At 43.4% G+C, this 132,309-nt stretch overlaps 1 protein-coding gene, 1 long non-coding RNA gene and 1 pseudogene across 2 annotated transcripts; all 3 read left to right on the forward strand.

Moving 5' to 3' along the window:
- The first annotated feature begins 3,158 nt into the window (after window positions 1-3,158).
- On the forward strand, window positions 3,159-61,799 carry LOC134647122 (uncharacterized). Its single transcript, XR_010096806.1, has 4 exons — window positions 3,159-3,956; window positions 34,241-34,328; window positions 45,642-45,700; window positions 58,408-61,799. It is a non-coding gene; the product is annotated as an uncharacterized LOC134647122 (long non-coding RNA).
- On the forward strand, window positions 53,448-54,984 carry LOC134615864 (liprin-beta-1-like; annotated as a pseudogene).
- Window positions 61,800-95,510: 33,711 nt separating the features above from the next.
- Window positions 95,511-101,683, forward strand: net1 (neuroepithelial cell transforming 1). The gene is made up of 9 exons (XM_063500806.1): window positions 95,511-95,790; window positions 98,016-98,123; window positions 98,221-98,385; window positions 98,590-98,652; window positions 98,876-99,049; window positions 99,149-99,406; window positions 99,492-99,662; window positions 99,806-99,992; window positions 100,079-101,683. Exons 1-9 carry the CDS (start codon window positions 95,698-95,700, stop codon window positions 100,507-100,509), a joined length of 1,650 nt encoding a protein of 549 aa, XP_063356876.1. The 5' UTR covers window positions 95,511-95,697; the 3' UTR covers window positions 100,510-101,683.
- Window positions 101,684-132,309: the final 30,626 nt, after the last annotated feature.

Here is a 132,309-nt window from a genome sequence, read left to right on the forward strand (position 1 = left end):
ATACAAATTGTTGCGATGATGTTATTGTCATGATACGGCTGTGTGGCAGGCAGGATGTGGGACCCAAACGCAAAACACTCGGAGGAATAAACTAAAAGAAGCTGCTTCATTGCAGTGGCATCATTTTACAAAACTAGAAACTAATAACAAAAACACCAGGAAACCTGGAAACTAGGGACGGCAATCTCAGGGAAGCATGGAAGGAGAGGCACACAGCATGGAGCGAGGACGAAACACAGGGCTAAAACACACTGAGGGATAACCAGGGAATGGGACACAGGAGGAGAGCACAGCTGGGAGGAATCACACATAACAAGACAGGGGGAAAGCAAAACTATACACACTGACATAAGACAGGGGGCCGTCAAAGTAAAACAGGAAGACTAACACAGAGATGCAGACTTGATCTGAACAAAGGGAACACGGAGAGACAGGAGACACGAATGACCGGGGAGCACGATTAATAATAATAATAATAATAATAATGATGAAAATAAAAAAACAAAACACTGGGTCACTGACCCAGGACCGTAACAGTTATATGATGTATATGAAATAAAACATTTTAAATAAGTTCATAAAAGTGAACATTCAGAGTTGGAAATGAAAAGCTTTGCTTCAGCAGCTGATTACATCTTTCATGCTTGATCTTTTCTAGATTGGTTAATTAAAATAAACGAACCAACGATTGTTAGTTTCGGCCTGATAGTTTAAAGTCAGAGTTAGCAGTGTGCACACGGCGATGGACGTCCTGCTTTAGACTCGCAGTGCACTGTGGCTTTGCTGCATAAAAGCATCCACGTTTTGTGGGCTGTGTCACTCGTTCAGACGAGCACACAGGGGGAGCCGAGAGGTGTCTTTTGTTGCTGAGAGTTGTAATCCACTCTAATTCAAACCACAGGGGGTCTGTGAGCCTCAGAGACCCCCAGACTTCTGGTATTTTCACACGGTCCCGACTACCACCATGTCCCTCCATCACACTGCCGTACATAGGCTTCAAAAAAGAGCTTAGGAGCTGTATGTACTGAGCCTAATCTACTGTACTCACTGATAAGGTCTGCACCTTTATCAACCTGTGTTTATAATTTAGTCCAATATTCAACAACACCACAAAATATCACATCTGATACACGGATGAAGTTCTAGACTCTCATTGTTGTCCTTAGTATTCACCCATCCAACAAAACACTGACAGCTATCCAGAGTCCAACATTACAGAAGGCAAAGACAACTAGGTCACACGCACCAAAGATGAACAGCGAACATGAGATAATAGAGCTAACAACAGTTTTTGTCTTGTTTCAGGCATTTTCCTGTCAGTGTAAGGCAGTGAGTACTACATTATTGGTTTCTATAGCAATTTAATTAAATCAAACTCTGAAAAAACATGCTTTAAAGACATAAAGATGTACTAAATGAAAAACGGCAGCCCACGGCTTCCCAACATGGCCCAGTCTTTCTTTGGAATGTTTTGGTCAAATCTCAGCAAAAGTGTTAGTTTTTGATGAATCATCCACAAGTGGACTCCATCCAGGCTTGATGATGGTGTGCACTGAGTGATAACAGTGTTTCTTTTAAGCACACTTCCAGCACTTGGCAGACCCTTACTTCCACTTACTAGAAATGGAAAAGGACGCTCGTCAAGTTTCATGTGCATGGATGCAAACTGGGAACACAAGTGAGACGTGGTTTACCACTGTGGAACACAGGCGAGCGTGGATGTTTCATTTTTCTAAGTGTGGGTTAGATGTTGGGTCACATAATCGTTGCCGAGCTGAAGCACGATGTTATCTGTTGTGTAATTGTTTGACAGGTACGTTTTGTATTTGCAGTGATAATAAGTTGGGTGCTGTGCCTGTTAATGAAAACGTTTGGTTTGTTACGTTTTTACAGGATCAAACCTTAAAACTCGTCCATCATTTGTACAGAACTGAACGTCTTTGCACTGGTAGAAATGCTGTGTTTGTTATAGACAGCACAAAAAGCTGTGAATAACAATATAAATATATATCGCATCCAGTATTCATTATCCTGCGGTTCCTCGGCCTTTGCTTTCCAACAACTCTTGAGTGAAATATAGAAATCCTTAAGGAAGTGTTAATGCCTCGCTGCGTTAAACCGCCAGTGAGTAAATGTGTGTTTGTTGTACACAGGGTTTATTAGAGTGTTCCCTGCTGCCTTGGTAAGAAGGAACATAGACTGTATATAAAGGATGGCTGTAGCCACAGTGAAGTCATCCACCAGTTTATGGAATATTGGTTTAAAGCATTAGCGTTTAGAGCTAGCGCTGACTAGCTACCCAGGTTGATGAGGTGCATCTCTTAATGTGAAACTAAAAGTTCATTTTTGTTTTTAAATACAACTTTATTGAATAGCTTCAGTTTTTTTAAGCTTTAATGTCGTTCCAACCATTCTGGGCACGGCTGCTGTTCAGTTGTAATTAACGAGGAAGGAACTTCGTTTTGAAGTCCAAAAAACGATTTTTTTTAGCCCCCAAAATTGTCTCTTGGTCCTCAGTGGTAGAGTGGGGTGATGGTCACTGTGAGGGGACCCTTTACATTTGACATGGCAGTTTGATCTGTGGTAAAACTAGAAGTATTTTTCAGATCAGCTCTAAAGTCTACGACTTTTAAGTCTTCTGACTACCATGCTGCTAGCCTCAGCTTCCAAAAACATCTTTGTTTATATTCACAACATTAGATTTTTCAGTCAGAGCCCAATGTGTTAATGAGGGATTTAAACCCCTGGATTCAGCCATGCTAACACATTCACAGAGGATATAAAAATAAACAAGAGGGAAGCCTGAATGTAAAGTCAGTGTAAATAGAGCGAGATTCACACAGAACTGTCCACTGTCCTAGACACAGAGCAGTTTTACATCCAGTTTCGGTAATCTGCTTCTGATATGAGATCAGGTGTTTTCCCCACAATGTTAGTCACCCTGTGATGATGTCATATAGGCCATGAGCTCATTGATGAAAAAAAAAAGCTAACAAAGAGCATCAGCCTGTTCATTAAGCAATAAAACCAGTAAAGGTTACCTTCATCATCATCATCATCATCACATCTAATAAGGATTCTCTTTACTATCATGATAATCATTTTATTTATCATCATCATCATCATTATTATAACCAGTGAGGTCATCATCATTCTCACATTCATCACCACGACCATCATCGTTATCTTCACCAATCCGACCACAAATTTAGTTATCTTCATCGCTGCCATCAGGTTTTCTTTATCATCATCATCACAACTTTTACAGGCTCACTGTCATAATCATCATCATCATAACCACAAATGGTTGTCTGTCAATAGCAGTTGTCATCATCGTAACAATAAAACACCACGCTCTATTTTCATCATAGTCTTCATCATCAGCAACATGAACTTATCTTCATCATCATTACTGTTACTAGAGATGACCGACATTACTAGAATGACCATTAGAGCCAGCGGCAAAATCTTCCAGATAAAAAACAGACAAAAAACTCCAAACTAGTTATGAAGCAGCCCGAGCGGGTCTGGTTCCTGCTGCCTTGCATCTTATTTCTTATTTCTCCTGGACGCGCTCTCTGTCGTGAGCGCGCCGTCACGTGGGAGGTCCCTTTAAGTTTCCATCGACTGAGGCCTGAGCGTGTCACATGGACATGATATAATGAAAAGGCAGGAACAGAGTGAGTGCGCTGGGCTCTTTGCTAAAGCAGAAGGGAGCAGAAATGTACGCAGTCATCTGCCGACAGTGTAGAGGGCCAGCGGGGCCGAGCCCAACCGAACGCTGCCGATCTCGACCGGGCTGGGCCGAGCCGGACAGACTGCGCCTCATCGGACGGGACCTCTGTGTTCGCCGTTGCACCTGCCAGCTGTGACACGCACTTTAAAAGAGGAGGAAAATGTCGCCCGTGCGTGCGCGTATTTCGCACAGTCCCGGAGCAAAGGAGGAGCGCCCTTCGGTGAGAGTGAACTTATTTCTAATAGCTCGGCTGATGTGGGGATCGGCTCCGTGTTGCTGCCGCAGGTGCGTTTTCGCGCTTGAGTTGTGCCTGGTAGCCAGCCTGCTGTATTCTAGTGAGGACCCGCATCTCTGGGCTTTTGGAATAGTGCGTTTGTTGGAGAAAGCGCAATCACCCTGCAGGGGAGTCTTGATCACGGGCCATGTGCGTGTTTGCCAGTGTCCGCATTCCAGGTGGTGTTGCGCACATAGAAATTGAAGTTGAAGTAAACAAGTGGGGATAAGGGTTCGACTCCGGTGCTTTGAGAACGCGTTTTCACGTTGAGCATGTTGGACTGGAAACATCCCGCGCCTCTTTGGCGAACCCGAAGCTCTGAGTCGAGGTGCCAAGAGCGAATGAAGTTGTCAATGATGATTTGTGCGGCTTTTACAGCAAGATGGATTATTTGTATGTTTCACAGTTTAATGAGGGCTCGCAGTGTTTGACAGTTCTCCAACTTAACAGAGAGATGTGCCCAAAAGGATGACATTCTGTAAACTCCGAGTGTTAAACGGGCTGTGGCGGTTTTCTGGCTCCGGGGCTCATTTACGAGAGCGTCGCTTTAAAGCAGCGGTCCTATTTGTTTAATAAAGCCATCCAATTTCCCTGCGGGATGCCTGCGAGGTGCCGTCAGCGCTTCAATGTGTCAATACTGACTGGTGAGGAAAACAAGAAAACCACCTGCCTGCTGCTCTGGTTGTTGCGCAAACACACACACATTCCCTCTCCCTGTCTCTCAGACACACACACCATCCAGCGTATTGCTGATTCATAACTGGGCAGTCACATCATTGTGTATATGACACACACAGTTCAAAGAGCGTCCTATTTTGGCCGCCGTCTCACCCAGAAAGGGGAAGTACTTCAATATTTTAATGCGAGAGGCTCTTCCGGAGTCGCTCTCCAAGTGTTCCAAGAAGCAGCTGATACAAAAGGCTGTCCAGATCCGATCAGCAGAGCAGACAAGAAAACCCCTAAAGACGTATGTAAACTCTTTATAATATATAACCACGACTTATTCCAGACTGTAGTGTCTAAAATAATCAGATTGTTCCATTTCTTACTCGTTTTATATAATAATGATACAGAAGAAGTAGCAATTTATTAAAACTATTTGTTACTGTAGCACTGAAGAAGAGCTGAAATATTTTTATTAGGAAATTAACAAATTAGTCGACTGACAGGAAACTAAAGACAGATAACACCAGCAGTCTATATTTGAAGTTGTGGACAGTTTGGCTGGAAGAAAAAGTCAGGCTGGCGACACTGCCCGCGTTTAAACTTGGTTTCTCTTTGTTTATATTAAAAAAGAATTAAACAACTTACAGATGGTATAATTGAAAAAAATAGAACAGTTTTTAACATTTCAAACACATAATTACTTGATGTAATCATATGACCGCAGTAATTATAACAATATATACAATGAGCCAAATTGCTGCTATGCTTCAGTACAATCCAGAGGAGATAAGGAAAACTCTTTCTTTATGATGTGACAGCGCTAGCCTAATAATTTATTTCGTTAAAAAAAAAAAAATCTCTTGATTAGATTTTTTAAAGTCCAATAAGATAAACTTGGTTCTGCTTGAAGGAAGTGAAATAAAGTGTGCTGAGTTAAAGTCTGTGTTCTGTCCATCCATCGTCCCCGTCCCTCTGCTGTTTCTGTGGCTTCGTAAGACATTATTTGATTTCCTTCTTTGTTCCTGTCATAATTATCACGTCCGCTCGAGGACGGGTGCAGTATGCTGTTACGATGCATTGCTAGAGGTCGGCGAACAATCAAATTCACTTGCAATGAGCCACTCTCACAAAGTAAACCTTTAAGGCTGTGACAGGATTCCCCGCTTATATCTGTCATTAACGTATGTATCACAGTGCTGTACTGTGGAGCATGTGGCCTGAGCTTTGGAATCCAGGGCAGACATTACATAACAGTAACACAGTGATTCTGTAGTGCACAGCGAACCAATAGCAAAGCTCTGACATCATGTTTTCTCTGTTCAAATTACATCAAGTTAACTAATAATTTGTTACCGCAGGTCCTGCTCCAGTACAAACTTACGGGACTGCATCAGCTATGATTCCTACATCTGCCACTGCATCATTTTTTCAAGTTCAAATAAAACCAACCAAATTCTGTTTGTTTGACTCGAGGAATGATCGGTTTCCCGATAAACAACATCTGCGCCCTGACAAGTCTGAGCATTGTAAAACGTGACCTCTGCTGTCCTCCAGTATTTGTATGGTAATGAAATTTGCAATAATCCCACAGCATTAACCATTAACCGCATTAATCCTGCTGTGTTTGGCCTTATTAGAACACGAGAACAAATCCATCATCCTTTTGAAGCAAACTTTCGCAGCTCTAAGCTGTTATTTCCGCCCTCGAGAGCATTACTTGGCAAACTCGTATGCACAGAATTCCATCAGTGAGTTTGAACTCGGATTAGCCGCATGCTGGAAATGGCTGGAGTATGTCAGTGGTGTTCAGCGGCGATAGCATGGCCTCCCTGTTACTGTGTGTTCCTGTTTATCTGTGACTGTTTTTGTGGGTGCATACACGTGCTGACTGAAGACAGACTTTCCAATCTGCGTCACAGACTGTGCCTGACGTCTGTCAGATGTTTGTGCTCGCCTTGTCTCAACAAATAGCTCTGTTTCATTTGAATACGAATGACAATGTGTTGTTTTCATCATTTCTTCTGCTACCTTGTGTAAAGGGTCAGTGCAGAAGCCGATTTATTCAACGGCACCGTCCACTGAGTCTCTTTGCTGCCACACAGCAGTCTTTGCTACTTGGATCCCCAGCATCAGAGGCTAATCTGAGAAATGAGCCTGTTACTTGTTTTTTCCCTTTGTTGTGTTCTGAAGTAAATGGTGTATGTTTTTTCTGTGAATAATGAGCCACAGTGTGAGAGCAGCTCACACAGCCAGCTGTGAAAGTTGTGTTTCCGCTGGCTTTATGTGGTCATAATTAGCAGCTCCCATGTGACTCAGTGATGTGTGCGTGTGTGTTTGAGCCTGTATGTAAGAGCACGCCTTTGAGCAGGGGCATGCTTGTGTTTACATGACAGCCGATCAGAAAGGGAAGTGACGCGGGCGGCAGCGGAGGGGTGAGAGCAGCAGACATTATGCTGCTGCAGAGTGGGAGAGAAAGGAGTGAGAGAACGGGGAGCAGGAAAACCACAGACAGATAAAAAGGTGAGACAGGAACAAAGAAGCTAACGAGCGATCGCTTTCTTGGTTACTGCGTGATCGCTGGCCTGCCTCTGTGGCTGGATCCGTCGTAAACAAATGCAAACATGCAGTAAAAATGAGCCAGTGTCCATGTGGGCTGGGCGAGTGCGCATTTGATTATGAAATGTGTTTACCCTCAGCTCACTACAAAAGTAGTGGCACAGGCTTTTGTTTGTCCAGAGCTGTGCTCGTTCCAGCTCGGAGCCAACCTCCTTAGTCGCTGTTCAAAGTGACCTCATCATCTCGCTGGCCAGCCGCCCTCCCAGACTCGAGCTGACTGGAACTTACTTGTCGGTTAAATGACTTTCATAACAGCTCGGTAATGGACACTCCTCAAATATTTCCTCAGCAAACGGAGGTCTTCCTAGGGGATGGGAAATGGACATGGGAAGATGGGTTCTCAGATGTATCTCAGGCCCAATGAGCCATCTAACACAACGAGAGACGTGGCAAAGGAATAAGCAAGCAAAATCAGGTTACTCTGCAATGAGTTTAGGCTGTGCTGACCTTCCCTGACTGACAGCAGTATTATCGAATCTGGGTCCTTCTGTGGATTCTTCATATCGTACTGTAAAACACCGATCGTGTTCCCAAGAGACTGCAGTATTCATTATAGTCAGACAAACATGAAGGTTGTACTTGGCCAATCACCAAATCTCCACCTGCGTGAGCGGCGTGACAGCAGAGGTAACTGGGTCATCACGATCAGCTGGGTTCTTCCTCTTTTCTGCCTCATTTAGTCTGCACAGCTGTGCCTGTAAATATATGTCTCTTATATCAGATGCTGACATACATTTAATGGCAAATTAACAGCGTTCATCCCACGAGGAGCACGAGTATGCTTATTAAGTGCCGTTCTGTGATTTTTACTTTAAGTAACACATTATAGTCCAACACTGGCGAAGAGAACGGGGTCTATCCTCTGTGGAGCACGAGGGATACTGTAGGTCAGCTCCTTTAATTATTAGTCCAAAGAGTTCATATCCAGTGTGGCTGAATGTGCTAAGCAGATGTTTGAGAAATACTTGATTTCCTATATTAACAATTTGTCCTGCTGTAAAGCTACAATTCTAAAAATTTGGAAATCTGAAGAAATCTCTGTGAATTTGGTCAGAAATCAGCATAGTTTAAACTGAGAAGTGCAGATTGTTGCGCTACAATGCCACTGATCTCTAGGCTGCTCGGTACATACAGCAAAGAAGCTCTGAGGAAGTAGAAGAAAATCATTTGGTGAGTTAATGATTTTGTGCCATCCACAAATGTAGGCTCTCCAGCTTTTTACAGTTTGGGGTTGTACCATCAGAAATGTAAAGGCTTTATCCTTGAAGCTTGAAACTTCATGGTACTGCATTTCCATGACATTGGTTTGCATTTGGAGCTGGACCCAAGATGCTGCGCAGCAGCTACACACTTGTTTAACACCAGGTCGCTAGTCTGTCACAGGACTAGCACAGAGAGACAATCATTCACAGTCACGTTCACACCTACGGCCAATTTACAATCGCTTCTTATTTCACTTATGACTGCTGTGGGATATGCATTGTGATTGAACTGGGAGTGGAGGTGTTCTGGTCAGAGGTGAGTGGCGTATTGCATTGTTGAGCAGTCTGCAGGATGGAGGCTGAATTGGCAGCGAGAGTCTGGCCTGGCACCAAGCTGCTTGGCATACAACTGGCCTGGGGAGGACGTGAAACGAAGCCTCAGCAGGGCTCGGGTAATGGAGGAGAAAACCGCCCACAGCTTTATTAGGGAGGATCAGAGAGGTAAGACACAGACGCAAATAAAAGAGATTTGTGTTAAAAGACAAAAGTCTTATTTAAATGAATTTCTTCTACTTCCTCTCGTTTGGCAGAGCGTCTTTACTGTGGGAACATCAGGTCTGCCTTTAACAAAGATGTAACATTGTGTGGGTAACAGCCCACTGCCCATATGTCTGCTGGTCAGAGCAATGACACAACAACACAGGGAAAGGAAATGTGCGGCGGGGGTGAGATATAAACACAGAAACGTAAAGAGGGAGAGTGATGGTCTGGGTCATAGATGGGCTTCAGCAGGAAGAGTCCGCAAACTCTGTGCTTCTGTTTCCTTTCACAAGTCTTTCCACCTTTCCACTTCACCCACATGCATACAACTCACACCATTTCTGCTTGCACTGTTCTTGGATAAGGCATTCAGACTGCAGAACACAGCAGACAGTAGCAAATAAAGAAGAAGAAGAATCCAGACCTAAATCTAAATGGATGGTTTTGTTGGTGACCCCGCCCCCACAAAGTGATAGGAGTAATATGAACCATACGAGGATGAAAACAATAGCCAATACTGAGGTTTCAGGAACTGCAGTTCCTCTAACGGCCACTTGAAGCTAGCTCCAAGAGTGAATGACGCCCCCACAGAGTCTGATGTTAAAATGACCAACTCACACAACATTAAAAAGCATATTTAAAGACTAGTACAAGAAGTGGTTTTGGTCTCTATGGATACTTTCCATTGTCATGAGAATAATCTGCTGTTTTGACTGACAGACGTATCGACACTGAGCTGGACCTCTCCTCTCTGTTTGTACTGTTAAGCATTTATTTTAATATCTAACTAATAACACATCGTTCTGTTTGGCACAGCCAATCTCAGTTTTGTTGAGTGAAATCTCGTATTTCATTAGTCGTTATTCAGCACTAATTAGCAGAGATGTGACGAGTGACTGCACTGTGTAGTTATCAATACATTCATGCAAAAGATTCTTGGTTCAAGTCTGGGAGGAGTCACAAACTGGCCGCCTACTGCCTCCTAATGGGAGGGTGGGCTCGGTAAGGGCATCAGTATAAAACATGGATCAGCTGTAGCAATCCACTGGGAAACAAGGAAGCAGCTGAAAGCTGATCTCAGGAAAACAACATGGCGACAGTTGTCTGTCTTTTATATACAGTCTATACTCTGAAACTTTATATTAGTTTCAGTTCCCAGTTTTAGGAGTGAAACAAATGACCACAAAGTATAAATAGTAAAGGACGGGAGGGTTTGATGAGTCCCTTGTTGTTCAACATGGTTTTGATTTGATATTTGAAAGGATACAGGAGGCATTCAAGAATTTTGTCACATGGTGAGGCTGTACTCGGAAATGTTACTTAAACAGGAGAGTTTCTGTGAGCTAGCGAGTGCTACTGCTCGGCAAAGTAGGCCAAAGGCACAGGGGAGTGTCACATGAACCAACACTGCTATGTTAGCCATTCTCCAGTGTCTTGTTCAAGCCACAGATGGGAAGAGAGACACTCACCGAGAGAGAGAGAGCACTCAGCATGCGTCATGTATCCCATGCTGCTTGACGTCTGTGCATGACACCCAAAACCGCACTGCTGAAAAGGGGAAGTGCTCATTTCTGTCGGCCTGGAAACCACACTGACCTTCTCCGTAACCACTTTAACTAGTGCTGAAGGTCAGCAGAGCACAGGGATTTCTCTGAGCTTAGGGTGAGTGTCCAGCTCTCATCTCGGGCCACAGGAGACCCAGGAAGTCTGACCTGGTCCCTAATGCCACAGCAGCCAAACCGACAAAACTCTATTGTCAGTTTGTCGCCTAGCGTGCTGTCACCTCCTCCTCCTCCGCCGCTGACTCTCTCTGCAAGCCTGCTAAAGTGAGAAGCATCCCCAAGGAAACAGAGGGGTTAGTGAGAAAGACTGTGGGAAAATAATAAAGCAGTGCGGTTGGTCAGAGTAACAGTTGTGAGGTCATAGGAAAACCAACTGGTGCTTCTGACGCGGCTGGATTTATTCCTGTTTGAACATCGTTGTCTAGGAGGCTTTCTGTCATCTGCCTCTGTAAAATACAGTGAGGAGGGAACACCAGTTTCCCCAGTGGCTGGAAACCAAATAGACTGGCCATACCAGTTCACTCCACAAGAGAAAACGCCAGGGTTACGTGGGGATAACACAAGATCTCGGGTTCCTGTGAATTCACAAAAACGGCACACAAAGAAGGCTTTGGTTTCTGAGAAAGCCTCTTGATGTGGGCTTGCTGAAGCTGCTGACACTGTAATGTTTGTCACACACACACACTCTCTCATCCCTTGTCAGCCACTTCCACTTGTACACGTTGATTGTACATGCAACAGCTCTACTCTGACCTACATTGTTGAGAATGGACATGGAACACTTGCCGTTTATAGCCTTTTTTCCTGTGCCGGTCCCTGACGTAACAGCAGAGCACAAAGTTCCCTGAAAAAGTTCTGCTGCCTTTCCAAGATGCGGAACAATAGAAAGGACACCGCTTGTACAGGCTGAGGCCGTTTTTTGTTTTCCATCATGCTGGATATCACTTTGTCCAAAAGTAAAACACTTCCAGTTTGACTTCACACGCTGTGTTTGCTTGTGTAATGCACTTTCACACACACCAACTGAATCCACTGTGCCAGAGAAGGTGACACTCGGGAGAAGCTTGCTCACAGAGATGCACACTCATACTGTTGTTCAGTTTCATTGCACAGGCTTAACTATGCTGCACAGTATTATATATACATGTTTATTATAATGTGATTATTTATTTGACAAGACTGTCGGCGCTCTCGTGTCTGCAGGGTCATATGGAGTTAATGAACTGATGGGCAGACGTTCTCTTCAGGATTTTCTGACAGCAATCAGAGTAAAGATAAACCTTTATTAGTCCCACACGGGGGACATGTTTTTGGTCACAGCAGAGAGAACAAGTTAAGAGCAGTAAAATTTTAGAAAAACACAACAGAATACGATTAGATAAAATAGAAAAACATACTAGTTCCTGCAGCCCCAGACCATGACACTACCTCTACTGTGTTTGACTTTGGGAATATTTTGTTTATGGAACGCTGTGCTGGTTTTATGCCCGATGTAACGAGTCGGACAGTCCTTTGTGTTCTCTTTGGTCGGCACTTTGTTTCTATTGTTGAATCGTGAACACTGACATTAACTGAGACAAGTGCGCCCTGCAGTTTGTTCTTGTTCTGGGTTCTTTTGCGACCTCCTGGATGAGTTGTCGATGTGGTCTTGAAGTAATTTTGGCAGACCAGACACTCCCGGGAAGTACACATTGTTCCAGATTTTCTCAGCGAATGTGATTTGTGATTCGTTATGATCCAAAGCCTTGGAGATGGCTCTGTAACATGATAGATGTCAGTGACTTTGTTTCTTCTCTGTTCTGGCGCTTGTTCAGATCGTGGCGTGACCTGTTGCTTTTTCTTTCAGCCTGCTCCACTTGGTCAGACCAGTTCTATTTAAATCATTTCTTCATTTAAAAGAGTCTGGCAGTAATCGGGGCTGCCTCTGTGCTGAGTCATGGTGAGGTAGAATCACAGGGCTGGATGTTACTACACATGCATGCAGAACCTTTTACAGGGAAAAGCAAACACGTGTCTTCGTTTGATAAACCCATCCATCATCTGTTCACCCAATTTGTTTTTTGAGGTGACTTTTAATACATCACAACTTCTGTTTATTATTATTTAAAACTGATGAAAATCAATAAATAATGTAAAACGAGCACATAAACTATGATATCTGACTCTAAGGCTACGTTCACACTGCAGGTGAAAGCGCATCAAATCCGACTTTTCTGACCCTGTGCGACCCATATCCGATCATGGTATGACAGTGTGAACGGCACAAATCCGACCTGGGTCACTTTTGTATGTGGTCCTGAATCCGATACATATCTGATGTTTTAGAAAGCGACTGCTGTTTGAACGGTCATGTCGCATTAAATCCATCTTTTACGTCACTGACACAAGACAGACGCCAATTATCAGCGCCGGAGAAGACATCGTGAACGCTTCCTGGCCATCCAGTGAAACTGTTGGGAAGACAACGTTGGAGAAACGTGAACATTTTATTTGTACTGTATAATCTGCAGATTCTGACAGAAATCTGCAGCTATCCTTTGAAGCACCGCTCCTCTAAAACAGCAATAAGGATCATTATTAGGCCAAATGTAAATAACAAAATAACTTTATAACTTAAAGCAAAATTGGGAAACGTAAAGTCCGAAGTCTTTATATTAAGGGCCATCAGTCAAAAAATACTGTTTGCTCTGGGTCTAAACAGAGTGCGTTGTGTGTGATGTTGTCTTTTGCGCATGCGGGCCGCTTTGAGGGTTCACACTAGAGCGCGTTTGCTGTCGCATTTTATTTATAGTGTGAACAAGCAGACAAAAAAATCGGATTTGATCAAAAAACCGGAATTGAGCATTAAGACCTGCAGAGTGAACGTAGCCTAAGAGAAAACATATTCTAATACGGTGAAGCACACAATCACAGGGACACAAACAATGTAAAAATAAAGATTATGTTACGCAGCAGCAATCCCACTATATGCTGTTCTATGTTGAGATCATGCTTTTAGTGATGGTTATCCTCAGGAGCGCGCTCCCATGTTGAACAATATTTCATTGTTCTACATGAATTCTGTGCAGGTGGTGAAACAAACGTGGCTGAAGCCTTTAGTGCCTTTAATGTTTTACTTGAAATCATATTTGATAGAAGCACAATGTCCTGTCATCACACAGCTCAGGGGAAGTACAGAGTTGGGCAACGGTTCTCGTTTGGTTTGTCAGTACTTACACTGTGGATGTGAGAACAGATTAGCACAGCTGAATCAAATCTTTTCTGTTGCAGAATAAGGTGCTCCACTTGTGTTTGTTTCTATGTGTGAGAAGGAAGTGCGAGCCTCGTTATCGCCGCCACGGCTCTCTGGCCTCGCCTCAGCCGAGTCATGAGGCCTGTGCACGCGCGGCCGACTTTATTTTATTTTTGAAATCTCACAGTGTCATTTCATTGACTTGACACTCCTCTTAGCCTTCCTCTCCCACTGTGTGCGCTTCTATCTGGTCTCCCTGCGCTTCCCCTCCACCCCCGTTCCCACGGCAACACGTGGCTATCGGTTACATAACCACGACACATGTGTTTGTGTGCATGCGCATGTGTCCCTGCGGTCGCCCCTGGCCTTGGGAAACCAAACATGCAGCTTTCAGGTTTTTCTCGCTTTTGGGTTCTTGCAAGTGCATTATTGATAGTGTTAACACTGATCGCGCCACAGGCATAAATAGAGCCTTGTGTTTGTTTGTGCGGTTGTGTGTTCTCATTTTACACCGCTGCAGTGTATTTCATTTCCACTAGATGGGAACAATGTGCAAGTAACAAACACCAAATGTGGCTGCTAGTGCCAGCTTAAGTTGTTGATGAGCAAGCGCTGATCAGTAAGATGAAGGTGCTGATGGTGCATCGCCGATAAATGCGTCGCTCGTCTGTGTGCAAACCGCGCTGGCTGCTTCATTCAATAAGTGTTCTCGCTCGTGTTTGTGGTATGAATGAGGATTAGTGTACGATTGAATGTTGATGTGGATGTGTGTGGGCGTCTGAGATTAATCACACACACACACAGAGCCAGGCCCTCAGATCACCTCTAATGGCCCTGGGCAGGCCTCAGTAGGGGAGGCCGAGCTGCTGTTCATTTCAATTAGAGCCATGTCGAGGAGTGAGCCCAAGCATCAGGCTTGCCCCTAATTGAGCTCATTTCATATTTATGAGGCAGAAATATGGGTCTGCTCTGCGGCTCCCAGAGGGGCGCTTTCACTTAAGATTGCTAAAACACGTGGTTCAAGTAGACGTCAGGTCTGTCTGTCGTATTTGAGAAAACAAAAATGGTGGGAAAAAGCTAAGAGATGAGATTTTTTGCTTGTGTGTGTGAGAAGCTCCGGCAGTAAAGCCCTCAGTTCCTCATCTGAGTGTACAGTGTGGCATTGTGCAGCGGGGCAGTGAACGCTGTTATTAGAGTCCTTATGGCCCACGCTGTGTCTGTTGTGTTGGCACCTTCTGCTTATGCTCCCAGACTGACCTCGATAAATCCCGGCACTCAGGAATACTGAGTGCTCATGGAGCTGACTCTTCCTAAAGGGTTCCACACACACTGGTAGGTGGTGTAATCAGGGCCCAGCTCGTGATTATCGGGCTTCGGGCCCATTAATCAGCCCCTCACGCTGTCTTCACCCCTGCTTAGCCAAGTTAATTTGGTTTTAACTGGATTTGTTGCAGTTTTATGTGAACCTTATAAGCACATTGTTAACTAGATCTTGCATTAACAACAGAAGATTAATGAGAGGTTTCAGGATTGGTTAGTAGTGTAGTAGCCTCTCATCCCTATATTTTTTGTACTTTGTTGGCAAAAAGCTGGTATAATTCCCATCTACTAAGCAATGTTTTTTGAAGTCTCAAGGGTCTCGAGTCCCTGGAGGAGTTATCTACCAACTGGGAATAAAGCTTTGACTGCAGTAACTGGAGTCAGCAGAGTTCAGCTGTGTGACTCAGCATTTTAGAAAAGGAAAAAAATATTTAGCATCTAATCAGTGTAATCACTGTAGTGTCTCTGCATTTATTCTGTTATGTTAACCACGTTTGTGTCTTTAACTACTGAAACTGCTGAAAGTGCCACAAACATGGGCAGTAGCATTATAAAAGAGACTGGAGCGTCTGGTTCTGAAATGTGACGTCAAAGCAGAAGTGTCTTAAATGTGCATTCTGTTTACTTGGCCAGCAGGGGGCAACCCTGCAAAAACACCCGTGGTTGTGTAGACGTCTATGGAAAAGCAGCCTTCATCTCCACTCTGTAGTCAGTTCCCTGATCTTCCAGATTCCCGATGACCATATTGAGTAGTCCGTTTTTTAATTCTTAGTCAGAAAGCAAGATTGTCCAGAATATGGTCAGGCCAGGTGGTCTTGCCCACCAATGCCGTCTTGTTCCAGTAGCCCACTCCTCTCGGTGTCCTGGTTCCTCAACTCCTGACGCCGACCTTGTTAATCCGAGCTGGTATGGCTTCATATTTATGTCTCTTGCTCGTGTGTGAGGTAGGCTTGGTTAGCAAAAAATATATATATATTTTTTGACCATCGTGTCAGCGTAACAGTTAGTTTGAGATGTAAAGACCTAATGAGCACATATTGCTGTTTGAACCACATTTGAATCATGAATAAGAATCTCAGTTGAAAGTCAAAATGCAATGTGATTAAGCGCCTTTCTTCCTGGTGTGACAGGTGTCCCAGGCAACGTGTGAGCTATTTATTATTGTATCACTTCCTCATTGTTGCACGTTAGAGGTGGCAGTGACCTGTGAGCGGTAACAGCCTGCTACCAAGAACATTTAACCTGAGTCATGGTGACACTGGGAATGAGTGTAGAAACCTGGGGAAAGCAAAATCAGCGCTTTAGCACTTATGCGACGTTGACAAGTCAGAAGGAAAGCACAAACGACTACATGTTAGTGTCTAACTGACTTTCTGCACTTCTGGCTGCCTCTGATTAGCCGTGATGCACAGGTTTTTCATGGTGACTCAGTCACAAGGAGAGGCACAAGCACCGTCTCTTATGGCATGTTTCCATAGTAACGGCATGAGGAGGTCAGGCGCTGGTGAAGCACACAGGAGCCTGGCTTTTGTTGTGCTTCTGTTTTATACTGTATAAAAGCCTAAAGCATGAAAAACGGTGACTGTGAGGCATGTTTGAAGGGAGAACTAATGCAGGACGAGCGTCTACTCTCTGTTTCATGTTCCATACACTTTGTCCGAGTTTGAGAGTTGCCCGGTCCTTGACCCCTGTGCCTGCAGACCTTAAATGCATGCAAGTGATAGCAAAGTGTGGATAACATGACATGAACCAGCTGTGTGGATCAAACTTACATTTGAAAAAAACAAAACAAGGAAGACGCAAAGTTTGCTTTTTGAATCTATAACAATATTTGTTAAATAAACAAAATATAAGTATCCAAAACAAGTTGACACATATATTGATGTTAGTCTAAATATTGGGAATGCTTTAAATCACAGTCCAAATGAGCTGCTTTCCTTCGGTTACAGAGATATTATTTTTCTGTGGGTGTCAGTTAATCAGCTGGTAGTACAGCATAATATAATGCAGTTGATATGAAAACTGATAAAACAAAGAGTTGGCTGATGGATCATCTTTTTTAAAAAACGTTATGTTGGTAGGATCTGCTAAGCCTCTGAATGATCTCAGTTTCTCACTTGAGCGTTTTTTGTGAATGTGTGTGTGTTTGGTGAGTGGGTTACTTAGAGAGTCCTGGGGGTTTTCAGGGACAGTGCTTAAAGAAGACCTGAGACAGCCCAATAGATGGGCATGGACAGTGCTTCCATTAAGAAATGTCCCTGAAAATTAAGCCATGACTACTTTAAACCTGCCACTATCTGAAGACCTGCAGATGGTGATAGCTGTGGTTGCCAAAAAGACTTTTGGGCCTATCAAGTCTTTAACTGATGACGTATGAACCCTGCTTCCGGGTCCAACTATAATAATAAACTTGTTTATTAATAACAAGTTTATTATTGTTTTTAATGTGTTTTAATGCTTTGTATCTTGTTCTATTTAATCTGAACAAGCCCCTCAAAACAGTCAGTGATCACTGTCGGCCTCTCTCTGTTTTTAAACCCTTACGATGTAACTCCAGCCCAGCCCATGCAGCAGTATATTAATGACTAACCTGGTATTGTGGATGGATTATCTCAGTTGTTCTCCTGACTGAGGTTTGGTCCGTTTACAGCATCCTGCCATGCGATTGCATTTGTCCCTAACCATCGGGAACCCTCACGTTAACTTTTATCGAGTGGGAAAAAGTTAGCATTATGCTAACATAGCTGTGTTGCTAGCGATCACGTAGCACATCATTATATACCAGCTAGCCCAACTTCAGTAACCCTACTAATGTAAATGCTGTTTAGTTTTCTGTCTTCATTTATGTTGGAAGTGATAGCAGAGCTGTACGGTTTACTTTTTCAGAAATCTCTCAGTCAGAACATGCTATATCATGTTTGGGTGGAAACTAGCGAGCTAACTTCCTGCTAACTTCTGCTAATTGGATGTTAAACTTAATTGTTACACCTGGTAAAGCAGCAACGCTGATCATTTTATTAAAGATGAAAGAATTTAGACACTTTGTAACTCTCAGTGATGCTGCAGTGATCGTTTGACTTTGGGACCTAAAGCGGAGTTTGGACCCGGAAACGGCTAATGACGTCAGACTTAAAGACCGGATAGTAATCAACAGGAAAATGCCTTTGTGTCATGATCTCCTAATGTATCCACAGACTCAGTCACTCATTATTTTTTTTAAATAAAAAATGAATTATGTTAAATCTCGTTCATTCTGTAGTTCAAATGGAGGATTATCCATGGTGTGCTCATTGGCTAGCATGTTACTTCACACTCAGACATGCCCATTTTTGGCACATCTGGTGTTTTTAAACTAAGATGATGGCGATGAAATCACTAACCCCAAGGCTTCAAAACAGACTTCAGAAACTAGTGGATTACATTCCAGAAGCTGTGTCCACCCATACATACTGTATATGACCCTAACTGTTTTAGTTTGCAAACTATAGACAAAGGACATTTGAGACACTTTAATTTGCTTCTTAACACTCAGTAAAATTAAACACATTTACGGTTTTAACCAGACTGTATTTCATTACCAGTTTTGCCATCATTGCCAGTAAATCTTGTTTCAATGTGTCGTCTATCATATTGTTACTGGGAAAAACACTAGAAAACACACACACACACACACACACACACACACACACACACACCCACACACACATACATGTAGTGTGTGACAGAAAGCTACTGGTACTTCCTGTATTTAGTATTAAAAATACCCGCTAAAGGTCAGAATCTGTGCTTAAGGCAGGGATTGTCCACTCAGTCATTTCTAAATACCATTAGAATAATCGAGAACTTCTCCAGTCATTAACAGCACAGCTCAAAGCCTCAGACACAGTATATAATGAACAGTACACACTGTGCACGGTGACTCTGAGGTACTAAAGTAAGAGTTTCTCTATGTTAGATCAGGGAGGCTTGCAGTGATGGAGTTTAGCTGGAATTCTTTGCTCAGTCTTGCAGGTGCTTCATATGTCTGTGAAGGTTCTCAATCATCCAAGTCATCGTAGTCTAAGGCTACGGCCACACTGATGCGTTTTCATTTAAAACCACATTGTTTTCTCTCCGTTTTGGCCTCCCGTCCACACTGAGACGGCGTTTTTGCTCAAGGAAAACGCAGCGTTTTCAAAACGCTCTCTAAAACACATACATTTGAAGACGGTGCTTTTGCGTCGCAGTGTGGACAGCGAAAACGCAGACTTTCGAAAACGATGCATGTTTGTCATACGATGCAGTCATGTGACCAATTAAACAAAGATAGCAGAGGGCATTATACAGCAGTTGTTTTTTTGACAGCCCTGTTAAAGATTAATATCAGTCTGTACGTGCTCCAGAGCTTTTCTTCAAATTCTTTAATTCTCACTCGCTTTTGCATCTTTGTACTTTGTGTTACTCGCAGCAACAACTCCACCTCATTGTTAGTCCATTTAAAAAACTCGGTGCTTTTCCTCGACATTTTGCCGCGACGCTTCAAAGAGCCGGAAAGTAAATAAGCAGCAGACAGAAATGAGGCAGGTCGAATCTTCTTGCGTTTCACGCATGCGGAGGACTGGAACGTAAGCGTTTTCAGCTGTTTCAATGTGGACGCACAACTCTGTGAAAACGACTGAAAACGCTAGTATGGACGCGGAGCGTTTTCAGGCAAAAACGCCGTTTTCACATTTATCTGGGCTAGTGTGGACGTAGTCTAAGGAGCTTGGAACAAAAAGCGTCTGGACTTCTTTAAGTTGCTTGAAGACGTTTCACAGATTTAAGTCCTGTGGGAGTGTCCCCCCAAGAGGGTCATGGACCACCTATTGATCCTCTACACGAGCCAAGGTGTGAAAATGGGTGTGGGTCACAATCAGCCAGGGTTTCGGGTGAACTCATTATGAAACCTGGCCCCACCCTATCATGTGATTTCCTGAGGTCAGATGGCCCAGGGTGTGAGTGGGCGTTAAGGCGTCTGGGAAGGATCTTAAAACTGGATTATAGATGGCAGACAGTTGGTGTCGTAAACCACCGCCTCTGTTCAAAGATGGTCGCTCACAGTGGACATAGATGCATCTTTCACTCCTCTTTCAAACCATCTGTCCTCTCTGTCCAACATGTGAACATTGGCATCCTCGAAAGAGTGACCTTTGACCTTTAGATGCAGATGGACAGCCGAGTCCCATTTATGAAGTGCAGGTGCTTCATAAATACACAAGGTGAATGTATTGGCAAGCTTCTTTCTTTTCCAGTTTTTCTATTGTATACAACATTTTGATTTCAGAGTTGTTGAAACAGAGCAGGTAACTTGTTCTGACTCACTGCCTATCCAGCTTACCTCTCTCACTCTGCTCCCAGACGAGCCTTGATCATCCATCATTCTCCACGTCATCAGCATGTTGGTGGTGGTATTTTTGGTATTTTTTTCTCATGATTTCCAGCAATAATCATTCCTGCTTTTCATACTGGATATCAGATGATTCCTTTCGAGTATGTCTTTCAGCAAATGATTGGAACAAAGTCTAAAATCTGCACAACAGAAGTGTTTGTGACTACACAAAAGTCTTTACTTATCCACTCACTGCAACATTTGTCCAACACTTTGGATTTTCTCAAGCCTAAATTTGACATGAAATATGCATGTAGACTAGAGTCACAACCCGAACCTGACGGCTGTTTGTTAGCATGCTCATCTGACACCAGCAAACACTTTGAGTTTAGAGCTCAGTTGTTGACCATATATACACGTAGACATACATAATCGGTTGTCCTTCTTCAACATTTTTCCTCAGCTTCCAGAACTCAGTAATGAAGCCAACACAGGAGGCAGTTCCTTTATTGGCCACTTGAGACTGGCTCCAAAACCATTAATCCCCGTAGAGTCCCATATTAAAATCTCCAATTTATAACATTGAATAGATAATGTTTCTATTCAAAAGTCTGAACGATTTGTTCTTCAGTTTTGCTGAATGAAATTCTCTTTTGGATTTTTTCGTTTCTTTGTTTGGTGACGCAGGGAAGCAAATGCTGAGTCTTCAAGAATTAATCTAAAACCAGAAAGTGCTCAAAGCGCGGATTTCTGACAGGGAGATTCATTTCAGTTACACAAAACAGTTTTACTTTTGTTTTCAGTCTCCTGCTCATAACAGTTCTTTCAGAATAAACAAAAGTGGCAGCTTTTCCAGGACCACGAGGACACTTTCTTCTGTAACAGTATTCCCCCTATGAATTGTTAGTTGCTTTATTAGTCGACATGAGCACAGCTGACTCATCCAGAAAAAACATTTTCATTAAAGACTTCAGCGTTCATCTTTTATGTGTCTCTGTGGCTTCCAGCAGCAGCCTCCTTGAAGGTCCACCATAGCTACAGTCCAGCTTGATTTAAAACAAGCAAACAAATAAAAACCCAACAGATGCATTGATCGGTCAATTTGGGCAAGGCCCACTAAATAGGTCTTTCTCGAATTCCACATAGGATTAACTAAACTAAAGGGAAGAACTAAAGGGAGTTCCTGGGAATGATCTCAGCATATTTATTGGTGTTTATTACAGAGAGCTTTGGAATTGAGTAAACTGAAACTTGTATAAGAACACTTCAATTAAATTTGGACTTAAAGGGGAACAAAATAACCCCTACGCTGATGGGACCTGGTGGTTTTTTATGAGTCAGGGACATTTGGCAGTATGGTGTGGCTTCACTTCACGTCCCCTTAAATCCATTTAGTAGTGTTGTGTAATATTTTTTCTTCTTGAAGTCGTACACATTTATAAAACATGAAGTGTTACGAGCTTTTTTTCCCAGGCTTTTTTATATACACGCCGCCTCCCTCGGGAAATATTATTATGAAACTTTACATATATTTGCACTAGATGGTGCAAATAAACTAGTTAAACTTCAGACATGCCTTAATGACGTAGAGGCCTCTATAACTGACCTCTAACTTCTGAATTCAGATCAAACTGAGGTTATTGTACTAAAGAATCATGGCGTCTAACCAAACACTGACTTTAGATTTCATTACTTTGCTCTTTAGTGACCATGCAAGAAACTGTTCTGACCAGGAGCATTCAGCAAACGCTTTAAACAAATATGCAGAACTGCCTTCATTCATCTGAATGAAAACTAGACACATCCTGTCAAAAAACTAGTGCATACATTTATTACTTCTAGGCTGGACTATTATAATTTAATATTATAAGGTTGCTCTGAAAGGTCCATGAAACTCCTTCAGTTGATCCAAAACGCTGCAGGAAGAGTACTGACTGGAAAGAGAGAGCACATTTCTCTCACATTAGCTTCTCTTCTTTTTTTTTTTTAAACCTGTCCCGTTTGGTTCTTTTGCCATCAGAATTATTGTCTAAAGGCGAAGAAAGATGCCCAACGGATTTACTTTACCAAATGGACCATCCCAGCCTTGCCGTAATGGTCCATTTGATTTACCTTTTATTGTTTATTTTATTTTATTTATTTTTTTACTTGCTAGATACGGGACAGGGGAAAAGAAAAGGGAGAAAGAAAGAGGGGAAAAACAAAACAAACAAAAAAAAAAAACAGCGGAGAAGAGGGACGGGGATAAAGGGCAAAAAACAAAAATCAACAAAATAAGCAGACAAAAAATACATATATCGATCACCTGGATCACCTGTTGAGAAAGAAAAAAGAAAACAAGCAGAAGAAAACGAGAGTAATAGAATAAACAACATCACAATGATATATGGGAATATAACACTACATACTTAATATTAAACATTATTGTGCAGCACGTAAGATCGACAGCGCACAGTGTGCTTTGAGGTAGGAGCCAAAAAGGGTGTAGTTTGTGTGTGTGATCACCTGTGTGTACACCTGTGAGCATGAACGCGCTTGTATTTAAAAGGTTCCTTAATGTAATGATCTGCTAGAGGGTGTGGGGGGCCACAGTCCCATCCTCCAGGGCATGAAGCAGGTATGGAGGAGATCAAAACTCCAGACATCCAGAGGCCCCCAGAAAACAAGAGACCAAGGAAGACCAACAGAGGGGCAGCCGCGCCACTGTCCCAGAAAGAGCTGAGGAGAGTCCCAGATGAGGGATCACTCAGCAGCCGCGGAGCAGAAGCCAGGGGGGGTTGCAGTGACGTGCCCGTGAGCTCCGCCGGCAGCCAGCTGTGCCTGAGTGACCGAGCCCCAGGCCGAGAGGCCGAGGGCACCCCACCCCCAAAGTGGCCCGAGCGAGCCCCAGGTTCCAGGCCCCGATAAGCAGCCACCAAGGAGTGAGCCGGTGTGTACCCGGACGCCCACCCCCGGACACAAAGAACCACCAACGCACCGATGTCTGAGGGCGTCTGCCACCGGCAGGGGAAGTGGTGGGGGGAGATAGGCCTCCAAACCTTGGAGGGCCTGAGATGTCCCCAGAGAGGTGGCGTCTGATACCCAACCTGACATATAGACACAGACATACAGGCACACACAGATACAAACATCCATTCCCACCCTCATGCTCTCATAGGCAATTACTCCACACTCAACCAACGTGGAGACAGACATAAAGAGACGCTGTACACACAATCACACTCCCCAAGCGTACTCTAAGAACCGGGTCTAGGTACCCTTGCCCCTGGAGGGGGAAACTGCACCCAGACCCAGGTGGTGTTACCCTTTTCCCTGCAGTGGGGAGAAGCAGACTGCCCCGACTCCGCAGCAGCAGGGAGGCCCCACACACCAGACCCCAGTCGGACGGCCAACTCCTCCTCCTAGCCCCCCCGCTCCAGCAGGCCGCAGAGACCGGGGGTGTGAGAAGAAAAAAAAAACATTAGCTTCTCTTCATTTAAAATCCTTCCCTGCACATCCGAATCTCAAAGACTGCATATTATCCTAACAGAGCATTTCTTAAGACTGCAGACCTCCTTATGGTTCCTAGTAGAATGGAAGGCAAAGTTTTATTGCTGTTTATGTCGTCATGGTTTGGTAAATCTTGGTTGGTGGGGTGACTCTGACTTTCCCAGTTCCACTTGGCTTTCCACTTGAAAATTCCGACTAGGAACTCAGAAATACCGACTTCAACCGAAATGCTCTATTAATCCCTACAAGACTGTAATCAAATGATGGAGCAACGCCATCAGCAGTTAAGACGAGGGTTTTGCCTCTCAGACTACATGCTACATTTGTGAGTCTACAGCTCTCTCAGTTCTCATAAATGATCCTAGAGGATGGCATAGGAGCTTTATGTTAAAGTGCTTATTTAGCCTGAACAAAGAGGATGGAGAGAATCCAAGCAAATGACAGAAGGACCGGCTGAGGCAAAATCTGAAAACATAACCAGGATCAAAAAAGAGAGCGCTTATAAAGCAAAGCACGGAGACTGTCTGGCAAACGGAAACATCCTGTACTAGGAAACTGACACCAAACCAAAATCCTGCTTTCTTTCTGTTGGTGGTGTCTTTGTATTTTGGTAAATGTAATTTAGTTTTCATTATTGCTCAAGTGCTGTATGTGACCGCACATGTGATCACATCCATCAGGCTAGACGGTGAACTATTGTGAAGTGCCCAGTGGAGAGTAATCTATCATTGCCTCTGCAAATGTAGTCGAGTCAGCACATCTCATTAATGAAATTATGAAATGAAGACATTTCTAAATTTTAAGGGGAGCACACATGTAAACACACCATGTAAACGCATAGAAGAAAGCAGTTCTGTTATATGCTCTGAAAGGGTTTCCTCACATTGCAGTCAATTTGATACTTGACCTCAGAAAATCTGTAACGGTTGACTGGGTTTGCCTCAAGGAGCCGTTAATTACCGGTTAAACCACACCAGAAACTCTGCTGGCTGAAAGACAGAAATAGCTGAGCTGCTGGTACGACAGCAGTAACAGACCATCATCAGCTCTGCTTTCTGAAACTGAAATTTCTGATATTGGTCACAATGGCATGTGCAATGGAATAACAAACAGGCGATTATTGAGTTTCTGTGTCTTGAGTGCTAAAGTAACACAGACACTGAACAATATCCTGATTTCTAAACCCTTTATTATGATTTCCACACCTGTGAGGTGTGAAGGCCTCAGTTTACCCACCGTGGGCTGGTCCGTTCATCCTGGCTGTTGTGGTGGAGGTAGCTGGTGCAGTATCCTCCTGAAGTTGGTTCAACATCTGTATAAGCTGTGAATATCTGAGCTTCAATACTGATATATCATGAATTCATATAGATTTCTGGCATTTTTTTAAGTGTTTATTATTCAGCATTATTTATAATATCACCGTGTTTAACAGGCTGGTAGAGCAGGTGAGGACACCCAGCTTTAGTTCACATATTTGCCATCCCTGAAATTCCAAATCTGAATTTCATGGCACAGCATTATATTCAGGTTTATTAAAAAAAACAAGTATAGACCATAACGAATGGAACTGCTGAATGATGGAGAATGATGGGTCAAACAGGTTGAGCACTGGCTTATAAAGACATGGTGCACCATTTTTCTCGTGTTCTCCTTTTTCCTTCCAGTTACTCTCCAGTTCCTAATGCATTTTATTTCATGCACTTACACCCGCATGTTAATACCAAGTACCCTGAACACGGGACCCTACATGAACACTGATGACCTGACAGCACTGTAGCAATCAATAAAAACTATTCAAAGTTTCAGACAAAGAAATTAGAACTCCTAAGTGGGGAGAAGAGGAACATCTGTAAGACGGGAACAAAATCCGAGAGACGTCCAGTTGGAAATGTGTATCAGTATCAAAGAACTGACACACCTCAGGCCCTTTCCTGTAAGCTCTTTTTTGGTTTATGCCTACTTTCTGTTTGTGGAACAATCAGAAATACTCATAATGGGATCGAGATATGACCTCGCTGCTGACATGGACAGTTGCGGTGGTTTTGATGTGGCTTTTAGCTGGTGATGTCGTTCAGTTAAGATGCCGAGCACACGCTGCTCAAGAGCCGTTGATGCAGAGTGCAAGTCATTACGTTTTTGCTGTTTCATAAACGTGTAATCAGGAGAAGAATGCATAAAGAGGAAAGTCAGCTCATCATTTTGTTTTGTTTTTTTCACCACTTTTTAAAATTTTTTTAAATTGCATTTAAGAACTTTAAAGGGAATTCTTACCCGTTTAGTGCTCTTATTTTGGAGCATTTTCATGTGTGAGTTGCATCACTGCATACACTTCAAAGGATTCCAGAGGCTTTGCATAATTCACAATTTAAAAAGAAACTGTCAGGCATTGCACTGATTTTTGTAGAAATGTCCTGAAAGTCATCTTGCAGTGGTTTGAAACTTGCGTGAGATGTCAAAGACATAGTCATGGCAAGTTGTTCAATGTGATAGGATCAAAATATCTTCAGAAAATATGTGGCAGGAAGTGTGCTTCTGTGAAGATGCAAGTAATCCGAACACAGCTGCAGATCTCTGCGGGCAAGTCCGTTACGGGCTTCTTCAGCTCAGCGAGTCTAGTAGACGAACCGTCTCATCGGCACATCGCGTGCCAGCGCTCGATAAACTAGCTCAACGATTCGACGTTTTCTAACGTGAACGCATAAAATTTGTGGATGCTGTAAATCTAGCTTCGGTTTAAATGACGCAGTATGTGCTAATGAATTGGTGACTTTAGCCGATCAGTTCCTTTGCGACTCAGTTAACTCAGATCTGTAACTCAGTCTGCTGCCTTGTTATTCTGTGACCCAGATACTGTTACTGACTCTGTCACTTTGTTACTCTGCTCCTCAGATATTCAGTGACATCTTTACCTTGTGACTGAGCACATTAAGCTATTGGAACTTGATTTTTAGGGTGTGAACCATGAAATGTGATGCCTGTTGTTGACATCCAGGATCTGTCGTGTTTTGCCCATCTCTCCCTGCCCTTGCTTTCTATCATCTCTCAAACTGCTGGAGCTCTTGATTATTATAACCTCTTCATTCAGTTTTATTCTTTGCTTTGGAGCTTGACCACTTGGCCTGAATGCAGTAGCAGGTATTTTCATGCTTTCACCCCTGAGCTGCTGTGTAACCTGCTGTTTTGATGCTTGCTCTAATAAAGCCAGATTGCACCACCCATCTGCAGGAACAAGAAGTTGGGTAATATTACTGACAGCGCACCAAGAGTCCACCCTGCCTGCTGCTCATTGGTTCTCCTGTGTCAGATCTGTGGCTGCGGCTGCTGATATTCTTCGTAGTGTGTTTTCAGAGGATGCTCTCAGCACTTGTTCTAAGAAACTTTGGCTGTGTGTGGGACTTTCCAGCTCAGGTTCAGGTTATGCAGATGAGGTTGATCAATTTGTCATGGCTCAGTTTCACGTTGTAATTTTTCTTTTTTTCAAAAACATCTTTTGCGAGTGACGTCAGTCTGCCAGAGTGATGACGGTAATTATGTTTCTCCCCTATACACAAAATATGTGCATTTATGTTTGTGTTCAAAGCCAGAGACCATAACCTCTCATCCTTATCTGCCTTGTTGCTATGATTCATCTAGTAACCCAGGTGAACACTTCAAAGGAACACTGTGCACACACAGATATAGATATACGTACATATACGTAAGCATGGTCGGTTACTTAGAACTCTGTGTGTGTGCGTTTGTGGTTATTGAGTGGGCTGCTATCTCTGACTCATGCTCCTCTTTTCATTGATGATCATGGCAGACAGAGCGAGTGCTCCTGTGATGTCAAAATCAACCAGGAGAGGAGAGTAAAAATGAGAAGATTGAAGGGAGAACATGGACTCTGTGTTGCAGTCTTCTGCATGCTAGGTAAAGAAAAAAAATCCAAATTCCAGCTGTGAGTATTCCTGGATCGAGGTTGTTTTGTCTGCCTGCCGGCTGTTATTTAAAGATCAAAGTATCGTGTTCGCTGCTGGACTGTTTTTCTGTCCCACCGAGGCAGCGTGGCAGCAGGGTCTGGGGTCAAAGTGCACACGTGTTTGTAGGATGCATCCTCTGAGAACAGCAGGAGTTTTACATCATGTATCTGTGCGTGATCTCAGGTCGTGCTCATTGCCTTTGACTTCTAAGCACCGCTCAGTGACTCGATTTACCTCACATTGAACAAATGTGTTCCACTTTGTTCAAGAGGAGCTCATGTGGTTATTGTACTTTTCAATAAGCTGCAGCAGAGAAGAAGTCATTTGCAGTGGTTTTTTTAGTAGATAGTGGTTACAGAGGACTGTGTAGATTTTATTTCCGATACGTAACAAATAAAACATACAGTCATCGCCATGAGCTCTCATGTTCTTGTATATTGTGCGTGCATAAATTTGGTCCATTGTCCCCAAAAGAGATCTTTTGAACTTGCAATATATATATATTTTTAATACCAACAGAGGTCAAATGTATCGCAGTCTCGAGGGTTAGTCAATAAACTGCAGCTTGTCCCCTTGTTAGGAAAATGAAGCTTCTGAAACAAAACTTCCACCCGTATTCACTGTTCCTCCGTTAAATCTATCGCTACTGGTCACTGAATTTGAAGAATGTTTTTATTTCACTTTGATCTGAAGCTCATTTTCATACTCAAAGGTGTCACTTCAGGAAGATGTCCATTTATTGGTGTAGGCGAAGCTGCGGTGTGGGCGGAAGCAAGTACGATCACTGAGGTCGCAGCAGCGAGAAAACCTGAATATAATGCTGTAAGTTTCCACATCGAGTGTTTTTACCAAGAACTCTGTCTATTAGATTTCCTCAGTATGTGAAAATATAATCATCAAATGGCATCAAGCCGTTTCTATTCGATTTCATTGTATATACACTTTTACTAGTTGGACCCCTTGTAGTTTCAGGGGTGCCTTAATTCTTTGTATAGATGGATACATTTTGGTTCATAGAGAATCACATGGTTACTGCGTGACAACGTGAATCTCCCGTTCCAGCAGACCCCAAAGACGCTCTGCTGGATTGGGATCTGGTGACTGTGGAGGCCATTTGAGTACAGTGAACTCATTCTCACGTCCAAGACACCAGTTTGAGATGATTTGAGCTTTTTGACACGCTGTGCGATCTGGCCAAAGGCAGCTGTCGGCCATAGATTGAATGACACGGTCAGCAACAATAGCAGGGAGGCTGTCATGCTCACCTGGTATTAGTGGAAGAAAATATCTCCCACACCATTACACCACCACTATCAGCCTGAACCGTTAATACAAGGCAGGAAGGATCCAGGCTTCCATGATTGTTTCTGCCAAATTCCAAACCCTACCATCCGCCCCTCCCTGAGCCTGGTTCTGCTGGAGGTTTCTTCCTGTTAAAAGGGAGTTTTTCCTTCCCACTGTCGCCAAAGTGCTTGCTCATAGGGGTCATATGATTGTTGGGTTTTTCTCTGTATGTATTATTGTAGGGTCTACCTTACAGTATAAAGCACCTTGAGGCCACTGTTGTTGTGATTTGGCGCTGTATAAATAAACTAAATAGAATTGACCATTTGAATAACGCAGGAGTTATTGATACTCATCAGTTTTTTGTTACTACAGCCCAACTTCTTCAAGATTTGATTTGTTGTGCTCTCAGACGTGTCATTCTGTATTATTTGATTGTAACTGGTGGTCGTTACCTTCCCATCAGCCCCAAGCAGTCCAGTGGGACATTTCTTTTTTCAGGCCTTTCTTTATAAACCCAAGAGATGAAATCTAGCAGGGATGCATCAGTAGGTTCTGAACCGATGAGGGGGCGGGGCAATGATCATGACAATTTGCACATAAATCCTCATGAAACTGGTCTAGATTTGCTCTTTATGCAGTTGTACTGTTTATTAAGTTTATGAAGTTATTTCTGAAACAGTATGGGTTGAGTCTTACACGTATTAGTTTTCTGGATGAAATGAACTGGTCCATGTTTGAATAAATGAATATTGGAGTGTTGCCAGGTTGACTGTCACTCTTTAGTAATTACTAGTTACTACTAGTTACTTGAAATCACACATTTAAATAGTTGAGCAGCGCAGTCCTAATTGCACTTTGTGCAACGAAACCCAAATATGTCTCAGGCTCACTAGATATACATCTGTCTCATTTCCGTTCCACTCTGAAATGAAAATGAGAAGTCTCTCTTTTTTTCCTTTCGACGTGCTTTTAGTAGGTTAGTCCTTACAGCAGGAGAAAGGCACACAAACTCTGAGATAACCAAGAGAGAACTATTGTAATGAGTGTGAGCGTCGGTCTCTTTGGCTATGACTCAAACTGCCGGTGCGCCGATGGTTTTAACGACCGTTCGACAGCCTGCTGTGGGGTTTTCACCTGAGAGTAGTAACGAGTGATGATGTGGAACTACGCACACACTCGCAGTTTCATTCATCAAATATTTCAGTAACACATGCAGTGTTGGCAGCGCTCACCTCAGCCAGTACTTTCATGTCTTCATGAAAATAGACGATGTAGAGAATTAGTCAGAAAGCACAACTGACCACAGTATCGAAGCGTACTTATTTAGTCAAGAAAAATACCCCAATGGGGGACTTTTACCTGACTGCATTTAATGGGAAATACTCTCCAAAACAGCTCTTTTAGAGCTCTGCTCAAACAATCTTAATCATCATCCAATCATTTAAATATTTGCTATAGTTTGGGAGTTTTTGACGACCTCACACTGCAGATTAGCGAAACGAGCTTTGGAGCTGCAGTGCAAATGCGAGCGCTAGTTTGGGTGAGGATATGCCTTAGGTGGAGCAAGTAACCGCAGTGACTGATTGTGAGATGCTGATGGACTTGGCTGTCACGGCAAGCTGTCCTCAACATTCAAATACTTGAAGCTTTCTTTGGACGAAAGTTTCATTTCTTTTGCTTCACATGCCAGCAATGTCACGCTGCAGCAAGGTAGGTGGATTATGTCTGACTAGAAATCTGAAAGAGGATTCATCAGAATTACTGGAACCAATATTTAATTTCTTATTTTTCGCTCAATATTTCTGTTATGATGTTTGATAGCAGCGTCTTTCAGTTTGGGCGAGGAGGATGTGTTGTGTTTACTGTACTCACTTTACATTTATCCAGATGAATTAGCAGGACTGAATCGAATGTGTAAAGTGCTATACAAATGCAGGCCATTTACCATTTACCATTTACTTAAACATTAAAATGACCTTCATAGCAAACCTCAGACATGAATTCAACTTGTGAAACTGTAACTGCTTGTGAAAGTCGTGGACTTCTTTCAGAATTGAAATGAGGTGTTTTCCCCTTCATTTTAGTGCAGCTGTTGGAGTTTTAACAGTGAAATATGATAAATGTGATGCAGGTTTATGTTATACAGCACTGTTCACTTTTAATACAGGGAACAACAGATGGGTGTCTGAGGTGGGGTTTGTGAAGGGTTGCTGTGTGCTGAGATAAATAGCCACATAAGTGAAAAGGCAGGCACAGTAAGAAGACTGAGAGAAAAGCCCTGCGTGTGTGTGTGTGTGTGTGTGTGTGTGTGTGTGTGTGTGTGTGTGTGTGTGTGTGTGTGTGTGTGTGCTGGGTGCAGTTAAAGTTTCAGGCTGATGCCAAAAAGCACATTCCTGGCAGCATCCAGAGCATCTGTCAGATGCACCTCAAGAACATGATGCAGCAGAACGCCCTGAGATTAAACCACACACACACACACACACACACACACACACACACACACACACACACACACACACACACACACACACACACACCTAACCACAGCTCCGAGAGGGCTGGGAGGAAAAGGAGGATTGTCATAGCATTACTGTTACATCATTAAGGAGGCTGCAGTGCCTTATTTAGCACTGGTGGTGATTGACGTCTCCCTCCAGCCAGTGATATGCTGACTTTGCCCTCCTGGCTGTGCTCATGTTAACACTGCATTACATTAGTGCTCAAAAGTCACTGAAGCTGTGGCACGTCCCTGAGCCAGTGGGCTGCTCTACATTTCACTCTCGTACGTGGCTGATATTCTTCTCTGTCAAACCCTGGGGATAAATGTCTGTGAGTCCAAGGGCAACGAGAACAATGCTACCTCTGTGCTGCTCTGCAACCAGGGCCGTGTGCCTTCTCCCTCAGTCCATCACACTCTGCAGGTTTGTCCCCTTGGTGTGGGAAACCAGCAGTCAGCAGCTCAAGTGTCAGCTATTGGTCACAGGATTTCATCTTTCATTGGAAATTAAAAATTCAGTTGTGCAGAAAGTGAAACATTGTAATGACGTTACAGTCTTACAGCCTTACAGCCTTACAGTCTTACAGCCTTGCATGCTCCCACGACCTCTGGATAAACTAAGGCTTCAGTCACATGGGCCTAGAGACGAGTTGGTGACCCCTGGCAATCTCCAGTCGCTAAGGAAAAATGTGTATTCCCCAAGTGGGTGATGACTTGTTGCTGCCACTGGGTGAAACTGCCTGCAAAGAGGGCTTTGTTTGCACCAAAAACATCATTGCAGTTGCTTCAGTTGCTATCAGATTGCCATGGTTGCCGGTTTACAACACTTGCTAGCTACCATTGAACGGTAGTGAAACTTGAAAAAGTACAACATAAATGAGAAAGAGCATTTTTCTTCAAAGCAAAGATTGCAGCTCACCGCCTAAACCAGCAGATTTCAAAAGGTGCAACTTCTGATTTGAAGGTGAATGGTCTCCATTTTTTTTTTCACCACTGGTAAGTGTTTGCAGAGAAGTTGGCATCTTCCATGCAAACTACAGGCAACTGTGGCGACCCTCTAGTGACCCAAGCAATAATAAGGATGTTCTCAGTGTTTTTGCAACCAATTTCTCCACCGAGCAACCTCCCTGAACCAATCCTCAACTGGTCAGTTGCCTAGTGGCAAAAATTCCCCAGTGACTGGTTGTTAACAGGAAGTCACTGACCAGTCTCTAGGCCTCTGTGGTTGGGAAATAGCAAATTTCCCAGCAATTTTCCAGCAACCTCCAACTACCACTTGCTATCGATCAGGAAAGCCACATTTTTCCCGAGCAGCCGGTGGTTCTCAGCTGGTCTCTTGGCCCATGTTCAATGGCGCTGCTCAACCTTTCAGAACCTGCCTTTGACAGAGGATTCTAGCAAGCAGTACTTTTAGGATTGGAGTGCCATGTGCGTTGTGTTTGGATTATTTTTGAAAAAGAAAATATATGTGTACATATTTGTGTGAAGTCCTTAATAAAGTGGCAGATACTGAGACAGAGGTAACTTTGTACTGAGGTGATTTTCTAACCTAATGAATATTTCTTAAACTTTGTTTTGTATTTGTAGGTTTATTTATCATGCTAACACGTGTTAAAGATTACAACATTTTTGCAAAGTGATTTCATCCATCGATTCTGGACTCTGTGTAGCAGCTGCCGTCGTGTTTCCTGGAGCCAGACTTACTGCTGAGGCTATGCTAGCTAGTGGCATCCCTAAACCCTTTGAGTGCACAGAAACATACACGTGCTAATTTGCTGGCTCTGCCTGAGTTTGGATCTGCGGAAGGTTTCTTCCTGTTGCTCACAGGAGGTGTTCTTATTGTCTTTTTATTATTGTAGCGTCCCTACCATAAGGTTAGGTTTAGTGTCGTGCTATCGTGAGCTCACAGAGTTAAAAGGCTGCTGTTAGTTTACAGAACCAGGCTGTTCTGCCTTTAGAATGAAGTTGTGCAAAAAAAGGAAACTCAAACTGGAGAACAGCTTAGTTTAAGCTTCACACGTGTTCTCAGTGGAAGTCGCTCTTTGCTCTTCACCTGCTAGCTTAAGCTAAATCTTTATTAAGCCTGTCCAAAGGTCCCCCGAGCCACATGTTACACTCCGATGAGTCATGCTTTATCTCATCACATTTCCATCTTCCACGTGCCCATCCTAAACAATTTGCATCATGTGCTTTAATGGATATACGACCAAGCAGCAGGCAGGAGGTTAAAGGTCCGAGCTGGTGATTCTGTCGATTGAGATGTAGAGGAGAGCTGTGGGATGAAAATCCCATCTGAAGAGAGAAGCCGATATATGATTCTCTTAATCTGATTGCATTATGTGTAATTCATGGCTTCAGTTCTTGCCCTGTCTGTGTTTATTTATGTTGAATGGCGTTTATGTAACGTCTGCATCGTTTTCAGCGAGGCTGACTGACTGCTGATCACTAAAAAGATGCTGTCCGTTTCACAGCGACTTCTTATGTAACCGTGTGGTCTCTCTCTCTTTCTGCAGGCTCTGCTGGAGACGAATGCATGCTGCAGACACCTTTTGGGCTTCAAATCAGCAAACAGCACTGGAATGACGCACCCCTGGCTAAAAGGTCTGTGTGTGTTTGAGCGTCTTTGTACGATACGTTTCTTGTAATCAGGTTTCCAGTTCATTAAACACCAGGATGAAAATGCATTTTATGGTTCGACCTGACGTGTGTTACGTCTTTGTGCTTCTCCTCTCTGGACCAAGATGTTTACCTGGCTGTGGAACGAAAAGAATGTGTGTGTGTGGGCGAACAGCGTGATCCTACCTGTTGTGAAACTGTGTGTATGTGTTCCCGTGGCCCTTACACACCATGCCACTCCCTCACACTGTGAACTTTGCCTCCTTACCACACTGCGTGCCCTTTACAGCTTCGTTTTGGGTGTGTGTGTTTGCCAGCATGCATCACGTGAGCTGGACAGGAAGATGAGAATGTTGAGAGATAAATTGAGGGAGATGAGTGACAGGAGGAAATGAGGAGCATCAAATCTATTGTGTTGAGGGCTTGGTTTAGTGGGTGTTTACTCTGATCGGAACAGATAAAGTGAAAGAAAGGAAGTGTATCAAAGTGTTTGAAGCTTTAAAATTTATCTTGAGCTGTTGGTGAAGTGACATATATACTACCTGTATATATGTAGGTCCTTTCTGCAGTAAAACATAGGTGTGGGGTTTCTTGCAAACTGAACACAGAGCTCACACAGTTGGCACTATTCACACGTCCTCAGTGCCACACATTTATTTTCTCGCACAGTGAAAAGAACAAATTCATACGTGGTAACGTCGACACTGACAAGACAGAGCAGGCAGCGTGTTGCAAAAGCAGCAGCGAGTGATCCTCACCAGCCAGGAGAAAAGCAAAAACATCTCATGTGTTGCACTGCAGTTTGTTCCCGTGCATGCTGGTCGGAGTATCTCACAGCTGAGAGCTGATTTGTGGTTAAACATATAGAGGGTTTCAAACACACCATCTGATCCCCGTGTCGACTTTGTTCCTGTGTCGTCACCAGAGTGTTTGTCCAGAATCAACATTGGAGCTGATGTCATCTGTTAGCATTAGCCAGGAAGTTAGCTAATGCTCTTAAAACATCACAAGAAAACCAACTGGAGTAACCTAAATCTGGCTAACATGAAACCCAGGTTTGTAATATATTAGTTATAGCTCATAGATTAATAAAGAAAACACCTGAAAGTCTCATTATTTGTTCCAGAAGAGACTTTTATATCAACAAAGGCCTTTTTCCCAGTTTCCTACAAATTCCAACGCTATGACATCACAACGTGATCGGTCAGTTACAGTGTTGATCCTGGACCAGCGTTATTATTAGGAACAACACAAATATGCATATATATAAGATACACAGTTTTAAACATGCTCCAAATCAACTATAAACTATTCTTGATGCATTCCACAGCTCACTCCACCTGAATAATCTGACTGGTGTTTCGTGGCTTAATCCTAGAGATTATATTTGTATAATGAGAGATATCATTTAGAACTGCCAGAAAGTATATAGTCCATCTATTGTAATATACCCTTTCACCACAGGTTGGAGCCTTTCAGGTAGTTTCAGGTGTAAATGTTAAAGCGCTGACTCTGCTAACAGTGACAGTAAGGATGATAAACGCGATATGAGGCTGATGCTAATGCTAAATTAGCACATTGAACAGAAGCAACCTGGGCTGACAGTGATCAGTGATCAGCAGATATTAGCTGTAGCTGCTAACTGTACTTGGGATTGTATTCATGAACAGTATTTGTTCAAAGCAGACGGTATAAAAGATGGACCCATTCTTCAGGTCTGAGAAATTAATTAATAATTTACTGTATTTATATAAAATTTCAGCTGGTAGAAAAAAGCCCCTAAAAACTGATTGTACTAAGATTTACTAATGTGTTGGACTAGCAGAAACTGTGTTTTGGCATGAATAAAAGTACTGCCAGTATTTACAAGATTGTGTAAGATTTTCAGTTGAATTCAGTTTTATTTATACAGCGCCAAATCACAACAACAGTGTGAAAAACTCCCTTTTAACAGGAAGAAACCTCCGGCAGAACCAGGCTCAGGGAGGGGCGGGGCCATCTGCTGTGATTGGTTGGGGTGAGAGAAGGAAGACAGGATAAAGACATGCTGTGGAAGAGAGACAGAGATTAGTTGCATATGTATTTGTGTATATCAGTTCTTTTCTAAAGGTGAAAATATAAGGAGGAGAATATTGAAATCATACATGCAAACTGTGTGACACCCCCACCCTAACCACCCCTACTGTAACTTTTCAAAATCACCTATTAATCTAACCACACCCATGGCTGCTGTTTGAACATTCAGACCTGTTGGTACTTACTGGACTAAAGAGTAACTTCAGACTAATTTAAAAAGTGTTGCCATCACATTGGAACTGATCTGAATCAGACCGAGTTAATGAGCACAACTCGTCTTCTGTGCGATGGTGTTCTTGTCTCAGCAGATTGCCAGTTGGTTTTGTTCTGATTATGTTCCTATAAAAAAGTAAGCTGACTTTGTGCTGAGTGTCTTTTTGTAACTATGTCACAATTTGTGCTTCAGATCTGTGAGGCCGGCCTGAGAATGTGAGAAGTTGATGTGAATTTCAGTTTAATTGAGTTTGTGTGTATGCAGTGTGTGTTTTTTACATAACTGATTGCAGCTAATCGCTGTATTATCACAAACGGATTTCACGTTAATGACTGGATTGATTTTACTGCTAACCGACAGCAAACAGACGGATTCGGCCTTATTGGTATCTCATCAGCATCTCGATGCACCAACGTCGCTTTGAAGATGGTTGCTGACTGTGAGAGGTCACAGACCCAGCCAGTGCACGTCTTTGAAATAGTTACTTCACAGGTAATGAAATTACAAGTTCCTTGGACATCATTGCAATAATGTGATGGTGTGGTCTGATCCACTGTTTTCCACAGTGCCAACGTGAGATTAACGTAAGCATCACCGTTCGCCTCCGTAAGATTAACATACGGTTGAATTTCTATTTGAGCGTGCCCGACACATCAGTCGGCTAACACCTCGGAACGCTTTTCATTTCAGTGTAAGGGTCAGGAAAATCATGGAAGCGGAACTATGATGGAGTGACACAGAAGTGGGTAAAGGTTTAACGTGAGCGCACGGCTGGCTGGACAAACACACACGTATGTTCTGTGTACACACACAAAGGGTCAGCTGTGGTGTGTGATGATGATTATATCGAGTCTGCGTCATGCAATTTACGACTTCCCACCATCGAAACTGAATTCCGATGGAATTCCGGATCTCCAAGTCACTTCCTTCTGTGTACTCGCACCTGCCACACACACAGCCAGGGTCGCACGCACGCAGCCGCCCACGCTGTGTGAGGGTGAACCACAGGCATGCTTCTAATGCTTCATGTAGTGCTCTGTTATTTGAGGACGAAGCATTTGTCTGCAGTGTGGCTGGCTCAGAGCTCTCTCATACAAACACTTTGCTCTAAAATCCCAAGTGCAGATAGATAAGATGGATGGGAGGGATAGGTGGGGGTCAGCCTGTTGAGTCACAGATAGTATGATGACACTCTGAGTAGTGTTGCACTATGAATGATAGCACACAGACTTCCATGAGGCATTGTAGAGCCAGAGAGGCTGAAGGGGAAAGGAGTGAACGGAGCGTGGACACAGCAGGCAGTGTGAGTGTTGGCGCTGTGTATGACTTATTGTTCTGTCTGTACTTTCCAGGTTTACACAGCTTGTTTTTCATGTAATTAGGCCACCGAAGACTCTAAATTCTGATGAACTTTCTTTCCCTGTGTGGATCAAGTACTTGGATCTTTTACTTGAGTAGGAGTAGCATCATATCCTAAAAATATGTTCTAGTATTGACCCCAAAATAATGGCTAATATGTAGAATGACCCCCTTTCATAGTATGTTTTATTACAGTTGTTGATAGATTCACTTGTTCATCACTTGCTGTGACTGAGGTATTATTACACCTTGATTGTATGTCTGCTTTTGGCAAAATGTGGACACACCCACTCCAGTGGGAGCTACTGAAAAACAGGCCATGAGTACAGTGTGTTTGGCTTAGGACGGATTGAGTCACGCAGTTGGGATCAGTGTCCTCCGACCCAAGACTCCCAGTTTGAAGTCTCGTCTTCCACACTGTAAACTTCTGATGTTTTCCTATCCCAGAATTCATAGTGCGGCCCAGCCAATTCCAGTTTCCAACAATGGTGGCAGCTACTTGTTTTAATATTACTCTTATTTCTCTTTCTGGGTCACAAAATAAACTTTTAAGATATTTTCAGGCGAGAATGTAGCTGTGTAAACCTCAAATATCTGCTCGGTTTATCAAAATCCGACGTTTTCGGAGACGTCCGTTACCCACCAGCCACTGAGAACACCGGAGTCCCGGCAAATCGTTTTCAAACCCACCGCCGTCTTTCGCTACTCAGGTTAAACATATATAAGTCACTTAGATAACTTAAAATGTTATTGTTTGGCTTTTTTCAGTATTTTATTTGTTCCTGAGTAAATCGGTTTGGCTGAGATTAAAGTTATAGTTTTTACACAGCTGAATAAACGTCAAGCAGACAACTGATTATCAGAAGTGTGAGATGCTCCAGAATTTACTCCGGTGTCCTGTTATATTTTAGATAGCAAGGAGCAGACGGCTGCGTTTATTAAACTCCACCGAAACAATCTGCACATTTTATTAAAAGTTTAATAAACTATCATCTTGTCTTTATTGAGTTAGCACCTTAAACACTTCAAGCTGTAAGCTAATGATAGTTATATAAGAACAGATGCATGCTGGTGCAATAAGCTGTACGCTTCATGTCCAATGATTTGATTAGTCGACTATCAAAATAATCGTCTGTGGCAGCCCTAATGTCCAGGCTGTTGTGACACCATCACATGATGGATCACACTCGCTAACCCTTTATACAAAGATTGTGGCATGGTTTATTAACACAAACACTCTGGAGGCAAAAGGGCTTTCTCAGACAGAGTACGGTACGGGCTTCCTTGTGGAGGTCGTGTGCGTGTAGTCGGCAGTGCAGTGAAGAAGTTCTGCCTATTTTGCGCCGTTTTATTCCACCTCCTTATGTCTCGCAGCATTTTCTCTCCCCTCCTAGAGTCTGACCGGTGTCTGTGAATGACTGGGTGTGGCACTGCTGTGTCTTTGCCCTGCAGTGCAACAACATCCCATTCAGGAGAACTTTATCCCCGCCTACACGGGGAAACACAGAGGCGATTGGCAGCTTTACGTCTTCATCCTGTTCTTCCATTTTGTTTGTGCTCTCCGGGCCGTGTGCATGTGTGGACACAGGCCTCATTCCATCAGAAGGTGAATCTCTGCGGGAGTTAAAGCAGAGTTCAGCCTCATTAGTGAGAAACCCGCTCATCGCTCAGGCCACGCGTGTGCACACACACTCTTATTAAGGTCTGACCCAGCCGCGTGTGTTTGTAGTCATGGATCATGCTCTCTAATTGGAGACACAGCACATGTGCTCCTGCTCTCACCTTCTCCTTAGCAGCTGTATTTATGTTTACTGCTGTGGCCCAGATACTTCTGGAGACAGAAAGCTGTGGCTGGTTAAAGGGACACACATTTGGAACTGGATGCCAGGCATGAGTCCCGACTGAGTGAATTAACATGTAACAAAAAGTGTTTCTGTGCTTTTGTTAGTTAAAGCTGGTCTTCCCTCGTCATTAGTATTATCCACTCTTCCCCTAACACTGGAATTGTTCCTTCATCTCTGAAAACTGCTTCTGTCACTCCAATTCTCAAAAAGCCTGCTGCAGATCCCAATAATTTTGAATATCAAACCTCCCCTTTATTTTGAAAATCCTTGAGAAAGTTGTTGCCTCCCAGCTTCACTCATACCTCAGTGACCATAATCTCTACAAACAATTTCCGTCTGGTTTCCGCCCCAATCACAGTACAGAAACTGCTTTGTTAAGGATTACTAATGACCTTCTGATGGCAGCTGATTCTGGTCTTTTAACCTTCCTCATCCTGCTTGATCTTAGCGTTTGATATTCATAACACCCTCCTGAGCAGATTAGCATCCATTGGCATTAGTCACACCCCCCTTGCCTGGTTCACCTCCTATCTCTCAGACCGCACTCAGTTTATCCAACTTCAATCCCACTCTTCAAGTCTCCATCCTGTTTCTGCTGGTGTGCCCCAGGGTTCAGTATTAGGGCCTCTTTAATTCATTATCTACATGCTCCCTCTTGGTCATATATTCCAAAAATATAATATCAATTGTCATTGTTATTCTGATGACACCCAGCTCTACATTTCCTCCAAACCTAATTCATCCCTCCCACCTTCCTCCCTCTCAAACTGTCTTATGGAGATCAGATCTTGGTTCTCCTCCAATTTTCTCAAACTTAACAGTAATAAAGCAGAAGTTTTACTCGTTGGCACGGCCTCTACCTTAACCAGATCTCACAGTTTCTCCATTAATATTGAAAATTCCCCCATCCTTCCTTCCCTGCAGGTAAAGAGTTTGGGTGTCATACTTGACAGTCCGCTCTCATTCCAGTCTCACATTAATTACATAACCCAGTCTGCATACTTTCACTTACGTAACATTAACCGACTTCGTCCCTTCCTTCCTCCCCATGCTGCTGCCATCCTTGTCCACAGTTTTATTACTTCCCGGATTGATTATTGCAACTCCCTCCTATTTGGTCTCCCCAATAAGTCCCTCCATAAACTTCAGCTTCTTCAGAATCCTGCAGCTCAGGTCATAACTCGTACTCCCTTAAGAGACCATATCACCCCAATTCTTCAGCAGCTACACTGGTTTCCCATAGAAGCCAGGATAAACTTTAAAATCTTAGCTCTCACGTTTAAGTGCATCCATAACCTTGCCCTTCCTTATCTCTGTGATCTGCTTCATTTCACCACAGTTTCCCGCTCTCTCAGATCTTCATCTTGTTGTTTCCTTCTGCTCGTCTCACCTCTGTGGGGCACAGAGCTCTCAGTCGCTCTGCTCCTCGGCTCTGGAACTCACTTCCTCCAGTCATAAGAAATATAGATTTGTTTCCCTTATTTAAGTCACAGCTCCAAACCTACTTCTTTAAACTGGCTTACTCGCTTTAATACAGATTTTACTTGTTGTCAAATCTTGTTTATTTGTTTTTATTTGGGGGGTTTTTGTATTTTAATCTATTTTAATCTACAGTTTCATTGATATCTTTTTCTCTTTGTAAGGTGACCTTGGGTTTTAGAAAGACACTCTTAAATAAAATGTGTTATTATTATTCCCTTCTTACCTTCTTTAGCATGAGGGAGATTGGACGGATAATGCTGAACCACAATTCACAGCAACACACTATTTGACTGTTTCCATAAACAATCGGCATGACCAACAAGGATGCAGATCATGGAAATGTTTTTTCATTGCATGCCATGACCCATACCTTAAAGTCACTTTATAAGTGAACTGTGAACATTACCCTTTTGTAATAACATGTGCTCTGTATGAAGTGGTTGCTGTGTGGCATGAAAAACAAATCCATAAAAGCCGTTATGAGTTACAGTGGTCACGTTACGTTCTAAGATAAGAGAAATCCGCAAAGTAGCCAACTTTATTTTTTGCAATTATTATAGATGTTTAAAGGCTGTAAAACCCCTCACTACACACTTTATACACTTTTGTCAGACAGGCATGAACATTTTCACACTTTTCTGTCTGGTTTAAACTCTCGAAGTTCAAACCTATAAAACCTCCAGTATTATAGAAAGAAACCAAAGGAACCCGCAGGTGACGACGTTTGGTCGACACTGTTGTTTGCTGGGGAGAAAACTTACAAACATACAGTACAGCACTTCAGAGTTACACTGCTAGGATCGAAGATTTATGTAAATTAGACAAGCTGAACGCATTCTGTCCTGTACAGGAGACACGGCACGAGACTGACTGACTATGGTCTACAGCCAATCAGGACGCAGAACACAATGTGCTGGAAAAAAAACATGCAAAATTGCACAAAAAAATCAGCGAAACAGCGAGGCTGCGTTATAGCGAGGGAGCGCTGTATATCAAAGTGAGTTTAGGATAACCACACCATCAGTTTCAGTGTTGCTGTGTTGGCTGCCTTCAGGATGATCAGTAACTGATTTTACTTCAGTCACAGAAAGTCTTCACAAAGTCAGGCGTTACACTACAACCTCCAACTACAAGTCTCATTCACCCAGTCAAACACACACACACACACACACACACACACACACACACACACACACACACACACACACACACACACACACACACACACACACACACACACACACTTTAGTGGATGCAGCCAGGCTCAAGGATATTTCGGCATCCAGACCGGACTTTGTATCAGGGACTGATCCTCTTCTGCTCTACCACCAGAGCCACAGCAGCTCAAACTATAAGTTTGGAGTTATAGTCTGTGGTGCGTGTTCCTGTCATTCACCATGAGCACGACCCATGTCACCAACATCCACCATCACACCATCCAATAGCCCAGTGTCCTGTAAGAGCTGCAGTTGTCTTGTGAGTTCTCCTTGGCGCCTTTCCTCGGGAAGTTTTCCATGGAGGTTAAAGGAACGTGATAAGGGAAAGAGAAGGTCATTTTTGGCACTAACCTCGTGACTACATTACATTAGAATTAGACTCTCCTACATCAAAAGACAAGTATTTGTTTAGCAAAAATGGGGAACTTGCCAGGTTGCTGTTTGCAGCTCGATTACTTTGGAGAGATAGAAAGAACTGTTGGTTGCAGTTGTGTTTTTGAGCAATGCTGTGAATGCAGTTCTGGCTGAATTTCACTATTTACATGAGAAAAGGCAAAAAACAAACAAACAAGAAACACTTAAGGTGATATATTGGATTTTGTGAATTATAATGTTTAGCAAAGCTGTCCATTTCATTGATATTTGTCTGCAGTACTGAACCCCTTGAACAGTGGTAAGGTGTCGGGTCAGAATCAGCTGTAGAAGTGTGATTTGTGTCTGTAACAGTTTAGTTCATACCAAGTCAAACTGGTGCCCTGACCATGACCTCTGACCTGCATGTAGTGAAAGAGTGGAGATGTGCCTGGTACCCGACAGAGAGGTTATGTGGCCCATATCCGCTTTCCCACAATTCCCTATGTGTACAGAAAGGATTGGGGTGATTCGGGGGGGGGCTCTTTGCCTCTGGCATTGCCATGGAGACGGCGAATCTTTTCATAGAGTCCCTCGACTGCTTTCATTCCCCTGCTGTTTACCATTCAGTTCATATGTTGGAGACTAACGGAGCACAAGAAGAACTGGGAGTATTTGACTACTACAGAGCTAAAGGGGGTTTGTGTGTGGTCCCACTGTGTGTAGCTCAACAGGCTGAGCATGCCGCCAACGCTGCCGGGATTATCGGTTCAGTTCCCCGTGCAGTCCCATACAGTATGTGCGGGGGAAGCCATGTCTCCTGTTATTCCCTAGCATTGCTGGGATTCTGTCCAGCTGCTTGGATAGAGAACACAAGTATATAACACACTATAAATCACAGTCATAGTGTGCATCCTGGAGGAAATGCTGACAGCCAGACTGAAAGGGAGGGAGGGAGGGAAAGTGAGCTTTTCATGTGGGTGTGCTTCTTACTCACATTTGTCTCACTCTTTTCAGGGAGATACACCCATTTTTGTAGGACAAGAGACACACACACACACACAGAAGGAGAGAGTAGCGGGAACTGTAAATCCGTCACTATCAGGGCACAGCGAGAGCCAGGAATTACACTTGAAGCTGCTGCTCAGTTAGAGGACGGCGTCACATGGGGCCAGCATACACAGTGTGGGTGTTTGGGGGATTTAAAGGAGGCGGTTGCTGTGACCGCATTCTGAAGAAAAAGGAGGCTTGTAACTAAAAACTAAAGGGTCACCTGCTGTACACACAGAAGAGATGGTGAGTGAACCTGGACTACAGCAGCTCTCAACTCACACATTTCTTGTGTTGACTTGATGCTGATTTGATGTCATTAATGCTCGGCTTGTTCACAGGAGTGCCTGTGGAGGTGGGTGTGTGTGAGCGCGCTCCACTCCCCCATGCACTCACCTCGCCTGGGTTTGTTTACCTGCCTGCGTGCCTTCCTCCATGAACTCACGTCAGTGGAAAGTAACAGGATCCACTGCTATGACCCAGCCCAGCCATAAACAATTAACCCGCCACGTCTCTGTAATGCTCTGCTGTCATCAGAGAAATGCCAGGTAGGCAGCACAGGGTGTCGAGCAGGGTTGTGTTAGTATGTGTGTGTGTGTCAGCGTGTGTGTCAGCGTGTGTGTCGGGTAGAGCGGAGAAGTGAAAGTCTGGGAGTCTTGATGAGATACTAAACGCAGGTAGGGAGTCAGACGTGTCCTTTTTCCTCCTCCTGGGACGAGCTGCTAACACATGCTTTTGGAGAGTTATACTAAGAAACTGACATCTTGTTGTATGTGAATCTAACCATTTTTATTGTAAATTTGTGACATCACAACCATAAATCTTGAATTCTGACTTTCTTGTAATATAATCCTGTGTACAAACCCTAAAGACACAACAACTGAGGTGTAATTTCTGAGCAGTAACTTCAATTCTTGGGTGTCAAATGACTGAAACTTGGATGGAAGCAGTGCTATTGTCGTTTCATGTCATTCAATTAATGAGGGAATTTCCACTTGTCAGCTGAGTGACCTCATAGCGCTCTGATGTTTTATCTGCCCAGCCTTAACTCCTCTCACTTTACCTGCTTAGCCTGATAAAAGTGAGAAATCACCGCTTGTTTTCACCAACCACAGCAAAATCTGACACCTGACCATTAATTCGGTTCAAAGGAGTGCCCTGAGACAGGAGCCAGAGGTGTGACACGAGGCGGCCTTTCATCATTTCCTGCTGGGCGGGGACCGGCAGCGACCGGGCCGAGCGCTTTGTTTGACTTGGAAGTATCAGCTGAGAGGCTGTGTCACAGAGGGGCGTGTCTCTGTGCTGGTCAAGCGTCTGATAGTCTGTAGCTGTGACCTCATCCTGCTGTACTCATGTGTGTACATGTGTGGTCCTGGTGGTGCTTTGGGTCAAAACGCTTTTCAAGTGGTTGATGAGGAACATGGACTGGGAACCGTTTCGCTGGTTCTTGTGCGGCTCCTTGCTCATGTCCTGTTTTGCTTGTCCACAGGCCAGTCCTGTAAGCAGCCTGACTAATGGCCACGGGCCGTCCCTTAAATCAGACGGAAGTATGTGTCACAGTCGGAGAGGCGTGGCAACACATTTATTAACCAACTCCGGCCAAAAGCAGATGAATAACTTGTGATCTGCAGTGTTTCTTACTCTTCTTCATCTCTGCAATGACGCTTTTCTGTGGCAGGTGTATTAACTGTGTTTTTCTACCCAGGCAGAAGCTGAAGAAGACCACAGCAGAGAGGCTGTGATGTAACTACAGCATTGGACTCAGTAAGTTATATAATGTTTCTGATACAGCACACTGTATATTTGTTGCATAAGAGAGAACGCTGAGCTCTCTCTCAGGTTGACGGTAAATATATAAATATGATGTACGCGAACTGTCCTTGGTCTCAAACAGCAGAGCTGTCGTACAATACTTTAGTGCTGTTAATGATTCTACTTATTCCTCATTTATCTTCTTTGTTTATTGATCACAGCCATATTCCTCTTTAGTGTGAGTCTTGTTTGTCAAAGTGTTTAGAAACCTTTGAATCATTAAATTAGTTTCAGCTACACTTTAAAGTTCTAACCAGGCTTTTCTTAGGCGTCTCTTACCAAGCAGCCTCCCCTCACAGTCCTCAGCCTTTGTATTACTGGAGGTTTCTTCCTTTTTAAAGGGAGTTTTTCCTTCCCACTGTTGCCAAATGCTTGCTCATAGGAGGTGGTCTGATTATTTGGGGCTTTTCTTTGTATTATTGTAGGATTTTTACGTTATAGTGAAGCACCTTGATCTGAATCATTGGCGCTATATTTACAAAAAAAAGGAAAAAAGAAAATGAAGAAAGCAGGAGCGCTACAGAGACACAGAGAGAACATACAAACTCCACACCAACGCAACACTAATATTTTATTAACATAAATTAAAGTGCAGCATGGTGGTGTGCGGATGGCTGTCTGTGTCTATGTGTCAGCGCTGCGACAGACTGGCGACCTTTCCACCCTGCCTCTCACCCTAACACAGCTGGGATAGGCTCCAGGCTCATGGTTCCTTCTTCGCTAGAACACAACTCCTTCTTCTTTTATTTACACACCCTTTGTGTCTTAAATTAGCCACAGCCTGATGCTTCCTCAAATACACTTTTGCAAGAAAGTGAAATCAAGCTACAGCCTAATGCATGTGTAATTTTTCCTGAGTCAGCATGACAGATGTACAGTTTGTTGCTGGCAGAACGCCTACAAAGATTTCTCAATATAACTCTGTCTCCTGGTGTCTTTCTCCCTGCTTTGTCCTAGTTTCATTATTAGGGCTAAGCATGTCAGTCATCCAGTAATTTCACACTTTCAGTATTATTCAGCCATTTATAAGAATAATTTCACATGAGTTTGCGTGTGTTTGCCAGCAAGCTGTCTAAGTGAAGTGCATGGACTGTGAGCTTCCAAAAGCCTTCAGAAACATTCAGGCTCTTCAGGAGTCAGGCACACATACGGAGATGAGAATGCAGTCATTGTGTCAACTTCTAATGTTAATGCTTAATTTTTGCCTACATGTACCACTGACTGCATAAACGCCAGTTAAGGGAAGCATTATGTTTATTGCTTTAGCATGCATTGTTCAGGCCTACACTTAAATGTTAACAGCTCGTTTTGACATCTACAACATAAAAAACACAACTGAACCATTCAGCATAGAAAGAACTAAAACAGTGTTTTTCTAGATTTGTTGTTTGCATTGACTTTGATGTAACTAAATAGTAACAGTTTTTTCATTGGATAGTTATGGTGACCCTTAACCAGCTTCATCTATGATGAGTAATGACATGATAATGTAAATGGTAATGGAAAGCATACCACTGCTTCCTACTGTGGGGGGAAATCTGAATGTGATGGAGCTGTGGGGGCATTATTTGTAAGAAGCAACCAGAGTAATGGAGACATGGTGCTACGATTCCATCTGCTGCCAGCGCACACTTTGTTCACCACAGTCTGGACTGTGGTGAACAGGTGAGACCTTCTTATATCCTTCTGTCATATATCCTTGGCTGCTACCTGTAACAGCACAGGACGCTTTGTGTCAGGTTCAAATAAAGGCCAGATGTTGCCACTGATAGTGATTGCCCATTGGCCAGTACAGTCCAGATCACACCAGACTAATCGAAAAGGCACCAGAATTTAAAATAGCTTCTCAAGTGAAACTCTGAGTGGGCCTTCATTACGCTTCATTTCCAAGTCAAATCTGAGAGTCCTGAAAGTAAGATCACTCAACACTGAAGATGGTGAACACAGTCATGCATATTGTCTGTTCACATCCACGCACACAGCACCACTTGTGTTCTTAAAACATCTTTTATACGCATGACTGTGTATGCGCTCATCATCAGCGTTTTGCACTAAATAATGGGTTTCTACATGCCCGCAGTTGTTGGTTGATGGATCACTTATTTGGATTGCAGTTGGTGATCACTGAGCCGTATGTCTGTTTTTAACCCCTACAGTAGCCTGAACAGTTGTCAGTTCATTGTTTCAGTCCTAATCATGTAGGATTAGTAACTGCGAAATATTATATTTGAAAATCTTTGAAGCACAGCGTGTTGTGCAGCGGTTTGTTGGTGTTATCTATTAATGAATATGTGCTGAACGCTGCCCACTCCTCATGATCGGGCCTTTGGAACAGAACTTTGCTCTGGCCTGATTCTCACATGATGAATTCTGACATAAAAGACATCCCGTCCTTATTGATGTGAGTCCAACGGTTATTAAAATGCAGGCGTAGTTGGCAGTGCTGCTCATGGGAGTGGTTTGCTGTCTCTGAGAAACATTTCTGTGTCTTTAGCTGCTGAATGTTCCACCACACAAACAAAACTGCAGATGTTGTTCGTGTGCCGTTTGCTGCTGGAAGTGGGGGTGCATCTGAAAGCACAGCTGGAAACCCAGTGCATGGGTCCAGTTGGACATGTGAAAAACCCAACTCATGAGCTGAAAGAGTCTAAAACTGCAAAAATAGTTCAGTCAGAACAGAATATATGTCACTGGGAGGGTGACGTTTGACGGAAGTGATCTTAAGGACTGTGAAGAGGTTTCAAGTTCTAAATCAGAGCCTAAGAGATCTGTTTTAAACTGATGCCAGTATTTGGTGATTTAAGTCAAATCTATCGGCCGATTTTTGATTTATTTTTTCTTTTTCTTTTTTTCGACTGGTTGATTGGAAACATTTAAGTGCAACAAACATACAAAGAAACAGGAACTCTGAAAGGGGCAAACACATTTTCATACCACTGTAACACTGGTGCTTTCACAGGGACAGCACACAGCTTAGGGTGTGTTTACTGAGCGTGCTGGCTAAAGGGAAGTTCTAGTTTTAGACAATGTTGGTTTGTTTTTTTAAACCTCAGTATTGTCCTCACCCTGCAGGCGGGAGGGCCTCATGGACACGCGATAAAGTTTGAAATTGATAACATCGCTGTATCAACAAAAAATAACTCGAGAACAAGGCGATGTAGGAGTCTCAAACTGACACCACACGTGAGCCGGAGTACCCGGGGAGAACCCACGCAAGCACAGGGAGAACATGCAAACTCCGCACAGAAAGACCCCGGCCTGATGGTGGAATTGAACTCAGGACCTTCTTGCTGTGAGGCAATGGTGCTAACCACCGTGCTGCCCAAAAATTATTAATGGAAATCAAATGCAGCAACCCATGGAGGTCTGGATCACACTCAAAATCAAAGTGGAAAAACACACTACAGGCTGATCCAGCTTTGATGTAATGTCCTTAAAACACGTCAAAATGAGGCTCAGTAGTGTGTGTGGCCTCCACATGCCTGTATGACCTCCCTACAACACCTGGGCATGCTCCTGATGAGGTAGCAGATGGTCTCCTGAGGGATCTCCTCCCAGATCTGGACTAAATCATCCTCCAACTCCTGGACAGTCTGTGGTGCAATGTGCTGTTGGTGGATGGAGCGAGACATGATGTCCCAGATGTGCTCAGCTGGATTCAGGTCTGGGGAACGGGCGAGCCAGTCCATAGTATCCATGCCTACGGACTGCAGGAACTGCTGACACACTCCAGCCACATGAGGTCTGGCATTGTCTTGTATTAGGAGGAACTCAGGGCCAACCGCACCAGCATATGGTCTCACGAGGGGTCTGAGGATCTCATCTCGGTATCTAATGGCAGTCAGGCTCTCTGGCGGGCACAGAAATGCCACACCACGCCATTACTGACCCACTGCCAAACCGGTCATGCATCAACATCTTGGTGTTCTCTGGCAAATGCCAAACATCTTGCATGGTGTTGGGCTGTAAGCACAACCGCCACCTGTGGCCGTCGGGCCCTCAGGCCACCCTCATGGAGTCTGTTTTGACCGTTTGAGCAGACACATGCACATTTGTGGCCTGCTGGAGGTCATTTTGGAGAGCTCTGGCTCCTCCTGTTCCTCCTTGCACATAGGCGGAGGTAGCGGCCCTGCTGCTGGGTTGTTGCCCTCCAACGGCCTCCTCCACGTCTTCTGATGTACTGGCCTGTCTCCTGGTAGTGCCTCCATGTCCTGGACACTGACAGACATAGCAAACCTTCTTGCCAGAGCTCGCATTGATGTGCCATCGTGGATGAGCTGCACTACCTGAGCCACTTGTGTGGGTTGTAGACTCCGTCTAACGCTACCACTAGAGAGAAATCACTGCCAGCATTCAAACATCAGCCAGAAAGCATAGATACTGAGAGGCGGTCTGTGGTCACCACCTGCAGAACCACTCCTTTATTAGGGATGTCCTGCTAATTGCCTATACTTTCCACCTGTTGTCTGTTCCATTTGCACAACATCATGTGACACTGATTGTTGCTTCCTAAGTGGACAGTTTGACTTACATTGTTTTGTCTAAGTGTTCCCTTTATTTTTGTGAGCAGTGTAGTTTGTCAGATGACTCCTTTGACCGGCTGCTGTTTCCTCCCATGCAGTAACATCTCAGCCCCACCTGCGTTTGGTTTAGACCACCTCGACAAACCTGTGTTTGCTTCTACAGCCTGTCTGATCATCTAAATATTAATGACTTTTTAATCCCATGTGACTTTGCACAATGTCCTTGTAGCTCCTCTCTCCAGCCAAAATCAACATCCGCAATCGCAGTCGAGTTGTAGAGTAATACTATAGTGAGGTCACTATACACGTGGTGCTTTAAGTCCAAACATGTTGTGAATGGTTTTAGAGTATGTAGGAGGCGGAGCTTTGCTTCCTTGTCTGTTTGTTTAAGGCAGCCAAATTCCAACAGCTCTCATTTTGTCAGTAGATAATCAAAGGAAACCGCAGGAAGTGACTCTATGAAAAGTCAAGTTATGGCATCTAAAAGCCAACAGAACCTCAGTTCATGAAAATCTTTAAATGAATAAAGAAATCTAAACAAGTCTCAACAGGGCAGTTTGGACAGATCTCCCCCTCATCTTAGCTGGTCTCAGACCAAAAAAAGGAAGCACGTAGGTGTGGACCCATCCATCATGCTTTTCTAAGGTTCAGTGACAGCTTATTAAAAACTTTCCATAACCTGTTTACAAGCCGAGTTGGAAATCCAGGCGAGGACTAAATACATCAGGCCTGTCTCTAAGCCATCTTTTGAGTCCTCGGTGGATACAAATAATACATTCACAGATCCCAGTCTGTATAAAGAGAGATATCGAGCGCTGAACTTCTGCCAACTCTTTTTGAAAAAGGACTCTTCATTTGCACACAGACTGTTTACACTCTTGCCAGCAGACCTTGGCGTGAATCTTTCACTAGCTGTCAGTTCACCTACAGTTTCTAACATAACAGCCACAAACAGATATGAGGAGGTGCATGTGAAAGCACAGGATATTTAGTTTCAGATGAGGAGCTTTTGGAAAAAGTCACGGTGGCGATGTGTCGGCAGGCAGGAGATTCCAGGAACGTACCAGCTCTTACTGTAAAAGTGACGCTCGTTTTTAGGAAGCTACCCTGGACCAGAGCCAGGGAACTTTGAAGTGCTGCTTAGAGCTTTTGCTGACTAATTCAGTGTGTGAGCATCTGCAGCCTGAGAACATCCATCACACAGCTGCTGCGTGTCTGCCGGGCAGCGAGGCCCGAGTGTTCGAGCTGCGTCATGAGGCGCTCTTGGCACCACATCGCCATTGTGTGTGTGTGTGTGTGTGTGTGTGTGTGTGTGTGTGTACGGGGTCTTACTATACTGGTGGGGACAAACAGCTCTCGTGGGATGGAGGCATTTTTCAGACTCAGAATGTGGTTTTAGTGTCAGGGTTACAATTGGGCTGTGGTTAGGGAAAGCATTATGTCAGTGAGATGTCCCCACTAGGATAGCAACACCCGACGTGTGTGTGTGTGAATAGGGATGAGTCGGTGCTGTTTTCGACTGTCAGCCCCACCAGCCCCTCCCCCCCGTCCGCTCTCTGAGGACTGAAAGCCGTTCTTTTAAACACAGACATCAGATTATTTTCCCGATTCGATACCACATCAGCCTCCCCGTGCTTCTATACATCCATCTGATATGAGGCTCTGACATCACTTCCTTCATGCTTGCTTTCTTCCTGGAAGCCCCCCCCCCCAAAAAGGCCTGTTTTCCAGTGAAGTTCACGTCTATGAGCTTGCTACTATTTTTACCCCACTTTAAACTGGCCTGTTAGGATTGTTTATCTGTGTCCTGGGAGGAAGGCCTCTATGCCAGGACAGCCCGGCTGGCGGCGACGGCGCTGGGAGTGGTCTGAAGCAGTGATCCCTTCCCAGAACTACGTCCAACCAAAGCCAGCTGTTAGAAATTCTCTAGAAGGAGAAGTTATTGTTTTGTCCCGTCTCCCTTCCAGAATGGAAAATAGGTTGAGTTCAGGAACTCTGAGGTTTCTCTTATGATGTGGGCTTTAACAGAATCTGCTGAGGGTAACATCCATGGGAGTCTGGACTCTTTAAATTTGCACCAGTGTCATCATATTGGATGATTTTTTTCTCTCAGATACATGAAACAAACAGATTTTCCTCACATGTGTTATCTACTCATTGATGCTGTGGGTGACCCTGCTCCAGTCAGCTGGTTGTTCCAAACTGGAAGCTGCAGTTTTCCATCTATCATATATAGAAGCTCTGACTGGTGCAGCATTAAGACAAGCAGTTATGACACCTTTGAGTTTGTCTCCACTGTAGCTAATGACGACATCTCCGGGAGCCAACATCACGATGCAATGCATTCCAGCTAACTTCAGTGGACTCTGGGGGTTGGGCTTATAGTAATTTATTTCATTTCATTTTTAATTTATACCTGCCGATCAGCTGACACTCACAGGAAAAAAACAGGAAGTCTCCTGTTGGAAAGAAATCAGTATACTGTCTTACAAACTCAGCTGTCACATGTTTGTCCTCTGGATTTAAAACATGGATTGAAATTGAAAACCTGTTCATAAAGTCACAGGATAGAGTCACCTGAGGCTCCAGTAAAACAGACTAGACTGTGTGTGGTACTGTGAGAGATTGATGCTCCAACACTCCATCACCATCACCTCCATCAGAGTAGCTCTCCTCACTGGGGCTCATGCCCACATCCCTCTGGGCTTTTACTCTGCACGACCCCCACCTGAACCGCACCACTGATGCACATTAATACACACGGTAACCCGGGGCCGTACGCTCCATACAGCATGAACCGCTTTATGGTAATGTCATTGGTGAGAGAAATGGCTGTGCTCTGACATTTATCCATTAATTCAGATGTTGTTTAACAGCAGTAAAGGGCCCCGTACCCATCGGTCAGTGTGCCAAAGATAAATTTCACCTAGATAAGCCGTTACATTTCCTGGAGGCCTTCAGGTTATTTCTCACAGTCTTGGTGGTATGATAAGTTTTGCATTTGTCATATTGTGGTATAGTTTGCATTGAAGATGCCAGACATGATACTGACCTTAGACTAAAAATCTACTTTTTTTCTATTGTTTCTTTGTGGAAGAGGCTTTTCTGATGATGATAAAGTTGAACCAAATAGTGAGTGAACTATTGTTGCAAACAGTGGTTCATATTTGGTTTGAATGCAGTTAGTAACCATCTATGATAATGAGCATGTTGAGAGTTCTGGTGATGGATGCGCCACAGTCCCAGCTAGCCCTCCGTCTGTGGAGTCAGAAAAACAAGAAGGCACGGATGCTGAACAACTGAGAGGGAAAAGCCCAGATGAGATGGAAAGCCCCAGTGGACTAAGTGAAGAGCCCTCGCCTTCACCCAGCCCGTCTGATCCAGAGAGAGTGTCAGAGTCTGAACCGGCAGATGCAGAAAGTCAAGAGAACACAAAGACTGTGACTCAGGATCACCTGGATGGGAGCAAAACTGAGCAGAAGACAAGTGAGGAGATCGGTAGCATCAGTGAAAAGCCACCCATAAATCCTTCTGCCACCTTACCTGCCACCGTAGAGGACGATCCCTTTGGCTCGAGAAAGGCTCGGTCGTCTTTTGGAAAAGGTTTCTTCAAGATCCGCGGAGGCAAGAAGACGACCAGTAGCCCAAGCCTTGCTGAAACAGAACGACAGGGTACGGACCATCTCGATCTGGCAGGGCTGCCGCAGAGGTCGAACAACAGCGACAGCACACACGCTCCCCACTACTCCAGAAAGCAGAAAAAAATCCAAAGGAATAAAAAAGCTCTTTGGAAAGTTAAAAAGGAGCCAGTCTACCACATTTAACTTAGATGACAATCTACCAGAGGGTGAGTTCAAGCGAGGAGGAGTGCGTGCCACAGCAGGACCCAGACTGGGTTGGTCTCGTGACCTTCAAAGAGTCAACAATGACGTAGACGCTCCCTTTGCACGCTGGCCGAAGGATCAGGTGTGTGACTGGCTGCAGGAGCAGGGTCTTGGTCTTTATGTAAACATGGCTCGCGTGTGGATCTCCTCTGGACAGACTCTGCTACAGGCCTCGCAGCTGGACCTGGAGAGGGAGCTGGGCATCAAACACCCGCTGCACAGAAAGAAGCTCCAGCTGGCTCTTCAGGCCCTCGGCTCAGAGGAGGAGGACAATAAGGGAAAGCTGGACTACAACTGGGTGACAAGATGGCTGGATGACATCGGCCTGCCTCAGTATAAGACCCAGTTTGATGAGGGAAGAGTGGACGGTCGCATGCTGCACTACATGACTGTGGATGACCTGCTTTCCCTGAAGGTGGGCAGCGTTCTGCATCACCTCAGCATCAAGAGAGCTATTCAAGTCCTCCGACTCAACAACTATGAGCCTAACTGCCTCCGTCGCCGGCCGTCAGACGAGAACAACATTTCACCGGCAGAGATTTCCCAGTGGACCAACCACAGGGTGATGGAGTGGCTGAGGTCTGTGGATCGTGCTGAATATGCTCCCAACCTGAGAGGCAGCGGCGTCCATGGGGGCCTAATGGTTCTGGAGCCACGGTTCAATGTGGAGACGATGGCTTTGCTGCTGAACATCCCTCCCAACAAGACTCTGCTGCGGCGCCACCTTGCCACACATTTCAACCTGCTCATTGGCTCAGAGGCCCGGCAGCTCTATGGTGGACTATGGATGTTGTCAGTAATTGGCTGTGGAGGCCTCCATCGTTCCTGAGGATTGGTGTCACAGTCAGAAGGTTTATGCCCTAGCTAACGTGCTAGCTAACATGCTAGCTAACGCGCTAAAACCACATGAGATCTTTACATTGTGGTTTTTTCTCCCCCTGCTAAATGTTTCACTCTCAACTTACAGGAAACAAAAGAAAAAAGTCATAATGGCAGCATGTTAGTCCTCTTCAGGGAATCGCTCCTGGATAGTATTATTGGGCTAATCAATAATGGCAGTTAGACAGTGACTGTGCAGTGATTCATCGCCTGTAAATGCATACACTGAATCTGCTGGCCTCCTTTGCCTGTTCGTGTCAGTGTCAGAGCACGCTAATTTTCCTGGAAACAGCTGAACAGTAAGATGGCTCACAGGGGGGAGGTTTGTTGACGGGAAGGGAAGATCAGTGTCGGGTCGGTGGTTCCGAGGTACTGGATCTGTCTGACAGGCTGCCTGCTAGAGGAGTAGGCCGCTGGGAGAGTTTCAAGCAGACACAAAAGCAGAGGGTGATTAATGGTTTTCAATACCACATGTCGAACTATGTAGTCATTCTCTTTTGCAGGAATAATTGAGGGGTTTCATTCAATAGAACTACACTGCATACCTCCTTCAGGAAATAAATCTTAAGTGATATTCATTGCAGACGTGAATGATAGCGACGCTAAGCATGAGTGCGTAAACTCAGAGCCTTACAGTTTATGAGAAGTGGTTTACATTTTCTCCATTTCACTCATTAGAAACCAGTATTCAAACCAGTATTCAAATCTTGATATGCAATTACATTTCCCGGTGTCTCTGTATTTCCCCCCAAAAAACTCATTGTCACCGATCAAATCCAGGAAGAAGCAAAGAGCGAAAACCAGGGAATCCAAACGCCAGAAAGCATTACACAGCTAGGTGGCGCACATTGGTTGTTTGATTTAAAGGCTGCTGTGGTGGCCCTAACTGTAAACGTGATAAACACTGACAATGGATACGGACAAGAAGAAGAACTGAAGGTTGGGCCTCGGTGTCGATGCAAAGAAGATTAAGCACTTAACTGCATGGACTAAAGTGCTGTGTGAATATAAATTGAAAAACGTAAATGTGGCTCGTGGTTTAGATCAACCTTTTTTTGCACCACAGACCGGTTTATGTCCCACAATATTTTCACAGACCGGCCTTTAAGTTGTCTCGGATGAATACAACAAAAATAAAACCAGTACCGGTACCACAAAAAAAGATTTATTCATAACACACGGGAAAGGCGCAGGGAAACTGAGTTAACGATTAAAAACGATAAAAAATAATGATTAAAAACCCTGAAAACCATGAATTTCACACCCGAGCCTCAACTCTCACGACCCGATACCAAACGACTCACGGACCATGGCCCGGGGGTTGGTGACGGCTGGTGTAGAGCGCTGGCAGCACGGCTGCTAGATTGTGTTTCCTAACATCTACTAATAGTTTATAGACACTGTTTGGTTTTATTGGAATTTCCAAATCTGTGTTAATGTAACTGGATTCTTAATTGAGATGAAATGTGAGTAATTAACATATTTCATCATTTGGAGATATTATAACTTTGTCCCCAAACTGCTCAACGTGAGAGCTCCCGCTGATCAGAGATGGGCAGCATTACTGTAATCCGATTACTTTTTCAAGTAATGAGTAAAGTAAGGGATTACTATTGCAAAAAAGGTAATTAGATTACTGTTACTTTCCCGTAAGCACGCTGCGTTACTGCGTTACTAAAACCGTGATTTTTTTGCGAGAGTGTCTCATGACAGTGACGTAAGTGAGCGCGACGTTCGTGGCAACAGCTGTGTGCAGATCAACAATGGATAATATATCGAGTGTGGGAGAGCGTGTGACCGTGCAGCGTTTAAAGCGTGGAAGTACTGACCTCACTTTGAGTTTGATTCTGTAAAAAGTGACAAAAACATTAGCGTCCGCTGCTCACTGCGTGGGAAGAAAACTTCTTTTTACAGTAACTTCTGGTAATTCTTCCCTACTATCCTGTCTCGTCTCATCCCCACTGGAATTCTTCCTTCTAACTTCAACCAGTTAATGCCTCTGCCTTCACTTGCATCTTCTTCTTGATTTCCAAAGTTTTCATGACCTGATATTGCTCCCAGTTTGCATAACATGCAGTCCACCTCTTAGTCCACCTCCATCTCTTATGCCACCTTATGTTCCTCCTAGTTCATCACAGCCATTTGCAAATTCCAGTATCGTCTGTCCTGTATTTCTCTCCTTAACAGCATTCCTGTCCAACACCTCCTCATTACCCCTGTAGCTGTGACTGCTCCTTCACATCAGGACCAACATGGGACACTTTCAAAACCCATCTAAAAACTCACTTTTACTCCTCGGCTTTTAAATCAGAAGAGTTTGTACTACTTTTATTTCTCTTATTTCTTACTCAAATCTTCTAACTTTATGATTTTTTTTCTTAACTTTTATCATGTCTTCCTATGTTTTTATCTCTTTTGATTATCTTAACTGTGCAGCACGTTGGTCATCAGTGATTGTTTTAAATGTGCTATAAATGGATTTGACTTGACTGTTCCCCCTCACCAACATGTCCATTTAAGCGTGCTCCAGTCACTGCTCTGCCCCGGGGGCACATCATTGAACCTCCTCCAGAAGTTGTTTCATCTTGCTCCTGTAACTGATCCAACCTGTGGGGCGTGTGCACCGACAACATCCAACATCTGCCCTTTGACTCCCAGTTTCAAGTTTCATGACTGAGGAAAGAGCGCAGCCTTGGTTTCTATATTTGAATGTGGCGCTTTGATTGTTGCACATTATGCAGCTGGCTGGTGAACTGCACTGTAAAAGCCATAAAGGTTGATGTACTTATGTTGTTTGCATTTGGTTGTTTATCTGCGTGTGAAGTAAAAGCAGACGCCTCAGTCAGCATCGGCTCATTTCTCTAAGAGGCTGCAAGATGTCGCTGTAATCTCTCAAGGTGAAGCTGCTTTCATACGAGTGGATGTTATTTTGCTTTTCAGCGAATCCGAGGCCGCAGAACAAACACGTCCTTTTCTTTATCGGCGACTCACCCACACATACTCGCTCACTCTCCAGTTCTCACCTAAAGGTGTGTGGTGATGCAGCTTGTGGCAGGTGGTGCACACAGCGGTGCCGCAGTGTGACTAATAGTTGTTGCTAAATGGCGTGAACATCCTGTGCATCTGTTTGATGAATCTTCCTCCTTCCTGTGCTCGCCTTCCATCCCTCTCTCCGGCTATCCATCCAATTATACGTCCCTGTCTCCAAGTTAACCACAGGTCATGTGACATAACACACGATTCAGAAGAAAGCCCACTTATCAGCAAAGTGGAGAGTTCTACATGACTCAGCAAAAGTGACACATAGGACAAGAATATAAGCTTACATAAAATAATCGTCATCACTTCACATCATTCCTGTCTATATTTGCAGGCGCAGATGGGAGCAGACGGACGGACGGAACGGCAGCGAGGATGACATCACTGTTACCCGTGGGAGCCTGGGCCTGTCATTCTTGGTGTCACTTCCTGGGGGAGAATAGAACAGGAAGCCAGAGCGAGAGCCGACAACGAGCGCTCCCCTCACCTCCACAAGGAAGCCTTTTTCCCCCGAGAGCAAAATGTGTGTCCGTTTGTGTCCCTCGCTCACTCCTGCATTCATGGCGCAGAGGGCTGGTGCTGGTTCAGAATTTATGTAAGCCCTGATTGTTTTCATTTCCTTTGAGCTCAAGTCTGAGCCTTTTGCAACAAATCCTTTGAAGAGCTTGTTATTTTACACTTCAACGGTAGTTAAAATAAGTCACAGTGGTGACTTTATGGGTACGGATGCAGTAAGCTGTGCCTCTGCAGGCTTTATTTTGCTGCCCTGGGTCAGCAGTGTTTGGGGAAAAGCTCCGTTCGGAGGGATTAAAAAGAGAGGAGGATGGGTTTACAAACGTGGAGGCCACTGTGACGTCACCTGATGGTGTTGGACTCTGGGTCGGGGTGAGGCTCGATCCCTTGGCCAGTGCCACACTCTGCTTCTATGCTGGAGCTTTCCCATATTGGACAAAAGGGTCGAGTGATACATTAAAGGTAATCCTAACAAGATTGGTTAGCAAGCTGCATGTGTAGCTTGCATGGCTCCATCCAATGGATGCACATAATTTCTAATTAGTCCTTTCGCTGAATGGTGTAAGCCTCAGATATTTGTCAGGTAATTCTGTTTAACTCCAAAAGGCTCCAAGTCCAGTTTGACTCCAGTCTGCACAGAGCCCTCAGTTAAACCTTCAACATCCACTCGTGTTACCAGATCAACAATTATTCATATGGCTATTTGTTGATATTGTGTTACTGTTGTAAAATGCAGGGACGTGGCTGTGGCTCAGAAACTACAGCAAGTCATCAGGAAGATCGATGAGCTTCTCTTCCTGTTGAAGTGTTCTCATAAGATAATGGCTGAAATAAGTTAGTAAGCTTTGTTTAAATGCCAGCTCATCATGAACTTTGATTTTCTTTTTTAATCATGAGGCTTTGTGATGATTCATGTCTGTGTTAAGGTGCTAACGTGGCTGATTCAGAGCTGCTAATGAGTCGATGTGTTGTTCTACTTGTTTGTCTTCATGCTCTAAAACGCTGCATCCAACTGAGCAACTCAAATGTAACCTGCTTAGTGCGTACACAGCATCTTTGTACTATTCATCACTGTGCAGGCATACAAAGCAGGCACACGTCCTGCTACCTGAATAGTTTTTACACAAATCCTGAACTCAGACTGAGCAGGACGCGCTGTGGTTCAGGCGCTGGCAGGCTCTGGTGAGTCTGTGTTTAAAGGCAAAGAAAGGATGGAAAGATGACTGCGACGCAAAAATGAAATTAAAAATGTTCACGTTTTGGTCCCCGGGGCATTATTCCTGGCTGCCCTACTGTGGATTTACTTCTGCCCTTTGACCTCTCTAACCAACACAAGTGCATCAAAGCTGAGCCCGCCCTTTGAGGACCCGCATGGGTGTTATAGATGTAATGTCGCCCTCTTGTGCGTGAATTTAAAATTGCAGGATTCAGGCTGCGTTTTTAAATAATATGCAAAACACTGTCTGGTGAACGTCAGCACTTCTCAGTGTGAGATCGTAACATCGGATGTGAGCAGCTGTTAGTTGACTCCGCCCTCCAAAGCCCCCGCCTTTCTGCAGACAGCGTAAAGACTTTGTAGCCTGGACACACCTCTGATCATCTGACACCCATCTTTCAAACACCTGGAGGGCCGCTGGGACAATGCATGTACTGTTAGATTTGTTGTCATGACGACCTTGTTGGTTATGTAAGCGCTGGGCTCTGGTTCCCACAAACAGTGGTGCACGCAGATCTTTGTGCTGTGACACTAGAAACCACACACACAGTCACAGTTTGTACATTCCTCCAGCTGCTCACATGTCACCCTGCAGTGTCTACAACGAGCCATTTAACCCTCAGTGATGATCCGTAACCCTGTGCCAGCAGCACGTGTGCTTAAGGTGAGGGCTGTGGCCGACTCAGCGCAGATACTTTGTTGCAGTCTAACATCAAGAATTTGGGTGGCACAATTTCTTTCCAGTAATTCAGCAAATTTGTCTCAGTTCCCTCCAAAACTGAAGTGAGCTCGCTGGTTTTCTTGGATTTTTGATGATTTCCTGAGCCACAGTTTCTCTGATTGGCTGTTAGCTTCACAACTCCTCCAGTCTGTATGTTGAGATGTCATGTGTGCGACAGGCACTAGTGCTATAGTGATGCAGTTGGTTAAACTAGCAGGTTCCTCTGTGTAACCTCGATTTAATCCAAAGATTTCGTGACCCTAAAGCAGACTCACATTTATCAGCTTCTCTGTTGCTCAGGTGCTTCTCTTCACACGCTCTGTCTCTGTGGCAACACCCTGGAAATGCTTCTGCTGTGGACCCACAACAATAAATGTGTGTGTAGAGGTACCCATGTGTCCGTCTGTACTGATGGAGCTGATGTGTCACATAGATTTGGCTCTGTAAAGTTGAATGACGTTGAGCATACTCATATCCATCCATTCACGTTGGTTTTCCTCTCTTACGTCATGTGGTTCTGTTTTTCTTCTTCCTGTAGTGTCTGTGGAAGGTGGCAGGTCGTGAGCGTAGACTGACGTAGACTAGAGTGAGTGCTCGTCATTATGTTTGCGAGCACCGTGCTTCCAAACGCCGTTCACAGCAGGCTCTACGCATTGCTCCTGTGGCAGGCGTCCCTGTCTTATGCTGTCAGCCTCACTTTTCATGTGACGTCTGTTCTGTTTGAATTCATCTTCGTTGCTGGAAGCAAGTATTCAGGTGCCAGCTGCTCCTGATGCTGGACTGGCATGGCAACAGCAGAGATAACCCTGATGAGCAGATGTATGTGTGTGTATTATAACAGTGGTTTTTAGTAGGCTGGACTAACTGGTTTGTATTTCCTTGCTGGAATAATAGCTGACCCTGGTTTGAGCTAACTTGTGTTTATCTACAAGCAGCTACAGGTGAAAAACAAACGCACTGAAAACTTGTCTCAGCTTCAAGGTGAGCATTTGAACCAACTACCAATGAGAGTGCAGGATACAGGTGACTGATATATGACTGGTTGGTAAATATGTTACAGGGTCACCTAGGCAACTGGAGCCTGGAATGTCCGCTAGCAACCAATCGTCAGCTTCAAAGCAATGCACGACAGCTCGCTGACTTCCTGTGTGGATTATAGCTCATGTTCACATGCAGTGAAAGCTGATTTTGATGGTTGTCTTAAAGTTTGCAGGTGAATGTTTGCAGGTATCCACACAGACTTCAGACAGGCCTGCCTTTCCTAAATTTTAGCATCTGTAATCAGGATTAAAATAGTAGACAGGTTTCTGTGCTAGAGGTATCATATATGCTATGATAGCAATAATATTTTAAAATTAAATAATATAAATAAAAAGCTATGTAGTTGTTCTTTTTGTACATGGTTATAGGATGTTCAGTGTAGTTCCCTTGCTTCTGTAGATTTGATAATGATACCATTACATTTCCTTTGTTTTTGCTCATAGTTGTGGGGTGAAAATGTAATATTGTGACAGTAAATATGGTTTAGTCTAGAAAATTAGGAATCTTTGCTGTGCAGAGCATCCCAGGCTGGACTCAAATTCCTGTCTCAGTCTAGTGCAAAGCACACTTTGGTTTAACGTTGAACTATTTCACAAAGGACAAAGAAGAAGTGCTGAAACCAAACTTTAATCTCTAAAATCTCTAAACTGCAGTTTTAAAGCAAAATAAGGTGACATTGTTCTCCCACCAACCTTTGGTTTAAAATGTGCTGAATCTGATTTAATCATCGAGTCGTTTTGTCCATGTGAAGCAGTCCGACACAACACTGCACTCTGGATCAACGACTGACTTATTGATCTTTTAATCGTCTTTCTATTAGGAGGTGAATGAGTTGGGTTGTTTTTTTCATTTTCCTACAACATAACGAGCCTTCTATAAATCACTACTTATTTGTGACCCAAGAAATTTCAAAATATTATGGTCAGTGCTTCTGATCTGTCCTGAGAGGTAAGTGTTGGGACTTCCCTACAGTTGTATTGGCTTTGCTTTATAACATGTCTGAATAAAATTGCCTACATTCAAATTGTATATAACTACTAGCTGTTAACCTTTAGTGGCAACAAACGTTGTGGTTAGCTTCCTGTTGTGTAAAAACCATGCTATCAGCTGCCGTTATCACTCTTTGTTGGTGCATGTAGTGGCGAAGCACAGATCAGGGCGGAGATCTGCAGTTCATCTCACCGCTGCAGCTGTGGTGACCAAACGTCTTCTCCAAGAAGCTGGTTTCACGTGGTGGTTTAGATGTGTGCTGCTCTTGTCTAGCACCATTTGAAATCAGTGTTCTTGGGGAGAGCAGGACAGCAGCTCCGGCAGTGAGTGTTAGGAGGTCAGTACACAAGTGCCTCTTCTTCCTCTCCTCCTCTTCTTCTGTTGCCACTAAAAGATAACTGATTTCTTCTGGTGCTTAGAGCCCGCTGAAGCCTTCTAGCACCATTTGAAATCGGTTATAAAACTGTGGATCACTGCGTCTGTGAGTCGTCAAAGAAAGAAGACAAGAACCCAGAAAGCTTGGAGGACGCTCGTGGATTACATCCCCATTGATATTATGAGTCTGCCACTAATAAATCAGCTTTGCCTGCGTCAGTTCTTAAACTGAGCTGTGGAATTTGACCTTTCTACAGCTGATCAACGTTGCAGTTCTTACAAGCTACCACTAGAGGGTGCTGGGAATCCAAGATTACTTGGATTACCCTTTGGATGGAATGGCTGCACCTGAGTTGGATACATTATCGGGAAGGTTAACACATGAATACATTTTTTAAAATTCAGCTTTAAGTATTTTTCAAAGCTTTAGAGGTAAGTGCTAAGTACAGTATTGTTTACTGTGATCAGGACTATAATCACCAGTGCTGATGTTTATATGGACTGTAAATAAAGTTTGAGCAACAATGTAAAAGTAATAAAGGTAAAGAACACAAGAACAAACAAGCTTCTGTTTATTTTCACAGTGGGGGTCCAAAAATATGACTGAAAACTCAAGAAGACGGTGCTTCTGCACCAAACTAGAATCAGACTGGCCAACTCCTTTTTCTCATAGTGTTAACCTTTGTGAAGAAGAAGAGTAAAGCACGTCTCAGGTGAGGAACCCCAACCCTCAGTGTGGGCTGAGACCGAAGTCTCAGACTGGTGTATGTACAAATTCAAAGAAGAGAGAGGAGGACAGCAAACCCACAGTGGAGCAGGGTGAGGAGAACATTGAATCTGAGGGATTTTATTACACTTTGGGGTCTGACACCTACACAAGCCCCTCGTGTTCATAAAACAAATCCTAAACTGAAGCAAGAAACTGTTTTAGTGTTAAATGGATATTTTTATTTGTAATGATAATAATAATATTAATAATAAGGAGCCCATTGTATAAGAAAATACATGTAATGACCCCTGATTATAGGTATGATCCAGATTAATGAAATCACTGAAAAACAAATGTCTGATCTGAATTCTTTCTGATTAGATTAGATTCAAGGATATTTCAGAGTCTAAGTCATACACAGGTATGTTTTAAACATTCATTTGTTTCAGTATATTAAGACTTATGGGGCTCAAAATCACACTCTTGATTATAAAGCTCGATTTTTATTATGTTTTTCTAAAACACAGTGAAATCCCTTTACTCTTGTTGTTAGACTTTTTGTTATTCTTCTATTTCAATAAGACATAAACTAAAGTCCCGGCTTATTTTATTTAAAATGAGTGAAAGCGGAGAACTCCAACCCTCCAGTGGGTTTTCAGAGAAACCGAAGAGACAAGCGACACTGAAGAGGAAGCTTTCAGCTGATGATGAAGAGGGTCCCCCGGAGAACAGACGGTGGTGTGTCCGTTAGACCCTGAACATCTCACACTGCAGGGACGGGGCCGGAACCATTCGTGCTACTCAGCGTTTGCTGTTGGGACAACATGTCTGGTTGGACACTTTAGCATATGTTAGCTTAGCAATGAGCAGAGAAATATTAAACGGCGCCTTGTCTCTAAACACACTGATTATTACTCGGTTATAACCACTTGAGTGTGAGAAGCTACGACAAAGATGTGATATTAGGAGCTTCATTAACGTACATAAGGTTTAAAGCGCCCTGCGGACATGTTTAGCGTTACACCACAAGATGGCAGCAGCGTGCCCCAAACGCCCTCGGGAATAGAAACGTTGTAATCACTGTCCTGCACCATGTGGCTGTTATTATACTGCATATGATATACTCTTTATATGTAATAGGTACCTGTGCTGATGTTCCTCCTTCTGCCCCAGATATATGCCCTCCACACAGACTAAAACACGGAAACGAATAAAAACTGAACTAAAAATAAAACAATGAGAAAATACAAAACTATCACAGCTCTGAAAGCCATGGATGAATCTGCCTGAGACGCTTTAGGAGCGGAGCAAACTAAGATGAAGGTCACAATGTAGGCCCGCTCTAAATCTCAACCACATGGAGCAAAGTTTACAAAGTGAACATCTAAGGCTGCTTCATGATTATCTTTGGCAGTATTATAATCATCTTATGTACCATACAGTGAATTCCTTAAACGTTAAGTAAATTAATTTAAATAAATGATTAAAAGGTAAGAGTGTGGCCTAAACGGGGCTAGTGAGCCCGCTACACCTGCTGTTGTTGCCCTGGGAAATGGCTGTACAAGCCAAAAGTGACCTTCCATCCACTGGCACAGTTCAGCTGGTTGTCCATCTCACAGCTTTTGTAACCAGGTGCAGGTGCTGCAGCTGGCTAGGCCAGGTTGAAGACGCAGATGTGTGATTCTGTCAGTTTTCCCACCTTTTCAGTCAGTGCAGGAGCCCAGAGATTCCCATATTATACTGCAGATGCTGCAGCACCTTGAAAAGATGCGACTTTCAGGATGTGTATGTGGCTTTTTTGTTTTTTACTTTGGTTGGGCTTTTTTTGTTTCTAGTTTCAACTTTTACACCTTTACCACCGCTGATGTGGTAATTTTCCTTAAAGGTGCGACACCTGTCATTATGTACCTCAGCGCCCACACCAGTGTTGCATGTGACACAGTCAGTGTGGTGGAGCCTGCCTCCACAGATGTCTATGAGCATGAGTCGTTGCAGCATTAGTCGGGTTGCACAGGCCTACAGACTGGTTGGCAACCACTGGATGTTGGGGGGGGGAAATGTGTATTCCCAGTGTAGTGGGTGAATAGTTGCTGTCAGTTGTACCAAAAATCTCCTTGCGATGGCTTTGGTCGCTAGCAGATTGCAGACACTCATTGTTTCCAATTGGTGTTCGACTTCTCGCAGTTTCCCTACTGCTCACAGAGTAGATGGCGAGTGTTTGCAGTGCTGATAATCTATAACTGTAATATGTCTGATAGGGCAGACAGCCTGCTGTGATGTACTGTACTGTTACACTCTGATGTACTGATATAAGGGTGATGTTAGCGTAAATGTTATCCAGTTCTATATGTGCAGACAAGCAGCTCTGTGGCAACTGAAACATCTTAAATTTGTTGGCCATGAATATGGCAGAGACAGTGCTGCTGTGGGGATAAAACCAAATGGGTTCTCTGGGGTTCGTTCTCAGACTGGCAGCTAATATAATAGTAATCAGTTCGCTCTGGGATGGAGCGTTTATGTTGGCCTCTTTTGAAAGGTTTTCCATGTTGTGTGCCAGAGTGCCTGAGCCCTGCCCAACTGCCTCTGCAGACAAACATGGAAAATATCCCCCAATAGCTGACCTCCATAACAAGGTTTATGGAAAAAAGAAACATAAATGTTGAGGCTCGATTTTTCCCAAGAGAGATTGGCAGTAAGCAATAGACTGATTTTTTATTTCTCATGCCAAGCACGTGCAGAAGTCAACCACCAGAACTACATAGGCTTGGTCATGTAAAGCAGCACAGCTGGAGCACTGGCAGAGACAGAACTCTATAAATGTTGTTTAGGTGGGGTCACCTGCTTTACCAGCCTCATGGAAACTTTGTTCTTATACAGTCATTCCTCAGAAGATAGAGGAGGGCACGTGGGTGAGCCAGCTTTAACCTTTAACAAACAAGGGCAGGACTAACAGGGATACTAATCCACTGACTCATGGGCCACACTTCCCTTGACACATAACAGGCACAGAAAGAGCATGGATCTTTGTCCCCTGGCAGGTGAAAGCCAGTAGTGTACAGTGACATGTATCACGTATGTATCCATGAAAATGTTAGACGTGCAGATGCTAGCGACTTTGAGATTCGTGTCCCAAACACGAATCGTTTACTGTAGATAAAGTTTGTGATAAACAAAAATGCAGTATAGCTGGCCATAGCCATGGATGTGATTCTCAGATCATTAGTAGTTGAGACCTTGTGAAGGGTGAGCAGGTTTCTCCAAAGACACTTTGAAAGGGCCCAAAACTTCACGTGCACGGTCGAGCTCGCCGAAGGAGTTTACAGGCTGAGGAGATGACCTCACCGTGCTTTCACGTAAAATGATGACGCCACCTGTGAGAATCGCTGTGATCTGCTCTGCACTGGGACTGCTTTCTGCTGAAATGAGTAGATATGATAGTAGATATGAGATCTTCAAGTCTTCATCAGATAAAGCTGTGTGACTAATGTCATCCTGTCGCACTGTGTGACAACGGACTGAAAGGGTGCAGTAAATGCACAATGTGTCTTTGTGTACTGATTTTTCATATTCTAGATAGAATTAAATTATAATATATAATAATGTCCCAGCTGTTTTCTATTTTCACTGCTGAATATCAGATATTCTTTTTTTCACAGACATAGTGACTTGTTGTCATCTTTTTTATCTCAAAGTAAAAAATTATACATTTGTCTCCAAGGTTGTACAATTTTACAGAACTTGATTCTTACAAGTTTACTTTCTTCTGAAACATCCAGAGTAGCCTTGGACCCTGATACAGGTTCAGTCTGATGAGGTCAGGCTGTGTTTGGATGCCCCTGTCACTGTGTGTCACTGGAAAGGTTCAGTTTAGGTCTGAGAGTGGAAATCAAAGCTTCCTTTCATTCATCTTTAACTTTTAAGAAAATGAAAGCATGTTAAATTTTGAAGAGACATATAATCGAAATTATATGCACATGCCCCCCCCCCCCCACACACACACACACTCCACTGATTCCAATTAAAAACAACAAAGTCAAAATAAACTTTATTGTCTTCTGATTCTGCCTTTGTCTAATTGATACTTTATCATTTTAAATCTTTGCTCTGCTAGAGTTGTTTGAACAAAGCAATGAGGCATGAAGTCGGTGAGCACAAAGCGATTGTTTAATTTCTCATTAACTGTGGCTCATCATTTCCAGCATGTCTTTCTGTTTCATTATGAAAAAACTGGCTCACACCTTCCTGCTACAGCAGTGATGATGCAACGACACACGTTTCTTTTTAACCAACACTCGTTAATTACCAGCAGCAAAAGATAATACTGGACATTGAGATCTGAATTATGCACAGTATGCCATGTCAGGGGTGTGTGGTTAATTTTCCCAGTGGGCCAGAAACTGGGACAGTTATGGACGGCCACACCAATAAACTGCACTCAGTCATGTTCGACATTAATCTGATGTCTCTATAAATCGCTGCTTTATCCTGAGTGCATGCTGCAGGACTCGTACCATGAATGTCATAGCTGAGGAGAAGGTTTGGACTGTTTGGCCTGTAGAGCTGTATTTCTTAGGGCATGTTAGGACCACAGAGTTCACTGAATATTCTGTGATAAATCATCAGACAGTGGCTTACTGCTTTTTGGGATCTTTGTGGGGAGTCACGTTGCTTTTGTAGCTTTGCAGAGGTTCAGTTGTCAGTTCCTGCTGTGCATCAGTCAAGTTCTCATATTTCTATGTGTGTTTAATCTCGTTATGGCCATTCAAATTCTGCTTTCCATAAAACAGTGAAAAGGCCTCCGATTTAGTTCAATCTCTCTATTCTCCGTCACTCTTTCTTTTTTATAATGTAAATGTATTCTTGGGCCTATGTGTCTTCAATGCATTTATAGTGAAACTGCATATGTGTACATACGTAAACAAAGTTTTACTAGAATTTCCAACAAGGAAAAAAAGAACAAAAAACAAAACAGTAAGCCTTTCTCTGGTGGAGAGTTTATCAAAGACTTATTTACATTTAAATACTAACTCAGTATTGACCTCACGTGTGCTGCTCAGGGACAACCAAAGTCCAGGATCTTGGACTTGAGCTGGTGGTAATTTTTACACATAATGTAATATAATCTGCATTTGGCCCCCTTGCTCAGGGGTACCTCAGGGTAGCCGTTCAGTGGATTCGAACCCCCGACCTTCTGACCACTGTACCTACTGAACTATCCCTAAATTGCAGATACACTGTGACATGGGGCTACTCTAACCAGACCCTGGAGCAGATGGAGAGCTGGTTCATGAAGGCTACAGAATAAAGACCATTGTCACCAGCTGCTGTGAAACATGGTGCAGTCAGACTTTCTGTCACACATCTTATTCTCAGCTGCTGTAGATGTTTTGGCACCTTTAACATTTTGCAGCGTTAGCATGCTGTCTGTGTGAAGTTTTGAAAGTGCTACAGTTTACTGGTATTAAGCTTGCATAATCAAGTCTTTGTTATTACAGACTTCTTCTGTACTAACGCTACTCTGCTGTTAAGGAATGACGTTTGAAGTCAGTGAGGGAAGAATGAAAATGTGCTCGAGGCATGTGTTGCAATTCCAGCCTCATCTTTCTACTTAATTATGACGATCGGGCTCGCCTCTTCCGTTCCTCTGAACCGCTTTACCAGCAGTGAACGCATGTCCCTCTTTCTTTTTAAAACAACTGAGCGTCGAGCAATGATATTTGTGTGGGTTTGATTAACACGGTTGTTATTGCACAATTTGTGCTGTTTATCCAGGACAGCTTACAGTAACACCACTCCGTACAACCTGGGAGGTCCCAGTCTATCCAGCCTGGGAGGTCATGAGAGAGGCACAGCAGTGAGTGTCTACAGCTGCCAGTGAAACACGGTGGAGGCTCTGTCATGGTTTGGGGCAGATGGTCCACAGCCTTTGATACTGTGGACCATCATATTCTGCTAGATAGGCTGAGACACTGGGTGGGTATATCAGGGGCTGCTTTGGACTGGTTTGAATCCTATTTGCATGAACGATCCTTTTCTGTGGCTACCTCTAAGTACAGTTCCTCTTCTACTTTTCTTGCCTATGGTGTTCCACAAGGTTCAGTTTTGGGGCCTTTATTGTTCTTACTGTATTTACTTCCTCTTCAACACTTATTGAGCACTTTTAAGGACATTTCGTATCACTGCTATGCAGATGATATTCAGTTATATATCTCCTTTAAGCCCCATGATGTTTCCAAGCTACAGATTTTGCATAAGTACATAGACTCCATTAGATGTTGGATGGCTGGAAACTTTCTTCAACTAAATGAGGAGAAGACTGAAGTTCTTGTTTGTGCTCCTAAAAATTTTGTACCTAGTGTTATGGAAAACTTGGGTCCACTTGCTACATTTGCAAAACCGTCTATCAGGAGCCTTGGTGTTAGTATTGACTCAGCTCTGACTTTGGATGCCCATGTAAAATCTCTGGTTCGCTCCTGTTTTTATCACTTGAGAAACATTGCTAAGCTGAGTCCCATTGTATCGCGCTCCGAATTAGAAATTGTCATTCATGTATTTATTTCATCTTGTCTGGATTATTGTAATTCTTGATTTACTTGTTTATGTAAAGCCTCTTTGGAGCATCTGCAAGTTGTTCAGAACGCTGCTGCAAAGCTTCTGACCAAGTCCTCCAAGTTTTCCCATGTCACACCCCTGCTGATTCAGCTGCACTGGCTCCCCGTTAAATTCAGAATCCAGTTTAAGGTTTTGACCTTGACTTTCAGGGCTCTGCATGGACAAGCACCAACATATATAAGTGAACTTTTACATCCATACATTCCCAGCAGGTCCCTGAGGTCATGTGACCAGGGCTTGCTGGCTGTCCAGCACACGAGGCTGAAAACAAAAGGCGACAAAGCTTTTGTAACTGTGGCCCCCAGATTGTGGAACTCTCTCCCTTTGAGCCTGAGATCTGTGGACTCAGTGGTCGCTTTTAAAAAACAGCTAAAAACTCATCTTTTTAAACTTGCTTTTGGTTGATTTTTATTTTTAGGTTTTAGCTTCTGTGAAGCACTTTGTGATTTTTATCTTGAAAGGTGCTATATAAATAAAGTTTTACTTACTTACTGTGTTTCAGTCAGTGGTGTCGGGGAGCTCGTCAAAATCGATGGAGTTATGAATGCAGAAAAGAACCGCCACATTTGATCTTATATGCAACAAAGCATAAAAACCCTTTCAGCCATGGAAAATATCGATGTGATCAAAGGTTTTAGCAGTGCCAACATCTTTGCCAATAACAGTTTTTGAACTTATTCAGTTGAATGTTATGTCTATAGCACCAAATCACAACAAATGTTGCCTCAGGGTGCACTTTAGTATTCTTCACTATATCATACAAACATGTTCTGAAGAAAAACTGAAGCGTCAAACAGAACATCTGGGCACGGCTGTATACCACTGCTGTTCAATCATGTGTTCGAGACACAAGAGGCTTGTCCTGTCTCTCTGCATACATAGACAGGAGTTAGATTTAGCACAGGTACTGTGGTTCCTCTCATCTGCACCAGACCATTTTCTACAAACCTGTCTCTGATGTTGTTCAATACAAATTCCCAGATGTTTCCTCTCTGTAGCACTTGTGAGTGATATTTGGTGCCAGCTTTTTCCTGCCTTGGTTGTTATGTTGAGTCGATACTATGTTGAGTAAGTAGCTACATTTTTACCTCGTAGCTTTGTAAAAATGAACCTTTACCCAGGACATGAATGGGTGAAGCTGCAGCTGTCCATTGAGCTGACTACAGAAAAACAGTTGGTGTATGTACAGTATGACTGGAATGACTCAGCTATACACTTACTGGACACACACACACACACACACACACACACACACACACACACAGAACGAGTGTTTGTGAGCAGTTCAGCATTGTCCGGATGCTGAAGCCTTTTTTGGTCCCACCATGTTTAAACCCCCGTCTAAAGGTTTTGATTCAGCGCCTCCTCATGTGTGCTGCGTCTGATGATCCATTTTTCCTGGTAGCTCATTTAAACATACTCCACAGTGTGTTAACATGTCATCCTCCTGTTTACATTTTTCTGGTTGGATGACTGCAGAATGGTCATTAGAGATCTTTTTGTCAAACGTGGCAGAGCTGCTCACCTGTTGACTTTATAACCTCAAAGACAATCTTCATACTTTTTATGCAGAATGAACCAATGTCCTCTGTTCGCTGTGCCTTGCACGGCATTTCACATCTGTTTACTTGGTTGTATAATAACTTGGCCTTGTATGGCCGTCTCACACACAGTTTTCACACAAAGTATTTAATCTGTGTTTCAATAAAAATCCACTTTATTATTAGTACAGGACAGATGTGAAGCGCTGCTTTGATGTATTTCTTCTGCCTGTGTAACCATCCATTCACTGTGTGTGGTGTGTTGTGTAATTGTCCTGACCTCGTGCTTCAATAGTCACACAGGCTCTAATCATTTGTTTGACATGAGAAGGATTTTCAGAGCTCATGGTTGGGTGTAGGGGGGCAGTGCAATTGTTAAAGTCCCAAAAAGGAAAAAGCTGCTATCCAACCAAAAAAAGAAAGGACACTTGGATGCTGTTCATGATTTCAGTGACTCCTCCTTCAGATGGTTCACGGACAGGATTGTGATTCTGACTCGGTGGATTCTGATCGGTCAGTCTTGGTCTCGGCTGCAGCTACAGCATGCTGAAGCCGTGGGAGGTAATGGTTTTTCTCAGAATACTCCTGTTCTGACTCAATTCTTAGCACCTCATGAGTGGTTTGAACTTTACTCACTCTCTGGCTGGGACTTAAGGTCAGGGTGGACTTCACTGGGGCTTGAAAATTCCCAACAAAATGACATTAAAATGACACTATAACCACACTGGTGGGCTGCGACAAACAGGAGTTTTAGATGAGTTTCTCTTGTTGTGTTTATGTCATCATACAGGTCTCTGCAAAGAGGAAACTCAGTCACTGTTCTCACCAAAGGACCGCAATGGGACTTCAGTCCAGATCTCATGTTTCCCACTTTGCCTGTTATAAAGGTCCATCTGCTAAACACACAGACACATTTTAGCTAGTTTATCACTAACTGGGATAACCGATGAAGTGAACCAAAGTGTTGTACCCACTGCATTTACTTCATGTGTTTGCTATACATTTTGCATGCATATTTACTGCATATGTTCCCAGCGTGGCATTTGGCTGACTCCTGTCTTGTCGTGCAAACTGGGCGTGTGCTTGAGCTCCACTTCCCGTCATAACGATGTGTTTTGGCTTTAACTCTCATCTCAGAGTTTTCAACAAGGTCCCGGAAACAGGAGCGCTGCTCACTGTCACAACAAAGAAAGCCAACTCCCTCCTGTCACAGTCACTAAACAGGAGCGAAGGATAAATGCTTTATTTTACTTGATCACACCTTCAAAATTATCCCCAAACAATCAAATACAAAAGGAGAACATTTAAAGACAGTAAATTCTTGATACTGGTACTTCCTGGGAAAAAATGACATTTATTTTTTCTGTGCAGTGGCTCTGATAATGTTGGCTTTATTGAGTCCAACAATGACTGACTACGAGATCTCTCACACACAATCATGCTCTGTTAACCCCCCGCCAACAAATCTGGGTGTTTGTTTGTTTTTGTTTTGTGAAGTCTTACATCTCAAATCTAATAAACATTTTTCAACTTTGCTGAAAAATAAGGTTTTGACATTTCCCCCCTCACATAAATTATGCTTCACCACACATGCATACAAGATTACAGTTTTATTAATGAGCATATGACAACGTGAACAGCATGTTTGCTCATCCCACAGATACAAGAAAAACGTACACTTATCTAGAGCTCTTCTACAATAGAAACCTGAGAGATGCCTGACAACACGCTACACTATTCAAAAGAAAACCACAAGAAATCATATGATTCCTCTGTGAATTTGGCAGTGGTGGGGAGGATGAGCTCCTTTTAACAGGAAGAGAGCACCAGAACAGGCACTGTAAGGGGCAGCCATCTGTCATGACTGGTTGGGGTGACAGGAAAGAGAAGAAAAAGAAGACCATGGAAAAATGAAGACAAACTTTGGGAGAAAGTAAAAGCAAATGTAATGTTAGTGCAACGGTGACACGAGTGAGGTAGAGATCATGGGAAGTCTCCCAATAGCAGGGATAGTGAAGAGTCAGCCGATCCACTGCTAACTATAAGCTTAATCAAAGCCCAACACATCAAAAGGCAAGCGTCATATCGATGATGCTTCGATAGAACAGCCCGAGTAAAAGCACCTGGAGGCATTTCAAGAACGCTGCCGAGTTCAGAGACTTGTTTCTGGAACGATGGTGCCGTTCAAATGATCACATTCAAAAACTCATTTATATACACAGTTGTCCAGTTAAAGAAAAAATATCTGTCAAGTAATTAAGACAAATGTGTTTGTGCAGGATTCTGTTGCAAGTGCAAAGTGTGGTGGTGTTTTTCCAATAAAAGTAACAGATCTGAAAGGCTGCGTTTAACAGTGGTTGTTGGCTCAGAGCGCCCTGACATTAAAAAACTGTTTTGTTCTATGACTTCATTCTTATTAATGCAACACAAGTTTGAAAGAGGGGTACATATCCAATGTCTTGGCCTTGTTTAAAGGTCGGCTTAAGATCTGGAAGTGGCCTCTACAGTCGACCTTCAAAGCAGCACCAGCCTTGATTCTCACTCCTCAGCTTTCGAGTGCTATCAGTGGATCGAAATCAATAAAATTCGCTTGGCATTCCAGGCCAACATTCCACTTGGTGTGTATCTCCATCGAATGCCTCAGTGAGGGGCCGTGATGACTGCTGTGGCTCCCTCATGGCTGAACCCAGGGCTGTTCATCTAGCCAGAGACCAAACTGCTGGATAAAGAAAATCCAGCCTGCTCTGAGTTCTTACTCCCCCCACACCAGAGGAGCATAATGACCTACAAAGACAGGCCTGCTTGCAGTTTACTGTCAGCCTCAAATGAGACAAACTAATTAGAAACAGAGAGAAGCGAGCAGCAGTGACCAGTATGTAGGCATTCCAGGTTTACAGCTGCCTGAACACAATCCATCTCTCATCTGAAGGCAGAGGAGGAGAAATGAAAAGGCAAGCGTGAAGGCCAATCGCTCTTTATCTCGTGCCAGCCTGCTGCCTTTGAGTCACAAATATGGCACACTTATCTCATCCACCAAAACCATGTGGAACTTGTTAGCTCCCCCTTTCAGCTTACTTCCCCCTCTCCCAGTTATTCTGTTGTGTTTAAATCTATCACATAGCGAGCAGTTAACGAATCCTGGAAGCAACTTTGTCCGACTGCCCAATCATCTCAGCCGTGGCATGTTAAGTTTGAAGGTTTTGCCAAGGCTTTGAATAAAGTTAGCTACAGTTGGGGGTTTTTAGGGTGTGTGTGTGTGTGTGTGTGTGTGTGTGTGTGTGTGTGTGGGCCAGGGCCAGGCACATATTGCAGTGAATTAGCCCCTGGCAAACCTTGGAAGTGGGTAAGGTGAGCATTCCCGGTGTGCTTGGCGCATTCTCTCAGACTGTGTTATGCACGAGGCAGTGAGGTGTGGGGGTCTTTGTCATGGCAGGAATGTGAGTCAGGTTTCCAGGCCAATGCTAAGCTGGAGGAGATCAAACCAGACTGCTGTTTGGTGGAATGTGACGGTAATTAACTATGGTAAGAATCACACCCCGAGTTTTTTTGTTCAAGCAACAAGTTCAGGCAGCCAGAGATGTCAGCCTCAAGAGTGGCCTGTCTGATAAGCAGCCATCCAGCTTTAATCTGATGATGTGATTTCATGAGGCTGCCAGCTGCAGACTGGCAGTGGCTTTTCATGCAAACGCAGAAAATGATTCTCAACAGCCATTTAAATTCAACTACACTGACTGAAAATTCCTCAGGAGTCCGCTGACAGCATGATTTATCTCGTTGATAGCAGGTGATGCATTTAAGAGCGCCCTGCGTTGCAGATAGATCCCAGCGCTGCAGCATCGTCACCCTGCAGGTTAATTAAGTCCTCGTAGTAGCACATGTTGACTAAAGTGAGAAAGAAGTCTTGTTGTTATTAGTGCTCTGCGATGTTTCGATCAGATTTCTCTCATGTCAGTGGACACAGGAGTGTGAGCTGAAACTCTCTGGATAAGGAAATGTGAACTATACTTATATGCGGCCATTTTTAGTGGGTTTAAAAAAAATGTTTAAATATGTTAAAAGGAAGCTACATTTGTGAAATCACTGACACTTATGGCTTGTAATTTCCACTCTGACTACTCAACAAGTGGCACTATGACATCGTACTGCACTACGAACACGGAGAAAATGCACTTGTCATACGTGTTTTGTACAAGTTCACATAGCATTAGCAGCTGGTAGCAGCTAGGTGACTCTGTAGTTAGCCAGAGAGTGCTGCATCCTCCTGATACTGACACTGATAATGCTCAGTATGGCCCCATCAATCCCATCAATAAGGGATGTCTTATCTAGAGTTGCATTAGTATTGTCTACAGCCATTTCTGCTGTCACTTCATTCAGTCATTTAAGATTCAGAAAGTGTGCTTATTTTCTACCCTTCTCTTTTTAGGTGATGCTCTGCTGGAAATGTGAAACAGCCTTACTCGTTAATGATTTCAAAGTCTGCCCTGTGAGCAGCTCTCAGCCATGTTCAAATAGCTTTTTTCTTTTAAAGTATTATAAAATTAACTGTAGTCAATGGAGTAAAAACAAAATCCTCCTCTGTGTCTGTGTTAACTTCTTACAGTTTCTCTAAGATGTCTTATTTATTATGTCTATTAGTAAGACTATGAGGGTTAAACAACAACGGCAGGATGACTTTCCTGCAACCAACTTCACGTTTGTATTCAGCATTTTGAAAAGCATGCTTTGTTGGGTTGAGATCAGGTGACTGACTTGGGCATTGAAAAATATTCCATGTCTTTGCCTTGAGAAACTCTTGGGTTGCTTTTGCTTTGGGTCATTATGCATCAGCGCCGTGAAGCATTTGGCTGAATCTGAACAGTGAACCCTGCACACTGCAGAATCCATCCTGCTGTTCGTATCTGCAGTCACATCATCAATAAACACTGGTGACCTGGACCGAAGTCTAATCGGGCCTTCTTCTTCTTCAGTGTAACTCATTGTTTTCACCTTCTTGTGAACCCTTTGTATTTCTTTTCATGAAGGTGTGTCTGGATTATAAAGTGTGACAATGTGCCTACCTCTCCAACAATAGTTGTGAAGTTGTTTTTCTTAACCATTTAATTCTGTCCTCACACAGTTTAGTTGTCTTGTGTGGTCTTCCAGGCCTTTTGGTGTTATTGAGGTAGCCAGTGCATCCATTCTTCTTAAGAATATGGCTACTCCCAAAGTTTTGTCCAGCTCTTCGATAGGTTTCTTTCCTTTTTAGCCTAGTGATGGCCTCTTGCCTTACACAGGCCTCTGAAAATGGATGGCTTTGAATAAATGGCTACAGTTAATATAATATATTTGTATAACCCTTTAAATTAAATCTGAAAGTCTGTACTTCAGTCACACGTTGTTTGGTTTATAAGAGCACACTGGCACCCTGCTCCAACTGATCCAGTGTTGAAATCTTATTGAAAATCCACGTTTGACTTAGCAAAGACTTTTTGCTGGATGTCCTTTCTGAGACAAGCCTCCCTCCCTGGGCTTGGGACTGGTACTAATAGGACCTTTTCCACTGGTACCTACCTGAGTCAGTTCGGCTCAACTTGTCTCGGTTTACAAGGTTTTACAGTAGGTGGTAGGTCCTGGTACCAGGTACTTTTTAGTACCTACTTGACGGGTTCCAAGCAGTCTGAGGTGACTGTGATGTCAACATGCTGCATGCCACTAATTGGCTAATTGTCACCCAATGAGTCATGAGAGCGTCTCCATGAAAATCAAAATCGGTGTTTTTAAACCTGCCAAAAAGGGAAATGCCTGAACAAAAACCAGCACCATGGTCCCCAAGTCTGACAGAAGCGATACACAAAGCAGTAGGTATACCACTGTCTCAACGTCTTCCTTTGTTGGGGGGTTCGTGTCTCATGCAAACAATGTCATGGGACCTTTGGCCACATTGCTATAACGACCCCATGCACATTAGGTGGTACTCCACTGTAATGGAAAACGTCAGAAACCCAGTTGAGTCGTATTGGTGGAACAGAGCTGTTATACACTGGCTTGTGGTCCCCCTGCGGGTGTTTAGCAGAATACAGAACGTGGAATTATGGACTGAATGTTTGGTGTCAGCAGTGCTTCATGTTCAAGGGAAAAAGAGAGAATCTCAAAAAACTTGAAAGTTACTCAGTTAACATACTTCCTGTTATATGCATGTGTATGAAAGGAAGTATGACCCTGGGATGTTTGTCATTTAATGGCAATGACAGTGTTGTTATTGCTCTACCTAACATGCTGCCATGCCTCCCACTTATTCACGAGACCCACTTCTTTCCCTGATCAGTCCAAGACACAGTTTGAACTTTTGTGACAGGAAATAATCATCGCTGTGAATGTTTGCATTTTGACCTCTTCTTATTTATCTCACTACAGTAAATATTTTGATTCTTTTCCAATCCTGTGCTGTCAGACTGTGTGAGATCGCCATTTCTTGGCTAGTTCGGTTCCTATTGAATCCAGTTCTGGATCACGGTGAGCTGTTTGTCAGGTCAAAGAATGGATTTTTATGAACGTCCAAACTATGATGTCATGGTAAATGAGACTGTAATATTGTTTAAACTGTAGCAGACAACAGATCGTTAAAAGCTAGAAGGTGCACAACACTTTAATGTCTGAACATATTGAAACTTGTCTGTAATATTCTAAAGAGTACTACGTTCTGTCGTCAGTCTACATCAACACCTTTTTATGTTGCGTACAAATCTGTCAGCTGCTCCCTGATGAGTAACAAAGTCTGCACAGCCTCAGTGTGTGCAGTAAGCGGTGAGCGGCTGTTTGTTGAGTCAGTGTTTACATTGAACCCAGCTCATCATTTGAACAAGTAGCTGCTTGGGATCTGTTGTTTCACATGCGTGCTGCTGAGGGGAGGGATTTCCACATGTGGCAGGAACATGAGTGCTAATTTTCTCCTGCTTTTTCCCTGCTGTGTGTGTTTGCTGAGATTACTCTCGTATTGTTTTGTTCTGGTGTGTAACAGTTGAGCCTGAGGCAATATTTAACTTGGAAGGCGTTTCCACACCTGGACACACACTTCATCGACAGTGAGCTGCTGACTTCAGCTGACCTGCTGTTCTGTATTCAGGCTTTTGTTAGTCTCCCTATTTATAAAATAGCAGAATGTTATTCTTATATATATATATATAACTATTGTCTTCCACTGTCCAGTCAGAACTGCCCGTCCAAAATAACTCTGAACTATGGGATTAAAATAATTAGTAGAGTCTTAAGAGTATTTATCAGAAAAACAGATTTTTTGTAGTTCTATAGAACCACATCGCAGCAGTCACCTGGAGCTGCTAAGTAAAGGCCCTACAATATTAGAGCGAGAACAGACAGTGCACAATGTCTCCAACAAAACCAGAGCAGGGAGAAGCAGCACCCACTGTTTGTTGTGTGAGGGGAAAGCCCAGATACAGACATACAAAATTAGTTACTTTTGACTGTTAAAAATATTACATCAAAGAGAACACTACTAAAGCCTGATCAGTACTGGGTTTTTATAATATAATAATGATAATAACTTATGGTGAGAACACTGCTTCACTCTGCAAGACCACTTGCTCAGTATGACTGCCACCTTTTCACATATGTATGATTGTTTAGCTAGTTTTACATATTTACATATTTACTGTATGTTACCCTAACCTAACTAAATGATGAGGTGAAAACAGAGCACAAGTTCACACCATGATTAATGGTGTCTTTCACAGTTTTATCACTTCAATTATCCTGTGCAGTAATAACAACTTACACAGAAAACTTTTTGTTTGTGTGTGTGTCAATATTTCTTTTGATTTTTTTTTATCCTGCTGCTATTGAAATATGTTAACTCTAGGTCTGCAATGGGCCAATATACGCCACTGCAAAGCTTTAGACTCTGAAACTCTTCAGTAAATGATGTACTGCTTCTAGTTTGTTGAGCTGGACAGTGTGTGGAGCTACTATGTATCTAAAGAACTCGCGGTTACAGTTCTTCTGTAGGTTCGGGCTGTCTCAGTGTCTCTGGTGTCTTCATTTAATCCCAGACACTCAGATCAGGGCTCTGTGGTCTGTTTGTTACAGGACTCGTTACCTTCCTGTTCTTCTATGGCTGCATCTTTTCTTTTGTCGCTTGCTGCAGGATGAATCTAGGTCAGTCTAGATAAGAGTACTAACACCTTGAGGCTTTCGCGCATGACTCTATCTCTGAGTGAGTGAGTGAAATCTCTGAGTGGTTTATAATTTGAGTGACTTAAGCAAACATTCTAGTGTGATTGGATCACTCAGAAATATTGTAGTGAATACAGCGTGGTGCACAGCTGTAAAGACGGAGGAGAGATACAGGCGAGATCCATCTTTTCATCTTTACCCACGTTCCCCTCACTTGCAGATCGAGAGGAAGATTTCGAGTACCAATGAAACGCAGGCACATTCTTAGGCAGTCTAAATAAAGCTTTTTTTAGCTGAACTCCAAACATACTTCTCCTAAAATAGCTCTCTGCTGGTTGCCTACTACCAAGTAGATGAGTGTTTTGTTTAAGATGGGTGAGACTTTAGCTCGTCACCTTAAATCAGCTTTGTTTGTGCAAACTCATATTACATAAGAAACATCAAACAATATATTTTGCAGCAAGAGAAAAGTTCTAAAAATATTCAAAAAGCGCAACATTTCCCACAGCAGCGGAGGCCCACTGAGTGTTTCTGATAATAGCTGGTTTTCCATCCAATGTACCGGGAATGTTTACTCTGACAAACTTTAATCAAGAGGAAAGAGGTCACTCCAGGTCACTGTTTGCCTGCTTTTATACTGCGGTGAGGACTCTTAAAGATTTAGCAAATTAGTTTATTGAAGTAGCAGGTTTTACACAACAATGGTAGATCTCTGCCGTCTCCTTCTCTGTTTTCTGTTCTCCATTTTGTTATATGAATGATGACAAACACAGAGCACCAACGTGCCACTTCGAACGTTTAACAGTGTGTAACTGCTCTACACCAATCCAAAAATAAGATTTGATTTCTGTGATTTACTGCTTGGTCTTGACTGATAGTGTGTTCAGAGCAAATGCAGAGCTTTCACTCTGCTGACACACAGCATCACACAACACTGCTGCAGATGGGCTCTCGCATCACTAGCAGCTGAACATATGGGCAGCAGCATAACAGACTTGATGAAGCATCTTAAAGACCAGCACTCCAGTCTTTATAATAATGTTGTGAGGTCAGTAAAGAAACTGTTTAAACTACAGTGAAGTATTAAAAACTTGCATGGAGATCTGGGGTGGTGATCCCCATATTTAAAAGGGGGGACCAGAGGGTTTGCACCAATACTACAGGGGGATCACGCTCCTTTGCCTTCCTGAGAAGGTCTATGCCAGGGTGCTGGACGGGACAGTTCATCGATTAGTCGAACCTTAGAAGAACAATCAGGTTTCCGGCCTGGATTTGAAACACTGGACCAGCTCTTTATCCTGTCAAGAATATTTGAGAGTGCATTCCTAACCAGTCTACATGCAGGGGCGTAATTTCCAGGGGGGTTAGGGGGGTTATGATCCCCCCCCCCCATAATCAGACCCAATCAAGATAACCCCCCCCCCATGAAATTATGAATTATCTTGCATAAATAGGCTGTTGATTTTCTTCACTCATTTCGGTTATTACCAGCAAAATAGTTGCACGTTTAATCATCTGGGAATTTACCCAGATTTATTTAATTATTTAGACAGAGATCTTGACCCCCCCAATGTTCAGCACAAAGTTACGCCCATGTGTACATGTGTTTTGTGGACTTGGAAAAAGCCTTCAGCTGAGCCTGTTGGGACGCTTCAGGAGTATGTTGTGTCTGGCCTGTTGCCACGATCCCTGTCTGCCTCTGCAGGAGCTTGGTCTGCATTGCCAGCAGTCAGCAGGATTTGTTCGTGTTGGACTCCACCAGAACTGCCTTTGTCACTGATTTTGTTCAAAGTTATTTAATCACAAAATTTTGAGCCGTAGCCAGGTGGCAAAACTTCTACTTTGGTAGCCTCAGAATCTCATCTCTGCATTTTGCAGAGGATTTGGTTCTGTTGGCTTCATCACGTGGTGGCCTACAGTCTGCACTCGTGCTGTGGGGAATATATTAAAAACCGACACCACGTGTCACACATTGAATGCACAGCAATCTACACTTGGCCAAAAATATATAAAAGAAAATCTTCAGTGCCCGTCACCGCTCAAGCTCACCGCGGCACATGCAAAAAGCAGCGAGAAAATCACAGAGTTTCCATGCAACGCCTTCACTGTCTGCAACAATAAGAAGTGATTAAACCACTCTAAAACACAATCAATACATTAATTGGTGCTTGCTGATACAATAAAATAACAATATACAAAATAAACATGCACAAATATGTGTTTTTATCTATTGTACAGTGTCCTTGGGTGTCTTGAAAGGCACTTTATAAATACAATTTATTATTATTATTATTATTACAACAATGAGAACAGTCCTCAGCTCTTCTCTGTCAACTACATCATGCAGATACAACAATAATGATCGGTGATTCTGGAAACCAGACATTCTCTCCATTAGTGATGTGTCGGTCGTGAACGAAACGGCTCTTAGAGCCGGATCTTTGACGTGAACGATGCGAGCCGGCTCCTTATTGGGAGCCGTGGGGGGTTTTTTTCTCCTTCTCTCTCTCTCTCTCTCTCGCACTTTTTTTCCACTTCACTCCGCACGCGAGCCTTGTGCTTTGCGCTGGGCAGAGGGGGGAGGGGCGGTAGTTACACTGGCAGTAGCACAGGAACAGAGCGGGAGGGAGAGAGAGAGAAAGAGAGCCAGGGACAACAACGTCACATTAGAAAGGTATAGTAATCATCCACAACTATTTTCAGTTGCAGATGATAAAGGATTCAGAAAGTTTATTCATGCAGGCCCATATGACAGAGAATGTGCATCTGCTTTTGTTTTCATATTTTAATTTATATTTAATTGTGTTGTGGTTTGCAGTGTTTTGTGTTGTTTCACTTTAAATTTGTTTAAAAGGAAAAAGCTAAAAATTTAAATAGTTAAAAGTTGAAATGTGAATAGTTGGTTTTTGTATTATATGATTTATTTATTACATTTTATGTGGAGTGAATAAATAAACGTATATTTACGGTGGCCCCTAGAGACAAAGCACGTACAAACTCCAAAACACGTACAAACTCCAAAACACGTACAAAACACAACAGAAGTGCTCCAGGATGCTAGGCGCAGTGTTGAGCTTTTGTTACCTAGTGGCTACACCAGCCAGGAAGTACCAACGATGGTGTGGTAGTAACAGGTAAATGAACAGAAATTTGTTTTTAATTATTTGAATATATATGAGTGCTTGTGTATAAATACACAAACAATACACATATGCTTTCAACTGTGTAATTTAAGTGATCAATCAATCAATCAATCAATCTTTATTTATAAAGCACTTTTCATACAAACTGTAGCACAAAGTGCTTTACATGGTTAAAAGCAGCCCACCTCACCCTCCCACTCATTCCCCGCACTGTCATTAACAGAAGCGGTCATGATACACACATCCCCCTACCCCCCCACACACACACATACACACACACACACCTAAAGAGTAAAATTGGGCTGGGTACGTATTAGCCAAGTGAGGAAACACTATCACAGGGAGCTGTCTGCACCGGGAGCCGGTCACAGACCGCAGCCTCCAGGCTGGGCACACAGCAGGAGGGAGGCAAAGAAGCCCCCCAGCCAGGCTCAGAGGACCCACAGGGCCCCAGCAGCCACGGTCGATCACAGCCCCGGTGCAGGTAGGTAGCTCTGTAGCTCTGTTTGGAAGTTCAGTTAACGCTAGAAATGTGTTTTGGAGTTTGTACGTGCTTTGTCTCTAGGGGCCACCGCATATATTTATATATAAACGTATATAAATAAAACCACTTTCTTTTACATTAGTAATTCCTTTTGTGCATAATTTATATTTATATTTATATATTTATATTTTATATTATTGTTAATAATAAATTAATTAAAGCAACAAAACAACCTGAAGAGCCGGCTCTTTTTAGTGAGCCTAGCCGAAAGGGCCGGTTCTCTAAAAAGAGCCGGAAATCCCATCACTACTCTCCATCAATCTTTGTAAAGTGCTTGGTGCATTACAGAGACCCACGGGCATGAGGTTAAATTAAATCACCCAAAAGCAGTATAGAAAGCAGTTTTCTTTTTATCAGCCAAGTCCAAGATCGAAAACCAGCCTGACAACACATCCAAGGATGTGGCAGGGGAAAAGCATCCTTCCTATGTCAGAATCCTTTTCCCTTACTACCACAATTAGAGATGCAAAGGAGCTACAACTTTCTCCTGACTCTCCCAAAGGTGTTGAATATGGGCATGGGCGTAACTTTGTGCTGAACATTGGGGGGGTCAAGAGCTCTGTCTAAATAATTAAATAAATCTGGGTAAATTCACAGATGATTAAACATGCAACTATTTTGCTGGTAATAACCGAAATGAGTAAAGAAAAGCAACAGCCTATTTATGCAAGATAATTCATAATTTCATTGGGGGGGTGTTATATTGGCTGGGTCTAATTACTGGGATGGGTCATAACACCACACTCTGAGTTGCCATGGTAACGCATTTTTCCGCTCCCGACTCTTCCAACAGACGGTCGAGCCATCGGATTGGCTGACAATTTCAATACTTGGTGTTTGCTGATACAATAACAATAAACAAATAAACAACCACAACAATAACAGTCCTCAGCTCTTCGCTGTCAGGTTAAACCAGTTTTAAAAGAAATGACAGTGGAGGCTACATGTCGAGTCAGACAGTTACTCAAAGCTACAGCACAACATTCAATGATAACATCTCACCCAGTGTCCTTGTCTGCAAAGGTTTATGTTGAAAGAAAGAGTGAAAATGTCTTCTTTTCAAGCGTTTGATTCCAAGTCTGATCAGTTTATGTCACACTACAGACCCTAAGAGTTTTAATAATTGATCACTTCCTGTCATTTCATGTGTCGATTGCTTTTGTTGTCCAGTGCTTTTTGCCTTAGTAAACACTCCTCTGCTGGGACACTGAATCCAAGTCTGCTGAACCAAGTTACATAATCTTTTGTTGCTACTTAATGAGATGCAACCAACTCTGAACAAATCACACATTTTGTTACTGTATTAAGGTTAACTGAGCTGTGGAAGCTGAAAAATATTTAAACCTGTTTAGATGAAGTCATTGACCAGATAGCTGTTACATCTGTAAAAATGTAACAGCTATCTGGTCAAGGATGAGGAAAAACCCCTCACTGCCTTAACCACGCAACACACACACACACACACTCACACACACACACAGCTTGGCCATTCTTCGTCAGCCACCATGACCATTTTGGCCCTCCTCACCTCGCTGGTCAATCAGGTCTTGACGTCCTGCATGTTTATCCAGCAGCACTCAGTCCTGGTTAATGGAGCACAGTAACAGAGCCCCAGGCTTCCTCAGACCACCCTTCCTCTGTGAGGCTTTTACAACCCTCAGCCTCAACAGGCCAGGCTACTGTTCTAAGGGCCCGTTATTCCTGGCGATGGGCGCCATGCACCGTGTGACAAAGTCTGTGTAATTTTCCTGATTGTGCACCTCTGATGATGCCAGGTTGATGTTATATGTTCATGTCAGGTTTTAACATGATTATGGTAATAGTACAGCATCTCAGAGATTCAGAGGGAGATGCTGCAGTAGTTTAAAAGGTGAGACTTTCTGGAGAAACCTTTTGACTTCTCCTCCTGTACGAGGTAGAGTTGGTTGTGACTGTGTGATCAAGGCAGCAGCAGTGCGTGTAGCGACAAATATGGCAGGTATAATGAGGCCCTAACAGCCCACATGCAGGTGTTAAAGTGTACAGCTGTGTATTTAACCCGCTCTTGCTCCCAGTGTCCCTGCAGCAGGGTCTATTGTAGCTTTAATAGAGCTACAGGGGCAGAGTGCATACGTGATCAGCTGTTTTAGACTTGCTGTGAATCATTGTAGAGCCTACGATGTAACCTACATAACTGGGCGACATTGTTGTTTTTGCTTATGTGTTCATTACCTTGTGGCAAAGATGGAAACAAATAAAACGCTGAGACTTTTTTCCCCACTCAGGCGGGACCCATGCTTTTATGGTGACCCGAGCAGCCACATCTGTCCCTGAAGTTTGTCCACGTCTTTGTACTTTCCCTCATTCAAATAGTTTCAGCAATCTCCCCCCAGAGAGCTGTGAGGAGTTATATTGATACTGTGATTATGGCATCCAAACAAAGATGTGTGTTTCACCGCAAGGCAAAGAAAATGTAACCTGCATGTTGATTTTGATAGTTGTGCTCGGACAGTTTAAATTCTCCTATAGACAGCAGTGAGGGCGGGGACCCAGCTGTAGGATCAAACAGGGGGAAATGCTCTCTACGTATACTCTGTGACTCAGGTACAAGTGTTCATTTGAAACATGGTTCCTCACACTGTGAACAATACGCTCGATGACACAGTGGCATGCTGAACTTTCCTGTTCACGTCCCACATGTTTATGTGTCCACACACAGGGAGAAAGATGGCAGCGATGCAGTCAGCCTCTGCAGCTTCGACTTGAAGGTATAAACACATCAGGCAGCAAGCTGTGCACCACGCTGACCTCAGGACTCTGGTTTTGTAGGAATCACCTAAATCACTTGAACTTTGAGAATCAGTAAAATGCCACAGAAATTAGAGCTGCTTTGATACCAAGAAAAACAAAATCAAAGCTGGTGTCCAGGCGTGCTGCCTCCCTCTGTGGCAGAGAGCCACTTGTTCTCTGAAAACATCAAAATAAATGAAAACGAGGTCCTCACGATTCATTATATTGTGCTTTAGATACACATATAAGAAAAGACCTTAGTGCTGCTATCGTGCGATCGTGGGCGATCGTGGCTCAAGAGTTGGGAGTTCGCCTTGTAATCGGAAGGTTGCCGGTTCGAGCCCCGGCTCCGACAGTCTCAGTCGTTGTGTCCTTGGGCAAGACACTTCACCCGTTGCCTACTGGTGGTGGTCAGAGGGCCCGGTGGCGCCAGTGTCCGGCAGCCTCGCCTCTGTCAGTGCGCCCCAGGGTGGCTGTGGCTACAATGTAGCTTGCCATCACCAGTGTGTGAATGTGTGCGTGAATGGGTGGATGACTGGATATGTAAAGCGCTTTGGGGTCCTTAGGGACTAGTAAAGCGCTATATAAATACAGGCCATTTATACCAGCAGGCTGTTGACAAAGGAAAACAAACCAAATCACCGTTAGCCTTGTAAAAGTAGATAAAGTAACTAAATAACAACTCCACCAAATACTTTCATTCCATCATTTTAAACTGACTGGAGTGTATTTCACTTCAGATTACATTTTTACTTTTGATTTATCCGCACATCACAAGTTTGCTCTTCAGTTTCATTTCAGCAGTCTTCGCCTCTTTGCACCTGTAGAAGCTGGGCCGTTATTGTTGCTTTGAATCACACTTAGCCAAGATTTATCTGCATAGCTGAAGCTAAACAGAGCTACTGTTAGGACTACATGGCCCTGTCATTAAAGCAGAATCAAACAATATTCAAACTAATTTACAGACAAATAGTTTTCATTCAACCTGTCCAGGGTGTACCCCGCCTCTCGCCCTATGACAGCCGGGATAGGCTCCAGCACCCCCCGCGACCCTGGAAAGGATAAGCGGAAGCGAATGGATGGATGGATAGTTTTCATTCATCGGTGATACGTGTGGATCCAGGCCGAACCCAGAGCAGAGTTCATGCAGTTTCCAGGACTCGGCCACACTCGGCGCAAACAGGGTTTAGCATCATTTGTACTGTAAGGAAGAAAAAGAACTTGAGGAAAAATAACATGAACGTGTCAAACCAGTTTGAAACGTTAAACTCCAGTCACGAAGAAAAACTGAAACTTTTCACCTTGGGGTGATCGGACTTTTAGGGGATTTTTTGCACGGTGTGTGTCATCGTGTAAATGGTGTAAATGAAGTTTGTGTGTTATTCGTTAACCTTTTCTACATGAAAAAGTGTACCTCCATCAGACAACCTGTAATAAAAGAATCAATGAGAAGCTGGTGATTCCACACGTTTCTAAACTCTGGACATAACCTGCTCTGTTCAGTGTACGTTACCATGGTGACTTAGCCAGGTAAACAGAGAGCCAGTTTCGTGACACAGAACACTGACGGCTCGCTAATCCATTAATCTCACTTCGTAGTGCATCCCTGTCCTCGCTGGCAGGTTTTCCTCAACACACTTTCCGACTCCTCTCCTGCCGGTGACCTGAAGCTTTGTGACACAAAGCACAGAGTGGAGTAAATCCACCTTCAGTTTATGTTTTGTGCAAACATTGAAATACCAGTTTTTCATTTTTATGCCTAATATGAGCACAGAGGAGGAAGATGATGATTACATCTCACGTTTATTATTATTTCACAGTCATTTCCTTTTGCTCCCCGTTAGCTTGGAGCGGTTAGCTTCAGTTTGGTGAACCTGCTTTCTGAACAGGGTCCTGCTCTCTTGCATTGTCTTAATAATTGTGCTGGTTGTATTTCTACAGAGCATGTCATTAAAATGACTGAGCTTATCTTTAGAAGACATCTACAGGCTTGTTTGTTTGGTGAAGTCAAAGCAGGTTTCACGATGCTGAGATCTGACAGGCCGGACAGGCTCGGTTGGAAAATACACCTCAGTGGGTGTGTGGGTGTTAAATAAGCGCTCCTACTCATGTGCACACAAAGATCTGTCAGTGCTGTTTGCATGTGGGATCATTGTGTAATAACTTTAGCTTCAGGGGTATTTTCCTTCATGTCTCGTCTTTGAATAATTTGGTTTTAAAAGCCTGTCTTTGACGAGGAGGGTGGCACTGATTGATGAAACAGTTTATTTACATCTTTTCTGTGACCGTCGCTCTAGTCCTGCGCCCACGTGAGAGGGACGAGCAGAGACGTACAGCCTGGACTTCTGGAACCTGTCAGATCAGTTGCTCTGATTTGGCTTAACAAAGCTGATAGTGTTGCTGAGAGTCCCCAGGGCCACTCCTTGATACAAATCAGAGGAAGGCACTCTTTATTGTGCTCTGACTTTCTTTTCTTTTCTAACTGAGCCAGTTTCCAGTGCAACCTAATCCCCGCACCGTCTGCTCCACATACAGGGGCAGTTGTTGGAACCAACCATGTGGCTGCTGACACGAGGCTGCCCTTTGGCTCTGTCTGGAGAAAAAAGTGTGCAAGTGTTGGTGCAAGAGCTTTGTTTGAGTGTGGCTCGTCTTGTTTTTGCAGGTTTCAGCTGTTTCTCAGGTGTGTCTCTGGCTTAACTCAACAGTAAACACTTGGCTCACAGGGCACACCAAACTGAAAAATATGGTAACAACAACAGCCACACGTAGGCATAGGTTAGGCTGCTAGTCATCATGGACCGAGTAACTCGATGCAGATGGGACACTTTCCTTTGAAAATGTCAGTGCATGTTTGCTTGTTTTCAGACACGCTTCATCAGCGGCTGCCTCTCTTTAACATTTTATAAAACTTCACAGAGTAATGATAAACTCATGCCTGCATCCACCAGGTCACCAGCAAACTGTTTAGTTTAAGGTTAGAGGTTTGGTTACAATTCAAGGTTTAGTCATGGAAGAGTTTCATGGTAAATCAATTAGTTCTTATATAGCGCACTCAAATAGATGACATGCCTCATAAGCATTTGTTTTACTGCAGTGCTTTTTATTAAACACACAATCACATACGTGCATACTCTGATGAACACGTCGGGGTTCAGGGATCAACCTGCCAGGTGACCTGCTCTGCCTGCTCTGAGTTTCAACACCATGAGTCTCCTTTGGATTCTCCTCTGTTTAAAAGGTGAAATTATGGCTTTTCCTCTGTTCACGTCACCTGGCACATTGACCTTGTTGCAGTGAGTTTGTATGTAATAAAGACTTTCGGCAAAACTTTCACAGTTTGGGCCTGATGGCCTGATGCCAGTGTAATCCCCAAAAAGTGCTCGTATTTGTGGACAGTCTCACAGGTGATTTACAAAAGTTGCCTTGTTTTCTAAACACAGGTGCAGTCAGTTTACCACCACATTAATAAATCTTGCCATTAGATCACTACAAATCAGTCTAAATTTGTGACAGAGCATGCAGAAACCAAGATAGGTGGTAAACTAGGAGCAGCACGGTGGTTAGCACTATTGCCTCACAGCAAGAAGGTCCTGAGTTCATTTCCACCATCAGGCCGGAGTTTGCATGTTCTCCCCGTGCGTGGGATCTCGCTCTCCCTGGGTCCTCCGGCTTCCTCCCACAGTCCAACGTTAGTTAGTGGGGTTGGGTTAATGGGTAACTCTATAGGCACAAACGGTTGTATGTGTTAGCCCTGCGACAGACTGGTGACCTGTCCAGGGTGTACCCCCACAAGGATAAGCAGAATAGAAGAGATGGGTTGAATAAGCAGATTTAATTTATGTGAATTTCTAACTTGAAGACATCAAACTGTCTGTCCTCTGAGTTACTGGGGTTTCAAATAGTTTAAATGATGAAACTAATGGTAAAAAGCTTTGTTAGACAGTCACGTATTGCCAGCATTATGAAAGAGCCTGGCGGACTGGCCAGGTCGTGCCCTATAGGCTGTTCATGTTCACCACTTAAAAACCTCAATCTATAAATTTTCAGTGTTTTGTAGCGTACGAGAAGTAAGTGTTGCTAAGGACCAGATTGTTGTTATCATGTCCTGATACGTTAAGATAACAAATGCTGGAAAGTTGATTGCGTTATTGCTTGGCTATTCTCAGTCTGCGCCAGCTTTTTGCACACTGCATCACATTTGTTGAAATGGTCTCTTACAGGATGATAATGCCTCTATTAATTGTCTTTTGTTTGTTACACTTGTTTAGAAATATTTCATCTAATCCAAAATTGCCCTAAAGTTTCCATTCTCTTTAATATTCTCCACCTACGGATATCAGTATAACTAATCTTGTGGAAGAATGTGCCTGCAAAGATATTAATGGTGTATATCATATCAGCCAACTCTTCTCCAGAATGTTAACACCTTCACGTTTCCTGTCAAGCTCTCCTCTGAGTCTGAATCAGCCGCTTCACCCTACCTTACACAAGCCCAGTCCTGCCTCTTCACTTTGCGCGGATTGCTTTCATTCTGACAAGAAAGTCGTCACAATAAATGTTTCCCTTTCACTTCTGTTCGTTTTGCTTTGTGCAGCTTAAACTCTGATTTCCTGAAAATGAGAAAATGCAGCGTTTGACACTTTGAGATCAGAGGAAGCACTTCAGGGGGTACAAATCATGTGTTTCCTAAAAATATCTGTTTGTCCTCACGTGAAAAATGTTTCTGTGACAGACGTCTCAATATGAACTTGACATGTTTTTCTCCATTAGTTTGTTCTGTCAGTGTCTCAGTTTGTTCTATTGACAAAGCGTTGGAGGTTTCACTCAGTCTTAGTCACGTTACTGTGTTTGGTAGCAACCCGGTCTGCTTTGGGTGTGAACAGAGTCAAAACAAACCTTTAAGAAAGTAACCTGAGGATGCCATTCTGGTTTGGGAACTGTGCTTTTCATTGTTCCTACACCCTGTTGTGTAATTATATCACTGTTTGCTTCTTTTCGATCTCTGTAGCTTCAAAAGAGTGAAGGTAATTAGACTTTCTGTCCTCAGAGCAGACACGTCTAAGATAAATAGTATTCAGGGGGTATGTTTACAACAGACGCAGTTGTCACTATTATAGATCAATTTTAATTCAAATTGTCTCAATGTCAGTCGCCTCAAAGTGCCTTATACTGTAAGGTAAAGACCCTACAATAATACAGAGAAAACCCCAACAATCAGTTGACCCCCTATGAGCCAGCAGTTGGCGACAGTGGGGAGGAAAAACTCCTTTGTCATAGGAAGAAACCTCCAGCAGAACCAGGAGGCCATGGAAGAAGTTGTAACATTTCAGTGAATACTTCCATGGCATATTTCTGATATCAGGCTATTAAATGAAGCCTTGTGGGTCTGGATCTGGATGCCTGGCTAAGTTTACGGTGTTTCAGTCCAAACACTCTGACAGCAACAGGTGCTGGCTTTTCACTGTCTACAGCTTTTCTCTGATCAAAGCTGATGTACCCACTGTGACGTCCTGTGTTGGTTTTGAATTCTGTGTTTTAAAACCTTTAACTGTAGCCTGTGACCTGCCTATGTACAAACAACAGTGTGGTCAGTCATTAGCTAAAGCTAGCAAGACTGTATAGGTGCAATGAACAAGACAGACAAATACATGCCAATTACTAGGATTAGACTAATAAAATACTAGAGTTTAATTTGACCAGAACTGAAAGGCAAACCTCTTGGATGGTCTGAACCATGCAGAAGGTCAAGTTATTGACTTTTAAAAAAATGCTCCAGAGGTCTAGTCAACGAATCCGACTAGTGGAGGCGAGGATTAGAAGACAGAGAGCGGCCACTCTCGGCTGCAAGTCACAGCACCAGTAACCTTTACTTTGAGAAGCATCCAGTTATAATGACAAAGGAAACGTCTCTTTATAATGTTTGACATGGGATTATATTGGCTTGCAGAATTGCATGGGGACAATTGCATGTACCACATCTCATCATGTCTGCTTGGAGTCCACCTCGAGGACACGATTGGATAGTTACATCCAATATGTATCTATATGTATATGTATATGTACAATATTGGCACAGTTATCCGCATTCACCCTCTAAGGATGAACTACTTTAGCCTGAGTGGACCCATGCAGACACAAAATCTCTAAAAGATGAGCAACGACACATCACTTTCAACATCAATCAAAACATGTTTCAAGTAGTTTGAGCTATCGGGGTTTAAAATAGAGTCCCAGCATTTTTGTGGCATCACTGAAAACAGGCAGCAGAATCGCGTGATGACTTTACATAATTAATGTGTTGACTGTGTTAGAGGACTGGACAAAACGTCCTCTGTGTTTAACTAAAGCTTCAGCTGAAAAATAGGTCTGCACTGGAACTGTAAACACTCTTTCTTCAGTGAGTTATCTGCAGGTTTCTAAAACTATAAGGATACTTTACATAAAAACCCCCAAAACTGTAGTTTAGTCAAGTGAAGTGGCTTTATTGTCATTCCAACCATGTGCAGTAGTACAGTGCACAGTGAAAGGAGACAGACCCTGGTGCTACATGTGACAGACAATCTACACAGGACTGCATAAAGTGCAAGTGTGCAAAAACTGCAAAAAACAAAAACAAAGACAGTGCAACAGAAAAGCACTGAGAAATGGAATGGACAGAAGCATGTAAGGTCATTTTTCTATGTAGGGAATACATTGTAGGGGGATGTGTTCATGCCTCCAGTTTGCCACAGAATCATGAAACACTCGCTTTCTATTCCATCAGCAGAGGGCAGCAGTAACCTCCCCCCTGTTCTCTTCTTACTTTGAATCACTCAGCAGTATTTCTGTGCCTGGAGCTGCCTGCTTTATGCCTTTCTGGGAGCTGTAATTAGGCTCTATCTGCTCTGCACTCACAGCTGCTGATGTGAAGTACAGGTTGAGCTCAGCCTCTTGAGGCCTCGGGGTTGTCTGTCCCTGGCACGACATAGGTTAGACAAAGGTGAAAGTCTGCAGAGCAGTGCATTACACACGCTACTGCACAACTCAGCGGGCTGCGCTCAGACAGGTTTTGGGAGTCACCACTGTACTCCAGCTGCAGCTCAGTCTGATGTTGTTTTTACGGGGTCTGGACCAGACGTTCAGCTGATTCAGCCGAGGTCTCCCCGTAAGAGTGAGTAACAGCAGGACTGCACACAGTGTCTACCACAGGCACACAGACTACACACAGACAGGTTTATTAGAGCCTGCGTGACTCTTCTGTCTGCATAGTTTTCTCTGTGCTTTGCCATATAAACTATATGTGACAACATGAACTCTCATTTTTAGCCTGAGACTGAAGTTACTCAGTACATGCTCATACTCCTCTTTGGTTGGAGGATCATCAGACTTCTGACCGCTGCGTCAACAAACCCAAAGACCAAGTGTTAACATCTCGACACCCCCATCAGGAGCATGCATGAAGCTTGTGGCTGGTTTCACACCTCCGTGTTGACCCAGGCGGATGAACCGGAGCAGAGTCCATTTGGCCAGGAAAACACAGGCTTCACGTGAGGTTGTCCTTCAGCCGTGTTTGCCTGTCTGATAAAATGTCCGTTTTCGATGTGCACATATGCATGAAAAGAGCCACGTGTTTGGCTTCTGCTTAGTTCTTTTGTCCTTACTGAAACTGGCAGCATGTTGCCACCCCCTCCCTTAATTAGAGCAATCAACATATGAGCTGCAGCGGTCCCCTGCCCCCACCCCCACCCCAGTGCTGCTCAATATCCAGGTTTCAGTTCAAACATCTGGCTGAGTGTGTCACAATGCTCCCTGCTGTTGATATTCAAATTGACCATCTCCTCAGTTCCAGTTCAGCTGATGAGACTGATAGGAAGACTTTCAAGCCAGAAGCAGAAACCACTGCCCCCATAATAGTTTGTTGATTGAAATCCATTAATCAAACCAAATCAATTAGTTTCAGCTTTTGTGGCACTTGATGGAAAGCTGAGTACGACCAAGCGTACGACCTTTTAATGTTTTTAATTACTTAATTAAGACTTAATTAAAAAAATTAAAACATTCCTGTGACATTGAAACTGTAACTAAAACAGTGTTTATACTGTTTGATTTAGTGACGCAAACTAGCTACATGTGACACTTCTGAAAGCTAAATTTGATTCTTTTTTCCTTTTTAGGTTTTTAATGTTTCCATTTATAATAATTAGCACTGAAAACTGAGAACTGTGTTGATTGTCATGGCTTCTATCAGTTAGGAGCAATGGTTGAAACAGATATTTAAAATAACATGGATACCAATGTTTTGTTATCTTTTTACTATCATCCTCTCTCTGTGCAGTAAAATAATAAATCTTTATCATAGTAAGTTACTGTTTTAAAGTCTTTCAGCCCTTCATCAAACTGTCTTCACATGATAAGAGCCTCTGTCCTGTAGCTGACTGAAGGTACAAGGAGCTCAAGACTGATGGGATAACATGAAAAAATCAGCCAGCAGTATTTCCTGCATCTGGCCCTTATCATGATGGATTTGGTAAAAAGAAACAAGTCAGAGCATCCATCAGTTATTCAGCTGATGGATGTGCAGAACAGTGTTATTAATGAGCCCTGTTGCACAGATCGTGTCTCTCTTGGACATATTTTCTACTATTCAGTTAACTTTGGATTTAAAAGTAAAATCAGAAATCTGAACTAAATATACAAGAATGTAACATGATTTGTCACTAGGTACCTTTATGATTAAGTAATGCTATTATGTGATCTACAGATGTAGCAAATCGTGGATCAGTAAACATAGTGATAAACTATACAGCTGTAACTACTTTCCAGAAATGTGTCTTTAATTCAACGAATTCAGGCTCCATTGACTGAATTACAGAAACTAGCCCGTAGTATGGACCTGCTGTGTGTCCACCACACTTCATTTTTACATTTCATAGTAATATTTGGACTCGATAGAGATCGATGAGGGCGGTTATTAGTCTGCACTGAAGAGGAGCTGTTCAAAGGCATTCTGTTTCCTCAGGTAGAGCCGTCCCTCTGTCCCTCCTCAGGACTCCTCCCCTGCATATATAGTCCTCCCCTCCTGCTCTGCCTCAGACCAAAGTATAGAGCTGAGTGTGAGGCAGAGTGAGGAGGGAGCCCCATGCCGCAAGAGAACAAGCCAAACAGGGGGAAGGTGTATCTGTTCCGTCTTTTTACGTGCTTATAACTCTTGATTTCCTTCCACCTTTTTTCTCTCTGGTGTGGATTACTTGAAGCCAACTCGTGAGGATTAAAAGGATACTGTGTTTTTACTGAAAGATATGGTGGCTTACGATGAAGTGGGTAGCTTGGTGCCTATCAAACGGACTCTGCAAGTGATAGACTGCCAGAACCAGGCCAACAAGGAGTCAGAGGTGAGATGGCTGAAACTTTACTCTGTAAATGTTTGACCAGAGCTGCTGGACGTGAAGTCATACTGTGGTGTTAGGTATCACACTGTGAGTCAATCAGCACCTAACCCTGGTCTTTATCTCACGTATGTACACAGTGTGTGTGTGTGTGTGTGTGTGTGTGTGTGTGTGTGTGTGTGTGTGTGTGTGTGTGTGTGTGTGTGTGTGCAGAGAGACTTTGACCTTTGTTCCAGGGCACTTGGAACAATGCTTAAGATACTGTCGAACCCTGAAAAGTTAATCATTGGACTACACTGCACCTTTTTAGTTGTGAACAGTAACGACCTCCCCCACGCACGGTTGTGTATTCCCCCTGCTCTCGTACGCACCCTGGCAGACACCTCAGTCTCAGTGGGAAATGGGGAGATCAGGTCCATAGTCAGCAGACAGAAGAGTACAGGAACAGTGAGACAGCAGGGGGCAGGGTCTCAGTAAACAACTAAGCATTCAAAAGGTAATGAAACCAGCAGATATCGTAGGAAACCAGGTGCTGTCTGTGTGGCTTCACTGACAGTAAATCTCTTTGTAAAAGACAAGTCTGCAAACACTTCACGAATTGAGTCCTTTCTTGCAGTAAAACCCTGTATTTTCACTCTGTGCTGACTTACCTCCATCCTTTGATTTATTTTCCATCATTTTCTAAGCTGTAATCACAGGGACACATCTGGCACATATGAGGTTACATCAAAGAGGAAGCACAGGGAGGGAGCTGAGAAAAGTTTGAGGTTGAAAGTTGAAGGAGGCTGCATGTATATTATGTCTGGAGGGTTCGACTGACTAAGCCCAGATCTGAATGGTTTCCAGTCCTGCCACAGGACTGCCAGGAATAGCAGCATTCCCTGTTTAACTGCTGATATACAAAGAGCAGGATGAGTGGCCTCTCATTATCCTTGTCCACAGCGCTTCATGGCCACTACGCTTTTCCACTATTTTCCCCCTCCCCCCAAAAACACACAAAAAACTACTTGTTACCACTTATTTGTCCACAGATATGAACTGGTCATCACTTAGAGGGAGCCAAGTCTGGTAACCACAGATAAGTTACAAAAAGAGGAAAGCAGTTGACATGTGGCCCCCGCCACTCGAGGGCTTGCTAAGTTCTCCGTGGAGAGTCTGACCGCACTCGACTGCACCGCAGCCACGGCAGCTCTCAGGCCACAGCAGACTGAGGGGATCTGTTCCACAGCTGCGTCCACAGAGACCGGAGCCTCAATGGCTGCACTGTTTCCCACATTTGCTGAGCCAGGACAAAATCTCATTTGGTGTGCGTCAGGGAAACACGCGATGTGTTTTATCTTCAGAGGGCAAAACTTCATTACTGTCATGTTAAGATGTTAGGCTGCAGAAGAAAATGCAAATCGTGCCTGTGGAATTATAATCATTACCCTGCTGCTCTTTGATTCCTGTTTCTCCCAGCCTCGGGGCCGGGTGAGGAGTTGTGTGTGGTTGGGGGGTGGGGTCACCTGCCCCAGGTGTAGTACTCTCTCACGCAAGGCTTGTTGAAGAGCGTGTTTGAACTCGCAGCCATAAATTCTGTGGTGTGCCCCATGCAGCGCTGCACTGCATAAACACTTTGCTGTATTCCTGACTGCTGCTCCTTTTTCTTACTCGTAGCAGCGGCGCACTGCCACGCAGCTCCATCCGTAAACCAGGAATCATTTATCACAGTTTGAGCGATGCAGCAGATCCACTCTGTACTTGAGTTTTCGCTCTTGTCAGAGCAGATAGCAGCAGATTAGAGACACTGAACAGCTGAGAAGCACAGTCTCGTGCATTCCTGGCATTCCTCCAGACCCCCTTCCCCTCCAGATCAGCAGTGAGAGAGGGTCTTTGTGCTCAGTGGGCTGGCCTGGCTCAGGACTCTTCATATGATGGAGCCAACAGCTGCTGGAAGTGCTTCCTCCTCCTTAGTATCTCTGTGTCTGCTGCTCCGCCAGGCTGTCTGCCTGCGGCTTGACCTCGGCTCCAGCTGCTCGTCTTAAAGGAGGGACCAGAGTTCATAACCAGGATTTATGACCTGACTTGACGTGTTTTGTCACAAGGAAGTCTTTGCTGAGGTGTCACAGTTACCGATTGATTCGTTTTGATCTTCCTCTCTCACACTTCAGACTTTCAGGGTTTTCAGACATGATCTATGACAGAATGACTGCATGACTAACCTCCCCTTCTGTTTTTGTCTCCTTCTGCAGGAACCCAGCAACAAGCGTGTCCGTTCTCTCGGCAGGGTGACGTCGCTAGCCAACCTCATTTCTCCGGTAAAGAATGGGGCCGTCCGGCGCTTCGGCCAAACCATCCAGGTAAGCGCTCACGGCATCCAATAGAAACACAGCGCATTGGGGGGACAGGGACATCTCTTTCAACATGTCTGACATGTGGTGTTCCTTCTTTCTGAAGGCCTCTTTCCGGGGCGATGGCAAGTCGCCGGGCGTGCCCCAGAAGCCTTGCAGCAAGGCAGCGGCCCCCACACCGCCTAAAAGGAGGAACAGCACCTTATGGTCCGAGACGTTAGACATCCACCAGAAAGGAACTTTCTCCACCAAAGAGATCAAGCGGCAGGAGGTGAGTCCAGGAGTCCAGACAGGGATGAATTCTACATGCTTGCTAGACTAGTTCACATGTCTTTGTGTCAAATGCTTTAAATTGGACTAGAAGCCATTCAGCCATCTTGGCTAAGCTCACTATGGTTTAGGCTACGATGTAATGACAACCTGATTTACATGTTTACTAAAAAAGCATCTGTCTGTGCCTCCTCCCATTCCTCAGGCCATATTTGAGCTGTTTCGTGGAGAACAGGATCTGATTGAGGACCTGCAGCTTGCACGCAAGGTTTGTACTTTTAAAAGCTCTGAGGCAGAGGGAGTACATATAAAGCAAACAGATTAAATCAGTCTGGCAGGCTTTGAATGCAGCGCAGCCAGGAACTATAAAAAGACAGGAATTGTTCCTCTGTCTTTTTTTTTGTACCCCTAAAGCTGTTGACCAAGATATTTTTAGTAGCCGCTCCCAAAGCTCTGCCCAGATATTACTGATCACTTTGCTCCATCCACAGGCGTACCACGACCCGATGCTGAAGCTGTCCATTATGTCGGAGGAGGAGCTTACTCACATTTTCGGCAACTTGGATGCCTACATCCCACTGCACGAGGACCTTCTGGCGCAGCTCTCCAAAGCCACGGGACCAGACGGGACTGTGGGCCAGATTGGGCAAATTGTTATTAGCTGGGTAAGTGTCTTTGACTTTTTGAGCCATCAAAGGCTTTTACGCTAGTAAAACTGTATTTTGAATTAGCAGTTAGATAAAGAGTCCCTCCTTCCTTTGCAGCTGCCCAGGCTCAATGCCTACAAAGACTACTGCAGTAACCAGCTGGCAGCCAAGGCGCTGCTGGACCAGAAGAAGCAAGACCCGCGTGTGCAGGACTTCCTGCAGCGGTGCCTTGAGTCACCTTTCAGTCGGAAACTGGACCTGTGGAGCTTCCTGGACATTCCCAGATCCCGCCTGGTCAAGTACCCTCTACTGCTCAAAGAAATCCTGAGACACACTCCAGCAGAACACCCCGATGCTGCCAGCCTGCAGGAAGCTGTAAGTCCAGGAGACAAACTGGTTCGACACACTGATTCGTCATAGTGCCTCTCCCATGTAATAATTAGGCTGCTTGTGTGTTCAGATCACTGTCATCCAGGGAGTTTTGTCTGACATCAACATGAAGAAGGGGGAGTCCGAGTGCCAGTACTACATCGACAAGCTGGAGTACCTGGACGACAGGCAGAGGGACGCTCGCATCGAACAGTGCAAGAGTCTTCTGTGTCACGGGGAGCTGCGCAACAAGAGCGGCACGGTGAGCACAGCGCACACTTCCAAGTCGTCCTTCGGTGCTTCTCTTTGCACGTTAACACGAGGCTGTCATCCCACATGAGGCGGGCCGTGTGCTCAGATGATGCTCTGGTTTGAAAGTTTCTGTTTTTCCTGAAATTCTTTCAGAAGCTGCACGTGTTCCTGTTCACCGACCTGCTGATCCTGACCCGCCCCGTCACCAGGAACGAGCGCCAGTGCTTCCAGGTGTACCGGCAGCCAATCGCAGTGCAGGATCTGGTGCTGGAGGACCTGCAAGATGGCGATGTCAGAATGGGCGGCTCTTTCAGAGGAGCCTTCAGCAATGCAGACAAAGGTAAGGCTCGTCTCAGAAAGTGTCCGCTAGTAGCCTGAGCAGCACTTTGCTCCCGTTCCTAATGACGCTCTCTGCTTTCTCTGCAGCCAAGAACATTTTCCGGGTACGTTCCCAAGACCCGAGCCAGGCGCAGTCACACACTCTGCAGGTCAACGACGTCTTCCACAAGCAGCAGTGGCTCAACTGCCTCCGTAGTGCCATTGCCGTCCACCGGCCTCTGAGCGAGCCCTCCAGCCCCAGCCTGCCTACAGGCAGCGTCCGTTCCAAGCGCCGCCCTTCCTCCGTTTCTGCCATCACCCACATGGAGGAAGCAGACGAGAACTACCCGCAGCCAGGCTCTCAGTCGGCCCCCGCCTCACTGTGCAACAGCCCCACCACGACGTCCCCTTCGCCTCGCTCCTCATCGTCGTCCACGACATCCGTGTCATCGACGTCATCCTCACCCTCGACACATAAAACCAAAAAGGACAAAAAGGCTCTGTGTTCTTTAGGGAAGAGAAAAGAGACGATGGTGTGAGGTGGAGCGCTGGGAGAGAACGTGGATGGACCTCTTTGTTTTTCCTGTACATAAAACAGCACGGAGAAGCTTGGGACTTGTATTTATGAGTGTCTGCGTGCGTGTTATTACAGCAGTGTTCTGTTACTGTCCTCCTTGGCAGCTATTTACCTTACTCCTCCATCCAAGTGCATCCCATAGAGACACAGTATTCTGGAGGGGTGCACGTGGTTTGCACAGCTCTAAAAGGGAAGCACGTAAAGAAGTAAACCCACGGTTCACACTCGCTGTGGCCAGTTTGCTGAGTTCCTGAAGAAAGAGTTGGTGCATCAGATCCTGTTTACTATTAAGTTCATATTTAAACATTCTTTTAGACCTTTCTTTGGGGGATAATAAAAGTTTTACACTTTTATATTTTCAAATCTATCCTAGTATTTTTTTAGGTATTGTAAAGCAGCAGAGTTTTAGCTGTTAGGGCAGGTTTTTGAACATTTGCCGATGTCAAGGTGAAAGACAAAAAGCAAACCCCCAAAAAGGTGAGGTGTACCACACAAACAGATTTCTGTCATAGTCGGGTTTTTAGACTGACCAAAGATGTCTTATTTTTATACATTCCTTAAATAACAGATGCTAGAAGCCAGACATTATTTTATTTTATTTACTACAGAGGCATTAATTTAATTCCAGAACAGATGAGACGTCAGCAAAAAACCGTGATGAAATCATATCGCAGAAGAGATGATGAGTTTTGTTTAAGACAAAATTTTGAACTGAGCCACGTTGGTTTCTTAAAAAGCTGATTCCTGAGAATGAGGCGGATCACTTTTCAGTGTAGGATCTTGCATGGAGCTTTAGTTGTGGACGCCGCTTGCACCAGAAGAGGCGGCATGATGTATGCAACTGTCCCGAGGGACGGGACTGAGTGACGAGGAAAGTTGTTGAAGGCAGAAGAGAACGAAGACGAGAACGTTTAGGAAGTGAAACGGTCAGTGTGACGTGTGTAACTCCCATCATCTGCTCAGGTGGATGGGGAATGTTGCTCATGGATGGAAAGAAATGAAAGGAAACTGTACGTAGGGGAAGGCAGATGCGGAAGGATTTGGAAAGTGACTACAGGATTTGGTTGGTTGTTGAGATGAAAACGAGTGTAATGGTAATTTGATGTAATTAAAAGAACAATAAAGATCTGTGTAAGATTTGCAACTGAACCTTTGACTCCATGTCTTTATTATTCACTTTGTTTCAAGCATGAACTCGTAGCTGGAGCTTTTAGGAAAAGCACTTATTCGCTTTCCTGCCAAGCTAGACAAGACGATAGAGCGCTTGGATCTGCTGCTAAATATAAAGCTATTGGCTGCAGCTCATTAGCTTCACTTGCCAAAAATGGAAAAGGGAAAACTGTCCAAGTCTCAAGCACCAAACACACAGGCTGCTGAAGACACTCTGGGCTTTATTTCAAGACAAAAAAACTAAAGCTAAAGCACAACTGTCAAAACTCTGGACAGTTTTCAAAATAAAATAACTTCCTGTTAAGAAGACTGGAGCCTAGTTTTAAACTAAGCTTTCAAAATAAACAGGTACAAGCGGCTGCTAGTTTTCAAGTTGAGCAAAGACAACAAGCAGCTGGATTTCATACTAAACTAACTACATGTCTTCAAATCAGGCAAAGCTAAACTGCGTTCTAGTTTTCAGAATAAGCCAACAGGCCGCTACATTTCCAGACTTAAATAAATACACCGGCTCTGCTATAGTGTCTGCTAGTTTTAATACCGAGCCAACATGAAAAGAGCCAGTTTAGCCCCACCCCCACACACAGGTGACAGGTGAGACAGATGACCATCTCATCAGGACAGGATGAATTAATACATATATTAAAGTATATTTTGCATATATATACTTATTATATATAGTATCTGTACTAACAGGGTTAGGGTTAACTTGTGATCCACGTGCAGCAGCGCCCATGAGGCTCACAAACCTAAATGCATGTAGGCTGCAAGTATGCAATGCATACTTTATTAACCCCCGTAGGGAAATTAGCCCTCTGCATTTAACCCATTCACTCAGTGAAGCAGTGGGCAGCCACCAATCCGTGGAGCAGTGTGTAGGGACGGTACCTTGCTCAGAAGTATGTCAGGGTAACCATTTAGTGGATTCTAACCCCCGACCTTCCGATCATGGGGCGATCACTCTGCCTACTGAGCTATCCCTGCCCCACATAGGCACACATTTGTTTTTTATCTCAGTCTAAACAAGAGGACAAATATCACTTTTTCTATTATATTTTATTCATTTGCATTTTTTATTTTTCATCATAATTAAAGATAGCATGCATGTCATCAGTGGAATGGGCGTTATGACTCAAGATTCTGAATCCAGGTTTGGCAAAAGGACACGAAGGAGATTTTATGACCATGTTTAGCTCTCGACTGTTTGTTCCATGCAGGTGCCAGGACAAACATCTCCAGTGAAGACATTTGTCAGCCTGCTTCCCAAACTGCAGCGTGCTAGCTTATCCTAGCTGGTGATTTGTTGAGTCTTTATCAGGAAAAGCACTTGTCTTTGTCAGGTCTCTGATTCTTATTTGGAAAGCATAACAAAAGGTCCCCAACGGCCTTTTTAAGAAAATGATTTAAATATTTAAGACTTGCTTCACTCTGATTTGTGATAATAAACAATGGTTATATTGATAACTACAGAGAAAATGAAAAGAGATGTCTTCATTTTAGACATCACTGTGAACTGTTTAACTCTGAGACGAGAGTTTTTTCTTCCTTTAATTTGTCCACTTGGCAGACGACGGTGCTTGCAATTTTATTGAGTAATGGTCTTACGTCTGCTCCTCAGAGCATTCTCCAAACATTTGCTCATGCTCTCCACACAGTCATTTTACTAGAATAGCAGTTGATCAGCATTATAGCAAATATCTCGGATGCTGTTAGGCTGAAAAGAGTGGCTGGAGCTCAGGAGGTAGAGCAGGGCATCTACTGATCGGAAGGTTGGTAGTTAGTAAGCACTCAACAGCATAGAAGACAGTGAATGTGTTGTGTTGCTTTTAACTTTTTCTCACCTGTTCCTTTTAGACGTCTCCATGATCTGCAGCCATCTCATCCTATCGCTGCGATTCTCTTCTGTCACACCAACTTTCTGCATGTCTCCTTCACTACATCCATGAACTTCCTCTCAAGTCCTCCTGTCCTTTCCCCCCTGCCTTGCAGCTCTCACCCAGAGCCAGTCGCGGCAGACAGCTGCACAACGTTTGTTCCTGTTAAAAGGAGTTTTTCTTTCCCACTGTTACCAAGAGTATTATACATACATTATACACAGTATTATACATACTGCCGACGGTAAGTATGTATAATATATGGATTTGGTCCTAGGACAGAACCCTGTGGAACTCCATAATCAGTGTTGTGTAAAGAAGACCCACTGTATGTCTGCACATGTCCAAACCCTCTCTAACTCTGTCCCCAAAGCACTCAACTCTTCAACTCTCCACCTTCAGCTCAGCTTACTTCCACACAGGGCCACGGAGGATTAGATATTGAAAATAAATATTGAAATTTGTTTTATGATTTCAAACATTAACGTGAGACAAATATTCAAAAAACAAATAAATCAGGAAGGCAGTGAACACTTTTTCATGGCACCTCAGTATCACCTTTGTTCTGGTAACCAAGTCATAAAATGATGTCTCCTTTATTCATAAACCTGGTCAGCAGATATAAGAAACGCCTCTCCTCAGTGTTTTGGTTTAAACGTCGTTGTGGTATTGTCAGTAAAGGTTGAAAAGGCAAACACAACAATCAACAAAATAATATCTATGCTGCTATGATTATACGTGCCTGTAAGGATGATCTGATATCGTCGTGTTGGTGTTGTTCCCAGATCATCATGAAAATGTTGTTCAAGGTTCAACATTGCAAGTGACCAATCACATTGTTGTGACGTTATTCTTTTGCGCGCCAAGCCGTTCGTGCATTTATGAAATTCCAATGTTGCAAGGACAATATCAATTCTGCTTACCTTTTATTAAAGGGTTAGGAATAGGGTCCGTTGATTGGCGGACAGAGGCGGTTTCTCGCAGCTTAAGTACAGTTTTTTTTTTGTTGTTGTTTTACGGCGGTTTTTCCCGAAGTCGCAAAAGTATGATGTCACAACATTCTGATTGGTCAATGCAATGTTGATCCTGGAACAACATTTAGTATGATGATCTGGGAACAACACCAACACGACGATATGAGATCGTGCATACTGTAAAGTCCAGCCCACCGGCCAGGCCAGGCACCAGGATGAAATGACTCTGTGGGCAGGTACAATGGAGAGGAGGATCACAGCAAACACTTCCTTATGGTCTTTCATGTGTTTACGTGTCAGGGCCATGACCATTGGCAAAGCCTTCTCTTGTCCCCTCCACCATGTAAGTCACTGGGAGCAAAGCTAACGAGAGGAAAAATAAAACTGGTCTGCCTGGAGTAATGTGACGCCTGGACGGGTTTTCATGTAGCAACGAACATGATTGGAAACGCAGACAGGAAGACTGAAAACTGGACCTGAATGATGAGGAAAACTCCAGTAGATGTCTAGAACAGAAATGTTGGCAAAACGTTGAAGTTAATGACAATTATTATGTTAAACCTCGTCTTTGGCTCTACAACAGACCTTTAACATACTGAGCAGTGACTGTATTGTTGCACGTTAGACCACCACGTCTGCAGTTTAATTTATAGATCTACTGAAATAGATTCAACCTCACTGTAAAAACCAATCTACCCACAGGTCCAGGAGACAGAGTTGAATGAGCCCATAACCACCCCTGCCTAATATACGGTTAGAGCTTCACATGCTACAAAAACATGTCCAACCCATGATGCATGGTCTGTAGGGGACATCTGAGGCTAGTGTGCGGTATCTGGCAGACAATGGCAGCAGATCTTTTGCTCCTATAAGTTGGAGCCACTGTGAATTAGGCTGGCCCCCAGCATCCTGTTAGCAGTTTATGGTTTGTCCCTCCACAGACTGCTGCTGGTCACAGCTCTCTATAACCTCACTCCTTTGGAGACACGCCCAGCGCTCATCAGAGTTACTAAGTCTTTATTCAGTTCAATTCAAAACTTTATTGTCCCACAAGGAGAAGTTAGTTTAGCAGCGAGGGCAACAAGGAGACGGGCTGCAGTAGGGATAAAGGAGAAACCCGGAGTCTTTTGGTCCTCCTCACAGGTACTCTAAAACGATGGCCACAGGGCAACAAGTCAGGCTCACTGTGAAGTCGATGGTTGAAACAATTAACATAAAAGGAGCCTTCCTCAGCACATGCTTGATGGCCAAAAGCCCGTCTTGCCAACACCCTGAGAGTTTGCTGGCTGTTAAGTCCCAGTTCTTGTTCTTCAGAGCCGTGTTCCCAAACCCGCAGATAACAGATTCAAAAAAATGTCTGTAACACTTCAGAGACATTAAAAGATCCCATTCTCTTTAACAAGAACAGTCTTTGCTGATCGTTTTGGTAGTTTCATCAAGAACAACCCCCGTACCTGTAACGGTCCACCTGATAGCAGGTGATGAGCTGTAAGACTTCCTAAAATCAATGATCATGTCTTTTGTTTTTGACACATTAAGTCTCCCAGCATCCAACAACATGCAAACTACAAGAACTGACTGCTGATGTAAACCAGTCTGCACGTGTGTCCAGAGTTACAAACACTGACTTTGCCTTTATGATTTAATACACCACACACTTACTGCTATAAGATGACTGCTGTTGGTTACACCTTGACAGGTCGAGCCTGAGCATCAGCATAACTTATCAGACCAATGCACACTGGCTGCTATGAGCCTGTGTTTCAGCACATACAGTCACTTATGCTGTGTCTGCTGTTTATTCATGGTGGTTAACAAACATCACACGAACTATCTGCCTGTAACTCTAAGAGTAGGACAACAACACTCAGAGTTTGTTCTTTGACTGTGGTTCAAAGTCCATAAACAAAGATTATATATGAGACCACTTGAAAACTCACCAAACAGTTGAATGAACATGGACTACTTTGTTCACCCCTATTAAATCAACCCTGGTGTAATTAAGGCAACTTTCCATCCAAATAAATGCAAACCATGGTTGTTAACTGATGTTTGGAGGCGTCTGCTTAACCACAGTGTTGATTACGTAGCTGATGTTGACTTTAAGATGTAACACTTTATTAATTCAGCTGCTACTGTTGTGCAGCAGCGCTCGTTATCCAGTAGCAAAATAAGAGAGCCAGGCACAAGCTCGTCAGGTTCCCCTCTGTACGACACCATAAGAGTCTCTCTCACCACTGCATCTGTGCTATAGAAAGACCTTTGGGCTGATTATTGATGGATGCAGACAGCTGAACCTCATGTCAGTGGGTCGTCACCGCCACATCCTTCAGCACTCATCTCCTTCCTCTAAACACTCCCCAAACACACCCTGAAAGTCTACACTGCATTCGGCTTCATAATTAGAGCTGCCCTGTGGCCTTAGCCAGGCAAAGAGGTTTAGATAAACTGGAAGGAAGAAGGAACTTCCCTTTATTGGTCTAATTCAAACACAAACACAAGCGACAGATGTGACAATGAGCTGGAATGACAAACATTTGTGAGGCGCCGGGTGAGACAATAACAGTAAATTAGTGGATTTAATTAATCCTGTATCCTAGGCAAACACAGTGCACACTCTTATATAGGAAATGTTCTTATCTAATGCAATCACAGCATGTTTAAATGTTGGAGGTCTGAGTTATTATAGGTGGTAACCCTAACTCTGGGAAAAAGTGTTCGATATTTCTCAGAGTAATTGTTTCTGTGTTCTTTGCTCTTTCGTGGTGCCCACGTCTTTGATAACCATGATGTAAAATTCCATACTCCAAGTCTTCCACAGAGTCAGTGGCTGTTTTGGTGAGGCTGAAAAGTCTCTGTGAGCATGAATCTAAAACAGCCAACGGAGATACTGTTTTATGCATTGTACAGATATTGTGTATACAATTTGGCATGTACAGGATGAAGACAAGTAAATAACAAGATTCACACTCTAAATAGATGTAAATAGATGTGGCTTTCTGTCTTGTCAGTCATACCAGCTTCAATAAGGTGAAAAGTCAAGCTTGTTTTGCAGGCCTCAGGTGACCTACAGAACAGTTGTTGCAACTTTAAGGTGGACCTGTTCTGGTCATTTCAGCTCCATGTTTAATGTTTGGGTATTTTATTTCCATTCCCTTTAGGTCAACTTTCTTCTAACCAGAAGGTTTGGCATCCTTCCAGTGTATTCCTGTGGATACAGAATTAAAACAAACATTGTGACACAATAAATGTAGGCAGTATAAAGTTTTATGTGTCTTTACTTGTTTTCCTTTAGCAGCAAACTGCAGATAAGGACAAAAGAACTATTTATACCAACAAGACGGGTATATAAAAGTTATCACAGCAAAAACAGAAAACGACTGTGATGTTGCAGAACAAGAAAATCATTATGTTATGAATCATTTTGACCCATTTTTGTGAATTCATTTAGTTTCTGTGTTTAAATTTCACAGCACTTTGTAAATAACTTACTTTTGAAAAACTACATTTCCATGGGGCCAATAATTCTGTCCTCATCTGTGCAGCTTCACCCTCACAGCATGTCTTTATCCTGTCTTCCTTCTCTCACCCCAACCAATCACAGCAGATGGCCCCGCCCCTCCCTGAGCCTGGTTCTGCCGGAGGTTTCTTCCTGTTAAAAGGGAGTTTTTCCTTCCCACTGTCGCCAAAGTGCTTGCTCATAGGGGGTCATATGATTGTTGGGTTTTTCTCTGTATGTATTATTGTAGGCTCTACCTTACAATATAAAGTGCCTTGAGGAGACTGTTGTTGTAATTTGCTGCTGTATAAATAAAACTGAATTGAAATGCATCTGTAGCTGTTATGCTAATTCTGGCACATTTATATTTATTCAACAACTGAGCAAAAACACCAAGTTGTGTTGTTGCTAAACATTATGAAAATTAGAGGTTAGTTATAAAAATAGTTATAATCATACAGTGTGATGCCTCAATCAGCCAGAACACAATAGAAAAGTTCCTGGTTTGGTCAAGTACTGAGGCAGAAACATGAGTGTTGCCATCTTGTTCTGGAACAGCATGGAAAGGTTATTTAGGGAATAACAGCTGGGATGAAGGCCAGTGTAAACTTCCATAAAACTGCTGGTGCTGCCATTGGAGGAAATTGTTGACAAACATGCAACAACTGCTTTGAAAAAACACATCCAGTAAAAACAAAGGAGAGCGATGTGAGAAAGATTTGAGGCCAACAAGCTGCAGCAGGGCACCAAAGGGCACTGCAGCTTGTTCAAGGGCCTCAGTGAGTGCTGGTGGACCATGTGGGCGATGAATTCATGCATGCATGCATGGTAAAAAGGCCACGCAAAAAGATCATATAACAGAGAGACTGTCTGTGGGATTAACATGCAGATATGCAATGGCTTACTAGCTCCTCTGTGTATAACTCGAATCTCTTTTATTACTTCTGGTTTAGATGTTAAAAGCAGTGGAAATTCCTCGGATATGAGACCTTCAGATCAGTTTAACAAAATCCTCACCCATTAACACAACAAGCTCCAGGCACAATCTGACCAGCAAAGAAGGACATCTGGATGAAATCTGTTTATAGCACCTCTCCATCAAACCTGGACTCTGTGTTTATGTCAAAATACTTTGTGTTCTGCTCGTTCAGGCAGACCAGGCACCAGGTAGCTAAAAGAAACCATACCTTTGCTCCTCCTAATAGCCTGCGTCATTGCTCAGGCTCCACGTCTATACATGTTTCCACTGTTCTCTTTGTTTTTATCACTTTTCAAGATAATTCATGCATGACCTTTAAAACTAAAAAGAATTGTAGGAGAAGCTATATGCTACCTATATAACTGAGGCCGAGCTGTGTTGGACCCAGGGACAGTTTTGTATGTTGCATTTTGCACACACTTCCTCTATGAACTATGCAAACAGTGCAGAACAGCTTGGTTCCTCGTAGAAGAAACCATTTTAAGGGTCTGCCACAAACATGAGGCATCATTTTGTAATAATTTTTCCATTTCTTCTGAATCCATCCATGTTAGATACACAGTGTCAGTTTGTGTCTCTATTTCCTTATTTTTCTGGTACGTCTGAATTAAATAGTAAGAAACTGTGACAAAAATGTCAGCCAGGCCTGAATGTCCTCGCAGCTTTAGTCACTTCACTTTTAGGTAAAATTAGTTTCAGTGTACCCGACAAACCAAAAGACTGAAAAGCAAAGCAGGACCAGACCAAATAAAGTTGTATACAAACCTAAGCTAACAGGCTAAAGGCTTCAAGCTAACAAGCTAGCTTCTGTGCACAGCAGAGTGAGCGACTGTTTCTGAAAATGCAGAACATATGTTTACAAGTGAAATGGTATTTATCCACATATTGCACACAGTGTGAGGAGGAGATTTAAGCTTTCTTTCATTTTCTCTTGAAGAGGTCCAGCGTTTTGGAGACGTGAGTAACTGGACTTCTGCTTGGATAACGTGGTGAGGCCAAACTTCCCTGAGGTTTTCATTTGTGAGTGAGTAATCTCTCTTTATACCTCAAACGTTGACGTAAAGTGCAGTAGACAGCAGAAATGCTTTGAAGGCACGTGGCCTGCCAAGAGCGGTACACTAACTTGCAAACAAGATGGTTATCAAATACTTTAAAACACATTTCCCATATTACTGTGAGAGTAGGTAGGTTATATTGGGAAGACTGCCTCAGCTTTGAGTTAACTTTTCTTCTGTCTGTCCCATATATCATGCACTCGGTCACAGATTAGCCAACGTTGAAATTAGCATCTTGCAACCTCGTTGCTTGCCTTACAGGATTGGCTCTCACTCGTCAGAGTATGATGTCCTTTGGGCGAGTGTTTTGTTTGGAACCTGTCATCAGATTGTTTACTGTTCTCGCCTCCGGTTCAAAAATTCAAACGGAGATTAACGGAAAGCAAAACTTGCTGGGTCAGAGGAAACCCGAGAATCTCAGATTTTATTCAGGACTTGTTACTATGCACCTGGTTTCTAACTGCACAACAACCCATAAACGGGCCTGTAATTTCTGTGTGTGCATCAAGAGTTCATTTTCCATGTTCCTGGCACAGAACCTGGTACAGTATGAGTTCCCTAAATATACTTTCATGGGTCTTGTGGGAAACAAAGCAGCAACACTCCCAGTTAATGGCTGTACTTACGACACTTGTGTATAACAGCGTAGCACAAATGAGCCAAAGACTCACAAAGTCCATTAACAGTTTTGCTGTGGTGGAGGACTCTTATTCTGTTGGGAACGTTTTTATGAGAGGAAAATCTTTTGCACATTATTGAACAAAACACCACATGTCACTGGCAAATAACCCTAATTCATGACCTTCTGCCTAGCTGCTGCTAATACATAATAATATATATGTGTTTTTTTAACAAGCCTTGGCCAACAGTACCATCTGTAAAGCAAACATTCAATTAATAAGCAGCACTTATAAAAAGTAGCAAGAAACAGAAGCAGTCGGGCTAAAAACAGAACCTGTGGTTTCAGTCATTACCCAAGTGTGATATAAGCTGCTGTACTCACACTGTACTTTCTACTAAATTTGATCTGTGATTTATAGCAAGAATGTAGCAAAAACAAAATACTGTTTACTAATTACTTACCAAAGAACATTTGTATCATTTTTATTAAAATTAAGCTATAAAACCAGAAATGTTTATTTGTGTCTCCCATGTGATGTTTACATCCAGGGTTGGACATAGGGCTGGGTATCGTCACTGATTTCTAGAATCGATTCGTTTCCGATTCACAAGGTCCCGAATCGATTCGATCCACGATTCGATTCGATTCGATTCAATTAAATTCGATTTGAATCTGGGAAATTTTGACAGTCAGAAATATTATAATTCAGATCAGTACATTTACATATTTTTGTATCTATAAAAAGGAAGCTGACACACGCAAGACTTTATCAAAGGTGTGAGCGTCACAGCAGATGCCTTTGTGTCAAAGTAGCTGAAGATAAAACACAGAAAAACATGAAGGTGGTTTTCCTGGCCTGGGATTTTATAAAAATATTCTGCAGTACATCAAAAACGAAAGAAAACCATTAATCAACATATGAACGTTACCTCTGACGTTACAGCGGTTTTATTAGAGACACGGCTAAGCGTTTTGCATTTTGCATAATTTTAAAAAGTTTAAATTTGTTCAGTATTGAACGGCAGAAATTAGGTTTTCTTTTCGGAAGTAAGTAAAACGAAAAAAAAAAACAGCGGCCGACTTGTGTGTAACAAGCAAGCGAATAATGCAGAAAACAGATTTTTAGACGGGAAACTGTTCAGAGAGAGAGAGAGAGAGAGAGAGAGCTGTGCATGAAGTGTGATTTTTATCGTGTTGGAAGCAAAACAGTAAAAGTCAGAGTTCATGACGATGTTTATGTGAAGCGTAGTTTGGATCTTCTTTTGCTGCTGGTTCGGTCAATATTGTTTGGAGAGAGATCAAACTAACAGCTTTAGAATCAGCGCAAAAAGGGCGTGAACACAAAGCGCGGACCCGCCGAAACATCAGAATCAGCGAGCTGTCGGCTTTCAGCCCCGACCGTGAGAAAGGCGACATCTCACTGATTTTGATCCGTCGGCGGGTCCACGCTTTGTGTTTACGTCCTTGTGCAGAATCCGTGTACCTGCTCTCATTTACTGTCTTAGCTGTTTGGTGGTTGTTGAAATTTTGTGAGGTTTCACCTGAGATTCTGGCGTTTCGGGCAAAATAAATTTATATTAAAAATCGATTCAGGATTTTAATGAATTGATTTCACGTTATCCAAGCTAGAATCGATTTTAATCGATGAATCGATTATTAAAACCCACCCCTAGTTGGACAGTCAGACAACTCTGACAGAGGCTGTATTTTTATGTTAGTCGAACCTCGGATACAAGAAAAAGCGTTCGACCATGTCCCAGGAAATTATGTGAAATTGTGGGAGGTGCTTCGGGAGTATGGGGTGTCCAGCACTTTGCTACGAGCAGTTCGGTCCTCATACAACCATTGCAAGAGCTTGGTCTGCATTCCTGAAGGGTTAGTGGGAGTTGGACAGAATTTGCAGGCGTAGAGAAGTGGCGGAAGCTTCCACTTGGGTGGTCTAATCAGTATCTGCTTTTATCTTGGCGTCTCGTTGATGAGTGAGGTGAGAGGCAAGCGAGAGAGTGACAGAGGGATTGGTGCTGCGACGGCTGTAATGTGGACGCTGTACTGGTATGTCATGGTTAAAAGAGAGCTGAGCGTAAAGGGTGGCTGTGGCTCAGGTGGTAGAGCAGATCAGCTGCTAATTGGAAGGTTGGTGGTTCGATCCTTGGCTTCCCCAGTCTGCATGCCAAATATCCTTGGGCAAGATACTAACCCCAAGTTGCCCTCCGATGCATTCATCGGAGTGTGAATGTGGTTTAGTTTGTGCTTGGGTGAATGAGGCATGTTGTATAGAGTGCTTTGAGTACTCCGGGAGAGTAGAAAAGCGCTATATAAGAATCAGTCCATTTACCATGAAGCTCTTGATTTACCTGTCGGTCTTCGTCCCTGCTAGCATCTGTAGGTGAGCTTTCTCTAAAGGGTGGCAGGCAAACAGACAGGAGGTGCACTTCCTAAAGTCTGAGATGCACAGGCCCAGTCACTCCTCAGGTGTCCATCTCCATTAGTCACGTGACCTGAATGGCATCAGTGGTTGTAGCTATGTCTGTCACTGCAGATGCAGCAGGCTGCTGTTAGCCAAACCATTTGCCTAAGCTTAGTTGCAGTTACGCGTTGGTGATGTGGATGTTTAACTCTAACTTACTAAACAGTGTGCTTAAATTTTGGCATCTTGACATGTATTTTGGCAGTAAAAGTTACCATATTTGGGCATGAGGGCGGAGTGTTATCAACTAACACTAGCTAGGTTAGCAAGCTGCATTCATATACATGTGCTGATTAGTGCTAAATAACAGAATATTAAAACACCATAATTTCAGTCACACAAAACTGTCCTGGATGGTCTGTTTCACACAGTAAGCCTTATTATTTGTCAGATTATTCTATTATAGCACAAACATGTCCAAGAGGTCCAGTTCACTCTGTTACATTAGCAGTGGTGAGAACGCAGATAGCCAGACATCCTCTGGCTCCCAGTGTCAAGCATCCAAACCCCTGAATGTTTTTGTACCAGTCAGCAAACATGCTTTTAATGCTGTTTAAACACGTGCGTGTGTAGGAACTGACTTACTTTAGTCAGCCTTAAGTGGACATTCCAGGCATTGCAGATTTCCACCTCTCATTTGGTGAGTTTTCATATCCACGAGTAGCTCCGAACACAAAACTATGCCTCTACGCTACAACTGAGGGTATGGGTACACTCTCACAATCCTGTCAACCTGAGGAGGTGCTTTGTTCACTGTTTCCGAGAGAACATGAAAACATGTTAATCTCTTAATATCACAGGGACAATGATGTTCCTTTGCAAGCGGGAAAACATGTTTTGCAAGATTCAGGCCAGTCCTGGTGCTGGAACCTCCAGGGTTTATAAGCTGGTCAAACTAATTACAGGTTGCTGATGATTCTCAACACACGTTTGACCACAACATGATATTTGAAGAAGGAAATGAGGACATGGACTCACAAAAGAAGGATTTGGAAAGTGATTTATGTATGTTTGGAGTGACACTTGTGCCTGTGTACACACTATCAGAACAGAAACACTGTTTTTCCCAGAAGGACTGTCTGATAAAACCGTCATTGAAGCTGACAGTGCTCTGTGCCTGGGAGAAACTGTCATATAGCGCCATGTCATATATTGTGATTACATTTGTCTTTATGGCGCCAGCATAGCACATATTTAAAACTGACATTTAGATTTTAGATTTTGACATTTCAGATCAAGCTAGAAGGTAAGAAAGTCTCATTTAAAATCCTTCTTTCACATTTTACTGTTATGTAAGTTATCTTCAAATACAGGCCTGATCAAAAGTTTAAAACCATGTGAAAAATGGCATAAAATCATATTTTGCATGGTTGGAGCTTAGCAAGGTTCCAAGTAGGGCTTCGAAATCCAACCAGAAGAAATGGCAGTGAAAGAAAACAGTTTATTGATCATGCAATTTATTGAAAACAACACTTAAACTGACACTGGCTGTTTTACAGCTGATCAACCCCCCAAAACAGAAATCTAAGTTCCAAACATGAACTCAGAAATATGAATATGAACTTCAAAAACTCGTTGCTCCATGCTTGATGCGAGCGTTTCCATGAGGTGTGCGGGAACATTTCTCCAAGTAGTGAAGACGGCCACACGAAGGGCGTCTACTGTCTGGAGCTGTTGTCCATTTCTGTAAACTTCCCTTGCCATCCATCCCCAAAGGTTCTCAGCTGGATTTAGATCAGGGGAACACGCAGGATGGTCCAGAAGAGTGATGTTATTGTCCTGAAAGAAGTCCCTTGTCCTGCAGCATTGTGTACTGTAGCGTTGTCCTGCTGATGAACCCAGTGGTTACCACACAGACGAGGGCCCTCAGTCATGAGGGATGCTCTCTGCAACATCTGGACAAAGCCAGCGTCTGACGCCCCTGCACCTCCTGAAGCTCTGTTGTTCCACTGAAGGAGAAAGCACCCCACACCATCATGGCGCCCCCTCCACTGTGGGGCGTAGAAAACATCACAGGTGGGATCTGCTTGTCATGCCAGTAACCTTGGAAACCATCAGGACCATCAAGGTTACATTTGTTCTCATCAGAGAATAAAACTTTCTTCCATCTTTCAGTGTCCCATGTTTGGTCCAAACGGTCAGTTCTGTGGCGTTCGAGGCCTTTGAAGACGTTTTTGGTTTTTCAAACCTCAGATGCTGTCTGGTGGTTATGGGGCTGCAGTCGGCACCAGTAACGGCCTTAATTTGGGTGAAGGATCGTTCAGTGTCTTGACGGACTGCCGACTGGATCCTCCGGCTCAGTGCAGGTGACATTTGTTTGGGTCTCCCACTTCACTGTTTTGTTCCCCCATAACGTTGTTTTCAATAAATTGCATGATCAAAAATGTTTTGTCTCACTCCCATTTCTTCTTGTTGCGTGTTGAAGCTCTACTTGGAACCTTGTTAAGATCCAACCATGCAAAATATGATTTTTTTGCCATTTTTCAAGAGGTCTCAAACTTTTGATCGGGACTGTATATATTTCCACACATTAAATAAGAGGATAATATTGGGAAGGACGGTGCTTAAGTTAAAATGTGTAAGAGATGTGATGACTTTCTTAAGACATGTAAAGACAAGAGAGATTCTTCCTCCAAGCTTCCAATAATCCAGGTGCTGATTATTGTAATGAGTTCAACACTGACCCCGGCCCTGGCTTTGCCTGGATGGACACTGATTTGAACCAGAAGAGATCAGCTTCAGCTGCAATCCTGCCCTGGAGGTTTTATGTTTTTCTCGTTACGCTGATACCTCAAGTTTCCCATCCTCTGCTTCCTCATCACTGAGACGCTGTTGCTGTAGCTCTGATTGCAGAAAATGAGTTTAATCATTTCCAGGTATTTAAACACGTTTAAATGAAGGTAAGATTTGAATTTTCTCACTGGTTGTGAGGAAAACTAAATCTAATTTTAGGAACAATGTAAGCAACTTCTAAGGTTCAAGTTTTAATCAGGTGGTGCACATTTGAAAACTAGTTGTTGTTATTTCATTTTACTGCTCTGATGTATGATGCGCCACTATTTCCTCAACAAATGAAGTAAAATATTTTTGAAGAATTGACTGCCCATTGATTAGTCTTAGCTTGTTGTGCACACAACCCTTGAACTTTGGTCAGCCATGACAATCTTGACTGTTTTTTAGATAAAAGTAATTAGTTTATTTCATTTCAACTGGACTCAGTTTTCTTTATATTGTGCCAAATCACAGCAACAGTTGCCTCCAGGTACTTTATAGTGTAAGCTAACAATCAGACCAAACCCCAACAATCAGATGGCCTTACATGAGCAACAACCTGATGACACTGAGAAAGAAAAGTCCCTTTGAACAGGACCTCAGGTAGAACCATACTCAGTGCGGGGCAGCCATCTATCACCACTGGTTGGGGGTGAGGGAGGGAGATGGGACAAAAGACAGAGTGTGGAAGCAACTGCTAACTGCCATAGGTTTGTTGTTCTTATAACCGTATGCAAAGACTGGACGTAGGCAAATACCTGCTCTTAGGCTGTGTAGTAATCCTTAACTTTACTGTTGGCTTGTTTAGTTTCTTGGAGCCAAAAGGGACCATATTTGGACAAAATGCTAGAGTGCTGCTAAACTGCCAGCTAACATTAACAGGCTTGGTTGGAAGCTGCATCCATAAACTTTACAGGTCTAACATCCAGACACAGATACATGCTAACTCAGGCCAAGCAGCAGCTAACAAATAGTAAAGTTTGTAAATCTATTAACACTCTTCAAAATCCATCACCAGCCTAAATATAGTGGGCAGGCCCAGGGCTTCACTAAAGGTTATAAACGTGGTTTTTAATGTTGTTCAGTTTGGCGTGTTAACAGGGGATTGAGTTGCTTTTGGAGTGATTAGAGGAACTGGAATTTCTGGCACTTCCATGTTGGATTGATTCTTCATCCCTCCATGTTACTTTCTGGTTGTGCTATTAGCCAAGTGACTGTAACAGTAGCAACTAACTAACTATTTAAAGGCCTCAACCCCACAGGCCAAGAGACTGGTTGGCAACCCCCTGGTAAAGTTTGATCACTGGGGAAAAATGTCTATTTGCAGTTGTTTGGTGCCACTGGACTGACCTTGTCACAAACAGGGTGCTGCACCAAAAACCTCCTGACTGCTTTGGTTACTGGTAGTTTGCATGAACAGCACTGACTTGTACTGACTAACTAACCACTGAAAGATAGTAAAATTGGACAAAGTGTGGTGCAGACTGGGAGAATAGTTGCATTCAAAGTAAAAACTGAGCCCATCCTGGTATAATTCCAACCTGGTCACTAAAAAAGCTTTTTGGTCCCATGCACTGAATTTTCAGTAAAACCTTGTAATTGATGATGTCACTACAGAGTCATCAGTTTGTAAATCCACAGAGTGAAGTCATGTTTCGGCCACAGTGCTGTGGATTAGCAGCTCCTTTAGCTTGTGTGGCTATTGAAATGTATTTGTTATGAAAAACATGTCATACAGTGCTTATTGACATAGTAGCTCTTTGCAAAGAGATTATTGACTGTGAGAAAACAAAACGTGGCAGCTGTGCTGGTAGTCCGTCTTCCCGCCTCTCTGTCCTCCCACTGCTCAGCTGTACAACAGAGGTCTTGTTAGCCTAAACACTGATGCAGTAGCACTGAACAGACCGATGTGGGTCTGCTTCCCACCCACAGTTTCCCTTCTTACACTGACCTTCCCTCTGTGTGCAAAGATTACTAAGACCATACTGATATAATAATGATGTTTACTTGTAAAGTACCGTGTGTCACATCAGCATTACTCACTTTGATTCTGTTGTTGGTCATGATGCTACACTCACTCAGGGCAAAACAGTGGTTGAAGACCACAAGTTATTGCAGCTGTGTGCATTAAACTTCCAGTTTTGTTTCCTTTAACATGGTTGATTCAAAGAATGACACCAGCTCTACGACTGCTGACATAATAAGATGGTAATAATACAGCAATAAGATGAAATCATAGGCTCAAGTTGCCTCTGTTGTCATTTGCATACACACAATTTGACATTAAACACAAATTGACATTAACTGGTTATACTACTTTAGATTTTTTTATGCAGAAATTCAGAAATTCAACCACAAATAGCGACATAGTTGTTGCAGGACAGCGATTTAATTTGTAAATAACATCTCTCAGCAAACTTGCTACAAATGTAAACTTAAACCCTCCAACTGGTAACCAGCTGAGTCCAGTCTCCTACTGCGAAGAGACACTTCACAGACGGGTTCAATTCAATTCAATTTTATTTACACAGCGCAAAATCACAACAACAGTCACCTCAAGGTGCTTTATATTGTAAGGTAGACCCTACAATAATACTTACAGAGAAACGCCAACAATCATATGACCCCCTATGAGCAAACACTTTGGTGACAGTGGGAAGGAAAAACTCCCTTTTAACAGGAAGAAACCTCCGGCAGAACCAGGCTCAGGGAGGGGCGGGGCCATCTGCTGTGATTGGTTGGGGTGAGAGAAGGAAGACAGGATAAAGACATGCTGTGGAAGAGAGATAGAGATTAATAACAAGTATGATTCGATGCAGAGAGGTCTATTAACACATAGTGAGTGAAGAAGGTGACTGGAAAGGAAAAACTCAATGCATCATGGGAATCCCCGGCAGCCTACGTCTATTGCAGCATAACTAAGGGAGGATCCAGGGTCACCTGGTCCAGCTCTAACTATATGCTTTAGCAAAAAGGAAAGTTTGAAGCCTAATCTTAACCCTAGAAAACCAATGGGGTCAGATCCGACCCCATTGGTTTTCTAGGGAAACCATGGGGTCAAATTTGACCCAATGGGTTCTCCAGGGTTAAAAGTAGAGATAGTGTCTGTCTCCTGAATCCAAACTGGAAGCTGGTTCCACAGAAGAGGGGCCTGAAAACTGAAGGCTCTGCCTCCCATTCTACTTTTAAATACTCTAGGAACAACAAGTAAGCCTGCAGAGCGAGAGCGAAGTGCTCTAATAGGGTGATATGGTACTACAAGGTCATTAAGATAAGATGGGGCCTGATTATTTAAGACCTTGTATGTGAGGAGCAGGATTTTGAATTCTGGATTTAACAGGAAGCCAATGAAGGGAAGCCAATACAGGAGAAATCTGCTCTCTCTTTCTAGTCCCTGTCAGGACTCTTGCTGCAGCATTTTGGATTAACTGAAGGTTTTTCAGGGAGTTTTTAGGACTTCCTGATAATAATGAATTACAGTAGTCCAGCCTGGAAGTAATAAATGCATGAATAATAAATAAATAATAATAAATCCTGGTCAAAAATGACTCCAAGGTTCCTCACAGTGTTACTGGAGGCCAAGGTAATGCCATCCAGAGTAAGAATCTGCTTAGATACCATATTTCTAAGATTTTCAGGGCCGAGTACAATAACCTCAGTTTGATCTGAATTAAGGAGCAGAAAGTTAGCGGCCATCCAGGTCTTTATGTCTTTAACACATTCCTGCAGTTTAACTCATTGGTGTGTGTTATCTGGCTTCATGGACAGATAGAGCTGCGTGTCATCTTGTAATGTCTTCTAATCGTCTTCTAATGATGCCGCCTAGGGGAAGCATGTATAATGTAAACAGAATTGGTCCTAGCACTGAACCCTGTGGAACTCCATCGTTGACCTCAGTATATGAAGAAGACTGAAGATTGCGCTCACTGGTACAGACTGACCTCAGGCTGACTGTAAAATGTTGGTGTCTGTAGTTAAAATTGAATGTGATTATTTGCAAACCTGTCTGAGAGTGACTGCAGCCAGTCTGAATCGTTTGGAGACAGGACAGGTTGTCTTCCACAGGTGACCTGTGCCCTGCGACTTTGCCCAGAGGTTGAGGGCGTCACATGCTCAGCCTGCAGCCAACCAGCTGATTACCACAACTGGTTGCAATGACTGTGAAAAAAATGGTGCAATCACCAGGCAAAGGCAAGCTGATTTTTTGTCTTGCACTGATTATTACATACATATTAATCATACACGCAGTTGTATAGTTATTATAAAATTAGGACTGATGCTTATAATTTTTTATTTATTTGTAAGTTTTCACAGCTGTTGTTTCCCACATGAGCTTTAAAGTCTCCCAGTAGGACGTCAGACAGCTTCTCACCCAGGTACTCTGAAAAGCTGATCAGCACATAAGTGCAGACAGCAGTCAGGAACAATCCTCGTCGTCCACCGAGAAAAACTCCACCATGCAGGCACCAAGATACACACCTATAGGAGGACCTACAGGAGGATGGGTCCATGTCCCTTCCTCGAGCTGCACCCTGCCAGGCCCCATAGGCTGAGGCCCAGCTACCACTCTGTAACTCTGTCCCAGGTAGGCTCAACTGTTACTTTGATCTTGCACTCATAGGGCTCTTCTGAATCGCTCCTTGTCTGGTACCTCACACAGGACCGATTTGCCATGGGAGATAACATCAGGGACACAAGCCCCCCAACAGCAAACCCACCTGGGACACACACACCCCTCCACCACAGTAAGATAGTGATTCACTGAGGTTCTGTTGGCTTCATCTGGTGGTGGCCTCCAGCTTGTATTGGCATGAAGTGGAGGTGAATGACAATCAGCACCTCTTTAGGACTTTAAGTATTAAGGGGTCCCGTTCACGAGTGAGGAGAGAAGGGAGCGGGAGATCGACAGATTGGTGCGGATGCTGATCCACTGTGGTGAAAAGGGAGCTGAACGTTAAAGTGAAGCACTCGATTTACGGGTGAATCTGCGCCCCTACCCTGATCTATGGTCTCGAGCTCTGGGTGGTGACTGAAAGAACGAGATCACTGATAAATATGAGCTCTCACTGTTTTCAGCAGCGTGGGAATCCTGCTGCTACAAACTCTTCCAAATGCCAACAACAGGAGCATTAAATACCACCTGTCAGTCAGCTGCTTGTGAAAGCACCGATCGATATGCGAGGCTTGCCACTTTGCCTCACAAAGCTGTCACCCATGTCAGAAAGCAGCTCCACCTGGAGAATTACTGTAAATCTACTGGAATGGAATGAGGGTGTGTACCAAAGAAGGGTAAAAGCTGGCAGTTATTATGTTTCATAACGACGAAACACATGATTTGCAGCAGAGGTTTGAATCTGTCCTCATGTTACTCTGACCTGACACTGTAAAATCTGACTTTAAAAGCTTGGCTCCATTACAGCCATACACAAAGGTTCATGCTCGGCTGCAGCTGCACAGGTCACAGGGTCAAGAGGTGCAGAGGTGAAGGCTGAGGAGATCTGAATGTTGAGCAGCATGGCGAGCATGTCACCGGCTTTTCCAGAACTTTTACCTGCACATGCATTCATCCTCAGGCCTCTTTTTACGGTTTGATCTGTTGCACCAGAGCAAAGAGACGTTTGTGACAATTTAGAGAGACGGTGACTCGCTGCTTCCTCTGCTGTCGTCACAGGTTTGTGTGATTGAATTTATGCATGTGTGTGAGTGTGGGCGCATGGAAGAGGAAACAAAGAGCACTGGTCATGATGGTGGCTGTGTGTCGTTGAGAACTGAAGAGTCTGTCCTCTCTGCATCAGTTAGAGTGTGTTTATAGCCTGTTTGAGGAAAGACACCCACTTTTGGTCAAAAATCAGACTGCAGACAGACAGTAACAGAGGAATGTGAAGATTTTCTGTGTGTATTTCACACTTTTCAGGCTGTGAACACATTATTACAGCACAAAGAGCCGAGCGGTTTGTTGACCTTTGCTGAGACACTTTCTCTCTGACTTGTCTGAGTCTTCTGGGTCCAACTTTGTGTTTTGAATCTCTCTCGTCTCGTTTAGTGCGTGTTTTGTCTTTGGCTTCTCTCAGTCTCATTTACAGACTGACACGTGGGTGTTTAGACTCTAACATGTCCCACATCAGGAGTGTTTTAACTGGGACTCTGTGTTTGAACTAAGTGTGAGAATATGGACTTGAGCCTCTGCCTCTCCCTGCCTACAGTCTTTTGCTACATTAGTGTGCAGCCTAATGTATCTTACATTTATAAAAGATTAGCTTTGAATTACTTCTAATCACAGCCGAATGCAATGATGTAGCTCAACAGTTTCCCTTTTCTTAGATCCACAGTGTTTAGTTGAGTGTTCAGACAAGAGCACTGTGGTCTGATCTGAGCTGTTCGATGCATCTTTGCATTAAAACGTTTGTCTTTGTTTAAGCTTGTTTTCAGGGCTGGATCAGTGAACCCTCCCTCAGCTGTGGTGCAAAAGGTCTCATCTGTTTATACACCACTCTGTATTTAATTATGAGTTATTATTAATACGTGTGATGGCCGCTTCTCAGTGAATTTCATAATTTCATCGTGTTTTGTTTGTTCAGTGTTTTTGACTTTAAGGCCATTTCCTGTAAGGTCACCAGTTAAACAGAGTTAAATCTTCAGCTTGATAACAGCTTGAAAGAGGAAGTGAGTCATTTTTCTGTCACAGGAGCTTTGAATGACATGTCTTTACCGGCTCTAATGAACCAAACTGAAGGTAAACTGAGTGTAAATAATGTGCCTGATAAATTCTTGGCATCAACACATCCTGACACATCAGTGTCGTGTTGTATCTCAGCGAGAGTGCAGATGAACAACAGTCTGAGTAAAGCGCTCTGCTCCAGTGTGCTGTGTGTAAGCCTCCTGCAAACCACCTGGACTTCCTTCACTGCTTCAGGGCAAACGCTGTGTTAGTTATTACTCACACCTTTATTTGAAGCATATCTTTCTGTGAGATCAGCCCACTGCCTCCTCCACCTTCAGCTGAAAAACACACCTCTCGCCCGGGGTGACGAGCAGAAACAAAGCTGGACGCTCTCATCTCGCCGGTGACAGAGACACGTCTGGATAAAGAACATTGACAATAATTCTCCAACCAAAAAATTATGTAACCTCAAAACAATAAGCAATGCACAGAATAAAGGTACAGCCACATCAAAGCGTGGCCTCGAGCAACAATATCAGATACCTGAGAGGCTTTCAGAGACTCTGATGCTGGTGGTGTAGATGATGAAAACAAGCGTGTGTGTGCGTTTGACCCACATTATACAACCTGGAATGTTGTTTTCCATCTAGACTGATGCTTTATTCCAAGCTGCTGCTGAAAGGCTTTTTGTCATTTGACTAAAAAGAACAAGTTATTATCTTTGTCATATAAGCGCTGCAACCAGATACGACATGTTGGAATTTTCCTCGCTGTGGCTCCGCTCAGACTGTGTTTCATAACCAGAACAGCACGACACACCGAGGCGTTACCACGTTCAAACCCACTCAGCTGTCTGTGTGCAGACGACAGTGGGTTACATTTTATTTACAGTTTTATCACCGGTTAATATAGTCCTCGTGTTCTGATTAATCAGCAGCGAGTCATCTGCATAGAAAGACAAACTCCAAACCTTTACTGACAGACATGGACCAGGCTGGACCTGCATCCTGTTCAAGTGTTGGCAGCATGACTTTATTCACTTTTGTCTTACACAACCTTACTCAGGTGTTTTATAACACGATATGTTTTTATGTAAAACAGTCAGCTGAAACCACTGACGGGTGAAATGAGGACTGATCATCTTCTCACTGGGGTAATGGCATTCTTGTGGTTGGTACATGTCCCACCCATGTTTGGCCACAGACAAAACACAGCGTGGTTCCCTCACAACAGCTCATCTCGGCTCAAATACAGCTCAGAAACTAGTCCAACAAACTGCCACAGCCCACAGAATACCCAGCATGTCCCATGGCTGTGTTCACACCTGCAGGGAGTTTAAGTCTAAAGGTGTTTGCAGTTTTCTACAACTTTGCACACAGTTGGAAAAAATGGGAAACAGCGCTTTGAGGGAATGTCACCTGGAACGGTTTCTAGTCAAACTGATTACATTTGTTGCTTTATTTATTATTTTTGCATCAAAGCTTTGAAAAAAATATAAATTTAGGGAAGTAGTATGTAAATGACAGTGAGTGTTTATACCATAATTTAGTTTTTTTGGTATTTTGTGAGTTCATGTTGTCGCTTTATGTGCTGGTTTATATTTTTAACCTCTACTGAGATAACTATACAGTAGTCTTTGTAAAATATAAGTGAAATATGAGGGTGTCTATGGGGGTCACTTTGAGGACACTTTGAGTCAAACAGTTGCTGGAATAATCCACATGGCATAAACCAGTCAGCTGATCACAGGCAAAAACACAAAAAACAAACTTTACTTTGAGTCAAAGAAGTTCAGTCAGTGCAGGAAAAAGTAGGAACTGTGACTGTTTCAGTGGAGTCGTAGAAGGTGCTTGTTTTAAAACATACCTTGCCTTATTGTTTTAGAGACTATGCAGTGTTTTCATTAGCCTTGTTATATACCCACATACCCCACAGACTGTTTGTATTTCACATTAAGAGACTGTAAGTTTCTTCACTTCAGCCAGTGAAATGATTTATGGTCCTACAAGCAGGGTGGCTGTAGCTCAGGAGATAGCACAGGTCATTTATTTATCAGAGGGTCGGTGGTTCGATCCCCGGGTTGCCCAGTCTGCATGTAAATATCCTTGGGTGAGATGTTAACCCTGAGTTTCTGTCTGATGCTTCCCTCAGAGTGTGAATGGTTGTTAGAAAGCACTTAAAAGCATCGTGTTGCATGAGTCCTTCTATATAACAATCAGTGCATTTACAAACACGAGTGCTTTGTTGGTAAACACATGCTCACCCAGCTCTAACCTGATTGGTCTGGTTAGAGCTGAAGGCCAAAGCATGTGTGGGGTTACTCTGACTCTGCATTCACACCTGGCTCATGTCTTAGATTTGATGCTCTCTGGATATCAGTCAGGAAGTCCTTTTTCTGCGTCACTGAGTGTTTCTGGGACAGGTTTTAACAAGGCCTTCTTTGTGTCCCAGCAGGTCTACCCAGTCTGCTGTGAAGTGATGGGACGTGATGAGGTAAGTACTGGGAGAGATAACAATCCTGAGAGATTCGCTTGAAAGGAAGTGAAGCGCCCTGCGGTGCATTAAAATGTGAGACAGAAAGAAGGGGGATTAATAAAATGAATGAATTTCATATCCCAGTCATTAGCTTATTAATATGCACTGCACCGAACAAGCTTATGGTCCAAGACGACACAACGTCGTTCCTTTTAGAAGCTCCTCGCTCTAATAAGTGAGGTTGACAGTCCTGTGTGTACCATAATATATCAGCTGTTTTCCACACGTTTAAATTGGTAACCTGAGTCTATTTAAGCACCTCGGTGCGTCTCCTGGGTTACGCTGTCCCTCTTAGGCCTGTTCCTGCTTTTAAAAACAGCACTAAGCGGAGACGTTACCTCGCCTGCGACGCTCTGCTAGGCCTTTAGTACAGTCCGTACTGTCTGTGTGTGTCTAACTGAAGAGCGCGCTGTGTTTGCTGGAGATCAAGTGACTGACTTGGCTATTGAAGAATATCTCATTTCTTTGCCTTGAGAAACTCTGGGGTTGTTATTGCGGCAGGCTTTGTGTCACGATCCATTTGCAGTGTGAAGCACTGTTGCATCACTTTTGTACTGCTGTGAGCAGAGAGCGTAGTCCTGCACTCAGCAGAGTTCATCCTGGTACTTCTGTCACCTGTCGCACCTTCAATAAACAGCAGAGATCATAGAAGCTGCACGTGCTCACGGTATAACACGCCTGCACCGTGCTGGATGATGCAGCGTGCATCAGCTGTTTATTTCCTACAAAATGTTCTTTTCCCAGCATTAAGGTACTTTAAGTTCATCTTCAGTTTATTTAGACAAACAGTACTTACCTGTTTTCTGGTAATATACTTTATATATTATTTATTGTAATATATGTTATATGCTGAGTTTGTCAGACAATAATGAGCAAAAAGACCTCAGCTCATCGTGGAAGTGCTTGTCATCCAATTACTTTTAAGCCTCTGAAAATGTGGGACCGTTCATAGAAAAGAAAAGCTGACAGTCTACACCTGAAACACATCCTGACTGTCTGATATAAAATTACTACGTGTACCAGTATACCTGTACTACAAGTATACAAGGAAGGAAAACTGTGTTAGCCAGCAGTTTAGTTAATGCCAAAGTATAAACAGTAATCTGTCGAGGCGCCATTTGTTTTATACCAGAAGCACCTCAGTTGTGTTTACAAGGCATAAATGCACAAATATGCAGGTAGCTTTCACAGCTACCCCCCATGGTGTCACATTGTCAATAGCAATTACCCTGATAACATAATGCAGGTATTTATATAAATGAGCTAAGTTGGCAAAAAACAAGCGGAAACATTTACGAAAAATGAGCAAAATGCAAGTTCCTCATCGGTTTAACGACTCTGACCTCTGGTCCATTCAAAACAACCTCGTGCCATCATTAATAAAGCGTCCAATGGAGGTGAACTGTTTTTATATGAGCCCAGAGAATGATCATAAAACGTGGAAGGAAAGTGAGAGGCTGAGATCTTCATTTCTCTGACAATTGCTCGGATACTCGCTGAGTTGTTTTTCATTAAATGGTAATTAGATGAAGTCATGGCTGATGGAGGTTATTTTCTTTAATTATTAAAAGGTAGTCATTGTTCATTTCCTCTTAGATTGAAGGAGTACGGGAGGAAAACTGGCAGTCTCGATTTAGAGAACTTTGTGGAAAAATGGACAAAGTCAGCCTGGAGACTCGTAGATTTGACATCATGGGAGTGCGGGTTAGTCAGCAGGTCTGCAGTTTCAGTTTACAGGAGGGTGCTGAAAAGTGTGTCTGTGTGATTGGACCGTGATAACGGCTGCTCTGTAGCCCTCGTGAATGGCTGCATGTTACTCGTAGGCCAATGAATGGAGCAGCTGATACAAACATGGTCACTTTGATCACCAAAAACAACCATGTGCTTCCTCAATGGCTGATTTATTAGCAGCGTTCATGTGTGTTTTTCTTGAAACATTAGTCACAAGTGCTACGTTTAGGGTCAGATTGTTGTATTTCCCTCCAGGCTGTAGCCTTTGTTCATTCATGTGCTCTCTCTGCTCTCAATGAACGAAGGCCAGCAGTCGTGCAGTGACTGACTGGTGCAGCTGATCTGTAGGATGTTTAGAGGCAGGTCTTTGTAAGCTAATCTCTCAGTGCTGCACATATGACCACCGTGAGAAAAGCAATGGGAAAACTCCCTTTGCTTTTTTTCGCTCTCAGCTTTATCCTTGGCAATGAGAACTGCGGTGAGAACGAGCTGGTTCAGCCTGCAGCAGTGGCAGACGTACCGGTCAGAAAAGGAGGAATAATCTGGCTCTTTTGTTGCACTGATAAGGACTGAGTGATGACAGGTTGTTGCTAAGGCTGGGTCGGATACTGTGTCAGTCCTTCTCGAGCTGTTTGACTTAGTTACGGCACAACTTCAACAGTTCAACAGAGATGTGATGTCTTATCACCTGTAAGTGCCTGTTTTACACGGGATGACCACAGTTTTTCTGGGTCACATGACATCAGTAGTTACTGCTGTTTCAACATTGTGCCTTCATAAAATAGAAGCTTATTGACTTAAAAGATGGATAGATGGTGAAGTAATCCATTACTGCTTAGTTGCCTAATTGATTGAGCAGATTTACAGCTTTTGGCTTTTGATGTGACAATGGAGGCTAATTTGGAATAGACTGGGATTTATATAGTGCTGCACACTTTACACCAGGGCTCTCAAACCCGTGGCCTGGGGGCCACTCACGTCACCCCTTCTTGCGGCCCATATATTGATGTGCAGAAGTATAATGTAGTTTGGCCCTTGAAGTGACTTTTTTTGTTTGTAGTTGAGTGCAAAGTTCAAATAAGTTCTTTAAAAAGCCAAAAATGATTTAATATGAAGGTGATATGAGCAGAGAGTACAGACATGCTGTGTTAGTAATGTGCACACTTATGTCTGCTCTTTGATTTTGTTAAATACGAACACACTGTGTCCGGGCACAAAGAGAGGACCAGTGTGTTTATTTGGTAGTTCAAAGAAAGGCTTCAGTTAGTTAAAAATGTGTGTTCACATCTGCAGTTTTGTCTTGTTATAAAATAAAAAAACAACAAACATTTTTTGTGGGTGTTTTCTCGTTTTCTTGTTTGTTTGTGGCCCTCCAATGAGACGACAGTGCCAGCAGGGGCCCACAGCTCACTGAAGTTTGAGACCCCTGCTTTCTACACATGTTCATATTGCACTTTACTCTGTGTAGAAGGAAGCTGGAGCACCTGCACAGACGTGTTCACAGCCAACCAAAACCATTGCTGTAAAGCGACTGTTGCATCACCAGGTGACCCTAAAATCGCAGCTACACTTTCAACAACGCAGAATAGTTTGGAATAACTACACGTGTGTAACAGGGAATGAGGCAATAGGGCCTTTCTTACATTTGTCCCATCACACTTCTCTTTATTGGTTTTAGTCAAACTGGGAGTTTTAACTTATTTGAACTTATCATTTGAACGTATCATTTTTAAATGTAACTAATTTGAACATATGGCTTAAAAAGAAAACAACAAAAAGTATTTCCATGACAAAATGTATTACAGCTTTCATTCAACAGGAGAAACCAAACGAGCTGCTATATTTACGATGGATTCAAAGATCAACATTTTTCTCCTGACAGTCTCTGTTAGCCAAACTGTTTTACCAGCTGCTATCTTAAACAAGTTTATGGTTTCTTGGATGGATTTCTTCCACATATGCCTGCTTTGGGGTTGTTATCTGTATCCTCACATCACCCAGTACTCACTTTGTGCCAGATGGGGTTAAACTGAGCTGTACTGACAGATGATAGAAAGCTTAACGCTGATTCTTGCTGCTGGCTTTGCCAAGAGATCTGGTCAGTTGTTGCACTCCTAAACAGAACCTAAAGACAAAAGTAGCAGCTACAGTGTTTGAGTAGCACCAGTCACTCTCTGAACTCAGGTGTCTCCAGGTTGCATAACATTTGTGGGGAGGTGAGAAATCCAGGTCAACAAAAGGACATCTAAGTCATATATCTGTTGTGCAACCACAGATAATCACTGATATGCAGGCAAGCCAGCTGACTGCAGGACTGCAGCAGTAGACTTATACACATATGATTTTATTTTACTTTATTTTTTTTAGCAGCAGCTGTTTTTATATTTGATTTTTTGATAATAATAATAATAAATGTGTTTGTGTGAATGCAGTTTAACACGACACGTACACGATACTGTCAGTGAGGTGTCAACAAAGTGATGGCGCTCTGATATTTTTACTCTGTGAATTTCTGGGAATGCTGAAGCTTGATGATGTAAGAGCTTTTCAAAGAAGCTAGAAGGTCATCAGCTGCTCTGATACAAACATTACAATGACACAGTTTAACTGTCGAGCTAATGTAAACAGACAACAGCTGACAGGTCATTAAAGACAAGAAAGGCCTTACGTCAACCGTCACTTTAAAGGAATGAAACTGCCCTCCTATTACACCCATAGGTTAGATTTGTATACGAGACATGAGCATGAGTATCAGGAGACAACAGCCAGTGAGTTCAGTAGTGGAGAGGCAGCAGTGCTAACCACTGCACCATGCTGCAAAGTGCACCGCTGCCAACTATTAAAGTAAGAATTATGAAATGCAGCAGTTTTTAAAACTGCTTCAGATCCAACTAAACATCTTTTTAATTATTGTGTCACTTCTGTCATGTAAAGGTGCAAAAGCTGCAGCAAGAGCTGAGGCTTAACTCACAGTAATCTGAGTAAAAGGTGTAAAGAAATAGCATGACACAGAGCCAGGACTTCCATATCAGCAGATAAGATAAACATTCAATATATTTTGTTATGTTTGCACAAAGAGAACAGAACAGCTGTAGGCCTGCTGGTCCTCTACACTATAGACGTCTAGGGTTTCACTAATATGACTATGAATCACAATATGCAAGATGTTCGTGCCCTGGATATTTGCTGTGCCGCTTAAAAGTATTTATAACTTATCCTCTGGTTGGCTCAAATACATTTGTACCAAAATTAAAGTCAATTATTTATACAGCTCCAAATCACAATAGCAGTCGGATCGAGGTGCTTTATATTCTAAGGTAAAGAGGGTACATCATTTAATAAAACCAAGGTAAGTAGGATTTATCCTCTCTGTACCAACAATATCAGAACAAACATTTATGGCAGGCTATCAGAAATGAAATATGAAGACGTTTCACTGCTAGCAAAAATGATCAACTTGGAAAAAGGTAAGTGGATCATCAGTTATGAGGATGTATGAGGACCAGTAAGAGTTGTTCACGTGTTGATTCTTTTATTGGATACTGGTAGCAAAATAGAGAAAAATAGCAGTGGGTGAAATATTAATAGGGATTAGCTAAAACCATCCTCTGGACACCTCAATGCATTTGTCCAACATTCAACACTTATTTATCTGAAACGCAAAAATTTCACCACCTCATATCTGCAAGAGGGAAATGCTGAGCAAGGTTCCACACTGGAAGCAATCATGATAAGCAGCAACCTGGAGACCAAAGAAAGCCACTGACATTCCAAGATTAACTTTCAAGTGAGAGATTGAAGTGACTCCCAGTGAGATTCCAAGATATTACGTGGTAGTAAAGACAGAGGGTTACTAAGGCTACGGCCTGGAATGTCTGCAAGTGATCAGCTGTGAGCTTCAAAAGAGCCACCGTCCAGTTTGAACAGTTTTTCTGCTTCCATTATGTTGTGATGTCGGCTGGTTGGAGGCTGGGAAAGACTGACTCGCTGGGTCCAGGTGTGCAGGCACTGGCAGTCTGTTTAGTATTGGTGAGAAACAGAGCCAGATAGACACGTTCACAATGTGACGTACTGTTCTTCATTCATAATTCCATCAGTTTGAACAACATCTCCTACTCCACTGGCTGAGATGCAGCCAATAACATGAAACAGCCTCCACTCTGTTTTACAGGTGGATGTAGACACTTATGTCTAAGACAGATATAAAATGTATCATTTCATAAGACCTGACATTTTAAATTTTCCTGATTAATTTGCATATGTGAGCCTTCATAACATTGGTTCCTTGACAGCCACCGTTCACCTGAGACCATTTTAGGCTTCGGCACATCTGAAGGGGAAATGCATCTCTCAGGTCCTGCATCAAGTTTTTGCTGGATTTAATTCCTGTTCCTAAACACGTGACTTTCAGATACTGCTCATCTGTAAAAGCCCTGGCATTGTGTTATCTTTGCCATTTTTCATGGATTCAGCTAGAGACACAATACTGGGTGATCCTTGTGTTACCAAAAGCATCACTGCTGCAGCATACATGCATGGCGTGGTGAAAGTCACCCAGGGGAGCACTGACCATCTCTACAAGGTAGCTGGGCGGCAAAAAGATCACCGGAATCTTTGGGAAAGTCCTTGTTTGAAATCTTGGAATGAATATTGATCCTCGGTCCTTAAATCCAGTCAGCCAGGGAACCGAGCATCCCCATTCATAAAAGCTGGATGCTTCTCCACTTTTAGGCCCCCAGCAGACCAACAATGGGGGTGCGTTCATCAAACGAAGTGAGATGTGAGGCGCTTGGATTAGTTCTTTCTACTCCAACGAACACGGCTGGACCAGTGAGTGTGGCGGTGTTTTCAGAGAACTATTACAGCTGTCACAAACACTACTCTGAAGCCTCACTACAGTGCCTGCTGTGGTAGTGTGCATGAGTGTGCTGGGAGTCATATGACTGTTGGGTTTTGTAGGGTCTACCTTACCTACCTTAAAGCGCCTGGAGGTGAGTGTTGTTGTGATTTGCAGTGTATAAATAACACTGAATTGAATTGTGTTAGGTGCTTTTTTTGTCCAAAAACCTTCAGAAAGCCCAGAGAACCGCTGCTTGTGACCACTTTACAAATTCAAAGAATGTCTGGCTTCCTATTTTGGAAGCAAAATATAAAACATTGAGTGTTAGACAGCACTGCAAAGAAGAATACATCACTCTTTGGTTAAAGAATTAAAGCACATTCTCCCAGACTCTGTTGGCCAAGAAAGCCACATCTCCACTGTTAAACAGTATCTCACTTTTAAATATTAATGTCTATGGGGTGGAGCCTGGGTGGCTCTGATGGGTTAACAACCACCACACGTGTTTGTCGTAGCTTGGATTGTCAGTCAGCTACACCCCCACTCATCATTATCGACACCCAGATTCAGCACTTACAGCACT

Source organism: Pelmatolapia mariae, linkage group LG17 (genome assembly GCF_036321145.2).
Source record: "Pelmatolapia mariae isolate MD_Pm_ZW linkage group LG17, Pm_UMD_F_2, whole genome shotgun sequence".
In the NCBI taxonomy this organism is placed as follows: Eukaryota; Metazoa; Chordata; class Actinopteri; order Cichliformes; family Cichlidae; genus Pelmatolapia; species Pelmatolapia mariae.

Bases quoted from the DNA above. Each gene is read 5' to 3' on its own strand.
- net1 (XM_063500806.1), top strand. From the start codon at position 95,698: ATGGTGGCTTACGATGAAGTGGGTAGCTTGGTGCCTATCAAACGGACT. The intron at 98,386-98,589 runs GTGAGTCCAGGA...CCCATTCCTCAG, and splicing joins AAGAGATCAAGCGGCAGGAG to GCCATATTTGAGCTGTTTCG. The intron at 99,407-99,491 runs GTAAGTCCAGGA...TTGTGTGTTCAG, and splicing joins CTGCCAGCCTGCAGGAAGCT to ATCACTGTCATCCAGGGAGT.